Below are 144179 nucleotides of genomic sequence, written 5' to 3' on the forward strand. Positions count from 1 at the left end.
ATTTAAATTTTAAGTTGTGGGCCAGGAAATATTTAAAGAGATGTTAAGATTAAAAAAGATAAAGCTTTAGCTGTTAAAACATGTCAACATCACATGTAAATCTATACAAAGTAAATATGTTTAAATCACTCCAGTAATTTCTCAAGCAGCATTTTTCTTACTTTGCTGATCTGTAAATTTCTGTTCAAGGGGTGGGGGGGAATAGATCAGTATTCACCTTGCTCTCCCTGTCAGTACTGGGCCCAAGTCAGGGAAGCTAATGTTCCAACCAATGGACCAAATGCAGTGATCAGTCCTGGTCACTGTCACCTTAGGCACATTGTGCATACACTAAGTAGTAGCAGTTCTTGATGGAAATATTTTTTCATCAGTTTGTGGGTGTGGTGAATCAGTGTTTACAGACATTTACCAATAAGCATATCTTTCCAAGCCTACCATTATCACCTTCCATCTAGTATACTGGAATGTTAGCACTTTACAGCTACTTTACAGAAATGTATGATTACACCAGAGGCAAGAGAGTAGAAAATCTGTCAGATTTAAACTCTGAAAATCTGAGTTTAAATCGCTGCCTCTAGTTATCTAGAATTTCTCATGCTAAATGCATCTAGGATGAGAATATGAAATTCCTAAAATGAGAAATCACTCCCATCAAAAAGAAATGCAGGAAATGAAAGGCATAATCCATCTAAACTAGGTAGGGATATTCCAAATTCCCTCATTTGGTATAAAAGGAATATCAAAATGAGTGAAACCAGACTCACCTGTACCATGGTCATTTGAAGGGTAAACACCAACATTTATATCTGTGAAATACAATCATACAAGTAATACATTCATACTACAATATATTTTCAGATGGTACATGGCAGTCAGAATCAGATCCAGATAATTGTAACAACCCTACAGTAAAAATGATGTTCACTGTGGTAAAAATTGTATACCACTACTGTGATATATAGGGGAAGTGGGAGGGAAGCAGAGTTTTCCTGGCAGAGTCTAGGAATCTGTGGTGTTTTTAGGATCCACTTCTTTCTCACAGCAAGAAATTAGAAACAGGGCTGATAAGTTACAGGACTCATCCATATTTCAGTGAAGCTTTAAATTAAGTCAGCATCCATTCCTTGTTTCTGTCATGTTCTGCATAGATTCCTACATGCACTCAGGTGTTTTTGCATCCTAATAAATGCCAATCAATAAGTCATGTAAGTAAATTGGTTGTATAATTATGTAGGTTTGTGTGATGCAGTCAGTAGCATGTGATGTCACCTGATGATTATTACTCTCCTAACATTAAAGCCAATGGAGATCAAACATTTTCCACTGAAACTGGTTTTTGACATACAATTAGGTTTTTGATTAAATGAAAAATGTCTCTTCTCAGTAGATAATTTTGAGGTTCTGTCAAAAAAATTGAACAACCTCCAAATTCCCAGCCAAACAAAAAACAGATTAGGAATATTGCATTGTGCCTGTGGGGGTGGTTGTTTGGCTGCTTCATGCCGCCGTTCTCCTCTATGGCCTAGGTTCTCCAGTCAGATGACCTCTCTCACGATACTTCACAGACAGCAACTTCCATGATGTACTGCAAGTGATCAGTAAGAAGACAGAACATGGCACATCATGGAATTATAGTTCAGCCAGAGAGACCAGCCCATAGAGGAAAATGGAGTATGGAACCCCCAAACTACAACGCCCAGAATTTGGCAGCATTTCTGAAAGTTTTCAAATAAAATGTTTTGATTTTCTCACCAAAAGTTTGAAATTTTAAGCAGAAAAAACTCAATTCAAGAAACAGGGTTTACAACATGTTGAGTTCAGGGAATTTAGAGCTAGGGAAGGCTTCCAGCATCTTTGGCCCATCCCTAAGCATCACATGAGATATAAGGAATCTGGTGCACTGTGGATTGGCTTCATCCACTATATCTGATCACCTAGCTAGTTTGTTCTTTTGGTGCAGAAGTAGCAGGAGTTCCTAACCCATGTAGAGAATTCTTAGTAAAGAAGGTCTTCGAGGGATAGTCCAGAGGTACAGATGCAGGGAAGATAACAAGCACCCCATAAAAATAGATTGTTAGGGTTGTGGGATGGAGACAGTTCTATTTAAAGATGCATTTCTTGTGGCCTTTGGTGCTTTTAGGGTTAGTGAGCTGGTGCCACAGGCAGCAGGGAACAGGTCCAAGCATGCATTAGCAATAACTGATGTAAAGTTTACACAAAGAGCATTTTGTTTGCATTTGAGGTATTTGAAAACAAACAGGAAAAGCAGCTTTGGTGCTGCTAAAAGAACACTTGGATGACTATCATACAATCATAGATGATCAGGGTTGGAAGAGACCTCAGGAAGTCATCTAGTCCAACCCCCAGATGATTATCTGTGCCATATGAATGCAGTCAAAGCCTTTCTAGACATATGGAAAGATGAGCCTGGCCCACTATTTGTTCATAGGTATGACAACTACCTGACCAGATATCAGTTTGCTGCTGTAATGGAGAAGGTATTATTGGCCTTAGTTCTTTATCTTGGTACATTTTCCTTCAGTATTAGAACAGTGACATCCACAGCATCAGAGGATTCTGATTCCCAGAGAGTTCAGGCAATAGAATGCTAGAAACCAAACTGTTACAAGGCTTATGTTTGTCCCTATGGAAGTGTTGCTGGGGTCCTTTCTTTGTGATTGCAGGAGACATCCCGAACAAGCCTGACCCTCCGTAACGGCAACACTCTGTAGCGCATTGGGCCCACAGGAGGGTGGCCAGTTTAGCAAACTGATCACAGCTAAGCTCCAAGGCTGACATCTGCATTCATTAGTTCAGCAAGAGAGATGGGGGAAGGGGAAGCACACATGAGGGTGAGAGGATTCAGGAGTGAGTTGAATCCTTGGAGTAGACAGAGAGATAGGTTATATAGTGGGAGCTCTGTAATCCCACTTGGAACACACTTAAATGCCTGGTACATGAGAGGTGGGGAATGAGGACAGATAATACTGCAGAGAGGCATTAAATTAATAAAACTGCAGCCTGCCACTTAAATCCATCCTGGTGTCTCCATGTATTTGCATGTCCTAATCACTAACTTATGGTAAGCTTCCACACAACATGTCTTTTTATTCTAGCTGAGAAATTTCAGGTCTGGCCCCTCCTACTTAATAAAAATCTAACCTTTTTTTAAAGAGAAAAACTTGTAGTCAGAGATGTAACAGATATTCAGAGAAAGGGAAAGTGGGGGTATGTCCTGTGTCCCACCCAATAAACATTTATCACTATACAGAGGTCAAAGTTCATAAACCTTACTGAAGGAGACTGGTTGGGAGTTAATAGGGCTGAATGATCCTTTTTAAGAGAAGAGTATCTGGAATAAGGCACCTTTAGGACAGTTACTGGTTCAAAAGTAATCGGGGTGAAAAAGACATTCATCTGGAAAGTCTTACCAATAACGTGCCGGACAGGTATCCCTTTGCATTTTAAACATAGGGGACTAGCTTCTACAACAATCTATGATGGGGAGAAGGGGGAAGCCGAGTTATTATGCAGAAGCCCCTGTTCTTCTGAAATTTTATGACCATTCAACATTATTTTACTCCCACTGTCTTCAGCCTTTACTCAGCATCTCCCAGGGCTTTCTGAATCTTTGCCTAGAGATAGAGGTAGGACAGGATGTATTTAATTTTTTATGTAGGAAATAAACTAAACCTTTAATTAGAGCAGATTATCTAAAATTACTTATGCAGCTGAACTAGATTACATTTTAGTTTTATAAACTTGTGAACATAATGTTGAAGCAATTAAAAATTAAAAGGAGGCTAACATATATGCTGTAGGCTCATGAAAGTATAGAGGCCTCTCACATTGAAAACATCAGAACTGCGAATAATCCCTGCATGCCCATATCATTTAAAATATAGGCATGGCCAGGCCAAGCAAGGGGGAAAACAAATAGGCTAAATAGGCTGCAAGGGAGAGAAGACAACTCATCACATAGTTACACAAGATTGTCCAAAACCATAAAGGAGTTCTGAATAAAAGACTTTTGGGTTTATATGCTCTGGGATTTGTGTTCCATGTAATTTAAGTAGAACTCTTCTCACAGGAATTTCTCCAATGATGTGCGGGTCTAACTATGTTTCAATAGACTGGATCAAACAGAACTGTTATTCAAGGGTGGGCAAACTTTTTGGCTCGAGGGCCACATCTGGGTATGGAAATTGTATGGCGGGCCATGAGTGCTCATGAAATTGGGGGTTGAGGTGTGGGAGGGGGGTGAGGGCTCCAGCTAGGGGTACAGGAGGGTGTTCCAGGCTGGGACCAAGGGGTTTGGAGGACACGAGGGGGATCAGGGCTAGGGCATGGGAGGGCATCGGGGTGCAGGCTCCAGGTGGCACTTACATCCTATGCAGAGGCGCAGCCTGTCAGCTCTGCGTGCTGACCTGTCCACAGGTGCTGCCCCGTAGCTCCCACTGGCTGCAGTTCCCAGCTAATGGGAGCTGCGGGGGCAGTGCTTGGGGTGGGGTCAGTGTGCAGAGCCCCCTGGCTGCCCCATGCATAGGAGCTGGAGAGGGGACATACTGCTGCTTCCAAGAGCCACATGGAGCGGGTCAAGCCCCCCCGACCCTGCCTGGAGCGCCAGAGTGGGGCAAGCCCTGGACTCCGCTCCCAGGCTGGAGCTCGAGGGCCGGATTATAACATCTGGAGGGCTGGATGGGGGCCCTCACAGGCTGTAGGTTGCCCATCCCTGGTCTAATCTCAAATTCAGAAGCTTGATAGGCAGCTAACAAAAATGGCAGTTTGCATCTTAAAAAAAATGACAAGCTAGATAAGAAATGTATGTGTCGATTGGATGTCTGGCACTGGTTAGGTAAGTGGCAAGCTGCAAGTTCTGTTCTACTCAATTTTGTTCATTATATTGTTACTTCGGCTTCCCAACTCACTTCTACTTCAGATGGAAGTGTGTGTCCTGCCTGACAAGCAAACTGTGAGCTCTCTGTGACAGGGACTGTTCTATTAATTGTTTGTACAATGCTTATCGGGTTCCTAGTCACTAGCATAAATTCAAATAAATAGTGATTGGTGGTTTAAAAATACTCAAAACAGAAAAAAATATGGCTCCTCCAAAAAAGTAACCTAGATATTCTGAAGAATGAAAACAAAAAAATCTATTATGCTTCTAATTTCTCAGTTGGAAAAAGGAAATATTTAACTGGAAGCTGTGGAGGATATTCAACCATATTCAGAGTATTTCTGATGTCAGTCATCGGAGGATAAAGTGATTCTAGTGAGGTAATCCACGCAACGATTCTTGCCTCAAGAAAAATGTTATTCTGTTCTTATGTTTTCATCTCTGAAAATCTACAAACATTCCAAAAACAGGATAAGATTTGAAACTTTATCTAATACAAGTGTTGTCTCTTAAAATGAATCAACAACAGTATGAACACAGTGGGAACGATCTATTAATTTATTATTTTTAACAATGATTACTTTAACTATTCAAAAAAATAGATAAATAAAAAAAAGTCTTTACCAACTAACGACTACTGAAAAGCCAGACCTTTCCAGCCCATTTCATATTCTCTTTCAGCCATTTCAGAGCAGAATTATGTTCCAAACTGTACACCTGTTCCATATTAACATTCATTGTCATGTGCTTAAGAAAAAGCTTTGGATTAGATATACGAGCAGCGTGAATCAGTCTCTCAACTGCTGCTTGATAGTCATCTTTACTCCGCACTTTTTGTTCTTCAGATCTGCAAAAGAGTTTTCACAAGTACAAAAATCATGGAAAACAAACACTAAGATATATCATTCATTGATAGTTTTCATTTATTGGCATCAAGATTACTAAAACAGTAAAAAATAATCCTGATGTTCATATTTCCTAATGCAAATATTGTAAACTGCTAGATACTGACAGCTGATTATTCTGAAGTTTCTGAACTAAGTTATCACCTATCAGAAAAAGTAAAAAGTAACACGTTTAAAAATACTGATGCTTTCAGGCATTTCTCAGTGACAAATGAGTTTCAAGCTTCCACAACAGCACACTCCATCAGGAGTTACTGGACTCCGGAGTGGAAGAATTAGAAACAAGTGGTAGAGCATCTTAGGCACTGACCTGGCAAGAACTTGGGCATATCTTTGATTATATTCACAGTACATAAAGTTAAAGGATGCGCTTAAGACCTTTCAGAACAGGGTCCTTATTTATTATTATTTAAACCTACAAGAGGAGTTACAGTAGTACAGACTTGAATCTGGCTATCTAGTTTGGTTTGTAAAGTTTTACACCACCAACTATAGTTTTTTAAAAAACAATTTGGTATGTCCCATGTCAGTAGCAGATTTTGTTCTACTTCTCAATAAATGGAGTTTCTACTTAGGGGGCTTCAACAAGCTGGAAACTGGATTGCTCCTTTTCCTTCTGCCTCAGGTAGCACCACCTATGCACTGATAAAAGACTGCCACTTTTTTGTCCTCAGCTAACAACCTGACCTCACTAACCAAGGACTGATCAAGACTTCTATTATTTATCTAAGACAAACTGCAAAAATCAAACTACAAATACATATAAATAATGTAAGAATTTTAACAGAAAATCGTAGTTATAGAAAAGTGTTTAAGTCTTTAGCTCAAAGCCAGAGGCAATACATTTCTTAAAACATCCTCAGTGAAGGAGGATGAATCCTGGAAATAATCTGGTTGATATGGTTGGTGATCAATGGACAAAGATTGCCAGGGGAGGGCAAGAGGAAGAGCTCAGAAAAAAGTTATTCATTTTCTTGTAACAGGTGTTGTTCTTTGAGTGCTTGCTCATATCGATTCCAATTAGGTATGCGCGTGCCACATGCACGATCATTGGAGAATTTTTACCCTAGCAACACCGGGTGGGTCAGCTGTGGACCCCTCTGGAGTGGCACCTTAATGGAGCTGGATATATATACCCCTGCCGACCCAGCGCCCCCTCAGTTCCTTCTTACCACCCGTGACGGTCGTTGGAACTGTGGAGTGCGGCATAGATGTCCTCCACTCTCCCTAGCTTTTGCTTCCCAGTTTTAGATAGTAGTTCTAGTTGTTATAGTTATATAGTTAGCTAAGTGTTATAGTTATAAAATTAAGCTTGTAGTTAAGTTTAGAATGTTGGAAGGGGTCCTCCTCCTTGCCTGCTGCCCGGCCTCATGCCCGAGGGTCCAGGTTCTAAGCCGTGTTCAACCTGCTCAAAGCCTATGCCAAGAGAGACCCCCACGACTCTTGCCTGAAGTGTCTCGGGGAGTCTCACCAGGCCGAGAAGTGTAAGATCTGCAAGGCGTTCAGACCTCGACCCAAAAAGGAGCGGGACTTTAGGCTCAAACAGCTCCTTATGAAGGCGGCCCTTAGCCCGGAACCCCTATCAGCATGCCAAGGTCTGGCACCTGACGGCGGGCTTCAGGTACGGCAATGCGGGGAGACTCGGATAGAGGCCTGCGGCACCGGACCTCTCCAGCACCACATCCAGTGCAAGTGGCTCGGCGCCATTCCCTGTCTCCAGGACAGAAGAGACTGCGCAAGCTGGGGGTGACTGTCTTGCAGCAACAGGCACCCGCAGCTCCTTTGCGAACCTCGGAATTGCGCCCGGCACCAGAGCAACCAAGGGTACAAGTGCCAATATTGGCACCATTGACTTCGGCACCGAGGGAGGAGCCGTTGGGTCCAGTGCACACTGGCTCCCCGACCCAGACCGTGGTTGAGCACCGGCTTCTGTCGACGCTGGAGACATTCGTAACAGCGAGAGACCTCATTGCCCTCACAGAGTCGGCACCAGCGCAGACTTCGGCACCGCCTCCGACTTCTGTTATACAGTCTAGGGGCAAGCCTACCTTAATATGTCCACCATCTCCTAGCGTGGAGATGCGGCACTGCTCTCGATCCCGGCGCCATTCGCAGCCCCGACGCTGTTCCCTTTCACGGTGCCGGTCGTACTCGTGGCACCAGTCCACCTCTTGGCACGACTCCGGACCGCGGTACCGTTTGGACTCCCGACGTCACTCCCGGCCCCGATTGCAGCACCGATCGCCTTCCCGGAGTTGATCCCAGCACCGCTTCCGCAGACGTTCATCGTCGCGATCCAGGTCTGGATCCCAGTACCGGGTCAGTTATTGACATCAATCTTGATCCCGGTACCGCTCCCCAATGCCTCGCTCTCCAGCAAACTGGTATTGGTCCTCACCATGCCCCGGAGAGTCGACACAGACGCGTTACACATCGCCTTGGCCCTCGTGCTCCGCCTCATGGTCATCGCAGTCTGAGGGTGCCTCGCACTCGGCCTACCCAGCTTCAGGCCAGGGTGAGGGTAATGTGGGTCAGTGGTATGACGAAGGCCAAGATCTTAATCAGGATCCTACACAACAGTCTTTCTGGACACCGTGGGCGTACCACCAAGCCCAAGAGGGTCCGTCAGGGGCCTCCCACTCAGACCATTCAGAATCCTGGGTATCAGAAGCCACCATAAGTCGTCCCCCTCCGGGGGGTATGGAAGTGGCTGCACCTACCCCAACGCAGGCCCCAAGTCCCAGTGTAGCGGATCCTGGGCAACAGGACTTCCTGCTACACAATCTGCCAGAGGACCCCCTGGCCCTGTGGCATCTTCATGATCTTCTCCAGACAAGGCAGTGGCGGGGACAACAGCCTCAGGTCCTCCCTCAATAGACCTTTGCACCCACCAAGACCTTTTACGTAGGGTGGCACGTAATATGGACCTCCAAACAGGAGGAGGTAGTGGAGTTGGAGGACCCAATGGTGGACATTCTTTTGGCAGAGGCCCTATCCTGAGTAGCGCTGCCCATCATCCAGACCAATGCCAAGACAACATGACAGACCCCCGCCTCTGTCCCACCAATGGCCAGAGGAGTGGAGAGGAAATACTTTGTCCCCTCCAAGAAGCATGAGCACCTTTATACTCACCCTCAGCTGTGTTCACTAGTGGTGTCCTCAGTGAATGCAAGGGAACGGCATGGTCAACAGGCCCCAGCACCCAAATAAAAAGACGTCAGGTGCCTAGATCTGTTTGGGCGCAAAATTTAGTCAGTGGGAGGTCTTCAGCTCAGGGTCGCAAACCAACAAGCGTGCCTGAGCTGATATTGCTTTAACTCGTGGAACTCCATGGGAAAATTTGAGGAGTTAATTCTGCGGGAGTCCAGGGATGAATTTGGGGTCTTAGTGGAGGAGGGCAAAAAGGTGGCTAGGACCTCCTTACAGGCCTCCTTAGATGCAGCAGACTCTGCGGCTAGAACCCTAGCCTCAGGCATAGCCATGCGATGCATCTCCTGGTTGCAAGTATCTGGCCTGCCACCAGAGCTGCAACAGACCCTGCAGAACCTGCCATTTGATGGGCAGGGCCTGTTCTCAGATAACACGGACTCTAGATTACAGAGCCTGAAAGATTCCAGGGCTATCATGCGCTCCCTGGGTATCCACACCCCGGTGACCCAGCGCACGCCTGTTAAGCTGCAGCCTCGAAGGTTTTACCCTCCCACTCGTCTGAGGCAGGACTTCTACAGAAGACGCGGACGAGGTTGTACAAAGAAATCCACCGGACACCAACCTGGTCAGAACCAAGGCCCTCCCAAACCATTGGCGGGGCCTAAGCAAAACTTTTGAAGATGCGCCCGAGGATGGCGTATCAGTCATCACCCAGGATCCTTCCCTTCATTTCAAGATCGTCTCTCCCATTTCCACCGTGCGTGGTCCCATATAACTTCAGACCAGTGGGTTCTTTGCACGGTGGAAAAGGGATATTCTCTCCTGTTTTCCTTCTCCCCTCCCTTCCATCCTCCCTCCCCATCCCTCTTCAGGGACCCCTCTCACGAGCAACTCCTTATACAGGAGGTCCAAATGCTCCTGTCTATGGGAGCAATTGAGGAGATTCCAAGGGAGCTAAGGGGCAGGGGTTTTTACTCCCGCTGTTTCCCCAAGGCCAAGAGTGGGCTTCGACCCATCCTGGATCTGCATGGACTCAAATTCATGGTAAAGTTGAAGTCCTGCATGGTTTCACTGGGGACTATTATTCCTTCCCTGGATCCTGGAGACTGGTACGCCGCCCTCAACATGAAGGACATGTACTTTCACATAGTGATTTATCCGCTGCACAGGCGCTTCCTTCGCTTTGTGGTCAATCATGAACACTACCAATTCGCTGTCCTTCCCTTCGGCCTGCCCAAGGCTCCCAGGGTGTTCACCAAGAGTATGGTCGTTGTGGCAGTCTACCTTCGTTGTCAACAGATCCAGGTGTTTCCATATCTCGACAACTGGCTCATTAGAGGCCAAACCAGGGACCAAGTTCAATCCCATGTTTGATTCGCCCTAAGCACGTTCCGCCGGCTGGGTCTCCTGCTCAACAACAGAAAGTCGACGCTGAAACCAACTCAGAGAATAGAGTTTATCTGGGCAGTCCTGGACTCCAGATTCACCCGCTCTCTCCTGTTAGACACACACTTTCAGTCGATGGCGAGCCTCATCGGCAGCCTCCTAAACTTTCTGACTTCCATGGTAAAGCCATGCCTCAGCCTTCTAGGGCACATGGCTTCATGCACTTATGTAACCAGGCACGCAGATTTCGGCTTCGCACGCTTCAAGCTTGGTTATCAACAGTATATCGACCAGGTCGAGACATCCTGAGCATGGTGGTCACTGTCCCAGAATCGGTTTTGACTTCCCTCTGTTGGTGGCTGGACCCCACGTCGGTGTGCAACGAGGTATTATTTCACACCCCATAAGCCTCCTTGTACCTGGTCACAGACACATCATCTCTGGGATGGGGTGCCCACTTTGGGGAGCTCCAAACACAGGGCCTGTGGACCAATCTGACTCTGCATATCAATGTACGAGAACTGATGGCAGTATGCCTAGCGTGTCAAGCATTTCGTGAGCACCTACATGGCCATTGTGTGGCAGTTCTGACAGACAACACCATGGCCATGTTCTACATCAACAAGCAAGGGGGAGCCCAGTCGTCCCCCCATGCCAGGAGGCCATTCGCCTGTGGGAATTCTGCATAGTCCACTCAATACCTCTGATGGCACTGTTTTTCCCAGGGGTCCAGAACACGCTGGCAAACTGCCTCGGCAGGTCCTTCCAGCCTCACAAGCGGTCCATTCGTCCAGATATCATCCACTCCATCTTCCTGAGGTGGGGGTTTCCCAGGTCAACCTATTCGCCTCACGCATCAAACGGAAGTGCCAAGTGTTCTATTCTCTCCGGGGCGCTCTCAGGATTCCCCATCAGATGCTCTCCTACTTCCGTGGAAAGACCAGCTGTTCTACACTTTCCCTCCATTCCCACTGGTCCACAGGGTCCTACTCAAGCTGTGCAGGAACAAAGTACACATGATTCTGGTCACCCCAGCATGGCCCAGGCAGGACAGGTACATCACACTCCTGGAGTTGTTGGTAGAGCCTCTGATCACACTCCCACTGTGGCCGAACCTGATCTCGCAGGACCACGGACGACTGTCACCCCAACCTGCAATCGCTCCACCTTACAGAGTGGATGCTGCATGGCTAACTCTGTCGGACTTACTCTGCTCACAAATCAGTGCAGCAGGTTCTGTTAGCGAGCAGGAAACCCTCGACTCGAGCCATGTACCTGGCTAAATGGAGGCGTTTCTCCTGTTGGTGCGAGCAGCGTGACACGCCCCCATTGCAAGCGTCAATACCTCTCATCCTGGACTATCTCCTATCCCTAAAGCAGGAGGGCCTGGCGATATCATCTGTCAGGGTGCACCTGGCAGCCATCTCAGCTTTCCATCCAGGAGAATGTGCTTCCTCTGTCTTCTCCAACCCAATGGTCATTAGATTTCTGAAGGGTTTAGATCGCCTCCACACACAAGTGCAACGACTGGTTCCGGCGTGGGACCTAAACCTGGTCCTTTCCAGGCTCACAGAGCCCCTATTTGAGCCAATGGCCACCTGCTCACTCTTTTACCTATCTTGGAAGACAGCCTTCCCTGTAGCCATCACTTCAGTGAGACGAGTATCTGAAATCAGAACTCTCACGTCAGAGCTGCCGTATACAGTTTTCCGTAAAGACAAGGTGCAGCTTCGCCCCCACCCTGCCTTTCTCCTCAGCTTTCCATGTGAACCAGGACATTTTCCTCCTGGTCCTTCATCTGAAGCCACAAGCTATGCAGCAGGATCAACATATACACTCTCTGGATGTTCGTAGGACCCTCGCATTCTATATCGAGCATACGAAGCCGTTTAGGAAAATTACCCAGCTCTTCGTTGCAGTGGCTGACCGGATGAAAAGCCTACTGGCCTCCTCGCAACGCATCTTCTCTTGGATCAGGGCCTGTATCTGTGCTTGCTATGACTTGACTTGTCCTGACCTACACCTCACTGCCCACTCCACGAGGTCTCAAGCCTCATCGGTCACTTTCCTGGCCCAGGTTCCAAGTCACAAGATCTGTAGAGCTGCGGTTTGGTCATCAGTACATACCTTTGCCACTCACTACATGTTAATTCAGCAGTCTAGAGACGATGCCGCATTTGGTTCAGCGGTTCGGCACTCAGCAATGTCTCACTCCGACCCCACTGCCTAGGTAAGGCTTGGGAGTCACCTAACTGGAATCAATATGAGCAAGCACTCGAAGAAGAAAAAATGGTTACTCAGCTTTGCAACTGTTCTTTGAGATGTGTTGCTCATATCCATTACAAACCCGCTCTCCTTCCCCTCTGTCAGAGAAGCCAGCAAGAAGGAACTGAGGAGGCACTGGGTCGGCAGGAGTATATCTCCAGCGCCATTAAGGCACCACTCCAGGGGGCTCCAGCCAACCCACCGGGTGTTGCTAGGGTAAAAATTCTCTGACGATCATGCACGCACCTAACTGGAATGGATATGAGCAACACATCTTGAAGAACAACAGCTACAAAGGTGAGTAACCATTTTTTCTTCGAGACATGCTGCATATGTTCTTTGCATTAGGTGTGGACATGTCCCATGCACTGGTGCAAGAGAGTTTTCTCTAGCAATACCTGTAGGTGTAGCCATGGCTGCACCCTGATATTCCTAATACCCTGAGCCACGTTATAAAGGTCAGAGCCACCCTACCCACCCTTCAGTTCCTTCACATTGGACTTTTAGATGATAGACTCTGATACATTGGGGAAGGAAAATGAATCATGCAATGAACATGTGTAACATCTCAAAGACCAACAATTACTCAAGCACCGTCCAATAGAAGTGGCGCTAGGAGTCTTATGGGAAGAGAGATTGCAGAACTGCTTTCCCCACATTCACATCTTCCCTTGATGTGACAGTCTTTGCATAATATCGAGCAAAGGTGTAGACTGAAGACCATGTTTCTGTTCTGCACCTGTCCACATCAGACCTAAGCATGAAAACAGATGGAGCGTTTGATGGACACTTCTGTTTATGTGCTGATGAGAGTGACATTACCCCTTCCAGTCCAGGTATAGATATACTTGTACATCTCGATGGCAGAGATAGGCTGCTACTACCACCATGTATTTGGTGAAAACATTTAGTGTGGCTGACAGGCCAAGTGACAGAACTGCAGACCGGACGTGGTGTTCTTCTATGAGGTTAGAAATTTCCTGGTACCAGGGTGGATTGGCACATGGAAATTAGCATCCCTCAAAGATCTAGTGAAGGGATAATAGTTGTGAGGGAAACCATATGGAAGTAGCAGGAGTACTGAGTAGGCACTTCTTCTGTGGCTCTCAAAGAACGCAGAGTCTGCACTTCCTTGCTTTAGTAGACTCATGAGATGGATCCCTGAAGGGAGACAAGGAAGGTGTAAGAGACACAAGAACTGCAGAGCATATCCTGATTCCACCATGCTTAGAACCTACTTGTCTGAAGTGATGACTACCACGCATTTAGGAAATGTGACAAATGAGGGATGACAGAGTTTGGCATAAGGCTTTCATAGGCTACATAATTACCTCATTTATAGGGAGAGCAACCTTCCATGATGTAGTTGGGTGTAAAATGTCTGAGTTTGTGGGGATTTTCCTCTACAACCTTTATTTGTATCTCTAGAGATGTAGCCATCCTTTTTAGGAGCTCCTGGGAGGATTTAAAATAATCTGATACAGGAAAAGATTACTCCAGTTTTAGGGCCTCCAACAGTGAAATGGACAAGATGTTCAGAAGAGGCCTGTCTGAAGCAGGCAACAGGCAGTGCTGATCTTTGGTGCCTTGCAGAAGCTTGATACCAGCATCAAGCTGTCTATAGGTACCACATGCAGAAATGTTCTCCCCTGGGGACATATGTTTCCATAGTGTGGTGGTTGCCCAGCACTAACTTCGAATGGTCTTTTGATACCAGGTGAGGAGGCTTTTCTTCTTGGGAACCTAGTTCTGTAGTGCAGTGGAGAAAATGATCTAGATGCCAGAGGCACTCCTCACAGTACCCAGTAGGGACAATGATGGAGTTGGTATGGTACTGGACGCCAGTTGCATCTAGACCAAGCCCTCCATTCTCTCGATCTGTTCTGAACAGGATGACTCCTACATTGTTACTATGACAGGGCGATGTTCCCTGAAGGAAGCCTTGGATTCTCTGAAGTGGGAGATGTAGAAACCCACTTCAGACTCTGAGGAATCCTCCGAAGGCCAGGATGGAGCAGTGTTTTCATGGGAGATTGGGACAGTGCTCTATGAGAGATCTGCAGTACCAGAAGCAACAGGGGCTTCCTAGCTATCAGAACAAAGCAGTTACTGTTGGTCTCAGAGTTAGCATTGAGATTGCTTAAAGTGGTAGAGGACCTGAAGTCACTGATGCTGTAGCAGATCCCAATAATGTGGATTCCCACATGCAATAGGCTTGGCAAGGCACTGTCAGTCTGAATAATCAATGAGAGCAGTTCCAAGAGGCTCAGCAGATCCTTCCCAGCTGCCTATGTCTCTGTGGTGGTCACCACCAAAATAGGCTTTTGCTCAATTGTGAGCAAAAGCGATGGCTCCAGAGTCTTCAACAAGGAAGGAGCTGGCCTTGACGGTCCTAGAACAGCAAGCGGAATCAACAGCTCTGGTCTGGTTAAGCTGCTATTAGGATTCAGCTCTGGGAAGCAGTAGGCCAAAGGGTGCACTCCACCTTTGGTACCGAAGTGACTTGCCTCTACAGTTGAGAAGTCAAACACTGAGGACTAAGAGGATGTGCAAGTTGTCCGCTTCTTTGGCTTCAGAATCTGAGGGTGCTCTAAGTGCTTGTGCCCTTTAAGGACTGTCCCAGCAAAGGGGATCCCCCTTTGCCTCTATCCCCAGGTAAGACATGGGGAGCACTCCCGGATGGGGACGAACTCCCTCTAGTTGACTGAGATGGTATGGATGGCAGATGAAGAGCAGCCTCCATGAGAATGTACCAGAGGTGCTGTTCTCTCTGCTTCTTAGTTCTTGTCTTGAAGCCCCAGCAAACTGTACATCTGTCACTGATGTGACCCTCATCCAAGCACTTCAGGCAGTGAGAGTGAGTTGCTCATGGGCATCAGTTGTAACACCTGGAGCAGAGTTTGAAGCCAGGGTACCTTGGCATAGGTTCCCTTGGTACTGTGTGGAGCCTGGCATCCACGCGCCATGGCCAATCCAGAAAAGAAAAAAACAAAACAAAAAGAGATCCAAGGACCCCAAAATGAGATTCACTAACTATACGAGCTAACTAAAAATGGCGCGTTTGCTGAAGGAACAAACAGACAGCATGCTAGAACTGAAGGATGGGTGGGGGTGGCTTCGCACTTTATACCCTTAGCTTGGCGCATGAGTAACACCAGGATACAAAGCTGGCCACCTCTGTGGGTACAGTTAAGAGAAAAAAAGGGTTACTCATCTTTTTGTAACTGTTGTTCTTCGAGATGTGTTGTTAATATCCTTTCCAAGCAGGTGCGTGCGTGCCGCGTGCACGCCAGCTGGAAGATTTTCCCCTAGCAGCATCCGTAGGGTCGGCCTTGGCGTCCCCTGGAGTAGCGCCTCCATGGTGTTCTATATAGGGGCCCGCCAACCCTCCACCCCCTCAGTTCCCTCTTGCTGGCACTCTGACAGAGGGGCAGGAGGGGGGGTATTGGAATGGACATGAACACCTCATCTTGAAGAACAACAGTTATAAAAAAGGTGGGTAACCATTTTTTCTTCTTCGAGAGATTGTTCATGTCCATGCCAAGCAGGTAGCTTACAAGCCTGAACCTAGGCGGCGGGGTCAGAGTTCACTGCTGATTGAAGCACTGCTTGGCCGAAGGCTGCATTGTCTCTGGCCTGGTGCGTGATGGTATAGTGCGATGTATATGTGTGGGTTAAAGACCACGTGGCAGCTCTACATATTTCCCGTGTCGGGATCTGAGCCAGGAATGTCGCGGAGGAGGCCTGCGCCCTTGTGGAGTGGGCCGTGATTGGCGGGGCAGGGACCTTAGCCTGACAGTATCATTCTTGGATGCAGGTCGTGATCCATGAGGAGATCCGCTGTGACGAGACTGGGAGTCCCCTCATCCTATCAGCCACAGCAACAAAGAGCTGGGTTGATTTCCTGAATGGTTTGGTTTGTTCAATATAGAATGCTAGGGCCCTGCAGATGTCCAGGGAATGCAGTCTACACTCCATGCCGGAGAAGTGTGGCTTTGGATAGAAAACAGGGAGAAATATATCTTGACCCATGTGGAATTGGGAGACCACCTTAGGAAGGAACGCCGGATGTGGCCGGAGTTGGACCTTGTCTTTATGGAAGACAGTGTATGGAGGCTCAGATGTCAGTGCTCTGAGTTCCAAGACCCTCCTGGCCGAGGTGACAGCCACAAGGAATGCGACCTTGTATGAAAGATATAGCGGAGAGCACGAAGCCAGACGCTCAAAGGGGGGCCCTGTGAGGGCAGAAAGGACCAAATTGAGGTCCCAGGCCCGGGCTGGTTGTCGAATATGTGGAAACAGTCTGTCCATGCCCTTGAGGAAGCGATCAACCAGTGGGTTTGCGAAAACCGAAGCACCTTGCTCTCCTGGGTGGAATGCTGAGATGGCCATCAAGTGAACCCAAAGGGAAGAGAGGGAAAGTCCTAGCTGTCTCAAATGAAGCAAGTAGTCCAGGATAAGAGGGATTGGGGCCAGCAATGGAGCCTGTCCCTGCTGTTCGGCCCAGATAGAGAAGTGTTTCCACTTAGCCATGTAAGTGGCCCTGATAGAGGGTTTTCTGCTGCCAAGGAGGACTTGCCTGATCTGCTGAGAGCATTGCATCTCCACAGGGTTTAGCCACGGAGCATTCAGGCTGTGAAGTGGAGCGACTCCAGATTTGGGTGGCGGAGGTGGCCCTGATCCTGTGTGATCAAGTCTGGGAGCAGGGGCAGCATGAGGGGCACCCAAGTGGACATATGCAGGAGCGATGTGTACCAGTGTTGGCGCGGCCACACCGGCACTATTAGGATGACACGAGCGCGATCCCTGCGAATCTTGAGGAGTACCCTGTGAACCATGAGAATCAGAGGGAAAGTGTAAAGCAGGCCGACTTCCCAAGAAAGGAGGAAGGCATCCGTCAAGAGACCCTGGACTGCGGCCCACGAGGGAGCAGAAACGTTGACACTTCCTGTTTTCTCTTGAGGCAAACAGGTCTAATCTGGGGATAGCCCTCGAGATGGAAAATTGAGCGTACTACATCTGGGCGAAGGGACCACTTGTGACCATGGAATGAGTGGCTTAGGGCGTCCGCCAGGCCATTCTGCTCCCCCGGGAGATAGGATGCTGTCAGGTGAGTTGTGTTCTGTACGCAAAAGTCTCATAACGCGAGGCTTCCCGGCACAGGGGATAGGAGCGTGCACTCCCCCCGTTTGTTGATATAGAACATTGCTGATGTATTGCTGAAACACACCTGCATGCCAGGAGAGATTTGAAGGGTAGGCATGCCAGACGCACCGCTCGCAGCTCCCTGACGATGTGCAAAGATAAGTCTTCTGGTGACCACAAGCCTTGGGTCCTGAAGTTCCCCAGATGCGCTTCCCACCCCAGATCTGATGCATCTGTTACCAAGGAAAGGGAGGGCTGAGGGCTGGCGAAAGGTACTCCCGCACACACCTCCCGCGGGTCAAGTCAGTACTGGAGGAAATCGAGCACCATTCTGGGGAGCATCACCAGAGAGTGTAGGGCGTCCCTGGCCAGGTGTACACCATCGCCAACCAGGACTAGAGAGGACACAGCCTGAGCCTGGCGTGGCTCACCACATAGGTGCACGCCACCATGTGGCCCAGTAACTTGAGGCAGTTTCTTGCCATGGTGATCGGGACGCGTTGGAGACCGAGAATGATTCCAGACATGGACCAGAACCTGGACTCCGGTAGGTATGCCCTGGCGTGTGTCGAGTCCAGAACTGCCCCTATAAACTCTATCCTCTGAGTGGGAGACAGGGTGGACTTGGCCTCGTTCAGCAGGAGGCCGAGCTCGAGGAAGGTCCGTCTGATGAAGAGCACCTGAGCCTCCACCTGTGCCTTAGCATGGCCCTTGATGAGCCAATTGTCCAGGTAGGGGAACACCTGAATCCCCTGCTTGCGCAGGAAGGCTGCCATGACTGCCATGCACTGTGTGAAAACCCTCGAGGCTGCTGACAGGCCGAAAGGCAGCACTGTGAACTAAAGATGGGCGTTGCCCACGACGAATCTGAGGTAACGTTGGGGGATTATGGCAATATGAAAATATGCATCTTTCAAGTCGAGGGCGGCACACCAGTTCCCTGGATCCATGGAGGGAATGATAGAGGACAGGGAGACCATGCAGAACTTGAGCTTCTTCACAAACCTGTTCAGACGCAGCAAGTCCAGAATAGGTCTGAGGCCCCCTTTCACTTTCGGTATTAGGAAATAATGGGAGTAGAAACCTCTGCCCCTGAGTTCCTGAGGAACTTCCTCCACTGCCCCTGCTGCGAAGAGGGACTGCGCTTCCTGAGTTAGAAGTTGCTCGTGAGAGGAGTCCCTGAACAGGGACAGGGAGGGGGGAGAACTGGATAGAATATCCCCTCTCTATCGTGCAAAGCACCCAACTGTCCGATGTGATTTGGGACCAGGCATGATAGAAGGGGGACAGACATGACCCAAAGGTAGGGCTGGGAGGATCCAAGGTTCTGACCGGTAGGTTGTCCCTGACCGTACCATCAAACTGGGGGCCTAGGCCCTGATGGTGGTCTTGTCTGGCCGGAGGGCTGATGTTGGTGCCTCCTTCTGCCATTCCTGCCACACCTGCGCCCTGCGTCCGTGCGGTTCTGAGGCTGGTAAGGATGTGGGGTTGGTTGCTGTCTGAACTGCCTGCACTGTGTTATGGGGGTGTGCAAGCCCAGGGAGCGAAGGATAGCTCGAGTCCTTCAGGCTATGCAATCGCTTGTCCGTTTTTTCGGAGAAGAGCATGGTCTCCTCAAAGGGGAGTTCCTGGATGGTCTCTTGGGACCTCATTAGGAAGGCCTCAGACTGCAAGGCCGCCTCCATCAGGAGCGCTTTGAGTCTCTGCTCTCTGTCTTTAAGAGTCCTGAGATGGAAGCCCCTGCAGATACTGCACCGGTCTCTTTGGTGGCTCTCTCCGAGGCACCTTAAGCAGGAAGAGTGCGGGTCACTTTTTGGCATAAACTTCCGGCAGTCCCTGCAGAGTTTAAACCCTTGGGACCCGGGCATGCCCCAGTGGGGCGACGAATACGTTGGGGGAAGCCCCCACAACAACTATCAACTATGTACAACTAACTCTAATCTAAAACTAAACTATATAAACTGACAACGGGACACTGCTAAACTTGCTGTAAGAGCGAGAGAGATTCCAGCTAGCCGTCACCGGCGGTAAGAAGGAACTGAGGGGGTGGAGGGTTGACAGGCCCCCATATAGAGAGCCATGGAAGCGCTACTTCAGGGGGCGCCAAGGCCAACCCTACAGACGCTGCTAGAGGAAAATCTTCTGGCTGGCATGCACGCAGTGTGCACACACCTGCTTGAAATGGACATGAACAATCAGTCAAAGAACTCTCTGGCACCAGCACACAAAATGTACACATATCTAGTATAATTGACATACACAATTACTTGAAAAAGAAACAAAGATTACTTCAAGATTACTGGCCTTGGGAACAAAGTGAAGGTCTAAGTTAGCAAAAGTGGCAGCGAAGTCAGAGACAGAGGGGACAACTTTAGTTTTAACAGGAAGCAGAAGAATTGAGGAGAGGATATAATTTGTTTACCAGGGTTCTCCAAAGCTGTAACTAATGAAACATTCCACACAGAGAAGGCCAAGGACAGAGGGTTGGGATATTCCGTAATAGAACGGACAAGGTGTTTCTTTGAAGAGTGTTAGTATGTTTTCTGATTCAACCATGTCTTTCTATATGCTTAACTAGAGGACAATATTTTATACAATAACATACCGCGCAATCCTATTCTTTTTGATAATATGGTGCATTGTTACTATGTTGGACATGTTGAGGGATATCTGGTCTCCCTAAAAGCAGCAAAGAATCCTGTGGCACCTTATAGACTGACAGACGTTTTGGAGCATGAGCTTTCGTGGGTGAGTACCCACTTCGTCAGATGCATGTAGTGGAAATTTCCAGGGGCAGGTATATAGATGCAGGCAAGCTAGAGATAATGAGGTAGTTCAATCTGTTAGTCTATAAGGTGCCACATGATTCTTTGCTGCTTTTACAGATCGAGACTAACACGGCTACCCCTCTGATACTAGTCTCCCTACTTGAATCTGAAATAATTATTTTTGTTTTGTTTTTCTAAAGTTCTTGATGTACATATTTACTGCCCCCTGTAACCAGAATAAAAAAAGTGTTAATTTTTTTAAAAAAGGATTTTTTTTCCCAAAGCACAACAGTGAATTAAATGAATGAGCAAACTTTTTCTCTTCCAGATATTATACCATACACTGAGAAACAGACATAAGAAAAGTACTAAAAATAGACCAACTGACCTTTTCAGTACTACCTGAAGTGTCTGATTGGTGGCACACGGACTCTGAATATTACTAGCATTTGAAACTAGGAATATTTCAATGGCCAACAACATCTCAATCTCAGACATGTAAGAAGGAATCAGTAAAAGTTTGCGGTATAAATTTCCCTCTAGCGGTGGGTAGCAACCCATTGATAAAGCACCTGACATTGGAAGCATAAAAGCAAAAGTTAGGTTGTTAACACTGAACTACCACCTATTTTGAATGTGTGTGTGATCTATCCTCTGTTGCTCATTCCCAGCTTCTGGAAAACAGAGGCTAGGGACACCATCCCTGACCATCCTGGCTAATAGCCATTGATGGACCTATCCTCCAAGAGTTTATTTAGTTCTTTTTTGAACCCTGTTATGGTCTTGGCCTTCCCAACATCCTCTGGCAAAGAGTTCCACAGGTTAACTGTACGTTGTGAATAGATAGTAATGTGACAGCAGAGTGGAGTGGGCTGCCTGAGGGCATAATAAAAAAACCACATCTGCTAAACAATCTCTGTAGAAAATCAACCAATTTTACACCAATGAGTATTTTCAGCTGAGCCATAACTGTGCGTCAGAAGCTGGAAATGAAGGATATTTCACAAAGACATATAAATTAATAGTGCAGTGCTATTTTGGGGTTTGTTGCCAGTTGGAATTTGGTCCCATTGTGCCACAGAGTACAGGGGGCCCTTGTCCACAACATTTGCCAACTGATATTTAATTGTAATTTTAAAATAAAGGTGTATTATGTGTTGGAGCAGAAAATAAGAAAATGGGATGTTACAATCTCCTTGTAATATATTGTTTTTAGTGTCACATTTATGAAAATTGAAGGGGGTCAAACTTAAAGTTGGGTGCTGAGGCATAATTTTCATGGGTGATAGAAATGAAGAGGGAATATGAGGCAAAAATAAAATGGATGCATCCTATAAACGTTAATTTTCAGAGCTTTAAATTTGTGATATTTTGTATTGAAATAGAATTATTTTACGAACATATGTTAGGTAGATCTACTGATTCACATTTTCAATCTTAACTGTTTTCTATTGAAGTTTTTCTTCACAATAAAATAATGCTCAACAATGAAGCAGACAGCATTACTTTCTTCTCTCTATCAAAGATGAGGCTGATAGCTCCGTGATGTACTCTGCCAGACTGATGTCTTTCAACTCTGTATAGACTGAACTGTATAAGCTTCTGATTTTACATATGAACATTCTATACTAGGAAAAAATGTAAAAATCTTTACTCTATTTAATTTTCTGAAGTCTCAGAGTTAGCTCCTGGCTCCTGTTTTACACCACTCCAACTTTATGAAGTAGGCAGGAAGCTATTCTATCTAACTGGTTAGTAATTCCCCAGGTAAAGGGGAATTCTCAGCTGAATGTGTGCGCCACACCACATCCTCTGCCCTTGGCATAGGTTTGTGGCTGGAGTACTGCTGTGCTCTGGTGATCCCTGAGTGTCAGCATGGCCCCCTAGGGGCTGTTTGTAGCCTGTGCCACTTAGAACTGCCATGAGGCTACTTTATGTTTCTCTCTGTGACTGTCTTGTACCTCAGAGCCACATTTGGGGACCTATACCCAGCCCAACACCAGGCACAGAAAAGTTGTCTATGGGGTCTGGCCCTCAGTTTAGCGTGCTAAATGTCTAATATTACTTTTCTAACTGATTTACGACAAAAATGTATTTGATTTCCAGTCATATTCTTACCCATTACTTCCCAAAATATTAAGTTCTTAGGAGTATAGCTTATTCAAGGATGATAAGCAGTGAATATGATTTCAAGGGAAACTTACTTTTGTAATAGATCCTGGCTTTAAGCCACAAACAGCTCCTTCCCAATGCTGTAATTAATCCTCTAATTAAAGTAAAATCAATGGGGATGTTCTTTGACAGCATAAAGTCTGTTACACAAGAAGAAATACCAAGGCTCTTGCTCTCAATACAGGCATCTAGAAGTTTGTTAAAAAGAAGACTGTACTGGGAGACATCTAGAGTGTCTGAAATGAAAAGAATGTTAATTATTGAAATCAGTCAAAAGCAATCTTAATTGCTGAATCTTCCCAGTACTTCCTATAAAAAGAGCAAAAAGTTCAATCTCTTCAACCTTAAATCAGAGCAGTTGGTTTCAGCAAAAAAAGGGTGCAATTTAGAGTTAAATGCTTTATGATAATGATGCACTTTCCTCCCTGTTGGAAGGTCTCTTTGTGAAGATCCCAATAATACACAATTTACATTGGTTTAAAAAAGTGTTAATAGATCAAGTATAATTAGTTTCAGTTTAAAATAATTTAATGCTGAAAGCAAAAAATAAAATAAAAATAAAATAAAATAAAAAAGCCTTTAAGATGACACTGAATTCTGATGGTGTATTGAAAACTGATTCCTAAATACCTTGTTATGTTAACATGCATGGAAATAACATTTCCATGCTGAGCAATAATGCTATCATTCACAACACTAACTGTCTTTTCAGAGCTATAAAATAATATTAAGGTCTGTAGAAAGAGTATTTGAACCCTGTTAAGCAGTACAGGATCTCTAGATCAGTCTTATCCTTCAGAAGAGACTTGACGTACTGGGGGCCCTCCATGGAGTTCAAGAAAGGGAGAAGCAACTGGCAGAAGGCATTGCGCACCAGCAGTAATAGAGGAAGAACTCCCCACAACTACCTATGCCTTCCTGGTTTCAAATGAAGAAACCCTTGCTGTGCTTCTTGGACAGCATTAAGACCTGGTGGAAAGACTAGGGAAGGAATTATTCATCCAAAGTACTTTGCTCCTCATTTCAGCCCAATATGCCTTGTTGGGCTCTTCAGCCTCTCAACCAGGGTGGATAAAAATCAATGATTTACGAAAAAAAAAAAAAAAAAGGTTTTTTCCTTCAAAAAGCATTTTTATCAAAAAAAATCCAATCTAAAGATAGTTTTAATTAAGATAAGATATCTTTGAGCTATAATGTATCATGGAATAGTGACTACAAATTCTAATTCTATAGTATCAGACAATATATTCGTGCAATGTTTAAGAAAAGTTTTGTAAATGAGTTCCAACAGTTCATGGATTAGGGACTCAATCTTATGGGGGTCCAGGGGCTTCTGTATAGATCAGGGATAGGCAACCTATGGCACACGTGCCAAAGGCAGCATGCGAGCTGATTTTCAGTGGCACTCACACTGCCCAGGTCCTGGACACTGGTCCAGGGGCCTCTGCATTTTAATTTAATTTTAAATTAAGCTTCTTAAACATTTTAAAAACTTTATTTACTTTACATACAACAATAGTTTAGTTATATATTATAGACTTACAGAAAAAGACCTTCTAAAAACGTTAAAATGTATTACTGGAACGCAAAACCTTAAATTAGAAAGAATAAATGAAGACTCGACACATCACTTCTGAAAGGTTACCGACCCCTGGTAGAGATTATTTAGGTTAATCTTTCTATCTACCCAATGGGATTCAGTGCTCAGTCTAGAAGATACCATCAGAAATGATTAGTTTTGCAGTTCTCAAACTGTGGATTTGTATCTTCAGAGATAACATGCTTATTAACTGCAAAAATGTTTTTAATTAATTAAATAAATAAAATATAGAGGTGAGAAATAAGAGACCTCAACCCTATTGTCCCTCTGCAAATCTGTGTACCCAGAGTCACTCTCTTGCTTCTCTCTAAAAGTGCAAAGTTTCAGAAAGTTCAGTGAATAGCAGATTGTTGGGGGCGGAATAGATCTGGACAAGGAGAAGTCTGGAGAGAAACATGAGAAGGGAGGGACAGGCGGTAGAAACAAAAGTGAAACTGTTTGAGCAGCATATTCCAGAAGTCTTGAGGTCTTTCTGATTATAGCCTTCATTGATACACTCGAGGGTAGGGATAGGGTCCAGAGTGACCTAGACAAATTGGAAGATTGAGACAAAAGAAATCCGATGAGGTTCAACAAGGTCAAGTGCAGAGTCCTGCACTTAGGATGGAAGAATCCCAAGCACCGCTACAGGCTGGGGATCGATTGGTTAAGCAGCAGTTCTGCAGAAAAGGACATGGGGATTACAGTGGATGAGAAGCTGGATATGAGTCAGCAGTGTGCCCTTGTTGCCAAGAAAGCTAATGGCATTCTGGGCTGCATTAGTAGGAGCACTGCCAGCAAATTGAGGGATATGATGATCCCCCTCTATTCGGCACTGGTGAGGCCACATCTGGAGTACTGCATCCAGTTTTGGGCGCCCCACTACAGAAAGGATGTGGACACATTGGAGGAGAGTCCAGCAGAAGGCAACAAAAATGATCAGAGGGCTGGGGCACATGACTTAGAGGAGAGGCTGAGGGAACTGGGATTGTTTAGTCTGCAGAAGAGAAGAGTGAGGGTGGATTTGATAACAGTCCTCAACTACCTGAAAGGAAGTTCCAAAGAGGATGGAGCTCGGCTGTTCTCAGTCGTGGCAGATGACAGAACAGGGACCAATGGTCTCAAGATGCAGTGGGGGAGGTCTAGGTTGGATATTAGGAAACATTATTTCAATAGGAGGGTGGAGAAGCACTGGAATGGGTTACCTAGGGAGGTGGTGGAATCTCCATCCTCAGAGGTTTTCAAGGCCCAGCTTGACAAAGCCCTGGCTGGGATGATTTAGTTGGGGTTGGTCCTGCTTTGAGCAGGGGGTTGGACTAGATGACCTCCTGAGGTCTCTTCCAACCCTAATCTTCTATGATTCAGGAAATATATGTTTGCTGATGATGTTTTAAAGAAAGTTACACCAGTGAACTGATGGAAGTCATTTAAGCACTTGGATTCAGAGACTGTTGAAGTGATAATCTCACTTTTAACAACAATAGCTTCTTCTGCCGGTGTAGAAAGAGTATTTTCTTCCTTTGGAAGAATTCATTCCAAATTGAGAAAACGTTTCGTACCTGAAAAAGTAGGAAAGCTTGTTTTTTTTCTTTTCTTCCAGATTATAAACCAACAGAAAAATGAGGTGAACACGACTGAGTTAGCTGGCTGACATAGTCGATTTAATTTTTGTTGTTTTTTAAAAAATAATTCATGTAACTATTTTAGTTAAAAACAATTTAAACAAAAATAAACCTAATCTTAAAAAACTTGAATGTTGAACTAAATTCAAAAAATCATGCTTGTTTTGTTACAATATTGTATGTTTGCTATTGAAGAAAAAAATCCAGAATACATGACGTTGTTGTTTTAGTTAAATAAAACAATTTAAATATCTGTCTGGTGATGTTCTCCTCCTAATACAGCATGGCAAGAAAATCCTTTAAATATTAACGATTAACCTGTTGAATGGGAGATAGTTCACCTCCCAATGAGTTCGTAAATATCTGCTTCAATTACCTTTGGTAAATGAAATAACCAAACAAACATTCATTTTCTGATATAGCTGTAAAATTAATCTGAAAAGTTTTCAAAAATAAACCACTTAAAAATTTATAGTGTGTACCTTCTAAAAATGAAACCTACATCTATCTCTGAGTTGTGAATAATACGTATTAAGGTTATAACCACCAATAAGAATACACTTTTATGTAGAAATCCATGATTAAATCGAGTCTTCCTGACTAGTGATCTAAATCAAATCTACCCTGCTCCCAACAATCATAGTTAGAATGGTCAGCCTAGGTGGTGAGGGTGTTGAAAGATCAGGTAAAGGTAGGAGACGTCATTCCCCAGGTCACTGAATGGGGCTCAAAAAGCAGTAGGATAATTACAGGGAAGATGATGTAGGATTTCTTAATTCCTCTCTATCAGGGATAGAGAACAGGAGAAGACAGATAGGGGTGTAAGGAAGGGATTCTTCACTCCCTTCCTTACACCCCTTTACACTGTGTCCTACTGCTCCTCAGTACATGTGCGTGTGCTAAGAAATGAAGATTCCCTTCCTCACTCCCCTAACAATCACTAATAGGCTGTTCAGCTCCTTGGTGGACGCCATAGCAATTTGAGGCTTGCAAATCTAAACAGGCATGTCAGCTGAATAAGCTTTGATGTGATGAGGTGAAAGTGGGAGGGGGACTAGGAAACGAACACCTTTCCCTAGATGCTATTCAAGAAGTAGTCGAGCAGTAGATCTTCATCCTCTACTTTGGGATCAGCTGGGTACAGGAAGGCCAAGGGAGCAGGATGACAAGGGAAGTGGGGAAGTGAGCTTTCAGGATGCAGTGGGTCTGGGAAAGCTGTAGGTAGTGATGATAGGATGGTTACTAATGTGATATCTATCCATCTTAGAATGTCCCTATTCCACCCCACTTAATAGACTGCCTAAAATCCTTACGAGATATACAGGAATGGTGCTCCATTTTCATGGACCTCAGGGAACTGGGACTGGCTAAGAATATGGGGGAAGTGGAGGATGGATACGGTAACCCAACTTGCAGTTATTTTTGTTTAGATTATAGATTTAAGTATAGTTATCTATATTATTTTTTGAATTGTCATGTTTCCCCTGAAGAAATAAGAATTCCAAATCTGCACTGCTCTGCAACACATCTTAAAAAACTGAATCAGAAAATCAGATAAGATAGAAACCATGTTTAGTAGTACCAGATTCTCATCTTTTAATTTGTTGGCTCTTAACACTAACTTTTCTTACTTACCACAGCAATATTGGAAACCTGGTAGATTCTGCAAAATTTCAAATGCTTGTCTATATAGATTCTTGGTCAAGTATTCACATGCAATTGCACACAGCAGGTTGTGTCGATTGAGGACATCCATTTTATCACAGGGCCACAATGGTGTATTTATTATCCATTCTGACTCTGAAGTGAAGACAACAGAATTGTTTTGAACTAAAATTGGGAATAATAAATAATAGGCTATGAAACTCGTACTGAATACTGACATGGAAGAGGAGTTTCAAAACTTCACAAGAAAAATGCACAATTTAAATTACCAAGTTTTTGTTAAAAACAAATAGTTTCTCACAAAAGTTGATTCTTAGAAGCTTTATTCCTTTAATCTAGGGTAAAAACACATTAAATTTCATGTTAATGAAATTGGCTTTTTCAATAGCTTGCTTCTTTTAAAGAGTCATAACACTCTTCTATCAAGAATGATGTGAAATACCAAATTTTGGATCCCCACTTTCTCTCTCTATTGCCTCAGGCCCAGGCCAGTATGCATGCCAAAAGTGCAATGATTACAGATTGTTTTATGGTAAAGTGTGAAATAGAATACAATTTTCCAATTTTAGTTTCATTACACACAGTTAGCACTGTGCTTCTGGACCAGAACATGTCACTAATGTGGCTCTTGAAAACTTTTGGTGCTAAACGTCAGTTGGTGTCCACTGGGTTAAAGGAGACAGTCTAACAATCAAAGTACACCCCGGACAGACAGGTTATCTGTCTTTTTCCAATCCAATGGCATGGGTTTGGTTTTTTTAATTTAAAAAACCCATGTACGGTAGTTTTTAAGTGAGTTTAGTCTACTGTAAAAGATATTTCTGAAAATAATTCCCATTTTAATTAAGATTAAGCATAATATTTCTTATATTATCAAGAATAGTATTGGTATTTAAGGCAGGTTACATTTCCTTTTAGCGTTCTCAGTATATTTTCTATAATCTAACGTGTGGAACAGACTATAACCTTGAACTAAAATATTTCACAAAGGGAACAGTTTAAAAACGAGCAAGTTATGTTTTACCAGTATATTATATATGAGTTTAACTACAAAAAACTTGATTCTAATTAAAATAACATTACCTCTCAATACCCATGTTGCTCCATCCAGACTTCCACTTTTAAGGAAGATTTCTGCAGCAGCATTAACAATTTGGCATCTTGAGGCTAACCTTTCTGGACCAATAATTCCTTTCAAGCTTGTGAAATGAATCTGTAGTTCATGTAGTTTATCCAAAACCTTCCTTCCCTAAAGCAAGAGGGGAAAAAAAAAAAAAAAGAAGAGGTGCAAATGGATGTAGCAAATACATAATATTAAATAATTAAGCTAAGTGCAGCAATATCAGCCAACTGTTCAGACTCTAGGACTAGATTTATATTAAAAATAAAATCAATTTTAATATGTATTAAATACACCTCTACCCTGATATAACGTGGTCCTCGGGAGACAAAAAATCTCACCGTGTTATAGCTGAGACTGCGTTATATCAAACTTGCTGTGGCCCCTCTGTTCCTTGTTCCCTGACCATCCCCTCCAGAGACCCCTGTCCCTAATCACCCCCAGGACCCCAACCCCTACCCAACCCCCCTGCTCCCTGTCCCCTGACTGCTCTGACCCCTATCCACATCCACATCCCCCCCCCCCCCATAGGCACTTACCAGCAGTGGCAGGAAGCGGACCAATGTGGCCCCAACTCGATCCACTCCGCCACCTCCCAGCCGTGGTGCTCCGCTTCCTGCCACCGGTGAGTGCAAGGAGGTTGGGGAAATGCTGCCCCCCATACCCACTGGCGGCAGGAAGCGGAGCGCAGCAGCTGGGAGCTGCCAGAGTAGAGCAGGCTGGGGCTGGGCTGCTCTGCTTCCCGCTGCTGATGAGTGCGGGGAGGTTGGGGAAAGGATGCTCTCCACACTCACCCGCAGCGGGAAGTGGAGCGATGCAGCTCCACCCCGCTCCACTTTGCTTGCCCCAGCTCCAACCCCAGCTGTGCCGCCCGGGTGAGGGGTCAGGGAAAGGTCCCACACTCACCTGTGGCGGGAAGCGGAGCTCCATGGCTGGGAGCTGGCGGGGTGGAGATGGCTAGGGCCAGGCTGCTCCGCTTTCGCCACTGCCAGTGAGTGCGGGGGTGATCCCTTTCCCAAAGCCCTCTCCCCTGAGCGACACGGTTGGGGCCAGGGTGAGGGAAGCGGAGCGGGATGCTCCCAGCCCCCAGCTAATCCTCCAGGTCACTCTGGGACTGCGGGGCCCCCAACACTGCCCCCCCCCAGCTCCTGCCTCCTAGACCCTGGAGGAGCCCCTGACTGCCCCATAGACCCTCTGCCCCTTATCCAGCCCCTTGGCCCTGGCCCGGCCCCCTTAGCACGATGCCCAGAGCAGCGTGTCAGAGCTTTACCACGCTGCATGTGAACCCATGTTATATTGGGTCGCGTTATATCGGGTTAGAAGTGCATGTATGTTTTAGTAAGTTTATATGCAATACATATTAATTTAAAAACACAGAACTTTTCTCTTTTCAAATTGTTTAATTGATGATCTTAGAGATAGTATGAATTGTGATTCTACTCTGAAAAGAGACTATGCAAAAAACATACCTCTTCTTGACTGTATCTGTTACACTTTGTGTAATTCAGTCATATTTGCTTACTTGATCCAACTAAAATAAGTTTTTACTGCTTTTTACTAAAGGTAGCACTACAAACTGGATTTTGTTCCTTTCTGTAGATCAACAGAACTATTTACAAAGGTGTAGCAATTGCTTCTGTGCAAACCTGCTAAAGAGTTGAACTGCACAGTAGTCATTTCGGGCATAATTTGGCTTTCAGAATCTTTATTTATGGTGGTGATGTACAAAAAGATAACCCAGCTTGATTCTTGCATGCCTGCTGAATTTGCAGAGTTTGAAGTTAGGAAGAAACGTGTTTTCCTTTCTGCATATGTAATATGGGACACAGATGCAAGCAGTGCAGGACCCATACGACAATTGTAGAGTCACTTTTTGAAGACGAATGGCAACTAAGATCATCTTTCTGAAGGTGTATCTTTAAGTCAATTAAGTAGCATTGGCAACAAATATTTCTTTTTCAAATTAACCTTGTCAACTAGAGAAACCCTGGTGTCTAAAATTTAAACAGAATTGGCACAGTCTCCCCATCAAATTATTATAATCCAGTAAAATACCTTTGACCATTGCTGTACTGTGTGGTAAGAATACATTACACTGATCCCAAATCTTCCCAGGAAATCTCTGTCAGCTTCATTATGTTGTGGATTTTTGATAACTGGGAGGGGAAAAAAAAAAAAAAGATTGACGACTGCTATTTTCCAAATCCTGGCATAGGGCTTTTTTTTTTTAAATGTAAGCTAAGTCTAAAGAAAATATATGTTCTGAAAAAAACTATATCTCAAGTATAAGATACATTTTTTGAACACATGGCACTGGGCACAAGTATTTCTTGTTGTGTCTTAATACAAAAATTAAGGTAATTAATCCATTAACATTTTCATTCGAAGTACATTGTTTTATTCCTTCACCCATGACAATAAGATGCCTGAATAAGTGATGACAACACAGAACAAGTTTTTGTTTTTAAAATGAATTTTGTGACTCTAAAAGCTTACCGAAATGGCCTTACTGGGGAACGAAGTTCAGCCACAGAACTGGTATAGAATGGGTGTTAGTATGGCAAACTTCTACATACTATGCTACCAATCTGCCTCAATTTCATTATGGATATAAGACTGCAGGGCAGAAAAGGCAGTCCAGGCTCCAAGCATAACCAAGATTTGCTCTGTGCCAAAGCTCCCAACTGTAATAGTAATTTTGTGATATGAAACTGTGAATTTGGACTAAGACCACAATCACATAATTTGAGTCAAACAGCCACCAGATGGTAATTTTTGGTTAGTAACAGTCCAGGCTAGATTTGAACCAATAACCTAGAAAGACAAAAGGCTTGCTGCTATTTCACTGTCAACATCCTGAGCTATCCAGTTTTCCAGAATTAAAGTTCTGACAGGAACAGTGCTATGAACAGGTAAGAGAATAGGTGAAGAGGATTAAGATACTGAACCGGAAGATATTTTATAATAAGTAAACTCTTACGAAGACCGTTAGCCCTTAAAGGATTAAACAATTCTGGAAATTCAAATATGAAGTTAAACTAATTGCTATGTAATCTTGTTAAACAATTGTGTATACAGGAACAAAAAAATACATCTAGTAGAATTTTCAGTTTTAAAAAGGAAGGATTTTCTTCAAATAACCCAGAATATTTAAATTACCATTACTGAATCCCTTGCGGTCAGGAATCAAATTTTTGACTTAATTTAACATTCAAAAAGACAATATGAGAAACTGTTACCATGAAAAAATAATTTAGTTGAGTAAAAACATTTTTTCAGCTTAATGAATTTTGAGATAAACTAATTTTTTTTAAAAAATAAGACATATTTAAGTTTCCAAACCAATACAAGAATGTTTGTGTAAACAACTTACAAATAAATATTTTAAGGATTTTTGCAAGGTTTTTACCTGCAAAGATCTGAGGTCAGAAATGTGTGCTTTAACTTGCTGCTGTTGACGACAAGCAAAAACAAAGGTTACACACCTGTAAAAGGAGTTCTTCAAGATGGACTCTGCATCTTCATACTCCTGGGATACTTCAACCAGTGCAGCCTGAACAGTAAAGCTCTAGCTAGCAGTAGCTGTTCGATCATTCATGCACTTCCATTGCCTCCTCCCCTCAATGAATGAATTTTTCAGGGCAAATGTATAAAGGGGTGTGGCACTCCAGCCACCTCAGTTTCTTCCCCTATGACAGGACTCTGAGGTAGTGGAGAAAATCCCATGAGTGTGAATACGCAGAGACCATTTTGAAGAACCCTGGTTACAGGTAAGCAACTTTCATTTCTCCTTTGAATGTCCTTTGCATATTCCCACTTATGGGATAGATTAAAAAGCAGTACTCTGATTCAGGATAGTGGGACCACAGAATTCTACTTGAACAAGGACCGCAGAACTGCCTTGTCAAATTTTACATCAGATCTAGGTTCCAAATCTAACAAGTGGTGTTTAGTAAAAATGTGTACTGAACTCCATATTGCTGCTCTACATATCTCTATTAGAGGAATGTCTCCAGAAAAAGCCACAGAAGCTGCCTTCAATCTAGTACAATGTGTTTTAATTCCCCGTGGAAAAGACAAACCCATCAATCTGTAAGCTTCATAAATATATAATTAACCATCTTGAGAGAGTTTCTTTTTCAAACAACTTTACCCTTTTTTATTGCTTATGATAAAAGGAATTTTAGAGATTGTCTAAATTGTTTATTTCTGTCTAAATAAAAGGCTGAAATCCTTTTAATATCTAGTATATCTAATTTAGCTTCCCCATCCTGAGCATGAGGCTTGGGAAAGAATACTGGTAAAATTATCGACTGATTTATAGGAAAATCCAAAACTATCTTTAGTAAAAACCTTGGGTGTGTATGTAAAATTATCTTTATGAAAAACAATAAATGGTGGATTAGCCAGTAAGGCATTTAATTCATTTATATGTTCTGCTGAAGTGATAGCTATAAAAAAAACCCACTATCTTAACAGACAGGTGGAACAATGTACAGCTTTCCCAGTGGTTCAAAGGGAGGTTTTATCAGCTGTGAAAGCTCTGTGTTCAAATCCCAAGCTGGCATAGGGTGTCTTATTGAAGGATATATATTAGTAAGACCTACCAAGACTTTTATAGCTTTTTCATGAGTAAAAACCGATTTATTTTCCATAGTTATATGGTATGTTGATATGGCTGAAAGGTCAATCTTCATGGAAGATAGTGAGAAATCCACTCTATAATACATATTCTAATATATAATTAATGGGTGCTGTATATAGCTCTATATCATACATGGAAATCCACAGTAAAAACCTTTTCCATTTATGAATATAAAATATTTTCATGTGGACTCTTTTCTTGAATTTATCAATACATTTTAACCTTTAACGAATAAGACTTTTCTATCAATCCCAGAGTTTTATCTCCCAGGCCGTTAGATAGAGATACTGAAGATCTAGGAGATAACACAACAAGAAGGGATGGTCTAACAAAACTGGTACAGTGGCAGAAGTTCAATTAACCCTCTGGACAGGCAAATTAAGTCCAGGTATCACAGTTGTCTGGCCCATGCTGATGCTATTACAATTACTCTAGCTTTGTCTTATTTTGTTTATTACTCTTTAAAAGAAGAAAAATGGGGAAACACATAACTTAACCCTTGACCCCAATTTATTAGGAATGCATCCAACAGTGAGTCCCTGCTCTCAAACAAAATCCGATGCAAAAAAATCTATTATAGGATTCCCCCACAACCTGAAAAGCTATATTACCACTTTGTCCTTCCAAAGACCATTCTTGTATTTGAGCAGTCAATCTACTTAGATGACCTGTAAGGATATTTTGTTCCCCAGATACATGAATTGCTATTGGGTGAATGTCTTGTTATATATTGTAGGGAATGAGCCCTGCTTTGTTTGTTTAGATAATATAATGCTAGTTTGTTTAGATAATATAATGCTAGTCATACTTTGTCACCACCCACACTCCCCTGGTTTTTGACTTAAAGCAGAAATGACTTTAGAGCCACCATGATTGCTCTCAATTCTAAAATACTGACATGTTGATTCCTTTCCTTTAGTGACCAGTGAGCTCTGACTAATAAATTGTTGTTTAAATGGGCCTGCCATCCCAGAGTAGATGCACTGGAAGTAGGGGCAAGTCAAGGTAAGGCAGCTTATGTCGTCCTAACTATGTAAGCCTACATATTACGGTGTTCCTCCTGCTGCTGTAAATTGCCCACTCCACCAACCTAGTAAATCCACGTCGACGAGAGGCATAAGGCTTAGGACTACATAGTTTGAGTGATGCAATGACTGTACAGACATTGTGTTGCTTGCATTGCCTGTTGGCTGGAGCCGTGGAATTGACTTCTTGACAAGAATGCCAATTTCACTACTGGTAGGATCCCTGTTTTGAAATTGGGGGCAGGGGGGAGAGAGGGTGTTCCAGCTGTGAGCTCCAGCAGAGCCGATAGCTGGAGCCTCGCTGCCTGGCACCAAGGGGGCTTCTCACAGAGCTCCCAGCTGACGCCAGGTCTCTGAGCTCCCTGCCTCACATGGAGCTCTCAGCCCCACCCATTAGCTATCAAGTTGGTGCAAATGTTTCTGGTGAGGACGTGCACCACAGACAGAAGGAGGGTAGTGGGGACATGAAAAATCACAGTAATTACTGCGGTGGCTGTAAGTCAACCTAACATAGGTCAACTGAATTGTGTAGTGTAGACATGGCCTAAGTACCACTGATGGCAGAAAGAGAGAGAAAGACTGAAAGGTATACCCTCCATTACATTTAGTGCACACGTCCACAACATCAGTGTTGTCAATACCTGCTATGGAATCACTAATTTGCGATGCTTGTTGTCTAAGCCTGGTTTGTAATTTCTCACTAGCCAGTGTTGCAGGTCAGTCATCCAAAGTATGGTATCACTGAGGTGGCTGATGCTAAGAGACCCAGTGAACCAAGAAAAAAAAGGAGTATTGACTGTTATGGAGACTTCGGAAGGAGATGTATAAACTATTTTATTTTCATAAAGCTTTCTTCTGGGAGAAAGATTTTTGCTGAAGTTGAGTCTAATAAGGCCCTATAAAAAGGAGCCTTTTAGGATTTAGGAATGATTTTTCCCAATTTATGCATAATCCCAGGTTTGCAAAAAGTAAATATATTTGTTCCACACATAAGACTTCTTACTTAAACAATGCTTTGATTAAGCGGTCATCTAAGTAAGGATAGACAAACTCCATTGCTTTAGATATGCTGCCACTACAGAAATATATTTCGTAAACATCCTCGGAGCTATGGATAAACCAAAGGAAAGAACCCTGTACTGAAAATGGTCCTCTCCTACCATAAAACATAGGTATTTTCAATTACATGGTTTTATTAAAATATAGGAATATGCATGTTTTAATCCAGAGCTGCAAATCAATCCTGAAGAGAAAGATAAGGGATTCTAGAAATTAGAGGACATGCAGACACAAAACTTTGCATACAGCCATTTAATTTTCTGAGATCCAAAATGGGATGAAGGTGCCCATCTTTTTTTGGAATTAGAAAATAGCTTAAATAAAAACTCTGCCCTTTGCGTTCAGAAGGCATGGTTTCTATCGCATCCAGCTGTAATAGAGACCGAATCTCTTTTCTGAGCAAACTGAGTTGAACCTGATCCCCAATCAAGGAGGGAAGTGTTAGTTTGTTGGGAAGGAGAGTTACAAATTGTGTTGAATTCCCATTTGCAACAATTTCCAGAATCCAGCTGTCTGATGTTATTAATTTCCACTGAGGGTGAAAACAGGACAAATATTCCCCAAAGAGGTAAATGTGTCTAACAGGACTGACTTGTAGCTGGGTCCCTTGCCAAATGTGAAACCTTGAAGGAATTGCAGAAGATGAAGTCAAAAAATTCCTTTTACTATTACAAGGTTTAAACTCTCTCTTCTTCAATTGCTGATATTGACAAGAATAATATTGAGGGCTGGTAGTAATAATTCCTTCTTTGATAGGGGTAAGGAATTGATGAAGAATATAATGGGTATTGCCTTTGGTATCTGAATCGTGGAACCAAAGATGATCTTTATGCTATATTAAAGAAATCTAAAGATTTACCTGACCTCACATTCTTTATTTTCTCTAGCACCTTGTCTGTCTGCATGCTAAACAGACTCTACTCTCCCATAAAAGGAAGATCCTTGATTCTCATCTTAATCTCTGGAGAAAGACCCACTGATCGCAGCCATGCATGCATTCTGAATACAATAACCAAAACTATTACCCTAGCTGACGCAACCAAAGAATCAAATGCAGCCCTTTAACTGATGTTTACCAACATTCTGCCCCGCCATCAAAAGGGCATTTGCTAACCTTCTACATTCTTCCAGTGGAGAGCTGAGGAATAACAACTTTCCCCCACAGATGATGCTGGTAACCAGCATGAGAGATCTTCATAATTTTAAATATGCATGCCTAACATAGCTGAAGGAAACATTTTCTTCATAAATATATCAAGTCTTTCCCCTTCTTTATCAGGAGTACAGTGAACTTAGGTAACTTTCCATCTATGTAGCACAGCCTCCATCATTAACAAAATAGGAGATGGCAGAGCATAAAAGTATAAACATAGCTAGACCTTCCTGAGGGAATTGGTATAATTTGGCAGTCTTTTTTGACACAGGCAGCTGAGGGAGCATTCCAGCTTGTTTTTGATGGTTGAAGCCATCATTCTAATAAGGGGAATGTTACCTTCAAAATATCAAAAAACAGGTGAGAATTCCTTGATACCGAGGGAATCTAATGTCTTTGTGATGCAATCCATAATTCATGAAATGACACTACATCCTCTGATGGTGGTGCTACTGAAGTGTTGCCCACATTTTTCCCTAGAGAAGGCAACCCCTCCAGAGTCTGGATCTGACTCTTGTATCACTACTAATTCCTCCTCTTCTAATAATAACTCTCTTAACATTGTAGACTTATCAGAACTTAGTTGCATTGGTGGATATGTATCCTTCAGATCTGACAATATCCTCTCAGTACCAAACTGGCAAATGTCTATTGTCATATACAGAAACATGCTGATAAGGTGCAGGAGACAGCCAATGATACCTGAAAGGGGTACCTGCCAGTCAGGCCAAAACTCCATACTCAGATCAACTGGACATTTCTTTGTCCATATGGATCTAGAACACACAAATGAGGTTGCTGATAATACTTTTTCTCCAGATCAGATCGCTGAGCTATATTTCTTCTCCAATCCAAGCCCATTCTTAGTTCAGATGGAACCAGAGACAGCAATCTCCTTGGCTGAATGAAGGAGAATAGAGAAAAAAAATCTTTTCTGGAGACCCTTAAGGGGTCTTAAATGGCAGAAGCAGAAGATATCCTGAGTTCTTCAACTCTTCCTCTCTGCCTTGGGGGAGCATCTAATTGAATCGGTTGCAGCAAAATGTCCAATTCTTGCTCAGTTGAAATACATGGGTTAACTACCAATAGAACTGGCGCCAGATCCAGATCCAGTTGATGAAATTGTGTCATAACTACTATTTGTTGCAGTGCTGTGTCAATACTGTCTACTACTTCCATATATTTTTTCCTATCTCATGCTTTTGGAACTGGCTCATCTAGATTAGATGAAGAACATCTGACTCTACCACAAGAATGTGTATACTGCATACGTTCCTTGAAGACCCTCTGGTCAGATGTCTCTCTCTTGCATGGACTGGCTCTTCAAAAGAGGCTGACTCCAATGAGGACTGAGCGCTCGTGCTCTCCATAATAGCTATGTACTTTTGCAGTGGACTGGCTCTGGAAACAAGGTGAAGGATTTGTCCCAAGGTGGAGGATTTGTCCTCCTTCCTTACAGACTTGCTCGGCGCTGATACTGGTCTCTGAAACTTGTTTGAAGCTTGCTTGGTTCCATACAGTTTTGCTGACAGTGCTTCTTGTAATAAAGTCACCTGAAATCTGTTGTGTTTCCACTTTTGTTGCTTGTGTTATGAAAATAAAGCAAATCAAGCATTTTTAAAAGTGAGTGTCCTTCACCCAAAAGCCAGGCATGTGGCATGTGTGTCAGATGCCAGAAACAGAACCAGACATAATACACCTTTTTAAGATGGGACTTCTTATTCTTCAGTTTCATCATTTCAAAATCAAAATATTTACAACCAAGTTAAAATTAATTGTCTGTTAGTGTTGATTAACTAATATAAATTATTAACTAGCTGACAAGATACGGATCCAGAAGCAGTCCAGAGCATTTCCTGATTTGTTCAGCTGTTTTCAGTTTGAAGAACCTGAGGCAGTCGAAGCACCATACCCTGGAACAATCGACGTTCACAGAGGGGAGAGGGCAAGGGACATGTGAGCTGCTATTGATAGCTTGAGTTCTACCATTCGGACTGCACAGGTTGGAGCATCTCATGAGTGCTAACATGCAGAGGATATTCGAAGAAGTTTCTGCATTTCTTACTATAAGCGTACTTAATGTCACTAAGGACTTGTTTACACTTACAACGCTGCAATGCTATAGCACTTCACTGAACTTCTCCCATCGGAGCTGGTACTCCAAATCCCCAAGAGGCAGTTGTTACATCAATGAGAGAAGCCCTCCCATTGACAAGTGCTGTCTATACAAGAAGTTTGGTTGATTTAACTGCATTTTCCACACCCTGAGTGATGTAGTTATAACAAAATAAGTTTGTAGTGTAGACCAGGGCTAAGTACAGAAGAGAAAACAAACTTCTCAGCCAGTGAGCAAAATGAACCAATATTCAAGAATTGTTTCAAATGTATTTGCAATATGTATGTTGTTAAAAATTTGGGATCTCATAACTTTTGAACTTTTTTAAAAAAAATTTAGGTTCACCTTCAAGATTAATGTATGCAATACATACATTTTCAATAGATATCACATGTTGTCCTAATAATAAGTTGACGGTTATTTTTATGAAGGTTCTCACTGAACTGAGAAGATTTTTTCCCTTCGTTAAACATTAACATTACTGAACCTCTGAGCATGCCTGTGCTGCAGACTGCAAATGAACTTTTAACAGCCAGTCATCTAAATAAGTGCATATAGAAGTCTCTTGTAAGCTGTCATTTCACCTGAGTACCTGATAATTCTTGGAATTAGAAACACCCAAAAGGAGGATTTTGTACTGATGATGATTCTCACTTATGCAAAAATCACAGTTACTTCTCTGTGTTGGTCTGACAGATATAAAGCATGCATCACGACAAGAACTCCAAACCAAACGCATATACTTAATAAGAGAATGGTCATGGGAATAGAAAATACTGGGAACAGACTCCCCATTCTCCCAATACTACTTTAGAAACTTAGAATGCCCCGAATGGAACGGAAAACTTCATCTCAACATTCCAGGGAAAAAAAGTTGGGGGCAGCATGAAGTAGAAATAGAGTAACCTCTGAATAATTTCCAGCCTTTTTGTTTTGAACTCCCAGAAACACCTTCAAGTCTGATGTTTGAAAGATGAAGTAACAAAAGATGTGCAAGGAGCACAGTGCCTGGCTCTCTGCCTCCACACAAACATTTTTCTTTTGGAAGAATCTGTGAGGACAATCCAATGGCTACTCATATTAGCTTTCTTACTTTTGGATCAAAAGAGGGAATTTTTTTTTTAAATAAAAATAATGATTCAATCCCAATAAAGTGTAGATCTAAAGTATTATAGTTTCTGAAGAATGTAATTTCCTTTCAAGCCTAAAAGCTCTAGTCTCTTAAATCAAATATTTTACACCTTACTCGGAATATTTTAGATCTAAAGGCAAGAGCACCAAATACTAAAGTAACTACTCTTTTTCCATGGCATTGCCCTCTAAACATCCTATAGCAGATTTAGCAAGTAATGACAATGCTCAGGAAGAAGGCAGAGTACTAATAAGTAAATGAGACAAGCATTTATCCTTTGAATTGCACATACCTGGACTCAGTGTCCAGAGAATAATGCTTAATTAAAAGTCTAAGTTAAACTCCAAGAAGCAGCTTTACAAATGTCAACAGGCACAAAACAAATAGATGCAGAGGAGGCTACTTCTCTTTAGAAGAATGGACTTTTCAGTTTCAGTGAGGTCACACAGTATCTGATTACAAAACCTGAATATTTTGCTTGTGGAAAGATACATTTGCTTTCAGTATTTTCACCAAAAAGGTACAAAACAACTTAGTGAACTTCCTGAAGGGTTTATTAAGATTGTAGATAATAGCCCTTTTAAATATCCAAGCTTTACCAGAAAAATTTGAGGCTTTGGAAAATATACTGGTAATGAAAGTGTTCAAATGAAAACCAGAGACCACCTAGTCAAAAATATTGGAGGAGGGTGCAAAACTATTTTATCCTTATAAAACCTTTGTAACACATCAAAGCCAAACAATAACTCCCCCTTGCCCTCATCGAGTTCAAAATATCCAAAGAAGGGAGAAACTTGCCTGGAGATAAAACCTTTCAAGGGGTCTTCTGGCAGAGGAAGAAAGGGAAAGAGACCATTCTGGGAAAGCTAAAAAAAGCTAAAATTGTCAAATCCATAGTCCAGGTGGAGACTCAGAGACCCAAGGGGATGACAGCCCTAAAGAGAACTGCACCATTATGGAACGTGCTAACCTAATAAGGAAATGATATAGGCTGGAAACTGAAAAAAAGCCAAAAAGACAACTTCTCTTGCAAAGCCTAGATAGTGCCTAACAACATCCCTGAAGGAGAAGCCAGAAGCTCCCTCTAGGGCAGACAAGAGATCTGAATGCCTGATATCTGAGAAAGCCCTCTCAGCTTCTGACCTTTAAGACCTGGGGAGGCTGAATATTGCATCTCATGATCAGAACCAATCAACAGCACTGACTCCGTAATAAATCCCTAAATAAATTTTGTTTGCTCTTATGTTGTTCCTTTCTTCTCTTCTTAGGAAGCAGCAGGCAGCACTTCCAAAGAGTCCCATTCTATTAAACATTTCAGCCCATAAATTCAAAGATTCTGGGTCCAAAGACTTTGAAATTCTTGAACCTAAACCACTTAACTCCTTCCCCAAACAGATGTTAGGCTTAAACTCAAAAGATTCTTTCAACTCTGAGTAATATGGACAAGGTGTACAGCCTACAGAAAAACTACTTCTCAGGTCTTGACACAGATTCATAGACTCTAGGACTGGAAGGGACCTCGAGAGGTCATCGAGTCCAGTCCCTTGCCCTCATGGCAGGACCAAATACTGTCTAGACCATCCTGGATAGACATTTATCTAACCTACTCTTAAATATCTCCAGAGATGGAGATTCCACAACTTCCCTAGGCAATTTATTCCAGTGCTTAACCACCTTGAGAGAGTTAGGAAGTTTTTCCTAAATGTCCAATCTAAACCACCCTTGCTGCAATTTAAGCCCATTGCTTCTTGTCCTATCCTCAGAGGTTAAGAACAACAATTTTTCTCCGTCCTCCTTGTAACAACGTTTTATGTACTTGAAAACTGTTATGTCTCCTCTCAGTCTTCTCTTCTCCAGACTAAACAAACCCAATTTTTTCAATCTTCCCTCACAGATCATGTTTTCTAGACCTTTAATCATTTTTGTTGCTCTTCTCTGGACTTTCTCTAATCTGTCCATACCTTTCCTAAAATGTGGCGCCCAGAACTGGACACAATACTCCAGTTGAGGCCTAATCAGTGCAGAGTAGAGCGGAAGAATTACTACTCGTGTCTTGCTTACAATACTCCTGTTAATGCATCCCAGAATGATGTTTTCTTTTTTTGCAACAGTTACACTGTTGATTCATATTTAGCTTGTGATCCACTATGATCCCCAGATCCCTTTCCGCAGTACTCCTTCCTAGGCAGTCATTTCCCATTTTGTATGTGTGCAACGGATAGTTCCTTCCTAAGTGGAGTACTTTGCATTTGCCCTTATTGAATTTCATCCTATTTACTTCAGACCATTTCTCCAGTTTGTCCAGATCATTTTGAATTTTAATCCTATCCTCCAAAGCACTTGCAACCGCTCCCAGCTTGGTATTGTCCACAAACTCTATAAGTGTACTCTCTATGCCATTATCTAAATCACTGATGAAGATATTGAACAGAACCGGATCCAGAACTGACCCCTGCAGTTCTCCACCTTCTGAAATAAAAAATTGCCTCCAGTACATTCCAAGAACTTGCTGGATAATCTGCGCTCTGCCATATTATTTTCCCAACAGATGTCTGGGTAGTTAAAGTCCCCCATCACCATTAAGTCCTGTGCTTTGGATGATTTTGTTAGTTGTTTAAAAAAAGCCTCATCCATCTCTTCTTCCTGGTTTCATGGTCTGTAGACCCCCTACCATGACATCACCATCATCATGATATAATGTTGCACAATGGCATAGACCTAACAGTATAAAACTCAATTTTAGTACAATTTAACCTAAAAAAAATTAAGAACTATATATAAATAATTTAAAGAGTAAGGACAGTTGAGATGAAAGGAGACAGACCTCGCTCTGTCAGCTTGAACAAATGAGGAGTCTCACTCAGGGGCTGCATCTCTTTAAACCTCCTCACACTGCATGCTAGCACAAAATGTGTTTTCCTCCTTTATTAATAGTGTTTATACATACAGCATATTACATCTCTGCTTCAGAAACACTAATTGTTTCTATTTGTTTGTGGGTTCAATTCAAGGTGTTTGCTTTGCCCACTGAAGTCCTTAATGGTTTGGTCATGTCATGTGCACTTAAGAGCCTATGTCTGCCTCTCCTTGTGCCATTACCCAACCTGAAGGCAAGCTGTTGGTTCTTACATTTGTCTGTCTGGAGCAGGTCATTCTCAGTATAGGGCCCTCAACTCTGGAACATGCTTTTCTTCCTGGCCTGACAAGCAAAGTTTGCATCTTTTAGGGCACACTGAAAGGCCAATAGATTTACTCTGATTATTTTTTTTGGAGGGGTAGTTGAGTATGATGGGGTTTACTTTTTCTTTCTGATCAGGGGGTTCAGGGAGTTTAGCTGCTATTTAACATGTTTACTTAATGTTAATTTTACATGAAGAAACAGGAATTTTGATTAGTGCACAATATACATTTAAATAAATAAGGTCAAGAGAATGGTAGCTTTATAATTCATCACATAATTTCAGTTTTCTTCTTACACCTGTTCAGTGTAGAGAGTGAATGCTAAAATGTCAAATGCAACATATACATCATCATCTTAGTTTTACCTGCTTCAGCAAATTCACAAAAAGGAACTCCTGGTCTCTCTTCCTTGGAGTCTCTTGTTAGTATGTCAGCAATATATAAAGTCAATTTCTGAAGGTCACCAAAATTTTCACATCCTATTCTCATATTAACATACAAAGTTCCCAATTTGGCCCAGTCACTTTTTTCTTTACAGTGCTGTTAAAAGTCAAATAATAAATGTAAATAAGTTTGCTACAAAACATGATACAGCTATTAGTTATTACAACTCAGACGGTTCAGCTGGCAGGAACTATTAGGTGCTCAAAATACACCTTGTACAAATTCTCCTTTTTATATTCTCAAAAATGTTATCTAGCCTTCTGAACATTTCCCTTAATGATGTCTAAAACAGCCTACTATAAGAGCTGGTTGATTGTTCTTATTTTGTCTAGATCAGATAAGAAAGCTAGTTTTTCCTAATTTCAATTTAAAAACAGTAATTCTTGTAATACATCTGACTAGCCACGAGTAGGTCATCCCCCTTTCTAGTATTTCCTTTCAAATGTTCATATTGTTTTAACTCCATTTCTTTATGATTCTATTCATGTATCATGTCTTCCAACCCTGTTTTCTTTGTTGCTATTCTTCATGCTGTTTTTTTTTCCAGCCTTTTTTCAGTGAAAAACCCCTAATTGAACTAAAATGGAGGTCTTTGTCACTATTGGCAAAGGAACATTAATGGTATTATATGCAATACTTCAGTATGCACATTCCAGGTATTTTGTTATAGCCTCACATTGCAAGTTTCTATAAACTGCTTTCCATGTCTGTTATGCATGTTCAACTGAGTTAAATGTTTTTCTGCAATGTTTTTATCACATTCTCCCATTTTTTATTTTTATTTAATATTGACCCTTTCCAAACGTATACTATTAGAGCCCTTCAAAATGTATGTCTTTATTTTTCTTGCATCATATACTGTGTTTGCTATATATGGAGTTTCTATATCTGAAAATTTGATCAAACTGATAGCCTCACAAACCAGATACATTTATAAACATATTTAATATCTTTTTCCAAAACATACACTCTTAAAGTTCTGTTCTACTCTGAAAAGTGACTTTAAAAGTGTCATTGTGTGGTTTCATTTTTAGTGTCTCTGCATTTTCATACTGAATTTACTCAGTTTACAAGTAAAGAGTTACTAGAAGTAACATTTTCTCTTGAAAATTGAGCAAATGTCATTTGGAAATAATTGATATAAAACAAACCTCTTAATGTATATTTGTTTAAATAGACACTCTTTTCAGAGAACGATCACACATATATATCAGTTCTGGTGTATTTACTGCCCTCTAGGCAGACTAGGGCCTGGTCTACACTAGGAAATTAGGTCAGTATAAACTATGTCACTCAGGGGTGTGAAAAATCCACATGCCGACCGATGCAGTTAAACTGACCTAATATCTGGTGTAGACAATACTAGGGCAATGGGAGAATTCTCCCATCAACCTAGCTACCACATCTTGGGGAAGTGGAGTACCTGCGCAGATGGAAGAAGCCCTCCCATCAGCACAGCTAGTGTCTTCACCGAAGTGCTCCAGCAGCGCAGCTGTACTGGTGCAGCTGTCTCATTGTAATGGTTTATGTGCAGACAAGCCCTAGGGGTAGAGTTGAGGTGCAAAACCAGCCAATAACTACACAAGCTGGAACTCATCTGCCCTTTCAAAACAGTTAGTTATACAATTTCCTATTTGAAATACAAGAATAAAGAGAATGGTGTTTGTTCCCAGAAAAAATGGTTACATACCTTTCGTAACTGTTTTTCTTTGAGATGTGTTGCTCATGCTCATTCCAAGTAGGTGTCTGCGCACAACGTGCACAGTCATTGGAAGGTTTTCCCCTAGTGGTACCCGTTGGGTCAGCTGTAGAGCTGCCTGGAGTGGTGCCTTTATGGCAGTGTATACAGGTCCCTGCCAAGCAGCTGCCTCTTCAAGTTCCTTCTTGCCAGATACTCTGAGAGAGGGGAGGCAGAGGGGTCTTGGAAAGGACATGAGCAACACATCTCAAAGAACAACAGTTATGAAAGCTAGGTGACTTTTTTTTTCCCTTCGAGGAACTGACATGAGCAATCACAAGTAGGTGACTCCCAAGCAGTCCCCCAGAGAGGTCGGAGTTCACCGAGTTGCAGACTGAAGCACTGCTCTACCAAATGCAGCATCGTCTCTAGCCTGTTGGGTGATGGTATAGTGCAACATAAAGGTGTGAATCGACGACCACATCACCGCCCTGCAGATGTCCTGAATGGGGACCTGAGCCAGGAACACTGCAGAGGAAGCTTCCACTCTTATAGAATGCACTGTGAATGGTGGAGACAGAATCTTTGCCAAGACATAGTACGTCCTGATACAGGCTGTGGTCCAAGAGGAGATTCCTTGGGATGAGACGTCCTCTCGGCAATAGCCACGAAGAGCTGCGTTGATCTTCTAACCGTCTTTGTCTGCTCAATATGAAAAACTAGCGTGCATCTAACATCCAGGGAATGGAGCAAGCGTTCCCTATCGTTAGCATGTGGCTTGAGGCAGAACACTGGCAGAAAGATGTCCTGATTCACGTGAAATTGCAAGACTGCCTTTTGGAGGAAAGCCGTGTGTGACTGTAACTGCATCTGGTCCTTATAAAGCATGGAATAAAGGGGCTTGGACATCAGAGACTTGAGCTCAGACACTTTTCTGGCCAATGTTATAGCCACTAGGAACGCTACTTTCCACGAAAGGTAAAGGAGAGAACAAGTTGCCAGGGGTTCGACGGGAGGGCCCATCAGCCTAGAGAACATCCAACTGAGAACCTGGGGGGGGATCAGTTGCTGTACTTTAGGGTACAGTCTGTGTACACCCTTGAGAAAAGGGCTGATGATAGGGTTGGCGAACACCAAGTGGCCCACTGCACCAGGGTGGGAAGCTGAAATCTTTATTGATGATACTGCCAACCTCTGCTGCTTTTAACTGGAGTAAATAGTCCAGGATGAAAGGAACTGAGGTCTGCAATGGAGTAATGTCCTTCTGAAGTGACCAAATTGAAAACCTCTTCCACTTAGCCAGATAAGTGGCACAAGTGGAAGGCTTTCTGCTGCCAAGGAGAAAGGACAGTTACCTGTTCTGTAACTGGCGTTCTTCGAGATTTGTTGCTCATATCTATTACACAGTAGGTGTGCGTGCTCGCCATGTGCACCGGTGCCGCAAGGTTCTCCCTCAGCAGTGCTCGTAAGGGGAGCGCTGCTGCGACCCCAGGAGTGGCGCCGCTACAGTGCGCTATAAGGGGAGCCGCATGCTCCCCCCACCCTCAGTTCCTTCTTAACGGACCAACTCCAATGGTGGGGAAGGAGGGTGGGATGTGGAATAGACATGAGCAACACATCTTGAAGAACATCAGTTACGGAAGAGGTAACTGTCCTTTCTTCTTCGAGTGCTTGCTCATGTATGTTCCACAGTAGGTGATTACAAGCTGTGTCTGATGGAGGTGGGCAGGAGTTCACAGATTCCCTGGCTGGAGCACAGCCCTAACAAAAAAAACCATCATCCTTCGTGTGGGAGATGATCACATAGTGCGACGTGAACGTGTGTACTGAGGACCAGGTAGAGGGCCAACAGATGTCCTGGATAGGGACATGGGCCAGAAAGGCAGCTGATGAGGCCTGAGCCCTTGTTGAGTGAGCCCTTATAATAGGTGGTGCTAGGCTGCAGCATGTGTGGATGCACGATGTAATCCACTGGGAAAGCCTCTGGGTGGAGATTGGCTGGCCCCTCATGCGCTCAGTGGAAGCAACGAAGAGTTGCGAAGATCTGTGGAACAGCTTAGTCCGATCCAGATAAAAGGCCAGAGCCCTGAGCATGTCAAGCATATGGAGGTGGCGTGCCTCGTTAGATGTATGCGGCTTAGGGCAGAGGGCAGGTAAGATGCTGTCCTGGCTCACATGAAAGACGGACACACTTTGCGGGAGGAATGCAGGGTGTGAGCGGAGCTGAACCATGTCCTTGTGAAAGACAGTGTACAGAGGGTCGTAGGTCAGGGCCCTGAGCTCTGACATCTGCCGGGCTGACGTGATGGACACGAGGAAGCTACCTTCCAGTGCCACAGGATCCACCCCTTGATTGGACTCCTCGTGTGGCGCCGAGGAGCCGTGACCTGCCAATCTATCCCTTGGAGGTCTGGACAGCGCAACTGACAGAGCCTCCGATGCTCCTGCTATCGACCGAGGGCCTTGCTAAGCATTCACGGGGGGCCATGGGGTCCACTGGCATCACTGGCTCTGCCATGGGGGTCCCTGCCATTGGCTCGGGTGCGGCATCAGCTGGTCAGGTTGGCCCGGCTGGAGCATAGGACGCTGTGTGTGGGTCGAGGTCTGGGTTACCAACGACCTGTCGGTGCAGTGCGAGCAGTACACGTGGTACCAAGCATGGCGTCTGCCACAGGACCGGGACTCTGAAGTCGAGGCACGGTACTGCCTCAAGCTGCTACTCCTTGAGACGCTTCGATGCCTGGATCCGTGACGAAGCAGAGCTGGCGATCTCTGCCAGAAGTGGTGGGTGCAGTGCCTAGACGCATGAGAGCTGGAGCATGACTGGCGACGGCATCCGTGCTGGGAGCGGCTCTGGTAGCTGTGCCAAGAGTGGGAGCGTCTACGGCATCGGTGCCTGTCCCGGCGAAAATCTATACTCGATATGAAGTCATGTCTAGAACTGCGCTCCGACGGCACCCTGCCACACAACCTGGAGGGCGATGGGAGTGGAGGCTGGGGGCTGTGTCCCTACAGGACACTGGGCGATGAATGGTCTCAAGAGCGGTCTCCTGACCAGGATCTGCGTCAGGTCATCGTCGGCTGACGAGACCCCAGCAGCGGCTTGCCTCTAGAGCAGGGTCCAGGTGCCGGCGGTGCCCTGGGCGCCTACAGGGTCATATCATCTTTGGACGCCTGCAGGGCCTCCGGTGTCAAAGGCATGCGGATTTCAGTCGGAGAGGTCTGAGTCGATGCAACCAGGCTGCTCCGCTTGACCTGAGTTGGAGCTCTAGAGCCCGGAGGGGACTGGGGCTGCCCAACGTGGGTCTAGCCTCCCCCCGTGCCTTCTCCTTATGCTTCTGAGATGACAAAGCCTTCTTCTGCTTTTTCAAAGGAGAGCGGTGCCGGGCACCAGAAGGTGCCAGGGGATCACCATGCACGGAAGACACAGTACCCAGTGTCAACTCCATAAGGAGAAGTTGAAGTCTGAAATACCCCTCCTTTTTTGTTCTTGGGTGGAAGCTCCTGCAGATCCTACACTTATCAGTCTGATGGACTTCCCCCAAAAGAACTTTAAGCAGAAGTCGTGAGGATCTCCCCTGGGCACAGGCTTCTGATAAGACCACCAGGGTTTGAAGGCTTGAGACTGAGGCATGCCCTCTCCCCAACAAAGACTTAACTACTAACTAACTACACTAAAAACTAACAATATTATGATAATAAAACTATTGTGATACAGAAGGGCCATGGAGCAGTGGGAGAGTGGTAGAGGGGAAATATGTAAGCCCTAGGCTAATTAAGGTGCAGTTCCCTATAGACTAGACAGGGTGGCTACAGGTTAATTGGAGCACCTACAGTCAATTAAGGCCCTGTCAAGAACCTAATAAAACCCCCTGTTTCAGGCAGTCAGGGAGGAGGAAGGAGAGAGGACTGGAGCTTGGAGGTGTGTTGTGAGATTTGAAAGACTAGAGAACCGAAGTAAGAACTTTGAGAGAACAGCCCTGCAGGAGGCCTGGCCCCAGTGGTTGGGCATCCTCACCCCATTTTTGTGCGGGGAGGCCCAGAAGGCCTACTAACATATGACCGCAGAGGAGGTGGCAGATTACCTCCGACTGAAGGCGGAGATCTAGGCCAAGGCAGGGGTAACGACAGCCTTGTGAGCCCTGCAATTCTATGAATGGCAGTACTGCAAAGACAAGACACCATGATCACAACTATTTGACCTTGTCATAAACAGATATTTAAGGGTTAACGTCTCTTTTACCTGTAAAGGGTTAAGAAGCTCAGTAAACCTGGCTGACACCTAACCAGAGGACTAATAGGGGGACAAGATACTTTCAAATCTTGGTGGAGGGAAGTCTTTGTTTGTGCTCTTTGTTTTGGGGGTTGTTCACTCTTGGGACTAAGAGGGACCAGACGTCAATCCAGGCTCTCCAAATCTTTCTAAACCACTTTCTCATGTTTCAAAACTGTAAGTAACAGCCAGGCAAGGCGGATTAGTTTTATTTTTGTTTTCTCAACTTGTAAATGTCCTTTTTTGCTGAGAGGATTTTACCTCTGTTTGCTGTAACTTTGAACCTAAGGCTAGAGGGGGGTTCCTCTGGGCTATATGAATTTGATTACCCTGTAAAGTATTTTCCATCCTAATTTTACAGAGATAATTTTTATCTTTCTTCTTTAATTAAAAGCTTTCTTTTTAAGAACCTGATTGATTTTTCCTTGTTTTAAGATCCAAGGGGATTGGATCTGGACTCACCAGGGACTGGTGGGGGAAAGGAGGGGGGATGGTTAATTTCTCCTTGTTTTAAGATCCAAGGGGATTGGATCTGGACTCACCAGGGACTGGTGGGGGCAAGGAGGGGAGATGGTTAATTTCTCCTTGTTTTAAGATCCAAAGGGATTGGATCTGGACTCACCAGGGATTGGTGGGGGAAAAGGAGGGGGGATGGTTAATTTCTCCTTGTTTTAAGATCCAAGGGGTTTGGATCTGTGTTCACCAGGGAATTGGTGAAGTCCCTCAAGGCCACCCAGGGAGGAGAGAGTTTTGGGGGGACAGGAAGTGCTCCAGACACTAACTTCTGGATGGTGGCAGTGTACCAGATCTAAGCTAGTAATTAAGCTTAGAAGTGTCCATGCAGGTCCCCACATTTGTACCCTAAAGTTCAAAGTGGGGAAGGAACCTTGACATGGTGTCAGCAGTGGGATTTTTTAGGAACCAAAAGCCAGTAAGATTTTTTTTCCTCCTTTCTAGCTGCTTGGAAAGCAGCCTGAAGGCAGAGGTGTTAAGTTTTTTAAAAGGGTCTTTGTTAAGAGGAGGCTTCAAGCTGTGTGCAAACAGCCAGCAAAAGGAATTTACAAGCTGAATTGTTTTTTCTTTCTTTCTACCTCTCGGGTATAGCTAGTTAGAAAGTCTCTGTTAACCAAGCAGCCCTGAGGTGAGTGTGGCCAGCACAAGAAAGCAGGAAAATGAGTACCAGTGGAGCAACTAACAAACTAGAGCTGGCTAGGCTAGAAGCAACAGAGAAAGACAACGAACATAAGAGACAAATGGAACTAAAACAATTAGAAATAGCCAGAGAAGAGGCTGCCCACAAAAGAGCTATGGAGATGAAAGAAAAAAAAGATGAAGATTAAAAAAAAAAAAAGAGATGGAGATGAAACAAAAAGAAATGAAGATAAAAGAAAACAAAATGGAAATGAAAGGAAAAAAAAAGAAAGCCAAAAGAGGCTGAACACCCGAGGGCTATGGAAATCCAGAGGGAGGCCCACCAGCAGGCCCTGGAATTAGCAAGGGCTAAGCCGGATGTACCAGCCAACCCTAACAACCCTTCTCCAGGTACTGTTTCCCATCCCAGAAATTCCTCACCTACAAAGGCAGGTGATGATACTGAAGCCTTCTTAGAAAATTTCGAAAGGGCCTGCCATGGGTACAGCATCCCTACTGACCAGTACATGAAAGAGCTGAGGCCACAGCTCAGTGGACCCTTAGCAGAGGTGGCCGCTGAAATGCCTAAGAAACACATGAACGACTATAATCTTTTTCAAACCAAGGCCAGAATCAGATTGGGGCTAACACCTGAGCGTGCCTGTCAGCAGTTCAGAGCCCTAAGGTGGAAACCAGATGTGTCATTTACCCAACACGCCTACCATATTGGAAAGAATTGGGAGGCCTAGATATCAGGAGCAAGTGCTAACTCTCTGGAAGAGCTGGCCTTCCTAATGAAAATGGAGCAGTTCTTAGAGGGTGTTTCTGAGGAAATCGAAAGATACATCCTAGATGGGAAGCCCAAAACTGTAACCGAGGTGGGGGAGATTTCTGCCACTTCCACCCATCTGGCCAAAGAAAAAAGCTACTAGCAAGGGGAGCGAATATCAGAGGGGGCAGACCAAAAATAAACCCTATCACCGGGAGCAACCCAAGACCCCACCTACAACCCAAGGAAAGCCCCAGACACCCTATTGTCCCACCTCACCAGTCTCCAGCAACCCACCTCGACCCAGTGACCAGTCAGCTGGGCAATGTTTTAAATGTAATGAACTGGGACATATAAAGGCCCACTGCCCCAAGAACCCCAACCGATTACAGTTCATTATACCACAATCACACTAAAGATTCCCAGGCCCAGATGCCTCTCAAATATCCTCGGAGCGAAGGGAAAACTTGAAAGTGGGAGGAAAGAAGGTTATAGCGTGGAGAGACACGAGGGCACAAGTGTCAGTTATCCACCAATTCTTGGTGGACCCCAAATTCATCAACCCAGAGGCCCAAGTGACAATTCACCCATTCATGTCAAAATCTGTAAACTTGCCTACAACTGAGTTACCTGTCCAGTACAAGGGCTGGTCAGGAATGTGGACTTTTGCAGTCTATGACAATTATCCCATCCCCATGCTACTGGCGGAAGACTTGGCCAACCATGTGAAACTGGTCAAGAGCGTGGGAATGGTCACACGCAGCCAGGCCAAGAAAGCTTCCACATCCATCCCTGTTCCTGAGCTGTCCACCAGAGCCCCGTCTGTGTTACCAGAGACCCAGACAGAGGTGGTGGAACCGGATCCCCTGCCAACGACTGCAACAGCCATAGTGCATCCAGTCCCAGAACGAGAACTGGAAAAGCAACCAGCACCAAAACCGTTGCCAGCACTGACTCCAGCGCTTGCAAACCCATCTACAACTCCAGCACCAGAGGGCACCAGCGGGCCTGAACAGGCAGAAGCAGCAGACAACCCTACCCAAGAGGCTCAGCCAGAGCCTGAAATATCACATAGTGCACCAGCGGAGAGCAGTTCACAATCAATGAAAATAACCTCATCACCTACATCACTTCCATAGGGACCAAGCCCAAAGTCCACAGTCTAAGGAGGAACTGATGTCTCCAGCCTCAAGGGAACAGTTCCAGTCTGAGCAGGAAGCTGATGACAGCCTTCAGAAAGCTTGGGTGGCGGCACGGAGCACCCCACCACCTCTCAGCTCTTCTAACCGATCCCGGTTTGTTGTAGAACAAGGACTTTTATACAAGGAGACTCTTTCTGGTGGACACCAGGAAGACTGGAGTCCTCAAAGACAGTTGGTAGTTCCAACTAAGTACCGGGGAAAGCTCTTGAGTTTAGCTCATGATCATCCCAGTGGCCATTCTGGGGTGAATAGAAACAAAGACCGATTGGGGAAGTCCTTCCACTGGGAGGGAATGGGCAAGGACGTTGCTAATTATGTCTGGTCTTGTGAGGTGTGCCAACGAGTGGGAAAGCCCCAAGATCAGATCAAAGTCCCACTCCAGCCACTCCCCATAATTGAGGTCCCCTTTCAGCGAGTAGCTATGGATATTCTGGGTCCTTTCCCAAAAAATACCCCCATATGAAAGCAGTACATACTGACTTTCATGGACTTTGCTACCCGATGGCCGGAAGCAGTAGCTCTAAGCAACACCAGGGCTAAAACTGTGTGCCAGGCCTTAGCAGACATTTTTGCCAGGGTAGGTTGGCCCTTCGACATCCTTACAGATTTGGGAACTAATTTCCTGGTAGGGACCATGAAAAATCTGTGGGAACCTCATGGAGTGGATCACTTGGTTGCCACCCCTTACCACCAAACCAATGGCCTGGTGGAGAGGTTTAATGGAACTTTGGGGGCCACGATACGTAAATTCGTAAATGAACACTCCAATGATTGGAACCTAGTGTTGCAGCAGTTGCTTTTTGCCTACAGGGCTGTTACACATCCCAGTTTAGGGTTTTCACCATTCAGACTTGTGTATGGCCAGCATGTTAAAGGGCCATTACAGCTGGTGAAGCAGCAATGGGAGGGGTTTACGCCTTCTCCAGGAACTAACATTCTAAACTTTATATGCAACCTACAAAGCACCCTCCAACACTCTTTAGCCCTTGCTAAAGAAAACCTAAAGGATGCTCAGGAAGAGCAAAAGGCCTGGAATGATAAATATACCAAAGAGCGTTCCTTCAAAGTAGGGGACCAGATTATGGTCTTGAAAGCGCAACAGGCCCATAAGATGGAAGCATCATGGGAAGGGCCCTTCACGGTCCAAGAGTGCCTAGGAGCTGTTAACTATCTCATAGCATTCCCCACCTCAATCCTAAAGCCTAAAAAGTGTTCCATGTTAATTCTCTAAAGCTCTTTTATTCCAGAGACTTAAAGGTTTGTCAGTTTACAGCCCACGGAGGAGATGACACTGAGTGGCCTGAAGGTGTCTACTACAGAGGAAAAAATGACAGTGGCGTGGAAGAGGTGAACCTCTCCACAACCCTGGAACGTCTGTAGCGGCAACAGATCAAGGAGCTGTGCACTAGCTTCGTCCCAATGTTCTCAGCCACCCCAGGACGACTGAACGGGTATACCACTCCATTGACGCAGGTAATGCTCACCCAATTAGAACCCCACCCTACTGGGTGTCTCCTCATGCTCAAGCTGCTATAGAATGAAAGATCCAAAGCATGCTACAGATGGGTATAATCCGCCCCTCTAACAGTGCATGGGCATCTCCAGTGGTTCTAGTTCCCAAACCAGATGGGGAAATACGCTTTTGTGTGAACTACCGTAAGCTAAATGCTGTAACTTGTCCCGACAACTATCCAATGCCACACACTGATGAGCTATTGGAGAAATTGGAATGTGCTCAGTTCATCTCTACATTAGACTTAACCAAGAGGTACTGGCAAGTACAGCTAGATAAACCCGCCAGAAAAAGGTGAGCCTTCATCACCCATGCAGGGGTGTATGAATTTAATGTGCTTCCTTTCGGGCTGCAAAATGCACCCGTCACCTTCCAAAGACTTGTAGATGGTCTCCTAGCAGGACTGGGAAAATCTGCAGCTGCCTACCTCGATAATGTGGCCATTTTTTCTGATTCATGGGCAGAACACCTGGAAAAAGTCTTTGAGCGCATCAGGCAGGCAGGACTAACTGTTAAGGCTAAAAAGTGTCAAACAGGCCAAAACAGAGTGACTTATCTTGGACACCAGGTGGGTCAAGGAACGATAACTCCCCTACTGGCCAAGGTGGATGCTATCCAAAAGTGGCCTGTCCCAAAGTAAAAAAAACAGGTCCAATCCTTCTTAGGCTTGGCCGGATATTACTGGCAATTTGTACCACACTACAGCCAAATCGCTGCCCCACTAACAGACCTGACCAGAAAAACATAGCCAAATGCAGTTAAGTGGACTGATGAGTGCCAGAAGGCCTTTAACCAGCTTAAGGCAACACTCATATCTGACCCTGTGCTAAGGGCCCCAGACTTTGACAAACCATTCCTAGTAACCACAGATGCGTCTAAGCGTGGTGTAGGAGCAGTTTTAATGCAGGAAGAACCGGATCAAGAATTTCATCCTGTTGTGTTTCTCAGCAAGAAACTGTCTGAGAGGGAAAGCCACTGGTCAATCAGTGAAAAAGAATGTGTATGCCCTGGAAAAGCTACGCCCATACGTTTGGGGACGGCGTTTCCAGCTACAAACCGACCACGCTGCGCTAAAGTGGCTTCATACTGCCAAGGGAAACAACAAAATACTGCTTCGATGAAGTTTAGCTCTCCGAGATTTTAATTTCGAAATTCAACACATTTCAGGAGCTTCTAACAAAGCAGCTAATGCAGTCTCACGTGAAAGTTTCCAAAATCAACTGGCTAAAAATTGTCCTTAAAATGTCAAAAAATCTTGTAGTTTTACATAATTAGTAGTATATGTAAAGGTGCATGTGTTTTATTAATCTGTTTATTCTAAAGTTCTAGGAAGAAATCACCGCCAGTGTGGTTCCACGCTGTCTAAGATTTGGAGGGCATGTCAAACAGATAGTTAAGGGTTAATGTCTCTTTTACCTGTAAAGGGTTAAGAAGCTCAGTAAACCTGGCTGACACCGAACCAGAGGACTAATAGGGGGACAAGATACTTTCAAATCTTGGTGGAGGGAAGTCTTTGTTTGTGCTCTTTGTTTTGGGAGTTGTTCGCTCTTGGGACTAAGAGGGACCAGACGTCAATCCAGGCTCTCCAAATCTTTCTAAACCACTTTCTCATGTTTCAAAATTGTAAGTAACAGCCAGGCAAGGCGGATTAGTTTTATTTTTGTTTTCTCAACTTGTAAATGTCCTTTTTTGCTGAGAGAATTTTACCTCTGTTTGCTGTAACTTTGAACCTAAGGCTAGAGGGGGTTCCTCTGGGCTATATGAATTTGATTACCCTGTAAAGTATTTTCCATCCTAATTTTACAGAGATAATTTTTACCTTTCTTTAATTAAAAGCTTTCTTTTCAAGAACCTGATTGATTTTTCCTTGTTTTAAGATCCAAGGGGATTGGATCTGGACTCACCAGGGATTGGTGGGGGAAAGGAGGCGGGGATGGTTAATTTCTCCTTGTTTTAAGATCCAAGGAGTTTGGATCTGTGTTCACCAGGGAATTGGTGAAGTCCCTCAAGGCCACCCAGGGAGGGGAGAGTTTTGGGGGGGACAGGAAGTGCTCCAGACACTAACTTCTAGATGGTGGCAGTGTACCAGATCTAAGCTAGTAATTAAGCTTAGAAGTGTCCATGCAGGTCCCCACATTTGTACCCTAAAGTTCAAAGTGGGGAAGGAACCTTGACAGACCTAATCCACCTAGCCCGGAAGCTCTCAGCTCAGAGAAAATGATGGAGCTCCTTGGGCCTCCGAGCCTGGGTAGGCCAGAATGACCCCTCCACCAATGACAAACTGGTCACCCTTGTAGAGAGACAACTGGCAGCATGTGAACTGTTCGAAACCCCAGGAGGTGAAACTTGGCATTTCAGGAAACCAGTCCGGACCCCGAGCCTCGGATCATCGAGAACTCCAGGAAAGCCATAGCTGGAAGAACAGGCCCCAAGGAGCAGCCTGAGGCCCCAAATGGACCTGGAGGTTCAGGGGGAGAGAGTTAGGGGAGTGGATCAGAGGGCCCAAGACAGAGGGAAACCTCCAGGATGAGATATTAGTGTTATGAGTGTGGGGAGTTGGGGCATATAGGAGCCCAGTGCCCCAACAGGGAGGAGCCACATGAGTATACTAAGACAGTAAAGATGAACAACATCCAGAGTATAACTTTGGTGGACTCTGGGAGAGCTATCACTTTGGTCTCAGGTAAGTTAGTGGGGCAAGATCAAGTGAGCCAGGCCAACACCACCGGAGTGATGTGTGTTCATGGCACAGTAAATTTCTACCCCACAATTCCAATATGGATTGAGATCCAGGGAAACACTACAAAGATGACTGCAGGAGTGGGTCCCAAGCTTCCCTACCTGGTCTTAATTGGCAGGGATTTTCCTAGGTTCTAGAGCCTACTCCCCCCCATCGAGTTAGGGGCAGGAAGTAAACCCCAAGCAGAGCTTCAGGCGCCCATGGATGGCCCTACCACAATTTTTGCTGTGTTTTCCCAGAGTTATTTTCACTCCCTGGGAAGTCCCGGAAATCTAGACAGGAAAGGAGGGCAGATAAAAGACTGGGAACTAAGATTCTGGCACTAAACCAGAGCTGCCCTGGTTGGGAGGAAGCCTCATCAGGGAAACCACAAGGTAGTACAGACCAGTGGAGACCCAGAGACGGCCCCCAGCACAAGTGGAAGCACCCCAAGAGAAGGAGGGGAGCCCAGTCCAATAGAATCAGGCCAGATCAGTCCCGCACACGAGTGTTTTGGGCAGGACCAAGCCGATGACCCTCTTTATGCAAAAGTGAGGGAGGAGGTAGTAGAGCTAAATGGCATGCCAGTAGAAGAGTAAACCAAAGGTCCAGGGTCATACTATATAATCAAACAGGATCTGTCGTACCAGGTAGTGCCAATATGGGGGTGGGGGAAGTAGAACAGCTCTTGGTGCCAAGGAAGCACATGAGGGCTGTATTAGAGTTAGCTCACAGTCATCTGTTTGGGGGACATTTAAGAGCAGATGAGACCTTGGATAGAATCCTAAGGAAGTTCTACTGGCCAGGGTTTCGAGCAGAAGTCCAGTGCTATTGCACTTCCTGCCCAGAGTGCCAGCTGCATAGCCCTCGACCTCAGTTAAGGGCCTCGTTGGTACCCTTGCCTATAATTGAAGTCCCTTTTGAAAGGACAGCAATGGATCTAGTGGGCCCACTAGAAAAAATGGCCCAGGGCTACCAAAGCATACTCGTCATCCTGGACTATGCTACATGGTATCCCGAAGCCATTCCTTTAAGAAACCCCAAGTCCAAAGCAATTGCAAAAGAACTGGTGCAGGTTTTTGCTATGGTAGGCATCCCTAAGGAGATCTGACAGATTAAGGGACTCCCTTCATGCTGAAAGTAATGAAAGACTTATGTACCCTGCTTTGCATCCAAGTCTTGCGGACCTCGGTCTATCATCCTCAAACAGATGGTCTGGTCGAACGATTTAACCGCACTCTCAAGAGATCTGAAAAGGTGGTGGCCCAAGATGGAAAAGACTGGGATAACTTCTTACCATACCTGATATCTGCAATACGAGAAGTTTCCCAAGCATCTACTGGATTCTTCCCCTTCAAGCTACTGTACAGACACCACCCACGTAGCATATTAGACATCATGAAGGAGGAATGGGAGGAACAACCCAAACCAACCCCAGACGTGGCCCAGATGAGAGAACGAATAGCCCAAGTGACCCCCATAGTATGAGAGCATTTGGAGAAAGCACAAGAGGCCCAACGAACCTACTACAACTGTCGGGGAAAAACACGGAAATTTCAAGCAGGAGAAAGGATGCTGGTACCAACAACAGAAAACAAGCACCTGGCCAGTTGGCATGGACCCTATGAGATTGTGGAAGCCATTGGGGAGGTGAATAATAAGGTGGAGCAGCCAGACTGCTGAATGCCAGAGCTGATCTATCACGTCAACTTACTGAAACCCTGGCTCAGTTGGGAGACGTGCCTGGCCATCCTGCCAGCTTCACCCTAGGCAGAGGGCCCAAAAGGGCAGGTAAAGATATCCCCTGAATTAGCCCCAGAACAACAAACAGAGGTCATCAAAATGATCCAGTGGAACCAAGACGTGTTCTTCACACAACCAGGCCGTATGGTGCTGATCCAACACCACACTGTCATCTGTCCCAGAGCAAGGGTGACGATAAAACTATCGCATATCAGAGGCAAAAAGAGAAGAAATTGGGGCAGAAGTAAGGAAGATGCTGGAACCTGTGGTGATTGAGGAATCCCACAGCCAGTGGTCCAGCCCTATTGTCTTGGCCCCCAAGCCTGATGGCACCCTAAGGTTTTGTAATGACTTCTGGAAGTTAAACGAGATATTCCAATTTGATGCCTACCCGATACCAGGTATTGATGAGCTGGTGGATCAGTTAGGCAAGGCCCGATACCTGACCAGCTTGGACTTGACAAAAGGCTACTGGCAGATGCCCCTGGCTGAGGATGCCAAGGAAAAAAATGCTCTCTACACACCCAACAGCCTCTTCCAATATATTGTCCTCCCTTTGGGGTCCATGGGGCCCCCGCAACTTTCCAATGATTGATGGACAGATTACTTCGAGCTCATACCAAGTATGCTGCCGCCTATTTAGATGATGTGATAATCCATAGCCCTGACTGGGAGACGCACCTGGGGAAAGTGGAAGCAGTACTAGATGCTCTTAGACAGGCTGGCCTCACCGCTAACCCGTCCAAATGTGCAATAGGGTTAGCCAAGGCCAGACATCTCAGGTATGTAGTCGGAATAGGCCTGGCGAAGCCTCAGTGGAACAAAGTGGAGGCAATACAGGAATGGCCCCACCTGATCCGCAAGAAACAACTCAGAGCATTCTTAGGAATAGTGGGGTACTATTGCCAGTTCATCCCTCACTTCACTACAAGGGCAGTGCCTCTGACGGACCTGATAAGAGCTCAGGGCCCAGAAATCATTAAGTGGACTGGGGTGGCAGAAGAAGCTTTCACAGACCTACGGACAGCCCTTTGCAGCCATCCAGTGCTATAGCCCCTGATTTCAAAAAGGAATTCATCCTACAAACAGACGTCTCGGAGGTAGGACTTGGGGCCGTCCTTTCACAGATGGTGGGGGATGAGGAGCACCCAATCCTTTACCTCAGCTGAAACCTCCTGCCCAGGGAGCAATAGTACTCTTTAGCAAAAAAGGAATGCCCAGCGGTTAAATGGGCCATTGAGATTCTACAGTACTACCTACTTGGGTGGCGGTTCACCCTTGTGATGGACCACTCCAATGGATGCAAACAAACAAGGAGAGGAATGCACAAGTGACTAGATGGTTCCTATCCCTACAACCTTTTGACTTCCGGTATAGTATAGAGTATAGAGCTGGAAACCAACACAGCAACGCAGACAGCCTGTCACAACAACACTGTTTCTCGTCCCCAGTAGCCCAACCCCATGATGTTGAGCGGCCGGAGGGGTGAGGGCAGAATATGTGATACAGGAGGGCAAGGGAGCAGTGGGAGAGTGGTAGAAGGGAAATATATAAGCCCTAGGCTAATTAAGGTGTGGTTCCCTGTAGACTACGGAGGGTGGCTACAGGTTAATTGGAGCACCTGCAGTCAATTAAGGCCCTGTCAGGAACCTAATAAACTCCCGTTTCAGGCAGTCAGGGAGAAGGAGGAGGAGGGAGAGAGGACTGGAGCTTGGAGGTGTGTTGTGATATCTGAAAGACTAGAGAACCCTAAGTAAGGGAGACCCTGCCCCAGGAGGGGAGGGAGATTCCCTCTCCCAGCGTCTAAGGGCCGACGGTACCCCACTCAAAGGAGGAAGAGGGTAAGAACCTGCAGGGTTGAGAGGGGCTGGGGCTCAGAGTGAGATGTAAACCCAGGCTTCTCCCCCACTTCCCTCCTCTACCACCTTCCCAGGACACTAGTGCCCCAAGAGCAGGGGCCAGGGATGGCATCTTAGCCTCCCCCGCCAAGAAAAGCGCAGGACCCAAAATAATATCGGCTACCTTGCCACACTATTTACAAAACAAAAAAAAGGAATGCTAGGGAATCACTTGCCCAAGGCAGGAGAGTAAAAGAAGCTCCAACGACCGTCACTGGCAGTAAGAAGGAACTGAAAAGGCAGTGGGTTAGCAGGGCCCTATATATACAGCCATAAAGGCACCACTCCAGGGGGCTCCACAGCTGACTTAACAGGTACCGCTAGGGGAAAAACCTTCTGACTGTGCACGTGGCGCACGCACACCTACTCGGAATTGACATGAGCAATCATTTGAAGAACTACTAATTGGAACCAATATGCAAAATCAACGCTCCTACCAGTCTTAACATCAAATTGTTATTCTTACCCTTTTAATATAACCAAAATAATACATTGTGGGGATAAATTAATGCCTGACATTTGACACTTCAAATTACCATGAATACTGATTTGTTGTTATGTCCAATAGCAATTACATTACCATCGTCCATTCCTAATACAAACCAAATGCATATATTGCACTCATATGTTGCATAACCCATGAGAATTATAGAAACCTGGTTTCCTACTAGAGAAGTGTACCATACTGTGTACCACACAGTGCTCTTATCTTGTGATTTGTCTATTACAGCACTTCAGCTAATCTAGGTGGGGCCTTTTTTATCATTTTTTTAATTACAAAAGATTCAAGAAGGCTAATGTAATGATTACCATTCATAATAGACAAAGAAAGGAAGTTTGATGGAAAACAAATCAAAATACACCACAAATTTTGTTAACTGGAAAAGTTTTTAACCCTTGTTCATGGCTAAATGACTAGTATAAAAGGTGCCAGTCAGTCACTGTAGTATGTATGGATTTGTAGCATTTCTAAGGTGCTTAACTCTGATGTTCGAGCATTGCATAGTTCTGGATGTAGGTAGGTGCCAGATAAATATTTAAAAATTATGAAGGAATTTTCAGTTAAGAGCTCTGCTCTCTGCTGCATGGATCAGGTGATCTTCATAGATGTTTTGCATCCTCATCTTTTCCTCCCACTTAATTTTTCTTTTCATGAGGAGTGCAAGATTATGATGTCATTGACTTCTGAAGAGGTGCATCTCACATCATCATTTAAACATGGTAAGAGACTCTAGGATTCATCTTGATGTCTGATAGCACGTAGTTTTATAGTTTAGGGCCTTCTATTCTGGATGCCCTGCCTTCTGTTAGATGGGTCTTCTACCCTGGTCACACACAGATTCCTTACTTCCAATGAATTTAGTGTCTTGGTGGGTCACAACAGAGAAACTGTCTGCAAGAAAACAAGCTGGAGTATGGCAAAGGGTCTTAAATGTTCGGACCACAATCTTGAATGAGACCTGAAGTTAAATGGGGAGCAAATGGGACACTGACATTTGGTGTTGCTGGTCTTTCCTTCATAGGAGGCAGGCAGCTGTATGTTGCATGAGTCAAAACTTGTAAGTGGTCATCATCTTCAGTTCTAGGTGAAACAAGTCACAGTACTCAAATTGGGAGATGAAAGAGTGGAGCACAACTGTCTGGTCCTCATCTGAGAGGAATGGGCACAATCTCCTTCCCAGCAGAAGGGGGAAGGAAATCTTTCTTTACTGTTGCTGTGTGTGTCTAGGAGCACTGGTAAACCCAACATGAGCCCACCACAGTGCACTATTTTGATAACTGGTGTACAAAAACTCTCAACAGCGGATGAGGACAGAGGTCTCAGATATAGAAACACACTGAAAAAGAGGAGACAGATTGAGCTTGGAGAGAACTCTTGGAAATGTAAAGCAGTTACCACTCATAATTCTCTCAGATATATCAGACAGAAATGAATCAAGCCAGCTTGGTGCTTCATCATCTATTCCAGCTGTATCATATGTGAGGCCATTTAAAACAATGTTGTAAAATCAGCACCTGCTGTGTGCCCTATCTCACCAGAGGTTGGTTGAAATCCTTGTGTAGTACTCTCACGCTCCTGTTCAGTATGAAGCTGCTTCATGCTGATTAAGTGCTATGGAGTGTCAGTAACTTGAGCCCCTCAAAATAGAAGAGATTTTGATTCTTCACCATGACATTAATTGGGATGCATTAAAGGTTCTCCCCTCCTATTTAACAAGAAACCTATATCCACTATTTCCTTAAATTCTTGCTCAAATGTACACCAGCTTTGGGGATAGTTCTTTAAAAACCACAGTATTACTGTTAGTGAAAATAACAAATACTACAAAATAAAATGCATATTAATAAGAAAAATAATCACATTGCTGCTCTTATTTATAATTTGTTAACCATTATCACTCCAAATAGGCCCCCTTTGGAATTGTTTTTTTCATAAGACAGGAATCCTATTAATTGTAAGTGAATATAAAATGTATATTCTTGTTAAGGAATGATACACCATAACAAATCAAAAGCACCACAAATTCCAAAGGTGAGTCATACAATTGTTTCATACAAAAACAACAAAATTTATTAGGCTCCTTAGGAGGCACTATTTCAATTAAACTAATTATCTTCCTGGTAGCACCATAATCCTAGCTCTCAGCACTAAGTAATGTAGCTCCTGTAGAGCTTTAGGTATTTGTTATGTTACCTCTTATTCTAGGAAGTGCTTGAATCTGAATCCTGGTATTTTCAGGTAAAAAGTTCTCAGTTTACATTAACATCTTAAAAAGGTAAACTGAACCACTTGCTATTAAAGAAAAAGTTTGAAATCCTAAGTCATTTAAGACATATAGACAATCTACAAACTTCCACAACTTTAAAGCCACATTGACACATCACTTTATAACTAAGATAGTCTTCTTACTGGATGCTAGCCATCCTTGTCTACAATTTTGGTTTGACTAAAGGAACACATTTTCATGTTTTTAATAGTCTTCAAAATAAAAGTAATTAACATTCCTTTATGACTGACAAAACATTGCTGCGCTCTATGGCTTTAAAGAACTACACTAAAAAACAAAAATAAAAACTGATTAAGTACTATATATTTTGTATTGTTAGTTCTGAAATTTGTTTCCAAAAACTAAATGCTCATACTCTACCTGAATTTCAGCTATTGCCAAATTTAGGTCACGAAGCCAGTTCTTTTTAAATTGTTTTGCCTGAAATCTTTAACAAGAGAAAATTGTTAATTATAGTTACCTGTTCGAGAGTATAGTACTTTGTATTATCACTTAAAAAAAAAAAGAAAAAAAGCACCGCTTTCAGTCCTAGATCATTATCTTTCTAACCCCCAGCACCTCGGCTTACACACATCACTCAAGAGGGAAAAGGCAAATATATTTAATCATATTAAGAATGTTATTTGTGCTTCAACAGTGTACTATTATAATGAATACTGCATAAATCATTTTCAAATATTTTACCAGACTACTTATCATATTTCTCAAATATTATTCTAGTGAGAAAACTATTTCCACAGAAAAAGGCACTAACTTGCAATAGAAAAGATTTATCTCAATGTAACTATAAATGAAAAGGCAGTGATAAGACAAAATGTAAACTGAGTTTCATATATCCCACTAAGTTCTACAACAGTCTCAAATTATGTTAAATTACATGAGGAAGTGTGATCTAGCAAACAGAGCAAGAGCATGGTTGTAAGGTGTCTTTTTCTGGCTCTGCAACTGACATTATGTAACACCTTGCACAGCATACTTAATTGTGCATCAGCTTCCTTATCTGTAAAAATGATACAACCTACCTCACACAGGTTTGTAAACAATTTAAAACACTGAGTTCATTAGATGATTTTCCCAAGGTCACACTATAATTTGTGCATGTTACTCTCAGCTGTGCTAGTCAGATTTAATAATCATAAATGCTGTGGAAAATCTAATAAACAAACAAAAATCCTGGTCTTCTGATTCCCATTACTTGGTGTTAGCATTCTCCATTAAACTGGCAGCCCTTTTAAATATCATCAGTATGTACTTACTGAATAATTAAACTTCTCATTTTTGTACAAAGTATATAAATTTGCACCTTTTTACCATGCTTTCTAATTAGTAACAATCCAAAAACTGGAATATACTTTAAGTCTGTTCTTTACATAATTTTGTATTAAATGAAAACCAGAAGAAACCATTAAATATATTTTACACATTAACTGGAAAATAACTCCCTAAACTAAATACGCACCTTGATTTCATGTTCAAAATAACATTAATTTCTTGACTGGAAACTTGCAGTTGGTGAAGGAACTTAATAATACAGTTAAAATGTTCAAGCTCAAAAATCATTCCAGCATCAAAAAGCTGCAGCATCAAAAGAAAAAATACAGGTTACATACAAATTAGCATCTCTGAAATATTTCCAGAACCAAGTAGCAAGCACAATAGAGGCTATAACATAATAGCGAAAGAGAAGATTTTTAAAAAGTAAGGGATAAAGAAGAACCTGTGCAAAGAGCCTAGCTACATTAGAACAAAGATGCTTGTTTTAATTCAACCTTTAAAATTTCATTGTCCAGGTTTTAAAAGTAGGCAAGACGTTTTTGTGACACTGCTACACAGGAGGAGATAATGGAAAAAGTCATACCTTACAAAAGATATCTATTAATGAAGGCACAGCATCTCTTATATTCATGGAAGCCACATGCTCAAACACCTTCAGGAATACATCAATAGCTGGCTAAATAAAAAAATAGTATTTAAAAAAAATCCTAAGTTTAATCATATGTCTCCTGTTAAGATTTTAGAGTTCTCATTATAGTAGTTTATGAGTTGCCTTATGCAGAGTTTTGTCTTTCAGAACTGAGTCCATGTAAACAAAACAGAAAACTTATTACAGTTAACTTCATGAGTTTTAGGAAAATTATGATCCCATGAATCCAATAGACTTTCAAAATATTTCCTGGTCACTTACCAGCATTTTAATCATTACAGCAACATTTAACAACTGAAATACTTCTTTCAACAAACAACACTTGATCAAAGAAATGAGAAGATCATTCAGCACTTGTGAATCAAAATGCACACCAGGAGTAACTTCTCTGTAGTAATTCATAAATATCTGGACTGAAAAAAAAACAACCAACAAATGAAAGTCAATCCTATTTGCAGGTATCTGACATTCTTAAGTATTTAAACAACTTATTTCCTGAAACAGAAGTTATTTCTTAATACAGGCACTATATTAAAATATAAAAGTGAAAACAAAATATTTTGCGATAAATTCTGTGAGTTTAGTTGTGATAATGGGAGCCAGACTGACTCAGATTCCTGAATTATCCATAAAACGGATACTGTAAAAGGATCAGCAGTGCCATACTGTATTGCCACACAAATGAGCCTCCACCATGCACGGGAGAACACTTAAGAGAAGGTAGAGTTCAACCTTCATATCCATTTAGCAACTGGCAACTCTGCTGAGATGGACGAGAAAGATACAATGCAAACTGAGATGGTGTTTGTTATGTCAACACTTGTCCACTAACTGGACCTATTTCACACAGGCCACACAAGTGTCAGACAGCAATCACTTTTTGTCACTCCCAAGATCAGCTATTAATCAGAGAGAATACTAGATATTAAAAGATCCATATTCCATTATCAGTCCTCAGAGCCACTCAGCTTTCCTCAGCATATTTTCATTGAATCACTGAAACTAGCAATTAAAAAGATATTACTAGAAGATCTATTACTATTCTACAGTAAATTTAGTCCAGCCTCACTGGAAATACAGGGAATCTGACTAGAGCACTTGTTCCAACCTGATTTAAAATGCCCCAAACAATATAGCTTTCACCATTTTGGGAAGACAATTTAGCAACACCTCCCACTGTCAGCAAGCATTCCACCTGACACTGAGTTTGTTTCCTCTCAAAGAAACACTGTCAACTTAAACTCCGACTTCCATCTGAATACTTTTCATCTACTATTGTAACTAAGATTATCAGTTTCATTTTTAGCCATTTTTCTCTATGCACTTTGTGCCTCAGACAACATTTGGCATATAGTTAATTTTGCTGTTTCCCAGCATAGCCAATCTCCTCGTTTGTGTGAGCCTTCCAAACAGAAATAGGAACGAGAAAAACATTTTCACACACAAGACAATGATTTATTTGACCCAAACTGCAAGGGACTTAGAAGTATTATATTCCCTGAATCTGCTACTTTTTTAAAACTAACTAGATTTCAAGTTCAATTTGATCCCATTACTCCCAGTTATAATTCTCCTGTTCCTTGGGTACCAAACTGTGGCCGTAAGCCTGCAACTGAATAATGCGAACAGAGAATTCCACTTCCACGGAGCTCTGTATGTATACATAGGTATGTCTATACGGATCTGATTCCAGGAGCAGGGCCTAAAATTGCTGTCCATCGTTGGCATTTGCACCCTTCAAATACCTATGCAGTGTTACATTCTTCACACTATCTCAGAAGCCACACTATGCACATTTAGCTTTTTTAGTTTTCATCAGAAATCCATTCCTCCAACCATTCTTATCCCTATTCTTTAAACTCCCTGTAGTGATGTCATGAGATGGAAACATTTATAAATGAATATAAATATAAAAACCTGAATGTATCTGTAATTAAATACTAAAATGCTGTAATCATAATTGTATGGTGGCTGCTTGGTTTCACTAGAGGGCAGAGTTAAAGTTGTTTGGGTGCTTTAACTGCATTTTTTTTTTACCTTAACATGTTTGAATTTCTTTTAAATGTAACCTTAACTCAGAATTTCCTAGGTCTGTAATGCTTGGTTTTGGAATAATTACATCCTGGTAATATTTTTTGTCTTTAAGTGTTGATATGCACTCTCAACCTAACTTTATCTTAGCATAGTTTGTTTAGAAATAGGACCATGTATAGCCATCAAATCTACAGCAAAAACACTCAACGTCAATGGGAGGGTTGCACAAAAAAAGGACCAATCATGATTCTCTTGCATTAACTAACTTGTAGTTATTACTCATTGTGACTTCACACAACTAGTCTGTCTCTCTGCTCATGGATCCTGTCCTGGACTTCCTTTATACATCACTATATTACATACTCACTTTCTGTTATATCATACCTGAACGTTGTAGCAAACTTGATTCATTGATATTTATATACGTCTTAAGTATTGCCATGCAAATCTAGAAAAACATAAGCAGAATCCATTACAACAGTGTAAGCTGTATTCCAACATATGAGTAGACTGAATGTCAATTTTATATTGCAAGTAAGCATAGGTTGCTTCTGGTTGATTAAATTACATCTGACGACAGTGAATGAATGATAAACTAGTTGGCCCTATAGTCAAAGCAGTGCTGAAGCAGGACAGATACTCTCAACTTAAAAAGATTTTGGATGGCTGCTTTGGGACCTTTCTGAAGGAATTGTTGGGAATAACTGCAAGTGTGTATAAAAAGACCTATATCAGAATTTCCCTCACAGACATTTGCATCAAGCAGGAGAAAAGATTGGAAATAAAAAAGGCTACCACAGTATTACCAGAGTTCACTAAAAGGTGAAAATAGGCATTCAGGAAAGGGAACAGATAAGGGTAGAAAACACAAGTGTGGAAGAAAAAATGTACAGAGGATGTCCAGAAGTCAAAAGGATGTCCAGAAATAAAATTGAGAGGAAAGCACATATTACTTTGTTTTCCCATAAAGCAATATAAAGCAAGGCATGTAAGGGAGCTCAGAAAATTGACTTGAAATTATTTCACTACAGACCAATGCCAGTGATAAGGAGACTTAAAATAAATTTCGTAAGATTAAAATGAGGTATTAAAATATTTTGTCAAGAATTTCATTTGAAGGATCTTAAAATGCTTTAAAAAATTGATGAATTTAGCTTTGCAATATAAAAGTATTCTCCTGTAATTTTACAGATGAAGAAACCAAGGCACAGTCAGATTACAAGGACACTGTCAACTTGAAATCTTGTATGCAGTGTTGTTGTAGCCGTGAGACAAGAAGGGGGGTGAGGTAATATGTTATATCAGACAATCTTCCATTGATGAAGGAGACAAGCTTTCAAGCTCTGTGTGAACTTGAAAGCTTGTCTCTTTCACCAACAGAAGTTGGTCCAGTACGAGATATTACCTCACCTGCCTTCTCTCTAACTTGAAATCTTGTCAGTTAAATAAAAAAAAGTTTCAAGTACAATTGCCTTTCCAATTTTTGTGGATTTACAACATATTCCCCAGCATATTTAAATGTCTTTTGTTCCCCTATTGTTCTGTGAAAGACCCAAAAAAGGGAACTGATTGACTATTCTAGTAAATAGTGATAGCATTCTATCAAGTATGCTATCAAATATACAAACTGAATTTTTTTTGCTGCATCCTTCATTTATAGTCTTGTGTGTCACTTGTAGCAACTATAAGTAATAAAAAATAGTTTAATTTTGAAGTGGACGTGTCCCTTCCAGTAGCTTGTCTAAGGTGACACAGTGAGTTAATGTCAGAACCAGAGCTATGACTTAACCATAAGTCAATCTTTTTTCCCTAAAAAAAATTAACATCTGCAGATCAGCAAGGCTGATAGTCAAAGAACTAGACAATCTTAACACTTTAGAATCTCAGTACTTCAATTTATTATAAATAAAACACATGCAAAACACCAAAAATAAGAGTTTGTATTAAATTTTGTTAGTAGCTTTTTGTTAAAGTGTAAAAAGGTCTCTTTTGGAAAAAAAATCACATGGGATCTTTTACTGTTAAAAAAATGCAACGTCACTTGGTAGTGGATGAGCTAATTTAACCCCATCTAAAACCCCAGGTGGCTGAGGGCATTTAAAACAAATTTTAGCACAGGCCAAAAGTATGTAAAGTATGCTTTCTTTTGGAATCTATTTTCCTCCTATTTTGGACTGATGCCCAAAAATACCAAGACTGCATCTGGAGCAATCATTGTTCCAAATATTAGTGAAATTGCTTGGAAAATCCAGTTGCAGAAAGGTTTAATCATGGGACAAGTCCACATTACATGCATAAACGAGCCTAATTGTGAGCCTCATTTCCAGCTTGTATGAGACTTTCCTTGATTTAATTGTCTCAGTTTACAAGGGGTATAACTGAATCTATGGACCATGTAAAAATGGGAAAGTCTACATTTAGAGTTAATTGTAATAAATTTAGATGGGAGAGGATATATACACTTAAATTTCTATGAAGAATTTGGTCCAAGCCTGCCTCTATAATATAGTCTTATTGAATGATGGACAGGAACAGTAGCTTTTGGCATCTGAAAATGCAATGGATTTTCAAGTCCTTGATTCCTGTAAGAAACTGTTTCAATTGAAAAAACAATGAGGAGTCCTTGTGACACCTTAGAGACTAATAAATTTATTTTGGCATAAGCTTTCATGGGCTAGAACCCACTTCACTGGATGCAAGAAGTGAAAAATACAGGAGCAGGTATAAATACACGAAAGGATGGGGGTTGCTTTACCAAGTGTGTGGTCAGTCTAACAAGATAAATCAATTAACAGCAGGACACCAAGGGAGGAAAAATAACTTTTGAAGTGGTAAGAGAGTGGTCCATTACAGACAGTTGACAAGAAGGTATGATTAACAGTAGGGAGAAATTAGCATTGGGGAAATGTATTTTTCCCTTTATGCATCTGATGAAGTGGGTTCTAGCCCACAAAAGCTTATGCCCAAATAAAATTGTTAGTCTCTAAGGTGACACAAGGACTCCTCGTTGTTTTTGTGGATACAGATTAACACAGCTACCACTCTGAAACTTGTTACCCTGTTTCAACTGAGTCATTACTTTGTAGAAAACAGTTAAGTTTCAGAAAAAGCCACATCGACTTTAATTTAAAAAAGCTGACAACATATACTTTTCCATGCATGAGTAATTTCGAGATCAATATGCAGGAGTCCAGAAGAATTTTAATGACAACACTGGATTCTAGACTAGGAGTTGACGTATCCATCAGCAAAATAGGTCAATTGAAGCCTAGAAGTTAGTAACATTTAAAAATCAGAGTGTTCCAATTTGAAGTGGGATTGGAAATCATGCTGTTTATTAAAGGCTCCTGTTGATTCCACATATTGTTTCCCTTACACAGGGCATAATTTTATGAAAAAGCAGCCAACATGATTGTGATTCATATGTGAACGACTGATTAGCATGGAAGATCTCTAAGGCGCATCACACATACAATGAGCCACTTTACTCACTCATAATATAAAAACAAGAGTCATTCAATGAAAGAATTTCTAAAAAATAAAACGGTTAATTCACCTGCGGAACTCATTGCTTCATCACGGCCAAGAGCATACTAGATTCAAAAGAGGATTACACATTTGTGTAGACCATGAGATAATCCAGTTTTATTAAACAGCATAAAACGCAAAACGTATAAAGGACATAAACCTCTGAGTTTCAGGCAATAAAGCATAATAGAAGTTAGGAAGAAACTTTCCTTATAAATTCCCCCCTCCACCGCACTTCTCTTTGAAGCTTTTGATACTGGTCATTGTCAGGAACAGAATAACCGAATAATTGAACCAGTGACCAAAGTTGTATGACAATTCCTAAAAGATTTATTTTCCTTGTTTTTGGACTCAATCACTTCTTTTGCACTGATTCACTAGTTTTCCCATCAGTATACTCTGATGCAACCATGAAATGCTTGGCCTGGTTATCAGCCTTCAACAAATATCTCCACAAATACTTCCCTGGCTACCATATGGGATGTGTGCAAAACTGTAAGTCTGATGCAATGTTGCTGCTAAGGAGATCATATAGAGAATAGATTTTAAATATTTTGGGTTTTTTTAGGACATCTTGAAATACAGAATCACTAAAAGTCATGATGCTTCATGCAAAATAGGTGGAAGCTCCTGATACTTGTGAACAACAATGCCAACAATGCTTCATAGTTGGGACACAAGGCCTGTTCTACTCCGTCTGTCAGTTCTTCAAGGAGGACTATATCATCTTTACAGAGAGATACCATTGCTACCTATCTTTTGGAGGATGACATAATGTAGATGGCTTTGGTGCCTTAGGGGCATATACAATTTCTGCTTATTTGGTCTTCTGGGTTTACTGAGGCATTCCTATTAATACAGCATTACATTCTACAGAGAGTAGGTTAATACATATAATTTTTTATGATTTTGCTGTTGTCTACTCTCTTGAAAATCTGCCGACTCAAGTTCTACAGGCTCTATAAATAAATATCTTTTAAAAGAACTGTTAAAAGCACCTGGAAGGAAGTGTTCTCCTGGGTTCCCACTTCGGATTTCACAGCTTCAAAGGTAACTCACACTAAACTCAATTGAATACAAAACATTTTATACAAAATAGAAAAAGCGTTAAAATTGTGGATTTCCTCCCCTCAATTAAACCTCTTTACCTTTTCATCTCCTTGTTCAGGAACATGCCAAAACCAACATTCCACTCTTTCACAGCCACGCAATGTACTGAAATAAAATCTGCAATATTTACGGGGCAACTCAATCATCCCAAGGTTCTGCTGGATCAGATGGGAAACCTAAACATCAGATAAATGGAGGGTTACTTGCCTATAACTGGAGGTTCTTCGAGATATATGGGGTCCCTGTCTGCACCATGCACCTGAGTCCAGATATTTTTTATAAGCACTGTCTGTTGGTCAGCACATTTTCAGTTGTTCGCCTCATGCTCTGACCTGAGGTACAAGGGCAGTGCAGACCTGCACCGCTCCAGTTCCTTCTCCTGCCACAAATCTAACTATGATCTGCAGCAGAAGGGACAAAGGACGGGTAGTAGAATACAGATAAGAACCACACAACTTAAAGAGCCAACTGTTACAGATAAGTAACCTCCATTTCTTCTTCAAGTGCTGGTTTCAATCTGTATTCCACATGTGGGAGATTAGCAAGTAGTAGTCAAACAGGAGTTAGGTGCAAGAATGCAGAAGTGATGGCTGTCTAATATTGCTGTCTCTATAGCTGTGTCTGTAGCAGAAGACTGGAACGAAGTGTGATGTTCTGTGATGGTAAGGACCTCCAGGAAGCTGCCCTACATATCTCTAGTAGAGGTACGTCTTGCAGAGATGCAGCAATGGTTGCTTGGGCTCTGGTGGAATGGACCCTCATCCTCTCCACGGGAGGGATGAGAGCCACTTGGTAACACAGAGCAATGAGATCCATTTAGAAAATCTCTGCACAGATATAGCTAGACCTCTTGATCTCTCTGCTATGATAACAAAAAGTCTAGGTGTCTAATTGCTTTTGTTGCTTATAGATAAAAGACCAGTGCTCTTGGGATGTCTAGAGAATGAATCATTCTTTCCTCATCAGAGGCATGCAGTTTCACAAAAAATATCAATAAGTGGATGGTATGACTCACGATACTCTGAAATTACTTTAGAGATGAATTTAGAGAGTAACCTCTTTCTGTATTATAGGGTGGAGGCTCTTTTGAAATCTCCGACTCATTGGATGAAAAAGCTGGATCCCAAACTTCTGCTGGAACCAACAGTACCAATGATTGAGTACTCAGGCTCACGGGTGGAAGAGGACAGTGGCTCTGTGTCTCCAGGATAGCTTCTTCCTCTGATATAACTGTCTATGAATAAAGACAGACCTGAAAGGAGGGAGGAGTGAGAACAGAGGAGAACAAAAATGTACTCTGGGAAGATGAAGGTCTCAAGAGTGTTCTGGGGTGCAGGATGAGTCAGTTAGTGGAGCCATCAGATCTGGTGCTTCCCTAGTCACAGCAAAAGTCAGATTCCTCCATGGCTGTTATGATATTGGCACAGAATCTGATCTGGATGTCAAAAGGGAGTAGTGGTGGATGTTTGTCTTTCAATTTGCATGTTGAAACTGGTATAGAAACCAATGAATCTATGCTCCTTTGCATCACTTTCCCCTTTGAAGAGGTTTACTCAGGCTTCAATCTTTAGGACCCGTGCACGAGGACACGCCCAACTTTGAAGGAATGAGGGAGGAATCTCTTTTCTCTGGGGCAGATTTGAAAGAAGGCAGATTGTCTCTTCTTAATATCATGAGAAGCCTTCTGCTTATGCTTGGAAGTTTTAACCTCAAGTCCTGAGCTTGCGCTCAAAGGGGCACTGCCTGTTGATTGAGGTTGCTATACAGGGACAGAGGTATGTTTCCATCAAATGCTTTTTTAAGTCTTAGCTCTTGACCATCACAAGTTCTGGGAGGGAAGGAATGGCAAATGCTGCATTTATGTGAGGCTCGCATTTCAGCTATGCACTAAGGGCAATGTTCATCACTACCGAAAAGGAAACAATTCTTGAACCCTAGTTATAATCCTAGCCTCCCAGGAAGAATTTCCCCAGGATGGGGAAAAAAGAACTACACACTAGTACTAAAAACCAAAGAGTAAATGAACAAAATAATGGAACTATTTACTGTACATTTATAGACTGAAGCAGTCAAAGGAAGCTGTGGACAGAAGCAGATTCTGATTCAGGCCACATGGTGGTACAAAGGAAATGGAGAGATGCTGGTCCGCACTGCCCCTTATATTCTCAGTTCAGAGTACAAGGAGAACTGCGCATACGTGAACCAATGGACCCTGCTTACTAAAAATTTCCTGACTCAGGTGCATGGCACACATGGGTACCCACATGTGTAAAACACAGAGGGACCATCATTCATAGTAGTATAGTAATTTCTCCTTTCCATCTTTCATTAGAAAAGTGTATTTACATTTTAGAAGTTAGATACTAACTTTATTTTAAAGTGTAATAGACAAACTGATGAAAACATAAAAAAAAAACCCTAACACTGTGTTAGGCACTGTACACACACTCACCGTAAGAGTCGCCATCCCAAAAAGCTTATAATCTAAATAAGTAAAAAGGATTACGAGTGTGAGAAGTTATGGGCCAAGAGAGCTGAAACTATTTGTCCAAGGTCACACAGCAGGCTAGTGACTGAGCTGCGATGATATCCCAGGTCCCCTTATTCTCAGTCCAGTGACCAATCTAACAAAACATTGCAGCTTCTGCTACACCTTACAAAATATAAGCTACTATCCCTCCCAACTGGCAAAAAACATTGTGTTTCTAGTGCAGCAGCAGCAGCCAACACAGCTGCATTTTGAACATCTGTTTGTTCATCACTGATTATGCTCTTTATTCACTAAATTTATTCACTATTTATTCACTAAATTATACCATTTTTAAGGCGGCTGAAGTTTTGGCTGATAGCTAAGTATTTTTATGAAGAACTGTCTAAATATTCATAATGAACAAAATTAACCCAATATTACAAGTTTGTTAAGCATTTAGCAACTTACCACCACATTTTTGTCCATTTTCCATGGTTCATAACAGTCAGAATTTGGCAACGGCAAAAGAGAGCTTTTTCCTGAGTATCTGAAATCTAAGATTCAGGACAAAAATATTTAATGGATTGTGTAATAAAATGGGTCATATACTAGTCATGAACATTAGTTTTGTTTAAATTTATCAAATCTTTATAACAGCTCATTACTATTTTCCTTTAATGACACTTCAAGTTATTTCCTACATACGTAAGACAGGCCTACTTTCTGCACTGTAACAGGAAAACTGATCAGAGATACTATAAATATTTTCACCATGAAAACATGAAATTTTAGAATGACTTGAATAAAATCATTTATCTATACACACATCAGGTACCCACCACCCACCATATGAGACATAAGATTTTTTCCTTTGAATAATAGTTAATACAAGTGTTGGTTATATATCTGAAAAAAGTAAACTAAGATTTTCAAACAACAAATAGTGCTTTTGAGTGCCTCAACTTTTGAGCGCTCAGCTTGACACCTTGAAAGAACTTGATTTTCAAAGGGTGAGTGCTCAGAACGTTCTGAAAATCAGACCCATTTATGGGGTCTCAAGTTGTGCACCCAAGAACTGAGGCACCCAAAACTCACTAGTCACTTTTAAAAATATTTATATTTCTTATTCCAAATAACTAACTGGGAATATAATGAGCAAAATAATCTTATTGCTCTAGTCACAAATTTCCCCCCTTCCCAGCCTCTCCCTGGGTTTCTCCAGTTATTTCAGAAAGTATCATTTAGAGCTTTTTAGATTTACTATTTTTAATTGTTTCAACCCTAAGTATGGGCATTCATTCAAGAGCAAATGTTTTGTGAGGAGGGAGTTCTGTTCACCCACATTAAATCCAACATATCTGATAACTATCTGACTCAAATCAGAAATGACAGCAAATTCATATTAACAGTTTGAAAAACCTGATTTTAAAATAAAAAAGAAAATAAAAAAACCTTAGACCACACAATATACAAAAATCATGCTAAGAGGCTGAAATGGAGCGCCCTAACAAACTGTCTTATCTGGACAAATCAAAATATGCAGGTATTACGGAAGAATTCTCTCTAAATACTATCTAAGGGGACAATACAATCAAGTTTCTGAAGAAGCATGAGCCCTAACAGCGGACGTTAAAGTGCTCTAATTAAAATGCAGATTAAACAGAGTATGAAGCTAAAGCACAAGTTACTGAATTACAGACTAAAATACCATTGATCCAGGGTTTCAGTACTGTGTCTTCCTGGAAGGCATTTATTTGGAGGGATGGCAGTTGCAATCCTAACTGAAGTTCACTGCTCACAAATTCTATATATTTAGAATCATTGCTAAATAGTAAAAGAAAAACACGTTTAACAAAATAATACAAATGCTTCTCTAACTCTTCACGTCATGTATTAACTATAAAACATTAGATAATTTCTTCAACAATTAAAGCAAAACTTAAATATTCACTGTAAATTTAAGTAGCTGAAGAGCAATCCCCCCCAATATTGCTTTAGTGAAAGGTGATCTCAACTTGTCCATATTTATATTAAAGCAGGGAGAAGGCGATAGCAACTATGTAACCAAGAGTCAAATGCAGTAACTTGGTGGAGAGAGCACCTGTGACCCACTGGTTTAAAATTCTGCCATTAAACTAAAAAGAAGGTTGGGATGATTGTGCTGTATGCTTGAGTTAACCTCTTTTCTATGTACTGCTAAATCTTCCCTGCCAGAGATGAAATCCATCAGGCTTATAAAGTTGCTTCTGAAGAGCAAATATTATTATTAACTAATGGACCAATTACACTAAAAGGAAGAATTTTTTAAATAATATTTCAAAGGAAAAATACTCCTGGGCCCCGATTAAGTGTTCTACCTCGCAACTGATTTCAAATATATATGCGCAACACTGTTAAACAGTATATTTTTTAGAAACATGAATATTTGCAGCAAGTGCAGCAAAATATGTTTACTGTTTCCTTCCTTGGTTATAGTTAAAGGAATAAGAAAATGTATCCCTACTCACCTGAAAGTTTCCTTTCTTTGAGTAATAAGGCACGCAGATCCATCACAATAGGTACGTCAGCCTATTTGCAGTTTGGGGGCAGAACCAACCCTGTCAGTATGGGAATGCTCTATCCCCACAAAGTTCCAGCCAGTTGAGATAACATCCACAGCCAAGATAATTTAAACAGATTGTGTTTAATATACTTTGAGGAAGAAACACGATTTCTCCTACTAAAGAGCATGGCAAATTACACCTAACAATGACAAATCCAAATTTTTGGATGTCAATTTCCAACTCTATTCTGGGTAATCCACTGGTCTCCCATGTGGTCCGCATCTCTAATTATTACTTACCTTATTACTCTAAGAAGGGAAATCTTCAGGTAAGTACGGATAAATTTTCCTCTTCTTCGTGCTAAATGGTATTTTCATAATAGTGTACCTCTAGGGTGGGAAGCAGGATCATCTTTTAAATCCGGACATCCACAAACAAGGTAGATTATACATAAATATAAACTACATCTTCCATAAGGCACCAAAGCATGCAGACTTCTTCCAAAAGAGAGGAAATGGCAATGGCTAGGATTGGATGACAAATATGAAGAACTTGGTGAACTTATGAATTGATGGCTATATGGCTGTAGCGAGGAGGCATAACCTCCCTCAGAGGTTGACAGGGAGGGACCAAAAAACATCCCCTTAGTGGGTAGAACCAGGAAAATCACGCCCAGCCCATCAGAAGTTATGAGGTGGGGCAGGAAGTGGAAGTACAAAAGACAGGCCCTGCAGCTCAGTTGGGCTGCAGCTACTGTGCTGAGGATTGGCCAGATCTCCCCAGGTTGCCAGCCTACAGAGACCCTAAGGAGCTGCTGGGGCTGCCGCCTGAGAATTGATCAGAGTTCCCCAAGGAGACAGAGGACCCCCACGTTAGAGGTACTACACATGACTATTCTACTCTGACACTCCCCCTAAGAACTTGACTTTGATGCTTAAATTAAGGAAGACTTGAATTTAGGGAATGAATGTTATGACGGTAGTAAGAACTATCCATCTGAATTCAAAGTACAATACTAGTTCTCATTAGAGAAAGCACCCAAATTCATATTAAAACAGCTCTCATCTGATTGTGCTTGCCCATACTTGCAATCTCATTCTAACAGATAGGAAGTATAAGAAAGCTTACTGTAGAGGTTCAATCCGGGTAATGCTGAAGGTACAGAATGAGGTTCTTGGGTCATGCTGTAAAGCCTTGTGGTGATTGGAATAAGGCTGATGCCTTAAAGAAGCATTTAAAGCTGGAATTTGTACAAAACTTCCTTTTCTTTAAAATGCTGAGAACATTACACTACAGAGACTTGATATTTTTGGTAGGATGCTCAGACACCCAGAATAAAACCCTTCTGGAGGAATTCTGGGCTATGTACATTGGTTAACATGGTATCCAAACTATGACCTTTGCACTAGCCAGTAGAATAAGTTGCATTTGTTGTCTTCTCTTTTGAGATCCATGAGAGAAATAAGTACTTTATCCAAGTATTCATTTCAAGCCTGTCAAGTCCCAGATGGAAGATCTGTTATTGAAAAAACAACTTCCTCTGCAAAAAAGAGCCATCTGAAGACGCAATGCTATCAGGCCACTGAGCCATAGCCCCTACAACAAGAAAGGCATAAAAAGTATCACTGCTGCTATCCAGTTCCTAGACTTTGTACTGTCCTGAGGGGCGGTGGAAAAACTGGGAAGACAAAGCAGGGTCCTTCCACAGCTTTAAGAGGTCATTCATCCCCTCATCCTGGGTCCCAACAGAGGCTCCCAAGAACACTATTTTTTCCAGCTGTAGTAGGCTGGTGATCTATATCTTTACATTGGCCTATGATGAGAGAGAATACTTATGGACTCAGGTTCTACTCTGCTATTCAGGTTTCTGCCATGTAAGTCTTGGTGTTCCTCTCTCCCTTGGTGAGCAGTGCACATAGGAGATAAGAAATTTTGTTTCACCCAGAACAGGAGAATTTCTTTCTGGAGTAAGGTTGTTAGGGTTGTTACAACTGAGAAAAATACAATCAGACATACTGAGTATCGTGACAAGAACAGGTCTGTTATCCATGGAAGGAGCAGGTCTCTGAGATCTCAATGAATCATTAAATGCCAGCTACTGGATGTGGTGTTCTCTTTCTGGTACCAAATCCCCTGAACTGAACTGGGTAGGTCCCTTAAAAAAATCTGACTCTCAGCATTCATCAGTTGGGGGAACAGAGAATATACAATCAGAGCTATATCTCTGCCAGTGGATAATATAGGCAGATACACAGAGGGATACCTGGAATGAATGGGTAGGTATATGAACTCAGGGTCACTGAAGCATACTTGTTTATGAAATCAGAATTCCAATAGGTTCTAATAAGAATTGGATTTGTTTCTGTAGCCCACTTGTTTTCTATTACAGCCATCTTCATCTTCTGAAAGGAGACCATATACTGGATAGTATTCATCCTCAGCCTAGATCTATGACTGACTTCCCTGGCACCACATGTGAATGTTTGTTCTAAATCCAAAATGCTCCAGAAATTGTATCACTGTGTTTGCTCCAGCTTTCTCTATACAGAACGCTGATCAGAAAAACTCTCCCAGAAGATGTAACAGAACTTCCTTCTTCCCTAAAGCCAGTATTATTGCTACCATGATCCCAAAGAGAGACCCAGAGAGATACAGGTAAGATCAAATGGTCAAATGATCAAAACTGGGAAAGCAAAAAGGCAGCAATCTACCTGCAAAACATAATTATCTGGGGATAGTAAAATGGAAATACTTTGAAAACAAGCCTGCTTTAGGAACTTATTTATGTATCTCAGACAGGGCCCTGCTCTGCCTGCCCTTCATTCTCTGAGGCTAGAAACATGATGGGGAGCAGGTTATAATTATCCAATCTGAAGCAGATGAGGTTAATTTCATTCATGTTATCGCCTCTCTGTGGATTTCTGAAACAGGGAATGGAACAAAGCTGTTCTTGAAATTCTTGCACAGCTCCAAAAGTTCCATCCTTTGGACAATGCCCAGTGACCTTACTGATCAAAGTTACAGCCAGCCCTTTGCTCCCAACAAGGAAGAACCTCACGCAAATCGGGAGTCTGGATGGAAGAGATGTAGATAGTTCTGAGGCAGTTACTGGCTCTGCACTTGTTCTAACTACCTTATGCGAAAAGGTATTTTTTCCTGTTGTACTTCCTGGACGGCTTCAACCCATCACATGACCTGTATTCCTCCATGCAGTACCTGGCAGAATTCTAAATTAACTTGTCTGATGACTCTGAATAGCCTCAGCTACAAGTTTCCACTGTATTAGTAAGATAGATGGGAACTGATTTGTTTGATCATCTGACCTCAAGGATCAAAGCTACACAAACTGCATGAAACAGATGTGAATTAATACCCTGTATCCCCAACCAGGGAGTAGCCAGCATTAGGCCATGCGATTTTATCTTTTATGTTGAGAAGGGCTGTACTTGCAATATTGTCAACCCATGTTAGCACTGCTTGTGAAAGCATGCAGGGGCACATTGTATGTCAGATGATAGCCCATGTTTGCCTATTTTTGTTGTTCTGATGCCCCTGAGAATTTGCATACCTGAAGGGGTTGTAAAGGGTCAGTACAGTGTGATCATTCTTTCCAGTGAAATTCTTCCCCATTAGAAATGAGACCCTGATCACTAGGAAAAATGGTCACATTTATCTTTGGTAGTGGTACCATGCTGCCTTTTGATTGGTGCATACAGAAAAACCTTCTGGTCTCACAAAATGGAGGCTCAGAGGAGGATGAGGTAAAAAGAATGGAAAATTTCTTACCAATAATTTCCTTTCTGTTAGTAACATCTCCCACAACTCTTGACATCTGGGCTACTCTCCTCTCTTCAGCTCATGAAGGCAGATCAGCGTTTTGGAGCTGCATGGTCTGTCCATGCCCCCATAGCTCCTGCTTGCTTCCAAACAGGGATCTTATAATTGGAGGTGGAGGGGTGGGCAGGGGAGCTATTGCCTCCCCACCCACACTATTAAAAGTAGGAGGGCCATGCCTGTCCACTTTTTAACATGGGCATAGTACCCTCAGGCAGGCATGAGAGGGGAACTAATAGGGTGATCTGCTCCCTCACTGCAAAGTGCAGCCCCTGCTAGCCTCACCAGCCTCTTCCCAGATGGGGGGCAAAGGTGGGCCTTAGTATCACTTCACCATGGGGCCCCTGCTCCTCCTCTTCCCCCCGAAGCCCCGCCCCTATCCAGAACAGAAGCCAGAGCCAGGCAGTAGTAAGAGCCATCCAGGGAGTCCAGGCCGCTATGGGGAGTCCCAGATCCTCCACCTCCCTGGGAGGCATGCCCCAGGGGTTGGGGATATGGGCTGGGCACTGCTCTCGGGCACTCCAGCCCCCATAACCAGGGCAGGTAGAGGGTGTGAGGCTCCCCACAGCGAGCCAGGCTCCCTGGGTAGCTCTTACCACTACCTGGCTCTGGCTTCCGCCTGGCTGAGGGATCAGGGGATCACAGTTCTGGCGCCAGTGCCCCCCCCCCCACCATTTCTACACAGGTTCCAGTGCTCCTGCTTCCAGATGTGTTATTCACAAACTGTAAAACTTGCATAACATCGTTATTCATATTTCAGAGATAACAAAATAACTATGTATATTAGACCAAGGAAGATGGCCATATGGTTATGATTCCACTTAATATCTGGCCCTTGACTCATGGGCCCTTGACTCATGAGCCCTCATGGGTGGGTAGAATCACTGAAGATGCTGCTAACAGAAATGAATTGCGTGTAAGAAATTTTCCGTTCTGCAGCCCAGTGTTTCCCAAGTCCTTGATGTCTGAGAAATAGCAAGCAGTAAACAAATTTAGAAAGGACTACAGGAAAGGTCAGAAAAAGGAAAAATTGTGTCCCCTCCCGATCTATATTTGTTCACAGGGCAAAATCATTTCTAGGTCACCGCCTGCCGCACCTTCCTGCTAAAGGATGACTCTGCAGAGGACAGGAAGTCTACCTTGTATCGCTTGATAAAGATGGTAGCATTTGACCAGGTTGTGGGTGCACTGGCTCTTTCCATATGTCTAAGGTAAACTTTCAGAGCCCTTCTAACATGTAAGGTGTGCCACCTTTCCTCAGTAGGATGTTGTGGCCTTGGGCAGAATGAAGGTTCCTTGGGAAACATGTTAAAAAAAATGTTCACCTTTGGAATAAACAATTCCCAAGTCCCGGGCACCATGTTGGGTTACTAGGATGATCCGAGGAATGGAAAACCTGTCATATGAAAGGAGACTCAAAGAGCTTGCCTTGTTTAGTCTAACCAAAAGAAGGCTGAGGGGAGATATGATTGCTCCCTATAAATACATCAGAGGAATAAATACCAGGGAGGGAGAAGAATTATTTAAGCTCAGTGCCAATGTGGACACAAGAACAAATGGATATAAACTGGCTATCAGGAAGCTTAGACTTGATTAGATGAAGGTTTCTAACTATCAGAGGAGTGAAGTTCTGGAATAGCCTGCCAAGGGGAGTAGTGGGGGCAAAAGACATATCTGGCTTCAAGACTAAGCTTGGTAAGTGTATGGAGGGGAAGGTATAATGGGATAGCCTAATTTTGGCAATTAATTCACCTTTGACTACTAGCGGTAAATATGCCCAATGGCTTGTGATGGGATGTTAGATGGGGTGGGATCTGAGTTACTACAGAGAATTCTTTCCTGGGTGTCTGGCTGGTGAGTCTTGCCCACATGCTCAGGGTTTAGCTGACTGCCATATTTGGGGTTGGGAAGGAATTTTCCTCCAGGGGAGATAGGCGAAAACCCCCCAGGGCTTCTACCATCCTCTGCAGCATGGGGCACAGGTCACTTGCTGGAAGATTCTCTGCACCTTGAAGTATTTAAACCATGATTTGAGTACTTCAATGGCTCAGACACAGGTTCGATACAGGAGTAGGTGCGTGAGATTCTGTGGCCTGCATTGTGCAGAAGATCAGAATAGATTATCATAATGGTCCCTTCTGACCTTAAGTCTATGATTTAAAGTCTATGAAACACACAGTAAAGTTCCTGAATAAAGAGTGCTGCCAGCTCTGACACTTGCTTGGCTGATAGGATGGTTATCAGAAAGTAAATTTTGATGTACAAATAAAATGCTCACACTGACATCAGTGGTTCAAAGGGATAGTTTCTCTGTACTCTCATTACAACTTGAGGGGGGGAAGGAAAAGTCTAATTGCTGGCTTGGCTAACCAGACTACACTAGGGAATTTGTGTACCTGGGGATTCTCTCCCAGAGAACCCACTGATCCTGCAAACATGGTGCTACTAAGGACAGACACCTGATGCACAATGATGCTGGATTAGAGACCTTTGTCAAACTCTTCTTTAAGGAAGTCCAAGTAAGCCATAATTCCTGGATTTCTAGGATTTATTTCATATTCCTGGCACCAGTCACAAAATCTAGTCCAAAAATATACTCTTCTAGAAGACAACACAATGACACAATCCCTTCCCTTTCAACAGCCATGCTGTTAGATGTGGCCAGTCTGGATTTGGATGAAGCAGAGGCACCTTGTGAGGATGTCCTGTCTCTTTGTCACCACCTCTACAGCTCCCAATTTCAGCTCTATCAGCTCCAAAGACCCTGGTCTCCTTGGCCAATGTAGAGTTACCAATATTACTGTTGCCTGTTCTAGTTTTATTTTCTGGACCATGTTCCCAAACAATGGAAAGGACGGAAATGCACAGAGGAGCCTGTGACCATTTATGGGATAGAGCATCTATCCGCATGGATCTGGGGTGTTCTTCCCTGGTGAAATACTTTGGTCTTTTTGCATTAATGTGGTTCGTGAATTAGTCAGTTGCGGGCAGGCTGAATGACGTGATGATTAACTCAAAAGACTTCCTGATTCAGGTACCACTTGGGGTTGTTCACCTTGCTCCTGTTGAACCAGTCTGCCTTCTGGTTCAGGACTCCCTTTTGTGAGCTGCCCTGAGGGAGAGGAGAGAATGCTCTCCTCACTCCATGAGTTCCATTGCTTCTGTATGTAGCACTGGGCTTCTTGTCCCCCTTTGTTGGTCATGCTATCTGACAATCAGACTGTTCCTCTTTCGGCTGGCCTGGAACCTTCATAGTGGTAGCTTGACTACTCTTAGTTTATGAGGTTTATACTGTAAGGTCCTTTCCTCCAGTTTCCAGATGTCTTGAACTGTTTGGGACCCCAGGTGTGCTCTCTAGCCCCCCAGGAAGGCCTCGGTTGTGACTATCAGGGGTTCTGGAAGTCACATGGGCATGCCCTTGTGGACATCACCCTGGGTTGATCACCATTGAAAGAGCTGAGCACCTGCATCGGAACTCTCACTTGATATTTTGTGTGTTCCAAGGAGTAGTCCCATACCTTTAAAATGAAGCCTTAAAGGTGCCTGATGTGCGATTGTACCCATGGAGTGATCCCTATGCACAATGCCAGGAGAACTAGCAATTGAAGGCTCAGTTCAATAGTTGTCCTCTTGCAGTGCCAAAACAATGCAAGGATGTCTTGAATCTTCTAGAACATCTCTAGAGATGGATATATCCTATCAAGATGCTTATATCCACTCCCAAGGGTGCTATTTGAGTGGATGGAATGAATGAGCTTTTCCTGATTTTGATAAAGCCATGCAGCTTCAGAAAATTCAAGGCCAGGTATGTAGTTCTGCGTGTCGTTGCTGGGGATGGAGCTCTGATTAAGATGTCAAGGAAGATGTTTAGGTGGATCCCTGTGACCGGAGGTCTGGCTAGGATTATCACTAAAATCTTTATAAAGACTTGTGGGGGAGGGATGGCAAGGACAAGCCAAAGGGAGCATCCAATAAATTATATTGCTTCCTGCTATCGGCAAACCTTAAGAACTTGATGTTGGGGCTGACTGCAAGTTACCTTGGCCTGTTTTTACAGAATGGTTCCGGGGGTGGGGGGGAGCTAGTAGTGAACTGGCTTTGACTGATCGGGTTGGCTTGCAGCCACTTGAATGGATAAACAAGAAAGAGAGATAAGGAGGGCCTGAGAGGGTTAAGTGTGGGAACAGAACACAGTAGTGTTTCCTTCCAGAGCCTGCTTGTGGATGTACATGCCCAGCCCACCCCTAGAAAGAGATGATGGTAAAAAACAGCTATGTGAACGTTTTAGATGAACAATCTCACTTGCGGACTGTGGCCTTGTGGGTGCCCAGGAATTCCTCTCGCTGGAGCAGTGCCTGCTACAAGCCCTCAAGGAAAAGACTGGAGAGTCCAGGACTGTCCATAGGAGAAGGGGCGTAAGCATTGATTCTTGCTTGCCTGGCTGCTGGAAAGCACATATTTAGTAATGCTGGGAAGCTTATTATTCTTTGGCAATAAAATCAGTTGTACTTATGTACCTGGTGTGGCTTCATTGAGTGTACCCGAGCTCCCCTCCCCCACTCTCTGTGGCTCGACACTTCTGATGGCACACTGATTGGGATATGGAGGTATGCATCCACCAGATCCACGGAAGTCAGAAAATCCTACTGGGACAGGGATGACAGTGTAGAGGTTAGAGTCTCCAACAAGAACTTCATTTTTCTCATCAACTTCTTGAGCCTTTTGAGATCTAGAATGCTTCTGATTCCCCCTGTATACTTCTGAACAATTAAGAAGATGGAGTAGAACCCTGAGAGTCTTTCCTCTGAGGGAACTCTCTCTTACTTTTATATCCAGGAGATAAAAAAATCGCATTCTGGATTAGACCATGCTTCACGGGGTCATTAGAGAAGGGAGACTGGATGAAAAATAGATGGGGAGCCTGTAACTTGAGGGAGTATCCCTGATTCACTAGCTCTGTGGTCCATGGTCAAAGCAACACATTCCTCCAGGAAATGGGAAATCCTGCCCCCAAGCTTCAGCTCTAGGCAGAGATGTATGCATTTCTTGTCATAAAGAGGTTTTGAGAGCAGCAGGATTCCCTTGGGGCTTTCCTCTGAAGAACCTGCTGTTTCTTCACTGGTATTTCTGCAAGGATGATGGCCAAAAGGAATGCCCTTGTCAGAAGGCTGGTCTCTAGTCTCTCTTAGTGGCATCGTGTGGGTTTGGAAGGGACCATTTAGTTGTGGAATTGTCCGCTACTACCTTGTCTTTGAAAAGCAGGGCTCTAGTGAATGTAGCAAAGCACAGCACCTGCACTGTCACTGAGCTGGAGGACAGGGCTTTGGCTGAGAATCTCATTGCATCAGCAACAATAGTGTTGCCAGCGAAAGTTTATTTAAAACAGAGCCAAAGTCTCTATGCTTGAAGGCTATGACATCTTCCAGCCAGGAGAGGGATGGCTTTGCAATTAGCTGTTAGGGACCCCTGAGGAAGCCTCAAAAATCTTGAGTGGCCTCCATTTTTTTCCTTCTGTGAGGTCCTTAGGATAGAACTCCCTTCTGAGGGGATAACCATAACTTTAGCCAGGGACACTGTCAATCTTTGGCATCTCAGTAATTGACACTTATGGTTCCTGGATCCTATAGAACCTAAGATCACTTTTGTTAATGTGCTTGCCCTCCTCTGGCTTATCCCATTCATTCCTGATTACTTCCTCAGAAGAGGAATGTAGGGGAATCCTGGCCCCAGGGGACGATTTCAGGCGAAGAAATTTGCTCAGAGGCTTACTCCTGATATTTTGTTCAGGTTGAATCTGAACAGTGGATACAACCTTGTTGCACATAGCCTCCAATTTTCCAGAGGGGAAAAACCTTTGCTAAGTCTTCCTCTGGTCCTGATTGGAATTAGAGCCCATCCTCCAGACAATTCACCATCTTGTTATGGAGTGGGAGGAGAAAGAGGAGTCCGGACTCATTCCTCCTACATCTTTTATGTTTTCCTTTCCATTTTTTGCTATCTTTGATTTTTAGCTTGCTTAGAGCGTACAAGCTGTTGCGGTTTTGGTGATGTCTTTTGCAGGTAGCCTTGCTGAGGGTCCAAAGTCCTCTCATGAACTCTCTTCCTGAGTTCTTGCTGGTTGGATCCCATTCCCCCAGGAGGTGTGTGTGTATGAGGAACTCTTCTAGAACCTTCCTAGCCAAACTGCAAAGGGGGCTGTGTGCTTATGAGTCCTGCTTTTTTCCCCCCAAGGTGCTCAAAACCCATTTTAGGACTTTTTTGGGGGGGAAGGGGGAGAGATTTTTGACTCCACAATTCTACCCTCTGTTCTCCAGGGGACACTTGAGAATTATCCAAGTTGGTTGACTGGGGACCTTCTTGTCCTTGGAGCCTCTTCCTGCTCCACCCATGGACTCCTGGTCCATTTTTCCCACATCAGAGCTGCGGCAGAGAATCCCACATGCCTGTCCAACTCCTTACCCTGAGACCTAACAGAGTTAGATACGAAAGGCTGGGTGCAGGTTAGGCATAAATTGTTGTCTGCCATGCCTGTGAGGGGAGTCACATAGATGAAGCACTGTCTGGACTTCAGTGCCTTTTAGGCCACTCTGCCATACCTGGAAGGTGCAAAGGAGCCAGTAGGGAGGCACTACAGCTGAGGCTCTGGGGGGTTTCAACACCCCGCTCAAAAACTAGCCCAGGAGGGAGAAGGGGATGGGAGGGAGATCACTATTCACCACTGCCCCGCATTTTGACAAAAAAAGTCCTCCTTAGACAAATGTGAAAGTGGGAGTTGTAAAAGCCATCATCTCTACACTAGCAGCAAAGGATCCTGTGGCACCTTATAGACTAACAGACGTTTTGGAGCATGAGCTTTCGTGGGTGAATACCCACTTCCTCAGATGCATGTCTACACTGCCACAAAGGCAGAGAAACTGGAAGCAAGCAGGAGTTGAGGGGTCATGGCCAAACCATTTGGCTCGAAAACTCTGATCCTCCTCCATATGGAGGTGGGAGTAAGCAGCCCAGATGTCAAGAAATGTGGGAGACACTGGCATGCAAAAACAGTGGGCAAGAGACCCCCTACTACTTGCTGGTTGTTCCGCATCTGAGCCGCTGTCCCTCATACTCCACAGCCATCTGCTGGATGGAGGTGGTTGAGGTAAGATATGGCAACCTGTTACAGAAGCTGGGAACAATAACCTGGACATTAGGGTATAATGACCCACAACAGCTGGGAACGACAGCCCAACAGTTATGGCATCATGACCCACACTAGCAGTTCAGGATGACAACCTGATACCTTCTCAGTGTTTTAGACATGGCAGAAATTCCTATCCCACTGCTACAACTTCCCAGGGTGCATAAGGATGGATATATAACTATAGTTTCTCTAAGGCAGCTGCCAAGCTCCTATGCATAGTTTTACAATACCCAGTAACACTTATCTGAAAGAGTCTATCCTTTGGTTTTTGTTTTGGGTTTTTTTTGGTGGGGAGCAGGTGATTGTTTCAAATATATTTTACGATCCGATTCTCTAACTCAGATTTGGAATGCTGGGCCTTCCTCCCTTAAGGAGAAAGAATTCCTTTTATGGGGTTGTGTGTACCTCTGCCTAAAGGAATCAGCACATATTTATGTCCAGGTCTTTTCTGCACTGATCTGCCATGCTAAACTCTTTGAGGGTGAGCAGTTAAATTAGGAGCTAAGGATTATTTGTCCTACTGCATGCTGTGAAGATGAAAAACTCCTTCTGGGAGTCTGTCCATATAATAGTGCTTCAGAGGGAGGAGTGAAATTGAGCTATTACTCTGAAAATATTACACATGGTTAGTGATTTCCCAGTCCTCAAAAAGCTGGGTTTATTTGCCCCCTGCGTTTACATTAAGTGTGAGCTCAACTATGAAAATTCTATAAACTGTCACAATAACCTAGAACAATGTGTGTTGATGGGAAAAGGTGCAAAAGGGCCAAAAGACTAAATTAGTCCAAACAAAGAGACCTACTGATATAATTCCAGGACTGGATTAAGATGAAGCCTGGTAAATAAGAGAAGTATGGGAAATCCATGAACCAAACTTGGTTTATCAGAAATTGGGCCTAATTAGTGGACAAAATAATCAGAAGATGGGCTATTCTGCCCACATTCCTTTTGGGGACCCTCAAAGAGACTTTGAGGGAACAGATGTGAACACTGGTTGACTAAAAACAAGCAAGAAGGGGAAGGAGCAAGTTTCACCATCATGGCTGCTATTCCAACCAGATCCTTGGACCTTGGGATTCAATAGAATGTCACTGTGCCTTTTTCATCCTAATCCTGAAATGTCCTATTCAGACCGGCCGGGACCCAGATGACACCACCTCCTCCACCAGATCCAGCTAACTCTTGCACACCATCTGGAGACTTTGCATCACCTCCCCCAGTTCCCAATGTGTCCTCTTCCTTCCTCACCTTATTTCTTCTCTTTTCCTACTCCTCTTTTTTTCCTTCTGTCCAATAAGAGTCTCTTAGCCAGCCATGATTGCATACTTTGCTACACCGCTGTAAGCCTGTGAACAGAGAGGCAACTAAAAGCAATACTCTAAATAGACTGATCCTGGTACAAGTGTGCCAGCTCTCAGAGTGGCTGATAAGACAGTGGGATGTGTCAGTGTTTCTCCAGCAGTAAGGTTGCAAGTGAGTCAATACCAGAGACACAAGCTGCATTTTCTATCTTTGCTGTTCTTTTCTTTCCCCTTTTGTGTGTGTCTTGTTTTGTCTAGGAAACAGGACCAGATTTCAACAATAGCTCCAGCCCATCTCAACAAACTTCTTCTCTCTCTTTTCCAAAAAGGACAGTTATTATTATCTAAGAGACTGTTGAAATAAATGGATTTTCCCTCTAAAATCTTCTTTACATTACAAGAAAAGGGAATAGAGGATGTTGTTAAAATGAAAAAATTTTTTACATTTCAAGTTTGTTTTAACTGTTTTCCTTTGTTTTTTTGGTATCTTTAATAAAAGATTAAAAAGATTTTTTAATTACACATTTGCCATAGTACTAAGTTGGCCGAGGTCGGTTGACTAAACCCCAAACCTTGTTTAAAACAATTTAGCGTCGGGCAGTAACAGGTCACGTCAGCACCTTTTACTCTTTGGCCCATTTATTTCATCTGAATTAACACAACATGTGCCCCTTATGGGTCTGTCAAGGAAGACACTGGTCTGAAGGTCAAGTATGGGCTTCCTAGAAGCAATGCCCCTCTATGTTGCATGGGATCTACACGGTTCAGCAGGTCTGATTTGCCTGGTGTTCTCGGCCTGGGATACGAGTCGGGATTCTCTTGGGTGGGGGGGAAGATGCACCTGTTATAGAAATGGCAGTAGAGGGAGACAGATAGGCCCCCTTACTACATTCTCCAGTGGCGGTAGGGAAGTGGGGGAGAACCTGTAGGGAAGTAGAGGGAGAGTTTGGAGCAGGAGGTGGCTGAACTCCACAGTCAGAGGTGTGGTGGCTGGTATGGACTATAAGGACTTCAAGGCCATTCTTTCACTTGTCGTGTTGCCCTCCTGAATCCAGTCCCTTTGTGAAGATGGAGTGAGTGGGGGCTACTTGTCTCAGAGCCAGTTCTTATCCAATTTTGCCTGTCTCCTTTCCTGCTGGGGGGCAGGGAACCAAAACAACTCTGCCCAGGCTGGGCTGCTTCTGCTCAGAAGAGCCAGCTTCTCTGACCCTGACAGGCAGTTCCCTCCTTGCCCAGGGAAGGGGAGATGAAGTCATGCCACCCAGAGTGGGTTGTAAAGGAAACTACCTCTGCCCACAGAGCCAGACAATCTCCCCAGTGAAGAACACAGAGACTTTTTTTGGCCTAGCTCTGACCCTGAAGCTTGCAGAGACACCAACTACCACAAATGCCTCAAAGGGGAAGTGGAACAATCACCCCAAAAATCAAGCACAACCCTCAGACATAGCTGGACATAGAGGAGTTACTGAAACAAACCATTAGTCTAAAAATTTGAAATGAAGCTTGGAATTTTCTTCAGAAAATGTCTACAGCAGGGGGGTATGGCTGAGCTGCTAGCTGCTGTGGTGGCAGGTAAAACTAGAAGGAACTTCAGGAGAAGGAGCATTCCTATGCTGCTAGTGACTGACAGGTCTGATTCTGTCCCCAAGCTGTAAAGACGCAGAAGTACACATTATAACAGATCTGTGAACCTTAGCACAGAGAAAGTGTATTAGTTAAATGGTTACAAAAAAAGAAAAAGAAAAGAAAATTTATTCCCCAGACCCTATTCCAGTTTGCAAACAGATGCACTGCTGGTATATTGGATTTTTGTGCATGCCCTTGCTAAGAGAGGTACATTATTATTTTAGTTCATTCTTGCTGAAAAAGTTTGTTTTTCTTAATTATTTCTGTCCATGAGCCAACCTTTTCCAGGATATCACTCTTCTAAACTTGTTCACAATTTTTGATTTGTCAAGATGGTAAATTAAATTGGTTCACAGTCAACCTTTTTTGCTCTGATGCTATAAGTAGACTGTCATTAAATCAAATTTCTTTCAGTTCAGCTGTGTAAAGTAATTTAGCTGACTACCCTACAAGCTGAATTTTAAGATTCTGCTTGTTCTCTACTCCGCAAAATGTGCATTTCAAGTAAAGGAGTACATCTTTATTTCAATGCTATATCAGGAAAAACATGCTAAAGCAATGGGATTTTATTACTTGCAGTATTTTATAAATAGAATAAAAATCAGATGCAAATACATTTGTGCCCAGTGTAGTCTACCTACCTGTGTAGAGGTGACAACTATAAAGACCTAAGTGCCAGTGTCAACAGTGCTATGTCAATGGGAGAGCTTCTCCTCCTGAAATAGCTACCACAGCTCACAGGAGCTAGAGTAATTAAGTCGAGGGGAGAGCTATTTCCCGTTGGCTTAGAGTGTCTGCAGTGCAGATGCAATGCTCTAAACTCTGTAGTGTAGCTATAGCCTGTCTCTCTCTCTTTCCCACTTTCCAAAGCCTCCTGGTTGCTGAGTGAGTGACTCAAACTTCAGTTACCCTGTTTCTGAATGCTGCAGTTTCCTGGATGCTGCACTGAATACATGTGTTTCTCAAAAGATTTCCCCCACTCTCAGCTTTTGAGTCAAACCAGGTTCACAAAGCACACCAAGCACATGCTTAAGTTCCAGTGATTTCAACTGGACATACTTGAATTTAAGTATGTTCTTAAGTGTCTTGCTATCTCAGGGACACAGCACGTAGTTTCTGCAGCCTGACTCTGCTACAGATCAAAAAATTCCCATGCTAGAACAGACAGATATCGATCCAATTATTTGACTGCTGCACAGTTCTAAACAGCAGCAGTGAACATTTACACTCTATTTTCACTCTGTGACAGCTTAGAAAATCTTCGAGCAGCAGCAGCAGACAAACTTAGGCTGACTATGAACTGGCAGATATACTTCATGGTTTAACCCTGGGTTCACATTTGCAAGATTACTTTCACAATCAAACTTAATTAAGCTTAAGAGCTAAAAGCTTAATTAAAAAAAAACGAAAGCTTAGTTTCTGCAGAAATTGATGACATTAACCTGGAAAAGTTTCCTGCTGGTCAAATATAAGTGGATTTTGTAAGTATTGACAATAAATTTTGTCACAGCCTGAGGAACTGTTTTCAATGGAAATAAATATTTGTAGTGTGACAGGCATACAATTTACCTGAACACTAGGATTAGGAAACAAAATTATTTCTACTGTTGAAAATACTGAGTGAAACTAATAAGAATACCATCTCTGTCACTCCCGATATCTATATTATAAATACTAGAGAGCCAATGTCCAGTACTGCTAGAACTGGTGACACTACAGAATGAAAGACTCGTATCTGTATTCTTGCAACGCTCACACTAGCCACAGTTACCAACTGACTATGATCTTTCATAGTTATGAGAATTACAGCAATTTAAGCATTTTGCCTGTTTTTGGAAGAACTAGGCTACAATTTGATTTGGAAAAAAAAAAAGTCTCCTCCCTCTTCAGTTTGAAAATTTCTTAATTTTTCCATTTAGATTTCCCCTCCATTTCCAATCTTTTATTATGAAGTTTCTAGATACAAAATGTCTTGCCGTTCCAAACAAGCTATTATATAAATCAACATAATAATAGATGTAAAAATGTGTTTTACATAGAGTTGCTAGAATTTTGCATTGCCATATTCTAGTAAAAAACTAGCCAATATATGAACTTGAGCAGTTTTAGACAAAATCTTATCATAGCCAATTTTTTCCTGGATTATTTTAATTTTGTCAAATTATTAGTTCTACAAGACAGCAAATCCAAACAGAGTCAATACGACTACTTTATAGTTTACCACCTCAAGACTGATCATCTATACTGGAATACATTTTCAACTACATTCATTCTGAGATGCTTGAATAGATAAGACAGAGATACATCAGACAAAAATTAACTGCAGACAATCAAAATTCCGTACACTTATACCAGGATATAACAGTAACTACATTACACCTCTGATACTTCTGGCTCTGTAAACATATGTCAGTTTAATTTTCTACATAAACAGTGATGATATAAAGTGAAAAAAAGAGTAAATAAAATCAGACTGATGGGATTTGGTAAAAAACGTTGCTTTTCACTTTATCATTAGCATACATTACTGAAGAAGAAATAGCATACCTTACTCAAAGGTATGTCACCACACGTACCTTTTTTCAGCTTCATGAATATTTACTTTTTCTTCTTTTATAGCGGCCAACTTGCCTGAAAAGCTGTACTGTGAAATGATTATAGTTTAAATAAATGTAAATTCAGATAACTCTATCCTGTATATCAAACAATCTTTCATAATTGTGCCCAGCGTAAGAACATAATAACGGTCATACTGGGTCAGACCAAAGGTACATCTAGCACAGTATTCTGTCTTCCAACAGTGGCCAATGTCAGGTGCCACAGAGGGAATGAACAAAACAGGTAATCATCAAGTGATCCATTCTGTCGCCCATTCCCAGTTTCTGGCAAACAAGAGGCTAGGGAAACCATCCCTGCCCATCCTGCCTAATAGCTACTGATGGCCCCATTCTCCATGAACTCATAGGCGCCGACTCCGTGGTGCTCCGTGGGGCTGGGAAAAATTAATGGGTGCTTTGCACCTACTGGCAGCCAAGCTTCCCTCATCGCCCACCTCACCTCCTCCTCTTCCCCTCAATGTGCTGCGTCCCCGCTCCTCCGCTTACCTCCCAGAGCTTCCTGCCCAGCCACTGCCAAACAGCTGTCTGGCAGCGTTAGCACACTTGGAGGGGGGGGAAAGCAGGGACGCGGCACGCTCAAATGGAGGAGGCGGGGAAAAGGTGGGGCCGGGGCAGGGATTTGGGGAAGGAGTTGGAATAAGGGTGGGAAGAGGCGAGGTCTCGTGGAAGGGGTGGAGTGTGGGTGGAGCTGGGAGCAGAGGGAGGGGTCGAGCACCCACGGGAAAGAGGGGAAGTTGGCATCTATGCATGAACTTATCTAGTTCTTTTTTGTACATATAATATTTTACAAAACACAAAGTTTCTGCATATCATTTCCACTTTAATGGGGGCTCAAATGTGAGCAGTTATCTTTTACTATACAAAATCTAAGGCAGATCACAGCAGCTACTGTTATCTAAAGAGAAACAAATTTACATTCATCTGATTTTTTCTTAAGCTAATACTGCTACACGTAAGATTATTATAAATGAAAGATTAGAGGAAAAACACCCGTTTCAGATTGTCCATAGTCTGTTTCATGTTTTTTCCCATATAGTTAGTTTCATCTGAGGTTTGTTGGATTTTTCACACAACCACAGGAAAGAGAAGAAACAGGAAAATGTTGCTGAAAACACAAAAATTGGCAAGGGAACTCCAAACAAATATTCTTCACTCAACCCTCTCCTTCAAACACAAATGACTGATTTTCCATCCTTACTGGGGAACAACTGGAGGTTATGATGTGTTATATCATGGTTGTTCAAGTAGCAAAGTTTATACCTTGTGGTGAGGAGTAGAGGGTATATACCAGCGGTTGCCAAACTTACTGAGTCTCTGAGCTGCGTATGACAATCTTCATTAGTTCAAGAGCCACGGTGCACCAGCTGGGACTCGGGGCTTCAACCCCACTCCTGCTGAAGACCTGAGCCCCAGCAGGCATGCCCCGCGGGGCTGTAGCCGAGATTCCTCTCCCCACTAGGCAGAAGCCCCTACCCCACCACCCTGCTGCAAGGCAGAGGTCCCATGCTCCCAACTCAGGTAGGTGGAGAATGGCAATGTAATTGTAAAAGAGCCACATGCTGCTCCTGAGCCACAGTCTGGCCACCCCTGGTATATATTGCTGTCCTGGGACACTACAGGAAGACAAGACAAGACACGAAACCAGGAATGTGGCTTAACTAGACTGCGACTTTATTAAGTAACACATATAGGAGCTATCTTGGAATTACTCATATAGTACAGGTCATCCTTCCTTCTTCTGTAATCCATACCTTGCAGTGGAGTACTATTATCACTTCTCTCACCCTGTTAACCTGGTCCCAGACTGCTGCAGGGGCTCCATCATCCTCCCTCATATGAGGGTTAAATGTGTGGTGAAGAGAGGGTTTGTCTACCCACTGCCTCTGACATTAGGAGCCCTGATCCCATTCCCTGTTTTCTTTAGGAGATGGAGTCACAATTTAAGGTCAAAGGGGACCATCAGATCATTTAGTCTGACCTCCTCTGTATCACAGGCCATCAGTACCAAACTGCACCCACACACTAAAGCAAATTTGCTATCAATTCCAGTTTAACAGGGAACCAGACCCCCTGTTGATCACTACCAGAGCTGAGCACCTGCCAAGATGCAACAGAATTAATTTTACAACTTAACCTACCCTGGGCTGCTTAGAGGAAGGTGAGAAAATCCGCAGCAGCAGCACCCTGGCCAATCTGGCAGTGAAGAGAAATTCATTCCCAATCTCAAAAAGATAATTAGCATGAGGCCACAGGATCCAAAAAACCCAGTCCTACTCTAATTTCAAGAGATGAAAAGAAGAATTTTTCTTCCTTGTGTAGAATGGTCCCTTTAGGCAGGGGTAAGGGCTTATAAATGCTCCTTTTAAGTTCTAGGGAGCCAATCATCTTATATGGCATCCCTTCTGTCACAACCAATCAGCCACAGAGCCTCTCTCTTCCCCTTCTTAAGTCCAGCAGAAGAGGGGTATGGGGCAATTCTTAAAAGGTCCAATGCTTTTTCTTTCCCCTGCAGGCCCAAAGCAGCTGCAAAGTGGAGACAATCTGATGCCATAACTTCATTTCCTTGCTTTTCTTGCTTTTTGTTAGGTATGTTATATACAGACCAGTCTTAATGGACATATAATGCAGTGTTTGTGCATATTTTTATTAGAATAACCTGATTTATATTATTGGTAAGACATGAGTAATGTTACCATAATGAATATGGTAATATCTTATTCAAGTTAAAATTTTAAATTGAAGTGTCAGTAACAAATCAGAAAAATAGTTGTAGACCTGGTCTACAGAACATATTAAAGTAATCAATAAAACCCTCTTTAGAAAAGCAACTATACCCTTTACTACATAAAATTAAAATGTAAATGACTATGAAATGCCATTAGTAATTAGGATTTTCTATGTGGACTACTGTCATTCCTGCCTAATTAGTTTGTGACATAATGCAATGTATTTTCTTTAGTACCTTCTCATCCATATGAGAATCCTTTAAGAGTTCATCTGATTCAACCAGCTGCCCATCCTCGAAAGACTCCTCAATTACACCTCCCAAAGGACAGCTTCCACTTGAGGAATCATGTTTTTGAATCTTATTAGCTGAAAAGGTGGAACATATTACTGCAAAGTCTTCCATACTAAGCTGTTATAGCAATGAAACTTAAGAACTCATATTGCTTCCTAAATGTAAAATTTGTATAAAATTATTTCAATATGAAAGCTTAAAGTGTATCTTCAAAGTAAATATTACAGAAATAGAGAATCAAGAAGGGATATACTATTGATCTGACAAATTTTCTAGTTTTAGAAAATAATTAAGGTATGGGTTTTGCTACTGAATACCTTCATATCTGTTCTCCCTAACTACACATTTTAAAAATTTCCATTCTTACCCATCAGCAGTGCATCATATGAATCTGTGATAGATTTCAATGTTCCAGATTCCTGAATGGGACTCTCTCTGTTTTAAACAAAAAGTACATTTCAAATCTCTAGTAAAGAGGCAGACTAATCTAACCTAACTACAGAAAATCAAAGCTTTCCAGTCCAACAATGAATGCTTTCAGCTATGGACAGAACATATTTACAGCATAACAGTCCCACTATGAGTTGGTTTTTCTACACTCACATATTGCTTTCTTTGAATATCCCCCCGTCTAAACACATTCACAATTGTTTTAGTATTATTCTACGTACAGTAGTAATATTTACATTATTAAAAAGTTCTTCAATTTTGGCTTTTCTCCTCAATACACCTTTGCCTAAAATATTGTTGGGGGAATCTTTCACATCAAAGGTCAGACAAATCCAGCAGTTACAAGAAATTAAGGAAGATTTGTAAATACTGTGTTAGTTAACCAGTTCACCAATTTCAAAATATTTATAACACTTTTCCTGCAAGATGAATCCCAAAAGGTATTTATTGAAAATGTTACTAATTTACGTAGACTTCATCCACTTCTGGAGTGAAACACAGTACGGCAATACTACATAATTTAAGCTAGGAAAAGAAGAATACTGCATTCAACAAATATTGTGGCTTAAATATTGGTACAGTCTGAAAATTTCCTATTTGCCCAAAACCACAAACAAGTAAAAGTGTTATCTGAAAAGTGCAAACAGAATTACCCAGGCAAGAAACTGCATAAGGCAACAGGGGAGACCTGGGGGCATACTGAGCAACAGCATGGCACAGCAGTAATGAGCTGCCAGTCTTAGCAAGGTGATCAGAGAGGGAAGGTAGGAATGGAAACATTCTACCTTGGGGAAATTTAGCGAACAGAGTACAAGGTTGAGTACTTATGCGCAAGTCAATGTATATAGACATTTGGCTTAAATACAAATATCTCAGAGGACTGACAAAACTCATTGCAAGTTAATCATCAATGAGTTTCACGTCAGACAAAATGTTTACTTTGCAGAAACTATACAGAGCTTTCTGATAAAAGGCAGTTTTTTTTAATAAGTTTCTCCCCACAAAATGTGACACCTGTGTTAGTCATATGAAATGCAAAGGGTCAGACAATGTGTTATTTTGTTCACAATTATTAACTGCTCTTTAAAATCAATGTCAGGAGATCTGCTTACCTGCCATACATTATTTTATTTTTAGAGATTTGAAATAGCCCTAAATCTTGGCTCAAAGTATCTTAAAATAAGCATGAAAGACTTCATAGAAACAACTGAGGTTACCTCAGAAATTTAGATTACAGTACTTTCTGATGACCCATTCACAGGCCTACATCTGAGTAACAAGCCTATGTACATCACATTCATGCAGGACTGGAAAATATACCGTCGTTGTTGGTGTAGCACATTGAAATATAGAACAGCTGATGGTATCCCATAGAAATAGTATTAGGAGGTCTAGGAATTGGAATAGCTCCAGTTAAACATGCTTTGCTTGAATTTAGATAGTATAGTGAACGTGGGCTTTTCAAATGGCATGCTGCGGGCCAAGTTTAGACAAGAAACTCTTCACATTATTGTGTACTGAATCAATCACAACTGAGAGCTTTCTATTCTAGATAGCAAAAATGAGATTTCCCTATCATAAAGGCTGAATTTAGAAAGATTTTCACACTTTACTGTTTAAGTACAGGAGCTCCTGTTGATGCCCTAGAGGCAAATGAGCTAGTCTACATGGTGAAGATCACTCCAGAATGCTTTGCTAGTCAGGTCTGAACACTGGAAACAATTATCAAAAAGAGATTGTTTTGCTTGTCATCCACACACAAGAAGCAGACTCAGGGTCATTCTTAAAGAGACCAAAACAGGCAAGACACAGAGCATATTGTATTGTATCAACTTAAGTAATCACCATGACTGAAGCTAGAAAATGCTATGCTAGAACTCATAGCAGTGGAAACAATTCTACTTTACATCCAAAAACTTATCAGAGATGAAAAATGTGAAAGGGTAAACCTTTAAAGTTGCTATTGCACATAGAGAACATTCATCAGGAGAAAGCAACTACCATTCACATGGTTTCAATGCTCTGACTCCTTGAAGAAGCCTAGAGACAAGAAAGAACTGGCCCATTATAGCAACTAACAGTCTATTAGCTCCTCGATTTTGAATTAGGAGGAAAAAGCTAGTTATAGAGCATAAATTATAAAACGTATGATGCTAGAATATGGCAAGCTGATATAACTAACTCTCCATGGCAAACCAAGGGAAGGTTCTGACAAGCTACAGAATCCTTTTTTTTCATTTTTAGAGACAAGCTGGGTGAAGTATCATCTTTTTCTGGACCAACCAGACTGCCAAACCCAGCCATCAGTTGAGCAGGCCTGAATTAGAGTGGATAATCTTGTTCTTAATTTATGAGTCTCAATTTCAGCATTTATACAATGGGAGTTATATTTACCTACTGTATAGAGATGCTGTGAAACCTAAGAAAATTTTACTGAAGTATTATATAAGAGCAAATATTACACAACAACTAACAGGGAAAAGAGCTCAGAAGTTTTAGGCTCGCAGCCCTGAGTATTTTACTTTAGGCCTCATGGCCTGAGAGGTGGAACAACCTCCTCTAGCTTTTAAGCACTTGTATGTTTTGACCAGACCTGCTATGTAAATCACTATACAATTAGCTAGCTTTGTATCATATTAACATTTAAGGCCACCTTTTAAAAAGTATTTTCAGCTATATATGCATTACGATATGGTGTATTTAAAAATTAAATAGTTCTCAAATGTTTTTTCAAGCTTTCCCTGAAGAATGTTTAGGGCTTTTTGTTTTTTGTTTTTTGGTTTTTTTTGTTTGGTTTTTGTTGTTTAACAATGAGGAAAAATTATTTAACTGACTTTTTTCTCTTTCAAAACACCAAAAAGTCATATTCAGGTACAGACCAAGAACAGAACGTTTCAGCCCAAAGGTGAGTATTTTGGAATGAGCCAGGGCTCAGGTTGGGGGGAGCGGTACCAATTAACTGTACCAGCACTTCTCTGAAGCTACTATTTTGTTCTTCAGAATCACAGCTTCTTTTTAAAAAACAAATTTTCTAAGTTGTTATAGTTGTGAAGACAACATCAAAAATGTGAACCAAACATAACCAAGGCAGAAAAATCTGGTCTCTAGAGACTGAGAACAATAGGTCTGATATTTGTTCTTCCATTAAGGTATTAACTCATATCCCAGTGATAGTTAATAATGTTGACATTTAAATTATTTCATTTCTCATGTATGTAAGGAGAGGGAGAATGACAGATCTATACAATGTACTATGAGTCAAGTCTCATCTTGATGCCAAAAGAAGGTGGCACTGGGGAGATACCACCAATTATTTTTTCTCAAATCAAAGAGCCAGAAAAGCCCAGGGCATACTGAAACCCCAACAAGGGGGAGCCAAGTTCAAAGACCTCAATGGAGAGCATGCAAAAACAAATATATTCTGAACATCTGCAAAATGCATGGTGGGCAGTGTCTCATTTTGGTGCCTTACCAGGGAAGATCTTGGAAGAGCACTTCCCACCTTTTCCCTTCTCAGTCTGACCCCTGGTTATGAGCATATGATAACTGGGATCTCAAACTACAGCAGTCACCACAAGCTTTCACCCTTGGTTATGAGCACATGAAAAACCATGAATAAATGGGTATGGGAACTGATCCTTAGACATATTTCCCCTAGCTCATGCTTAAGGATCAGTAGTAAGGCAACATGTGAGAAATACTGTTGCAACACCAACAATATGATCTATCATTTCATCTGGGAACAGAAAACTTCATATTCTATTAATAATAAAGTCACCTTCTTGGAGCACTAAACTGTCAAACCCTGAGACCAACATTTATCTGCATGAGTTAAGAAACTGTCCTAAAGGTCTTTGGATTTGTTTTTGTTGGTCTTTTTTTTTTTTTTTTTGGGGGGGGGGGGCTGCTGCTGCTACTTTACTTTGTCAAAAGTTAGATTCTAAGATACACGGTTAAAATTAAACTTAAAAATGGATATTTAAATCACACACTTCAGCACTACTCTAAGCAAAATTCCTACTTTCCTCCTTTGTACACCATAGTTTCAGGAAACAGAGAGGGAGATAACTGTCAAGGAGGATTTCAAGGTAAGAAATTGACAATATTTTAAAAAAAATAGTTTAAAATGTTAGTTGTAGTATTAACCTAAAAAAGATAAAGATGACAGGGAGCAAAGAGCATGAACAGAGGAAGCAAATAAAAATTGAATGGGAAGGCATTTGTCTTCACGTCTTTGGAGAAAATCCTGTACTCTAAACCTCTATGCAAGTTTTATACTTTTCTCATAAGATTACCAATGTTGTACAACAGCTCATATAACAAGCAGCAATAAAAAGATTTTGAGTCTCTCTAAACACACACGGTGAACTGCCATCTATAGAAGGTTGCTAGTACACGTAATTCTGCTCTCCCTCCTTTACTGTACCTTACTCTGATCTCAATGTGTAAATCAAACACCACAATGCAAGACTGGTAAAAATATTGACTAGAACCTAGTAGACAAATTATAGTTTTAAAAATCATTCAGCATGTGAGAAAAACGTATTGTTACTATCCGGATAACCAAAATCACTTACTCATGGGAATGCAGAAACAGCAGAAGGTATAGCAATAGAAAAAGTTACACATATTTTAAAATGCCATACTACAACATAAAGCGATCATTAAGGGGACACTAATGAGATAATTCACATATACAACATTTCAGCATTACCAGTATTACTCCCACATCTTACTTAAAAAGAACTTTAAATAATTAATTTCCTTTTCAGCATTTTTTTTCCGTTTCACTCAGCCGGACCAATTCAGTTACTTTGGTTTATAATCAGTTTTACTTTCTGGTTCTCACGCAGTAACCATACGCTGTGTTTGGATTCAGAATTTGCCAAAAAATGTTTAAATTCCCAAAGTCCATTTTTGCTGATTTTTTTTTTTTTTTTAGTTTCAGGAAACTGTTTCTGTTCATACTGAATGCATAACTGTGCTGCCCACTCTACTAAACATACACATATACAGTATTTTTGGGGAAACCTGAATACTTGGACTAAACTAAATTGATGTTTCAATGTACTCAGTATTACACAAATATTTTTATGAAGGTAAAGCAATGATATGCATACCTAAAGTAATCCCTTGAATCCTTAGTTTCTGGAAGGACAAGGCATTTTGGCTTGACATCCTGTTTTTCCTCCGAGGTAGTACTGATATTAAAGTGCTTTTCAGTCACATGGTTCATTGTCAATGCAAGCTCCCCTTCATCAGTGGTTCCAAAAAGGTCAGGGTCATCCTGAATTACATCAATCACAAGAATATCATCTTCATAAGCCTTAAGAACATCTGGAAAGTTTTTAATCTTACTCTGTGCAAGATCCATTTTTGATTTCTTTTTATCATCATCATGCATTTCTAATGAAACAGAACAGTCAACCGTTTTACTGGAATAATCTAGTGTGCGACTTGGCTCTATAGATGCAGTAACAGAAGAGTCAATAACATCTGCTCTTGAGGATGACTCCAATTCTCCCTCAAGAGTAGCACATTGATATGTAGAAACACGTTCAGAAAGTATATTTATTTCATTTGAAAGATTTTCAGAACCACCACTGCCAAAGTCCTTACTGATCATTTGGTCAGCATTTTCCTTTAAGGGGATTACAGAGATATCTGCCTCTTCAGAGATAGGTTGCTGCTCAGAGACTACCACAGAGGAATTCTCCTTGGCTCTGTTCTGCCTTGCTGAAGTAGCAGCAGATCTGTGAAGGCATTCCAGTGGACTGTACGTTTCTTTATCTAATGATCTAATATAGTCCACGTTCCTGGATTCAGTTTTATTTTTGCGTAAAGGAATTTTGAAATTTGATAGATTTCCCGGGTTTAACATTTTCATTAAGTTTGGAATTGTAACTGTTTTTTTCATCATTGATGTCTTATGATTAACAATCATTTTACTTGTATTGTCATCTTCAGATATACCATCCTGGAGAGCCATCATCCGATTTTTCTTTGTTAAAGCTCCTTTGTTTTTATCATCTTGTTTTTGTTTTACTGCCAAATTTAAGATCACCTGAGCTTCATGGACAGCTTCAGACTTAGAAGCTATGGGACTACTATCCACTGACGACTCTAGATTTTCATTACAGGTGACTCTCAAAGTCCCACAAATATCCAATAATGATGACTCTGGTGTTCTAACAGAAGTCAGACATTCAATGTTAGAATCCATTGTTATTTTACACACAGATTCTTTGACACTTTCTGCCTCTAACATACTTAGATCTAATTGCCTGGAGTTATCAGTTAAAACCATATCTCTTACAGCTTCGGTATTGTTTTCATATGAGCATTCCTGAGAACCAGAGGTTGAAGTTTTTCCTTCCAGGACAGACACGTGATTTTTATGAAACCATTCAGAAGTTCTAGCACATGATTCACGAGGCCAAACATTTTTACCAGACATTGGTACTATTCTTTGACAGCTATATAGCTGTAATTTCTCAACATTACTTTTAAATTTTTCATTTGACACTATCCTCTCTTTCTTTTGGCAACTGGCATCATTGTAGTAATCAGAAATTATGTCACTGACCAAAGTGACCACTTCTGGACTATTTAAGGTATTTGAGCGGTCTTGTTGTTCTATACTTTCTGAATCAAAACCACTCTTGTCTCCTTTTGCAATTTCAGATAACTCAAGTCTCTTCTCAAAACTACCTTCCGTTGCACAGGGTTTCAAGTGCATTTTTCTATTAACTGAGGCAGTACAACCATTTTGTGCTTCTTGAATATTTGGTTCTAGATGGGGATCTGATTTTTGATCAAATGAAGATGAGGAAGTAGTGTCATTGCTATTTAACTCTAAAACTGCTAAAGAGTCTGTTGTGGCAGTTTTATCTTCCGTATGTAACTCATATTCACAGTATTTGTTGTCCATAACTGGGAGAACATTCTGGACTGATGATTTTTCAAAAAGTTTCATCCTTTTCCTGGGCTTTCTATCAATATTCCACTTTCTTTCCCTCAAGCACTTACTGTTTTCATTTTGACAATTTTTTCTATTTTGGCATATTCCTTCTTTGTCAAATGGTATACTTTTCTGTGTGGACATCTGCATTACATTAAGCTTGCTATTCATCTCACTCTGTCCCATAACACTGTCAGGACAAGAAGTCTCTCTCTTACCCTGTGCTACATGCAAGAATCCACCACCAATTTTGTAACTGCAGTTGGTTGCATCAACTGAAGACTTTACAAATGTATTAAGGTAACGACAGTCATATAATTTTACAACTGGATTCCTTTCTACTGTGGATGGCAAGTTATTATGATAATTCGGGATTTCTCTGCATTTTTCATCCTTAGACTTTACCAATCTGCTCTTTGTCACTTTATTTTCTGTTACTTTTACATCCAAATTCTGTAAACATCTGATCTTGGCGATTCTATTTCTTCTCCTGTTACCCTGTACTGCAAATCCCCTTTTTAAACCCGGACATACTGGTGCCTTGCTCTGAGTTCCATCTGACTTAGCTTCCTGGAGAGATTCAGAGTAAGCTACTAGTGGTTTCTTTATGTTATAATCTTTTGATATATTTAGATCAGTCTCTAGCTGCTTTCCATCCTGTGCATCTGAGTCTTCCTTAACTTCTATTATTTTTTTCTTTGCTGATTTAAAAAAAAAAAAAAGGATCGCAGTCAGTCTTACACATTAACACAAGTGCTTTAAGAAAAAAATGAACTATTGCCTTTTTAGAAAAAAATACTACAAACATGGTTCTTCAAGACTATTTATCTACCAAATAAAAACTATAGAGGTGAAATGTAGTTGTGCTACATTCTAACATATTTACATACAGAAAATAACTAGCCTATTAACTGGCTTAAAATATCTGTTACATAAAGTCTTTACAGAATGCTAGGCTGTTATAAGAAAAAAAATTGAAAGACCTTCAAATATATCCCAACTAGCAAATCAGACTAAAGTATTTTTGCAAGAAAATGCTAGATACTATTCCCACTTTTAAATTTTAGGTAAAGCCTTTTGTTCACATATTATGTGTTGAAATAAATATATTCATAAATTACGTGTTCAAGATCATCTGAGCAAAAAAAAAAAAAAACAGCCTGTTTAAAAATTTAATTCAAGAAGAACCAGAAAGACAAATTCTTTATTATACTAAGCAAATTACTATTCTTTTAATATGAAGTATTCATTATATCTAAAAATTGTATTTGTGAACACTTCATTGCAAATCAGAAAAAATATGGGTAAAACTCTGTGAGAAAGTTAGTAATACTTCACATAATCATTAAACTAAGGCAATAGCTTTCAACCTGTGGCGGGGGGGGGGGGGGGGAGAAGGACCACATACTACACCTTTACCACGATATAAGGCGACTCAATATAACAGGAATTCGGATATAACACGGTAAAGCAGCGCTCCGGCAGATCAAAGCAAGTTCAATATAACACAGTAAGATTTTTTGGCTCCTGAGGACAGCGTTATATCAGGGTAGAGGTGCATGTCTACAATTTCCGAAGTGGTTCACACCTCCATTCTAAATTTTTTAAGGGTCCGCAAATGAAAAAAGGTTGAAAACCACTAAACTAAGGTGCTTGTTTAATAAGATCTCAAAATTTTTAAAACAGATCATAATTTCAGTATTTAAGTTTTTCCTATTGCAATAAATCATGCCTATCTGAAAAAGGGCTCAAATACATAATACTATTTTCAACAATACAGAAAAAAGTTCGTATTTCCATCAAGAAATTAGAGACAACAATACTCCTAATTCCCAACCCGCATATTTATAAAACCTTACTAAGCTTTCTGATCTTTAATTTTAGTTCAGCTGAACCCACAGCCTTTTCCTTTCCATCTTTCTGTCTCTCACCATTGTCCTCTACTCTACTAATGAACATACCATCAGTGGGTGTAGAACCCACTTCTTGCCCTATAACCTGTTGCTGCTCCATCTTCCCTCGTCTGCTCCTTCGAGTATTTCCAGCAGTAGAAGCCCTGCCTGGCCTCCAGCGCTGGGCTTCATAATCCTTCCCACATATCAGCCTTGACTGAGAAGGAGCCTGGGTCACCATCTTCACCCTTTCATCTGCTGAGGCCCTGCTCCTCTTCCTGTGTTCTGAGCTTCCTGCTCCCTCCAAGTAAGTCCTACCCTTTTCCCCACAGGTCCCTGCTTCCTTCTGGGATCCTTGTAGCCATAGTTCCACAGAAGAGCTCCTGCCTCTCCTTCCAGGGCTACATGCTCCCTTATGGAGGCCTAGACTGTGTGGCTGCAGTACCACCATGGAATGCCTGCCCCTTATCCTTGAGCTATCTGTACTCTCCTGAAGACCTGAGTTCTGGAGATGTGATTCCTCAGCGGTGCATGAGTGCTTACCCCTCCTCTTCCCCAGGCTTCCCACTTCCTCCTGGGTGCCTGAGTTTTGTAATTGCAAGGAACGCCTGAACCGCTTTCCTGGGATTACTGGTTCTTCTCGGAGGCTTAGTCTCTGCGGCTGCGGCACTGCCAATGAGCGTCTGCCCCTCTTCCCTGGGCTCTTTAGTTTTACTTCCGCCAAAGATTGCCCACCCTTTTTTCCCAGACTCCTTTTTTTATCTATAGACTCTGACATCCTGACCTCTGTTAAAAAACATCTGTCCCTCTTCCCTGGGCTCTCTACTTTCTCCTGGGGTCCCAGGACAGATAAGGGGTGCCTGCCTCTCTTCCCCAGGATTCCTGCTTTTACCCAAGACTCTGTCCCTGCCATCAAACATCTGACCCTTTTCACTGGGCTCCCTTCTCCTTCCTTGGGCCTCAGCACTCTTGGTTCTGAAAATGAGCACTGGCTCCCTTTTCCCTGTCTCCTCACTTCCTCCTGAAGTCCCAGTTCTACCAAGGTGCATTGGCTCCTCTCACTCAGGCTCACTGCTTCCTTCTCAGAGTCTGGGATTTGCACGTCCAGTGCCATCAGGCTCCCTGCATCCTTCCCAGGCTCCAGCGCTACTGGTTCTGACAAGGTGCATCTGTCACTCCCCTCTGGGCTCACCAGTTCTTCCTGGGTGTATGGAATTTGTAGCTTCAATTCTATTAAGGAATGTCTGCTCTTTTTCCCTGGGCTTCCTAAACCCTCTTGGGGCCCCAACAGCTCCAATTTTGCTGAGGAGCTACTTCTTAGTTTTCCCTCAATCCCTGTTGCCAATTTCTCTTCCAACCTAGTTCCAGGGGAAAACTGCTGCAAGCCTTGTCCTCTCTTTCTACAGATAGCCTTTTCCCAACACCTCCCTACTGGCACCATCACCTTCTCCCAGACTTCAGTTGCAGCATGGTCTGAAACCTGTAAAGCTGCTTCTCTTCTGCCTCCAGCAGCAGCAGCAATGCCTCTTCCTCTGCAGCCTCGTCCCCCTTCCTTTCTTTTACCTACAAGCCTCGTATTAGTCCCATGTTGCTCCTCCACAGATGCTATTGCTGGGAGTGTGAACTGCTCACACGGGACATTGGAGAACAGGATAGGTGATGAAGAGCAGGATAAGGAATGCACTGCTTTACTCTTTGCCTCCTGCTGAGGGTTCCCCTTGGCCACAGATAAGTCCTCAGAGTGGGCTCCCATCTCTGCAGCCACAGGTTGTGGGCAGGGCCCCATCGCAGCAGTCAGTGCCTCCCTGTTTAGTTGCACCTTCCGAGATCTTAGCTGTGGCATCCTGCAGGGAGAAAAAGGGCCCCTAGGTTCTGCAAAAAAACTGCCTTTAGCCACGGCAGAAACCAGTCCCCCAGCTATACCACAAACCAAGCTGGCCAGCCTCAGTATTTGGGGAGAAAGCAGGACTGACAGTGAGGAAACTCGAGGACAACCTGAGTTGCCTCCTAAACACAGCTCCCAGTGCGCAGGGGCCAGGAGAGCTCACACGTGAGCGGTGGTGCCCCTAGCAGAGCAGCAGGACTCTGACAGAAAGCTACACCTGCCTGGAGAGGAAGTGGGTGGGGACCTGCCCCAGCCGCCTGCTATTCGTGGCCGGGGGTTGTTCGGAGTCTCTTGCCGACCCAGAGGAAAGATTTCACGGGCTCCACCCCGCCCCGAGGGCTCTGAACTCCGAGCCCTCCACAAACTAACGATCTGTGAGCTCAAACACAGATCCCTGGGCAGCACCGCTGCCTGCAACCCCTCACAGTCCGCACCTAAGCCGGCCGGCAGCCGCTCCAGCTCTCACACCCACCTATCTGCTCACCCTGCCCCGCGGCTTCCGGCCGTTGCCCCCCAGCACCCTCCCCCCCACCCCGATTCACTCAACCGGCGCCTTTGCCAAGACTAGGCCCCGCCGCGCTCTCCCCTCACGCGCTCGCCCAGAAGCAGCCAGGGCGGCGCGCGGACCCCTACGCAGGGTCACACGGCAGGGAAGCTGCGCAGGCGCAGGGCGGAGGCCGAGCTGTGAAAAAGGCGCCTAATCACTGCCCGCCACAGTGTTTGTCGAGCTTCTCCAGGCACCAGTTCTGAGCGGCGCTCCAGCACCTAGCGAGGCTGCTGTTCCCCGTCTCACTGTCGCTAGCTTGAGCTCAGTTCAGCCGCCCCGGCTCCTGACCACTCCCACGCTCATTTGAGGGGGAGATTGGTCCCTGCTTTGTCCACGCTAGAGCGGGGTAAATCGAGTAAACGGGTGGCAAAAATGCAGCCACTACTCCCTATGTAGCGTGCATGGCGTAGTCAGTATTAAGAAGCAAGGCCTCGCAGGAGAGAAAAAGGAATCTCTAGTCCCTTTGCAAGGAAGATGTGGAGGCTATAGACCTACTCAGGCGCACGGAAAGAAGGCAGGGCCCTCCACTGTCTAAAATAGGAACTGACTAGTTAGGATCTCAACCTCTCCCCTTCCTCACCAGTAGGCTTTGGGTGTGTCAGGTCACAAGTTAGTTACCCTTTGTGGAGGAGTCTTTCCCCTTCTTTTTGTTTCTTTAAAGCAAGACATTTGAATACAAAATCACCACAAATAGCACATTATCAGTACTAAATAAGGTCTGGAAAGTTTACTTTAAAACGAACACGCATTAGATTATAGGCTAGGAATGGAACCTGACAACCTATTAAGTGTAACGTAGTTTAATCTAACACTAGTCGAGGATTGGTAGTTGCTTAAGTTATCTTGCCGAGTTCACACACCTGCAGTAAACCCCAAATGCTTATTTTAAAAATCAGTTTGCAGTGTACTCAAATATGAATTTGAAGAATATTAGGTATTCATTTCAAAATGAGTAAAAAGCACTTAGTCTGCATTTCTCTTTTTGTCCACAATGAACCAGATTCAATGGGAGCATCAATGGAGTTTGGCTCATTATCCATTTCTATTTTTAATAAGGTTAGAATTCCAAAGAGATTACATGTATTTATTAGTAAATACTGCAATGGTGGAAAGTTGTTAAGCTTGCAAGAGAGATAGCCAAAGACAAAGCTTCAGTTTCAAATTTAGTGATAGTTCATTTGTTAGACACAAAATTCAGGAAGTAAGAGTATTCTGTGTTAGAATTATGCAAACATTCTAAAAATCCATATGTGTACAGAATAATACACTGTATAAATGAATTGTTCTAAAGGAGTTTTACATTACCAACACAGGCTATCAAAATTAAAATAGTAATATTTAATAATTTTTAACTAAAAATAGTAGCAGTGGCACTAACATTGTACATACCTTAACAAAAATGTGTTCAACTCAATATTCCAACACTATTTTTAGATGCTTTTTGAAAGAGAAGACACCTGATTAAAATCCAGTGTACCTTGAGTTGTTGCCTGATAGCATTCACATTTCAGGAATGCTAGACTGGGACCTGTGAATATTAAATAAACATTTTTGTTTTAATATATTCTAAACAATAGGGCTAATGAGGCAAACTAGGAGTTAGAGTACAGACTAGGAGTGAATATATTTAGATACTAGTCCAACAGACTGGCTCATTATGAGATCTTAGGCAAATCAATTTCACAAATGCCTCTATGTCTCCATCTGTAAAATGGAGATAATGTATCATTAATTGAAACGAGGCAGAGAAAATGTAATAAGGTTTTGCAACATAAGCCATCTGTGAATGAAGAAGACACTGTAGGCTGGGAAGCAAACAGTATGCGGTCTTCTATTGCTTATGATCTTTTTTTAAGCTGAGTGCCTATGTGTGTTAAAGATACAAGCTGCAGAAAAGGACAGTGGGCAGACAATTAAAGCTAATCAAGGCAGGGAGTACAGATAACCAAGGTTTTATCTGAAGTTCCAGGTCCTCAGAACCAAAAAAATATCCAATAAGGGGGGTTTAGTTGTACAGCATTCAGCAATAGCAGCATTCTTCAAACCCGGTATTTGTAAAAAATTGTAATGTCTGACCTATTTGGAGAGGACATTTCAACCTTCCCCAACTTAGATGTGTAACACAGGCTTTTAAGGTGCATAATAAAGATCAAGAAAGGGAGAGACACAACAGAAAGGAATAGAGGAGGAACTATGAAATGATGTCATAGTAATTATTGATTTGTAGCTTCAGCTTCAGTATTTTGATGTCAGTTATGAACAGTAATGAAAAGTGGGATCAGCCAGGTTTCTGTGAAATTGATGTAAATGCGCACTTTAAAGAATTCTTTCAAAATGAGGAACAATTAAGAAGTGTAAGCACTGACTTGAGTCATGCTGCTTGAAAATCTCTTTTAGAAGGATCATAAGGGAAGGCAGACCTCCAGAAAGGACACTTGTCAGCAGCTGTGGATTGTCTTGCAAAACCAGGTGGTGCTCCATTCAAAGAATTTTCTGAAAAAAGTTGGCATGGAACAGGCTCATCCAAGTTCCTCAATTTGACTGTGCTTTAGAATTATTGAAAGAAGAGTCAAGGCTTTAAAGAGACACTGTGAGATTAAAAATATTTTAATAAAATCTAATTTCTTTACCTCTATTATTAAAACCTTATGTTATTAAAATGGAAACAATTTTATAATCTAACTCAGTTTTCACAGTTAGCACTGTTCACTCTTTTCATGTCATTCAGCTCAGATAAAGACAATAAAATAAACTAGTTATTTTCACTTTCATGTATAGTCAATTTCACTTTTTGGTTCCCATGCATTAGCTAGCACACTTCAACAACATATGGATTGCCAACACTACAGAGGAATGTGTCTACATTTTTAAAAAATGCTGTTTTAATTGGAATTTAAAAGAATATGTAAATATTTGTTTTTGCTAGCTTTTGTGAAAACTCATTTCTCAAAGTACTTACATTTTAGGCTTAAATCAACTTTATAGGATCTCCTTAATTTCTTTATTGTACTTTAGAATATAAAAAGAAAGCAGGACCCAATCCTTCTACAATTAATGCAAAATAAAATATGAAAAATGTAGCACACAGTGGGACATTGTAGTCCTTCCCCTCTAAACGCTGAAAACTCAGTAAGTTAAGGTTGTTTCCTGCCTTGATTATCCAGTACCCCTTTTTCCAGCCTTCTTGCTCTTATTGGTATCTCTCTTTCCTCAGGGTAATCAAAATGCTGCCACTGAGATCATTTTCCTTTCCTGCCACTCTGACAGTGTTTCCTCAGATCTCTCTAATAGTGTGATTCCACTCTTCTGCAAAAATTTCAAGTTTCCAGCCCACCTGTAATGCACTCCATAAATCCACCCCAGCATGATCTCTGCTCTCATTTACACCTCTTCCTCCTCTCTGCTTTGTCCATGCTTCTGTCCTGATGATTATTTTTGTCTCTTACCCACTCTCAACTTCATACCTCTTTTCATGTGGCATTATATGCTTAATTCTGTCTCTTTCTCGGTATACCCCAATCTTTTCTCCTTAAAAAAACAAACCTGTAGGGGCCACAACACAGTTTGTATTCATTCTATATTGTATGTCATCAGCTTAGTAAATCAGGGTAGAGATTTTGTTACTAGTGTGGCACAGTTCACATTCTGTGCAGCACGGTGTATTTTTACGATGCCATATTAATTATGATATGATTTAAATACTACTTAAAAATCAAAGGAGATCATGGTGAGAGCGCTGTGTCAAAAGTAGCTCTGTCAGACTCCTGTTTGACCTAGACAGACCAAAATTCCAACTAATACGTTTTCAGATTTGTATTGTGTCCAACAAATATCAAGAGCTAACATTTGGCATTTCACTGAATGCTAGAAGAATCAGAAAGACTGGTAATTTTAATGTAAGAGAGTTTATTCTACCCTGATGCTGCTACTCTTGGTCAGAGCAATAACAAATTGAATTTTAATAATGATCTATATATTATAAAAGGGATTATTACATTATTTCAGGGTTAGAAGTAAGTAACTAGTTTGTAATACTTTATTACACAATCATCACTGATGAAGTTTGCAGGTGACACAAAAATTGGGGAAGTGTTAAAAAATGAAGAGGACAGATCACTGATACAGGGCAATCTGGCTTACTTGGTAAACAGGGTGCAAGCAAACAAGATTCATTTTAATACAATAAATGTAAATGTGTACATCTAGAAAAAAATGTAGGCTATATTCTGAGAAGCAGTGATTCTGAAAAGATTTAGGGGTTGTGAACATGAGCTGCTAGTGAAATGCTGGGGCCAAAAGGACTAATGTGAACTTTGGGTGCATAAACTGGGGAATCTTGAGTGGCAGTAAAGGTTATTTTACCTCTGTGTTTGACACTGGTATGACTGCTGCTGGAATATTGTGACCCGTTCTGGAGTCAACAATTCAAGAAGGATGTTGATAGATTGGAGAAGGTTCATAGAAGAACCATGAGAATGATTAAAAGATTAGAAAGTGTGCCTGATAGTGATAGACTCAAGGTAATCCATCTGTTTACTTATCAAACAGTGTGGTGACTTGATCATAGTTTGTAAGTATCTACATCGGGAACAAATATTTGATAAATGGTATCTTCGGCCTAACAGAGAAAGGTATAACACAATCCAAGGCCTGGAAGTTGAAGCTAGACAAATTCAGACTGGAAATAAGGCATAAATTTTTAACAGTGAGGTTAATAGAACAATATACCAAGGGTTGAGGTAGATTCTCCATTACCGGCATTTTTAAAATCCAGATTGGATGTTTTTTCTAAAAGATCTGCTCTTGGCATTATTTTGGGGAAATTCTATGACCTGTGTTATACAGGGGGTCAAACTAGATGATCACAGTGGTCCCTTCTGGTCTTGGAATCTATGAACCTATGAATTTATGTATCATGTGGCTGCAGACCTTGCAACAAAAAAATATTTTGGCACCTTCAGTGAAGTAATACTTGCCCTTCCCTGTACTCAGTGTGGCTCCTTCTCTACAGCAGCAGCAGAAGATGCCCACGATTATCTGGGATCCCAGCACTTCTTTGGATCAGTGTTCTGGAGGCTCCCTTGTGGCTCCCTCTTTGATATTACACACCTTTGCTCTTGGGCCACTGAAGCTTTGTAGGATTCCTTACATTTCAGATCCTGATAGGTCCTCCATGAGCACAATAGCTTGACCTCTCAGAGGGCTTAGAAACCATTGCAGCATCCCCGTTGGCCCAGCAGAGAGAGGGGATCCCCCTCTTCAGATACAGAAGTTCCCTGCTCCCTCCTTTGTTGTCTGGTTAAGATTTATTTTGCTTAGCTAGGCACAGTGGTCCTCAGCCTCAGTTTTTTCTCAAGCCCACTTGAGTCCCAGTTCATCCAATGAAGCATCAACTGTCCTATCCCAACAGCCATGGAACTGTGGGCTCCAGCATTCCATCTGGCCATCGTAAAATGGGGATTTAATTCCCCTATTAAAATGTCTTCTGCTCTTTCTACTAATTTGACTCCAGAAAGAAATTACACAACAGATAAGCAAATTAGCAGAGTTTTGTAGTAGGGACTTAATTTAAAATCCAGTGAAGTCAAAGGGCAAGGATTTTTGGGTGCTAATAAATAAGAGTGGTTCTTTTAAGGTAAGAGAGTAATATATATGAACCTCTCAAACAGATGGATCCAAAAATGGGTACTGAAAATTTCAGAAACATAGGAAGCATTCAGGAGATTGTAATCAGAAATTATGTAGTCCAGTGTTTCTCAGCAACCTGTGCCTGTCCCTGAGATTTCCCTGACACAGTTTAGGAAGGCAGCAAGCCAGGCCCTGGTATCAAAAAGGCTGAAAAACACTGATTATAGACTATAGGAGGAAGTCTGAATTACTGAAGACTAAATTGCTTCTTGTGCAAACTGTGAACCCCATTTCTCACAAAGAAAAGAGTTCCAAGAAGGTTGTCTAACAATAGAAAATTATTATAGTTATAGATGGTCTCAGTTTACCTAAGAGCAGCTGAACCAGACATCTTTAGTATATAGTTTTATTAAATACAAATCAAATGAAAAACAAAGACACTTGCAAATAGATGAACAAGCCTAATGCCATTCCATAGTTTACAAGGACCAATCTGGTGTTATACAAGAAAAGAATAGCCAATAATATTATAGAGAACTTGACATTAGTGGACTCTTGCTAATTCACACTAACAATTGGATTGGAAATTACTAGATTTTATAATTGAGCAAGTAAGCAAACAAATAGTAAAAAAAAGCAACTGTTTGATTAAAAAACAGTTTGATTTTGTTTACTAACATAATATGAAGTATTACAAACAGATAAATAAGTTTAGAGCGGCTATGTGATGAAGTAGGTACACTATGGGGATAGAAGCCAGGAACTTCTGAGTTCTAATCATGACTCTTCTACTGACTTGGCATGTGACCTGAGTAAGTCTCATGAATTCTTTTGTTTCAGTTTCCTCATCTTGAAAGTGGGGTTTATATTGTCTTACCACACAAGGATACTGTGAGGATTAAACAGATCAAGTTTATAGAGTCTTTTGAAAATGTAAATGTGAATGATTAAATGTTCCACAGGATAGTTTGTAAAAGCACTGGATCTGTTTAATGAGAGACTTCATTTCAGCACTTTTGTTTTAAATTCTTGCTGAGAAGTGGAGAGAGTGTGCTACTTTTTTGTGTGTGAGAGAAAATTACATGTATCCTAAATAGCAAAATCTAGCAAAGCTCAACAATAATACTTAGAAAATATTGGCTGTACTATTCTAGTTGTAGATATGGCCAAGTCTTTCACTAGCATTAATTGAAATTTCTTACATAAAGTATTACAGATTTGGTTTTTGCTTCTAAAATTATATTATAAAATAAAATTAAAAAATAGATACCCATTATGTATATAAATCTGAAGGTAGCACATAATGTAAATGATACATCATCAATGCTGCCTTTCCTTTAGAATTGAAGCAAAGTAGGGAAGCCTTCTAACCTGTCTCTTGTTTGTTCCCACAGCAGAGACACTGAAAATAACAGTAAGGAGTGACCAATGTCAGAAAGTACAAAATTAGTTTTCGCTGGTTGTCTATTTCGTTGTCATTCATTCTTGGTGGTAAGCATTCTGACACAATATAAATGTCAGGTTAAAAGTGTCAGTCAAAAACTGAAGGATTGTAAGTCAGTCTAAAAGAAAACCCCTCCTGTATACTTCACTTCTGATAAAATGGATCCATAAATGCCTAAATTACATAGGGACATATAGCATACACACACCTCAGGTCATTAGCTAAAAATAATCTATATGTTATATATACCATCAAGCAAAATATTCTAAAAATCAGTAAAATGAGTTTTATAACAATGACCCCAATCTCAAAGAGTAGAGACTTACAAAAAAGTCTGTAGAGATTTTATCTAGAGAAAGTAAAGGAGAAAACCTAAGATTTATTTCCAGAAGTAAAAAGATAATGCTGTTGACCAATCAGGAAAAAAAATGTTTGTTAGCATTATTGAGATACATTGAGGAGTATCTAAGAGTAGATAGAGGGGAGAAAGAGATATCTGGAAAAATGACTATTAGTGTAAGAACAGCAGCCCTATGCAGGCTAGTCGGCCACTTACGCAAGCCCCATAGAATGCCTAGTTCTTTTCTATTCAATACAGGTTTTTATACCATGTTCATCACCACAGTATCTGAATACTTTCTAGTAGTGCATTAATCAAAATGCTTAACATCTATCATGTTTTTGTTCTCTCATCCTCCCACCAGGAGGAGAAATGCATGCAGTTAATGTCACTCAAGTTACTAGTGTGGAATGTCACTCAAGTTACTAGTGTGGTCAAGTTACTAGTAATGTCACTCAAGATACTAGTGTGGAAAAAGCGTAATACTTACAGGTCTGCACGTCCAACAGTGATTAATTTTATTAACCTCCCAAAATTTATTGTGAAACTCAATATAGTCTCATCTGGCAAACATGAGAGAGATATCCTGTATTAATAACAGCTATGTAAATGAGCAGCTAAAATCTTTCAAATAGTTCTGGGTCCATGTTTTATAAGACATTGCTGGTGTACACACATGCGACATCACAAGTTGTCTTCTTTTTCACCCAGGGAACAAAAGAGAATTAACTTTAAAATGAATTGTCTTATAAGGCAATGTGGGGGAAAAACCCTTCCCTTGGACTTCTTCCTTTTGCATTACTTATATCTTTGCTCTAGGTTAAGGGATACATTTGTCAATTCTAGCAATCCTTGGGAGAAGGACTTTGGCTGTGCTATAATAATTGGGATTCAGCTCTGCAGCCTGTATATAACCTCTTAGTTTGTTTTAATGAGCCAGATTAATCCCTACTGTAACATCAGTGAAGCCAAATAGGAAATAATTTAAACCCAATAAGTCTAAAAATGCATCATTCTATAATTCATCTGATTTATTATTTACTGTGTTTGAGACATAAGTTTTGCAAAGACCTAGCACCCAAGCAAAGTAAATATAGACATGTTTTTTTCATACCAAGAAAAAGATTATTTTTGGGATATGCTCTCTGTTCCCTAGGGTCTGAGTGTGTACAACCACCTTAAAAACTGTTGACAGGGGATTGAGACTGCCTAGGAATTAATTCTGACAGGTCCTCATCACGCAGTCACAATCTTTTCTGAAATCTCATCCAATATTTTAAAGGTAAGCAATGATACTGGATTCAAAATTATCTGGCATACCATTCTTTGCTATATAGGTTTGAGGATATTCTTCAATACTCCTCTTATCAATTTTTATCAATTTGATGATCTAGGTATATAAGTTATTAGGGTAGAATTTACTAGCACAAATCTTTGTGGAAAGTGAATGTCAAAACAAACTTCAGTATTCATACCAGAGATGCTTGTGTTTTCTCATGCAATTGGGGAAGAGAAACAATACCATGTGATCTATCTGATCAATCACAACTAAGCAACACAGCTCAAATTCAGAATATTTGCAATCAGTCCATATAGCAACAAATTTCAAAAATCTGTTACTAGAATATATCTGAATAATAGATACAGTATATTGAAGGAACCGGATACCTGCTTATAGATGTTTTGCAAGCAGAGAGAGGATCAATTTGTCAAATACATTGTTTGCTGTGAAATTGTCACTTTGCTCTAGTTTCAAGCAAGCAGAATACTTTATTTATTCTAGGATGGGGCTTTTCCCATCTAAAGAAAGAAAGAAAAATGATATTATAGAAAATCCTGTGCCAAGACAAAAGGATTTACTGAAAAAATCAGATAATTACTCCAAACCCAAGATCTGAGAGAGCAATAACTCAGCTATTTTTATATATATTCTGTAGATCAGGGGTAGGCAACCATGGCATGCGTGCCAAAGGTGGCACACAAACTGATTTTCAGTGGCGCTCACACTGGGGGCCTGGCCACCGGTCCGGGGGACTCTGCATTTTAATTTAATTTTAAATGAAGTTTCTTAAACATTTTAAAAACCTTATTTGCTTTACATACAACAGTAGTTTAGTTATATATTATAGACTTATGGAAAGAGACCTTCTAAAAACATTAAAATTTATTACTGGCACGTGTCATAAACAGATAGCTAAGGGTTAATGTCTCTTTCACCTGAAGCACCTGACCAGAGGACCAATCAGGAAACCGAATTTTTTCAACTTTGGGTGGAGGGAATTTTGTGTCTGAGGTCTTTGTCTGTCTGCCTGCTTTCTCTGAGCTTTGGAGAAGTAGTTTCTGCTTTCTAATCTTCTGTTTCCAAGTTGTAAGGACAAAGAGATCAAATAGTAAGTTATATGATTTCTTTTCTTTGGTATTTACATGTCTGTAGTGGCTGGAGTGCTTTGATTTGTATTCTTTTTGAATAAGGCTGTTTATTCAATATTCTTTTAAGCAATTGACCCTGTATGTGTCACCTTAATACAGAGAGACCATTTGTATGTATTTTTTCTTTCTTTTTAAGACCTGTTGAAGTTTTCTTTTCTGGGAAACTTCAGGGAAATTGAGTCTGTACTCACCAGGGAATTGGTGGGAGGAAGAAGTCAGAGGGAGATCTGTGTGTATGTTAGATTTACTAGTCTGATTTTGCATTCCCTCTGGGTGAAGAGGAAAGTGCTTTTGTTTCCAGGATTGGAATTACACAGGGTGGGCTCCCTCTGTTTAGATTCACAGAGCTTGTGTCTGTGTATCTCTCCAGGAGCACCTGGAGGGGGGAAGGGAAAAGATTTATTTCCCTTTGTTGTGAGACTCAAGGGTTTGGGTCTTGGGGTCCCCAGGGAAGGGTTTCGGGGGGACCAGAGTGCCCCAAAACACTCTAATTTTTTGGGTGGTGGCAGCAAGTACCAACTCCAAGCTGGTAACTAAGCTTGGAGGTTTTCATGCTAACCCCCATATTTTGGACGCTAAGGTCCAAATCTGGGACTAAGTTATGACATGGTGTGCAGTGGTGGGATAGAATCCAGAAGCCAGTAGGAATATTATATTTTTCTTTTCTCTGCTAGGGACTTTTTAGCAGAGAGGGTTTGGTTTTCAAAGAAACCAGAGAGAATTTTTTTTTCTGCTCTCTCTGGCAGTTTGTGGCTTGCATATTAAGCAAGAAGCCATTAAGGAGCTGTTACAGGTCTTTTGTCATGCAATAGCACTCCCATTAGGAGGCAAATATCAGCACTATATACATGCAAATAAAGTGGTTTTTCTAGTTTACGCTAGAGGAAGAAAAGGAAATAAGCACTGTTGCTAGGCAGACTTCAGGAGGCAACAGAGAACCTGCAGTTCTGAAGATAAACACCGGAGGGCACCCCAACACAAGAAAACAGAAACCATGTCTACCAAGACAAAAATGGAGGCCAAAGAACAAATCAAAGAAGCTGAACACAGGCGACAACTGGAAAAAAGACAAAAAGAGGTGGAGCTGAAAGAAAAGGAAGAAAGCATCAAACTGGCAGCCTACCAAAGACAACAGGCAGCCAAAGAGGCAGCACACAAAAAAAAACTAGAAGAAGAAGTGGCCCACAGAAGGAAACAAGAAGAAGAAGAGGCGGCCCACCGCCGAGAAATGGAAAAACAACAAAAAGAAAATGAAGAAAAGGCAAAACAGAGAAAACATGAATTGGACTTAGCGCAAGCTGGGCTGCATGTGCCAGCCAATCCTAACAACCCTTCGCCAATTATGGTTCCACACCACAGAAAATTTCCCACCTACAAGGCAGGTGACGACACCGAGGCCTTCTTGGAAAATTTTGAAAGAGCCTGTCTTGGGTACAGCATCCCTGAAGACCAGTACATGGTAGAATTGAGGCCACAGCTCAGTGGACCTCTAGCAGAGGTGGTAGCTGAAATGCCTAAAGAGAACATGAACGACTATAAACTTTTTCAAACCAAGGCCAGATACAGAATGGGGATAACCCCGGATCATGCCTGTCGGCGTTTCAGAACCCAAAAGTGGAAACCAGATGTGTCATTTCCCAAACACGCCTACTACGTTGGGAAAAATTATGAGGCCTGGATATCAGGACACAATGTTAAAACCTTGGAAGAACTGCACCTCCTCATACAAATGGAGCAGTTCTTGGATGGTGTTCCTGAGGACATAACACGGTACATACAAGATGGAAAACCCAAAAATCTCGCTGAGGCGGGGGAGATTGGAGCCAGATGGATGGAAGTGGCAGAAAGCAAGAAAGCTACTGTCAAGGGGAACGATTACCCCAGGGGGCACACCGACCATAAACCCTACAACCGAGGACAGCCAAAGACCCCACTTACAACCCAAGTAAAGCCACAGACACCCTACTCTTCCACCTCACCAGTCTCCAGTAACTCACCTCGGCCCAGTGACCCATCAGATGGAAGATGCTTTAAGTGTAATGAACTGGGACATATCAAGGCCAACTGTCCAAAGAACACCATGCGAGTGCAATTCATTACACCACCATCACACCCAAGATCCCCAGGCCCGGATGCCTCTCAAATACCCTTGGAGCGAAGGGAAAATTTGAGAGTGGGCAGAAAGAAGGTTACTGCATGGAGAGACACGGGGGCACAAGTGTCAGCTATCCACCAATCCTTCGTTGACCCCAAATTCATCAACCCAAAGGCCAAAGTTACAATTTACCCCTTCATGTCACAAGCTGTAGACTTGCCTACAGCTCAACTGCCTGTCCAGTACAAAGGCTGGTCAGGAATGTGGACTTTTGCAGTCTATGACAATTATCCTATCCCCATGCTACTGGGAGAAGACTTGGCCAACCAGGTGAAGCGGGCCAAGCGAGTGGGAATGGTTACACGTAGCCAAACCAGGCAAGCTTCCAGACCCATTCCTGTTCCTGAACTGTCCACAGACGCCCCGTCTGGGTTACCAGAGACCCAGACAGAGGTAGTGGACCCGGATTCCATGCCAACCACTGAAACAGCCACAACACCTCCAGTCCCAGGCCCGGAACTGGAACAGCAACCAGCACCAGCAAGTGCAACCACATCTTCAAACTCAAAGCCAGAGGGCACCAGCGAGCCAAAACTGGCAGAAGCAACAGACAGCCATACCCAAAAGGCTCAGCCGGAGCCTGAAATAACCTCAGGTGCACCAGCGGAGAGCGGTTCACCAGCAACGGAAACAACCCCATCACCTACATTGCTTCCAGAGGGACCAAGCCCAAGTCCACAGTCTGAGGAAGAACTGGTGACCCCAGCCTCAAGGGAACAGTTCCAGACTGAGCAGGAAGCAGATGACAGCCTTCAGAAAGCTTGGGTGGCGGCACGGAGCACCCCACCGCCTCTCAGCTCTTCTAATCGATCCCGGTTTATTATAGACCAAGGACTTTTATACAAGGAAATTCTTTCTGGTGGACACCGGGAAGAATGGCAGCCGCAAAAACAGTTGGTGGTTCCAACTAAGTACCGGGGGAAGCTTTTAAGCTTAGCCCATGATCATCCCAGTGGCCATGCTGGGGTGAACAGAACCAAGGACCAGTTGGGGAAGTCCTTCCACTGGGAGGGGATGGGCAAGAACGTTGCCAAGTATGTTCGGTCTTGTGAGGTATGCCAAAGAGTGGGAAAGCCTCAAGACCAGATCAAGGCCCCTCTCCAGCCACTCCCCATAATTGAGGTCCCATTTCAGCGAGTAGCTGTGGATATTCTGGGTCCTTTCCCAAAAAAAACACCCAGAGGAAAGCAGTACGTACTGACTTTAGTGGACTTTGCTACCCGATGGCCGGAAGCAGTAGCTCTAGGCAACACCAGGGCTAACACTGTGTGCCTGGCCCTAACAGACATCTTTGCCAGGGTAGGTTGGCCCTCCGACATCCTTACAGATTTAGGGTCTAATTTCCTGGCAGGGACCATGGAAAAACTGTGGGAAACTCATGGGGTGAATCACTTGGTTGCCACCCCGTACCACCATCAAACCAATGGCCTGGTGGAAAGGTTCAATGGAACTTTGGGGGCCATGATACGAAAATTCATCAACGAATTCTCCAATAATTGAGACCTAGTGTTGCAGCAGTTGCTGTTTGCCTACAGGGCTGTACCACATCCCAGTTTAGGGTTTTCACCGTTTGAACTTGTGTATGGTCACGAGGTTAAGGGACCATTACAGTTGGTGAAGCAGCAATGGGAGGGGTTTACGCCTTCTCCAGAAACTAACATTCTGGACTTTGTAAGCAACCTACAAAGCACCCTCCGACACTCTTTAGCCCTTGCTAGAGAGAATCTAAAGGATGCTCAGGAAGAGCAAAAGGCCTGGTATGACAGACATGCCAGAGAACGTTCCTTCAAGGTAGGAGACCACGTTATGGTCTTGAAGGCGCAACAGGCCCATAAGATGGAAGCATCATGGGAAGGGCCATTCACGGTCCAGAAGCGCCTGGGAACTGTGAACTACCTCATAGCATTTCCCAATTCCTCACTAAAACCTAGAGTTTACCATGTTAATTCTCTCAAGCCATTCTATTCCAGAGACTTACAGGTTTGTCAGTTTACAGTCCAGGGAGATGATACTGAGTGGCCTGACGGTGTCTACTACGACGGGAAAAAAGACGGTGGCGTGGAAGAGGTGAACCTCTCAACCACCCTGGAACGTCTGCAGCGGCGACAAATCAAGGAGCTGTGCACTAGCTTCGCCCCATTGTTCTCAGCCACCCCAGGACGGACTGAACGGGCATACCACTCCATTGACACAGGTAATGCTCACCCAATCAGAACCCCACCCTACCGGGTGTCTCCTCATGCCCATGCTGCTATAGAACGGGAGATCCAGAACATGCTACAGATGGGTATAATCCGCTCATCTACCAGTGCATGGGCATCTCCAGTGGTTCTGGTACCCAAACCAGATGGGAAAATACGCTTTTGCGTGGACTACCGTAAGCTAAATGCGGTAACTCGTCCAAACAACTATCCAATGCCATGCACCGATGAGCTATTGAAGAAGTTGGGACGTGCCCAGTTCAGCTCTACAATAGACTTAACCAAGGGGTACTGGCAAGTACTGCTAGATGAACCTGCCAAGAAGAGGTCAGCATTCGTCACCCATGCGGGGGTGTATAAATTCAATGTCCTTCCTTTCGGCCTTCAAAATGCACCCGCCACCTTCCAAAGGCTGGTAAATGGTCTACTAGCTGGACTGAAAGAATTTGAAGTTGCCTACCTCAATAATGTGGCCATTTTTTCAGACTCCTGGCCCAAACACCTACTACACCTGAAAAAGGTCTTTGAGCGCATCAGGCAGGCCGAACTAACTGTTAAGGCCAAAAAGTGTCAAATAGGCCAAAACAAAGTGACTTAGCTGGGGCACCAGGTGGGTCGAGGAACCATAAACCCCCTACAGGCCAAGGTGGATGCTATCCAAAAGTGGCCTGTCCCAAGGTCAAAGAAACAGGTCCAATCCTTCTTAGGCTTGGCCGGATACGACAGGCGATTTGTACCACACTACAGCCAAATCGCTGCCCCACTGACCGACCTGACCAAAAAGACCCAGCCAAATGCAGTTAAGTGGACTGATGAGTGTCAAGAGGCCTTTACCCAACTTAAGGCAACGCTCATGTCTGACCCTGTGCTCAGGGCCCCGGACTTTGACAAGCCATTCCTAGTAACCACGGATGCATGTGAGCGTGGTATAGGAGCAGTGCTCATGCAGGAAGCAACAGATCACAACTTCCATCCTGTCGTGTTTCTCAGCAAGAAACTGTCTAAGAGGGAAAATCACTGGTCAGTCAGTGAAAAGGAATGCTATGCCATTGTGTACGCCCTGAAAAAGCTACGCCCATATGTTTGGGAACGGCGGTTCCAACTACAAACTGACCATGCTGCACTAAAGTGGCTTCATACTGCCAAGGGAAACAACAAGAAACTCCTTCGTTGAAGTTTAGCTCTCCAAGATTTTGATTTTAAAATTCAACACATCACAGGAGCTTCTAACAAAGTTGCTGATGCACTCTCCCGTGAAAGTTTCCCAAAATTCAGTAGTTAAAAAGTGTTCTTAAAATGTAAAAGTCTGTTAGTTATATACTTAGTAGTATATGTAAAGGTGCATGGGTTGTAGTAATCTGTTTATTTTCAAGTTCTAGAAGGAAATCGCCGCCAGTGAGCTTCCCCACTGTCTGCAATTTGGGGGGCGTGTCATAAACAGATAGCTAAGGGTTAATGTCTCTTTCACCTGAAGCACCTGACCAGAGGACCAATCAGGAAACCGAATTTTTTCAACTTTGGGTGGAGGGAATTTTGTGTCTGAGGTCTTTGTCTGTCTGCCTGCTTTCTCTGAGCTTTGGAGAAGTAGTTTCTGCTTTCTAATCTTCTGTTTCCAAGTTGTAAGGACAAAGAGATCAAATAGTAAGTTATATGATTTCTTTTCTTTGGTATTTACATGTCTATAGTGGCTGGAGTGCTTTGATTTGTATTCTTTTTGAATAAGGCTGTTTATTCAATATTCTTTTAAGCAATTGACCCTGTATGTGTCACCTTAATACAGAGAGACCATTTGTATGTATTTTTTCTTTCTTTTTCATATAAAGCTTTCTTTTTAAGACCTCTTGAAGTTTTCTTTTCTGGGAAACTTCAGGGAAATTGAGTCTGTACTCACCAGGGAATTGGTGGGAGGAAGAAGTCAGAGGGAGATCTGTGTGTGTGTTAGATTTACTAGTCTGATTTTGCATTCCCTCTGGGTGAAGAGGAAAGTGCTTTTGTTTCCAGGATTGGAATTACACAGGGTGGGCTCCCTCTGTTTAGATTCACAGAGCTTGTGTCTGTGTATCTCTCCAGGAGCACCTGGAGGGGGGAAGGGAAAAAATTTATTTCCCTTTGTTGTGAGACTCAAGGGTTTGGGTCTTGGGGTCCCCAGGGAAGGGTTTCGGGGGGACCAGAGTGCCCCAAAACACTCTAATTTTTTGGGTGGTGGCAGCAAGTACCAACTCCAAGCTGGTAACTAAGCTTGGAGGTTTTCATGCTAACCCCCATATTTTGGACGCTAAGGTCCAAATCTGGGACTAAGTTATGACAGCACGCGAAACCTTAAATTAGAGTGAATAAATGAAGACTCGGCACACCACTTCTGAAAGGTTGCTGACCCCTGCTGTAGATCATATCATTGCTCAAAGGGAGAAGAAGCTTAAAAGTACTTTTACCTTTTATATTTACCTTTTATATTTTTTCTTGATTTTACAGAACAAAGACAAATATAACCAAAATAAAGATGACAGATGAAGAAATACAATTATCAAGAAAATAAAGATGAGTAAGGGAATTATCCATTGTTTGTTAAATCAATCACTAATTATTTGTCCTCTGTTGTTTTCATATTGACTTTACTAGGTCCTTTTAAATGGCTGTTTTTAGCCCTACACTTTGGACCTGTATTACAGCCTTATCACACAAGTTTTCCCACTTCCATTTTCTTTTGATCACTACTTCATGTTAATGGTTTGTTTTTATAATATAATCAACACTATTTTATTAACCAGTGCCATTTCTAAGAAAAAAAATAGTCCTCTCTATCTAGGAAGCACAAAAGCTGGTGGTTTATGTATTGTGGATTCACCTGAGGGAAAGACATTCCTGAGCTCATCCACAAGACCTTATACCCTCTTTAAATCCAAGTCCCTCCTGAAGGACCCGCTTCTGTCATGATGCCTATTTAAAACTGACACTGTCACACACTTGTTGAATAACTTAGATACAATTTCCTACTTATATATTTACTAGCCCAACTGTATATTTGTTGTTTCATTTTATTCCAACAGATACTTGTTTACTTGTCTATCTTGAGACTGTGAACTTCTTGAGGAAGGGATTGTGTCTTTATTTGGAAAGCAACTAGCACACTATTGGCACTATAATAATTATATACAGACAGTGCAGCACCTGGTGATATGCATACAACCAATATGGCATTAGGAGCAGAGGCATGTCAGAAGACACACGCAGGGTGCTACGTTGGGCAGGAATGTTACACTAAAATCTTGGCACTTCACATCATGGAAGAATTTAGTCTGAGGGCAAATTGGTCGACTCCCCAGTCAGCCATTAGGATAGCTGTATGTTTTGACCCATATGTTGTTGCCACTTTCTCTTTTTTGGCCCTTTATAATGGATTCAAAAGGTCTATGTTTCACTAGTTTAGCAGAGAAATGAAGGTGGGGGAGGACAGCTGGTGCATTTCATAATGTACCTTATGGAGTCTTTTGGCAAGTCTTATTATTCCTAATTTATCACTGAATTGGACCAATATGAAAATTAGGGTGAGATGTGTTTTTTAAATTAAAAAGTCAATAAAATGGAGAGAGGGAATAGAGATGCAAAGAACTGTGGCAAGAAAAGGAATATTTATAAACAACAGTAAAGAATAAAATTACAGAAAGAAGATTATAAGAAAGCAAACAAAGGAATTGAACGAGGGCACGTACAGTTGGGAGAAATGAAAGATAGGAAGGACTGTTTGAGGTAGTACCATTTAATGTGAGAACATAGGGATGAAGAAAGAGGGTAAATGTGAATACTGAGGCAAAGCAAAAGAGGAGACATTTTTCATAGTTTGGATTGATTGAAGTGGCATTGATGGATAGTGACATACCCTCCTCAGTACTGCACATAAGATAAAGTAAACACATATGAACATGGAATGATGTCCCTACCCAGTCACAAACTATAGGAGTCCTCATTTAAAACCAGTGTTGAAAGTTAGTAACATCCCTCCTTGGATAATTGGCTGCTTAAGTGAGATTTTCTGTACCACATTTATCCTCTTTTTAATGCCATACATTTATGTCCACTTAATGTCAGTGCAGTTGCCTGGGTGTGTCATGCCCAAGAATCAGGAAAGCTTACCCGCTAGGTCTTTCTTTTTGATGAGCCAGCCATGAACCCTAAAACATTACGTAGCTTGCATTGATGTGTGAATCTGGGATATGTGCTTGCAATTACTGAAGACTCCTGAAATGAGTTTGGTACAGGTCACAGCCACTGACATGTGAAGTGACTGCTACTAACCATATTTACTTCATTCAGTGAGCAAATATTATTTAATGTTAGTTTTAAGGAAAAAAGGAAGTTTCACAGTTGGTAACATATAGCACTAACACCTCTGCTTATCTTACTGTTAGAGCAACAACCACTGCACTGAATAGCTGACTGACTGAAGCATCAGGCTGTCCTCCCCACCCAAATACAGTTCACAATCAGTTAAAAACTTCAAAGTTATTTCTACTCCCTTATCCATTTAACATATTATTTTCTTTTTGTTAGCAAATACAGTATAGTCTGTGGAAAGAATACACATATAAATTGGTATTATTAGCCAATTGCAAATTGATGAGTGGTGTGTGAGACGGAATCAGGATATTGGCCAACTTTTATACTTAAGTTTACTTGGTATGAAAACTAATTATACCTTCCTGAAAAAAATTGGGAAATGGCCTTCACAGAAAACAGGTAGACACTATGGGCTTGTCTCTCACTTTAGTAAGCGTCTGATCCAATACCCACTGAAGTTAACAAGAGTCCTGCCATTGGCTTCAGTGGGTGATTGGAACAGGGCATAAATCCTTTGGCTAAGAACTTCAGCTTACATATCTTCATGTTTTTAGTAGCTGAGTGGCACGGACTGGTGGTACATCAGCCACTGGAATCTGTGACAAGCCTGGCTCCTTCAAAATTCGTTGGCTCTTTGCAAGGACTTTCTACTATCTGGTAGGTGTTTGGGGTAGGTTCCTTTTTTTTTTTAGACGTCTGTTCAGTCAGATGAATGTTTCTCTAGTCAAAAAGTACATTGCTTAGTATGGCAGTCATTCAGGCTCCATATTGTATAAAATGTAAGATTGTCCAAGTAGTCTGCCTGTCTGTAATTTGATTGGTAGGACTGATCATGCAAGCAATTAAGACCTTTCATTACTGCAGTCAGTGTCCCAACAATCAACAACTCCATCCAGTTCTATGTAATCTGATTACAGAAAGCCATCTTAATTGTCAGGAATAGATGTATAGCATACTAGTGAGTTAGTAATGTATATCTCTGTTGAAGAAGGAGGGGTTTACTAGAGTCCCCTTCAGCTTTCCAGCACCCTGGGCAATCCCTTTAGACTATAATAAAGGAAAAATCCCTTACCAATATACACAGCAGCCACAAAGGCCTGCAAAAAGTCCCAGCTCAGTTGTAGGTTTTTCTGCACATTTTTGCACAAACTATGATTTATATTGGTAGAATTCTGGGCTAAATGATTATATTTACAGATATTCTGGATCCAGTGTCTATAGGGTGACCAGATGTCCTGATTTTATAGGGACAGTCCTGATTTTTGGATCTTTTTTTTATATAGGTTCCTATTACCCCCCACCCCCGATTTTTCACATTTGCTGTCTGGTCACCCTAGAAGTCTATTCAGACTACAGCTTCATTGCTTATTTAGTATATTTCTTACATTAGAGATAAAATCTGAATGTCTTGCAAAATCTGAGAATGAATGGACACAGTATGATGCTTGGGTGGGTGTCTGGAATAGATGCTAGTGTGATACAGAGGTCTAAACAATCACAGCGAGTGAGGCCCCACATGGATTGATTCTTGGCCCTATGCTATTCAATATTTTTATCAATGACTTGGAAGAAAACATAAAATCATCACTGATAACATTTGCAGATGACAAAAGGATTGCGGGAATGGTAAATAATGAAGAAGACAGGTCACTGATACAGAGTGATCTAGGATTGCTTGGTAAACTGGGTGTGAGCAAACAATATACGATTTAATATGGCCAAATGTAAATGTATACATCTAGTAACAAAGAATGTAGGCCATACTTATAGGATGGTGTACCCTATCCTGGGAAGAGGTGACTTTGAAAAAGGTTTGGGGATGATGATGGATAATCAGCTGGACGTGAGTTCCTAGTGTAATTCTGTAGCCAAAAGGGCTAATGTCATCTTGGATGCATAAACAGGAAAATCTTGAGTAGGAGTAAAGAGGTTATTTTACCTCTGTATTTGGGAAACTGCTGGTGGAATACTATGTCCTGTTCTGGTGTCCACAATCCAAGAAGGATGTGGATAAAGTGGAGAAGGTTCAGAGAAGAGCCATGAGAGCTAATGGGAAGGGGGTAGGTTTAGAAGATAAAATTAAAAAAAGAACAAGTTAAAAATCACTTAGAAAAGTTAGATGCCTGCAAGTCACCAGGGCCTGATGAAATGCATCCCAGAATACTCAAGGAGCAAATAGAAGAGGTATCTGAGCCTCTAGCTATTATCTTTGGAAAATCATGGAAGATAGGAGAGATTCCAGAAGACTGGAAAAGGGCAAATATAGTGTCCATCTATAAAAAGGGAAATAAAAACAACGCAGGAAACTACAGACCAGTTAGTTTAACTTCTGTGCCAGAAAAAATAATGGAGCAAGTAATTAAGGAAAACATCTGCAAACACTTGGAAGGTGGTAAGGTGATAGGGAATAGCCAACATGGATTTGCAAAGAACAAATCATGTCAAACAAATCTGATAGCTTTCTTTGATAGGATAATGAGTCTTGTGGATAAGGGAGAAGCAGTGGATATGGTATACCTAGACTTTAGCAAGGCATTTGATACGGTCTCATGATATTTTTATCAATAAACTAGGCAAATACAACTTAGATGGGGCTACTATAAGGTGGGTGTATAACTGGCTGGATAACCATACTCAGAGAGTAGTTATTAATGGTTCCCCAATCCTGCTGGAAAGGTATAACAAGTGGGGTTCCGCAGGGGTCTGTTTTGGGACTGGCTCTGTTCAATATCTTCATCAACGACTTAGATATTGGCATAGAAAGTACTCTTATTAAGTTTGCAGATGATACCAAACTGGGAGGGATTGCAACTGCTTTGGGACATAGAGTCATAATTCAAAATGATCTGGACAAATTGGAGAAATGGTCTGAGGTAAACAGGATGAAGTTTAACAAAGATGTATGCAAAGTGCTCCACTTAGGAAGGAACAATCAGTTTCACAAATACAAAATGGGAAGAGACTGTCTAGGAAGGACTACTGCAGAAAGGGATCTAGAGGTTATAGTGGACCATAAGCTAAATATGACTCAACAGTGTGATGCTGTTGCAAATAAAGCAAACATGATTCTGGGATGGATTTAACAGGTGTGTTGTGAGCAAGACATGAGAAGTCATTCTTCCGCTCTACTCTGTGCTGGTTAGGCCTCAGCTGGAGTATTGTGTCCAGTTCTGGGCACCACATTTCAAGAAAGATGTGGAGAAATTGGAGAGGGTCCAGAGGAAGAGCAACAAGAATGATTAAAGGTCTTGATAACATGACCTATGAAGGAAGGCTGAATGAATTGGGTTTGTTTAGTTTGGAAAAGAGAAGACTGAGAGGGGATGTGATAGCAGTTTTCAGGTATCTAAAAGGGTGTCATAAGGAGGAGGGAGAAAACTTGTTCACCTTAATCTCTAAGGATAGAACAAGAAGCAATGGGCTTAAACTGCAGCAATGGAGGTTTAGATTGGACATTAGGAAAAAGTTCCTAACTGTCAGGGTGGTTAAACACTGGAATAAATTGCCTAGGGATGTTGTGGAATCTCCATCTCTGGAGATATTTAAGAGTAGGTTAGATAAATGTCTATCAGGGATGGTCTAGACAGTATTTGGTCCTGCCATGAGGGCATGGGGACTGGACTTGATGACCTCTCGAGTTACCTTCCAGTCCTAGAATCTATGAATCTATGATTAAAGGATTAGAAAACGTGCTGTATAGTGATAGACTCAAGGAATTCAATCTGTTTATCTTAACAAAGAGAAGGTTAAGGGGTGACTTGATTATAGTCTGCAAGTACGTACATGGGATACTGTGTAATGCTAGGTTAAAGTTATTGCTGTGTCACCTTTGTATGTCAAAGGAATAATGTGGCTTATTTCCATCATGGCTATTGTGATTTTAATCCCTTGAATAGTGATCAGACTAGTGAGTAAATAGCTGTGGACATAACTTGTTATTTGGAGAGCTTTTGCCTGTGAGAAGCCCTGTGGTGTGAGAGTGTGCTTCCTGCATGTTTAACAGCAGATTCTCGCAGCAGAAACTCATGGTTGTTACTGAGGAGAGAAGGGTTTAGAGATGGGCCTGCCCTCTCTTCCCTGAATAGCTTTACCCACTCAAGTGGTGTTGCTGTCATTTAAATTGTTTCGTATCTGTCCATATCTGGTCCATTTGCTGTTAAGGTTTAGTATTAGCTGAAGGTAAGTATTGCTCTGTAGAGGAAATTGAATTAACAGGTTGAATAAAGCTGCTGCTGAGCATAGTTGTGGACACTCACAGTGATGGGGTGATTAAGATTTGTGCAGCTTGTAGTGTCCTCCCAGATAGGCTGCCTTTTTTCTAAATGCTTTTCCATTATTTTTCCACATCTCTCATTTCAGCTGTAATTCCTGGTCCATTCCAGACAAAAAGGCTGTCAATCTCATAGAAATAGTTGCATTTGCTTCAAAATCTGGAGAAGTTTTTTACTAACCAACAAATATCCATAGTGTAAACTCCACTGGGTGCCTGTGAGATTCAAGGTCTAACATGAAGCAATATATTTTAACAGAAAACTTCTTATGAATGCTTCTTTGCAGCAGTATAATTACACTGGACATGTAATGGTAAATTATTGTAAACTACAAAAAGTGTAGAATCGGTCCTGAAATTTAATTTCAGAAATAAACTACATTTACAATTTTAATTGACAGCAGCACCCAGTGCTGCTGTAATAAAAGTCACATATTAATATCTGGTAGAGGTAAGCATGCCCTTCACAGCGCTCTGGATGTGGCTGGAGGTATCTCTTATCCAAGGAGTGCTCAACCTTTTTCTTTCTGAGCCCCCTGACTCCCACATGTTGTAAAAAGTCCTCAGCCCACCAGTACCACAACTATTTTTCTTCATATAAAAGCCAGGGCCGGCATTAGGAGGTAGCAAGCAGGACAATTGCCAGAGGCCCCGCACCACAGGGGCCCCACAAAGCTAAATTGCCCAGGCTTCAGCTTCAGCCCTGGGTGGCAGGTTCAGGGCCCCGGGCTTCCACCCAGCACTATGAGGCTTCAGCTTTCTGCCCTGGGCCCCAAAGAGTCTAATACTGACCCTGCTTGTTGGACCCTGTTAACCTGAGACAGATTAAACTAAAATTGCTTGTCAGAAATGGGCTATCTGCAAGTTTTACCCTCCCATCTGCATCTATTCAACGATGTTTAACAATGAATGAAAACTTAGGCAGGAGGAAGGTGCGAATAAGATAACAATTATTGCAGCAACAGATGATACAATAAGGCCAAGTAAACAACAATGAGTAATGGCTTGGTTGTTAATGGACATTATGTGGATATGAAACCCAGAGCCCCAAAACTCTTATTACATTTACTAGGGAAACTGAAGAGACAAGTAAGAGTAATTACAGTACCATCTCTTGTAGACGCAGGAGAGATGCTGATGAGGATGGGGAGCAGGAAGACAGAGTCGGGAACAGGAACACAGGATACACAGATGAATACTCAGGCAAGTAAGTGGCCTTCCTTCTTCCTAGATCTTCTTTCTTCTATTCTTGAACATGACATCTTGCATCTGGTATGCAGATTGTTCCCTATATAATGTTAAGACAGGTGCGTGCAGTGAGCCCTTACAGGGAGCTGGATGGATTCCGAGAGTTCACCCAAATCCTGGTCTGCTCTGGGGTTAATAGCAGCAGACTGTGTGTGTGAGAGACTGACTGTCATGGCTGCTACTCTGAAATCTGAAAGTAATTTCTGCTGACTCATTCTGACAGGTGGATCTTGTTATTTCCAACCATATACCATAAGAGGGATTAGAGTGTTCTCTTTGAGGCAGAGAGAAGTAGGGTTTGGGACAGAGGAAATTCAGTGTGAGAAACCCTAGGAACAGTGAAGATAAGATTAGGGAGAAAATTTGTGCTGAGGTTTGTTTATTAACAACGACCCTCCATTGAGGATAGCTGACCACCAACTCCATTTCATTTAGGCCGGGGACTCTTAGCTCAAGGTCCCAAGCTGAACTCAGTTGCTATGATGGTACAGGTAGCTTGTCAGAGAGCCAGGACCCAAGGACTATATATAGCAAAGTCTTGAATTCCACCTGTTAGCAACAGGAAGACAGTATAGCTAGCAAAGAAGTGGGGTAACAACTTGTCTGTCACTAACACTGCCAACCTAGTGGGCAGATCAGGCTACAGTAGCTGAACTGTCTGAGTGATTTTTGGTGTAACTCCAAGTAGAGTGCATTGTGGTATTCCATTGTGAAGGTCAAAAGACATGGATTACTCAAGGACTGGATCTGAAAGAAACAATCAGAAATGTTCAGCTAGTTGAAAATGGGAAATCCAGAAGAAGTCAGGGATCCAAAAGCTTCTGTGGAGTGTGAACAACTTGAACTAAAGGAGAGAACAAATTGCCTCAAAAATGGGGATCCATTCCTGCTGTACCTTGAAGACCTTTCCACACCCCACTAACATTGCTTCCCATTTTAAAATGTAAGCTTTACATTGTTTCCTATTTTCCAAGTGATTAAGCATCAGTCAGCTGGCTAGTATTCATATCACAGTCTCATCTAGACCCTGACAAATGATTATTCCATTCAGAGATGATGAAAATCAGTCACAGAGCTGTGTGACATCCACATGCCAATGACATAGTCCATATGACCTTCTATATACACCTCTACCTCGGTATAATGCTGTCCTTGGGAGCCAAAAAATCTTACCGCGTTATAGGTGAAACCGTGTTATATTGAACCTTGCTTTGATCCACTGGAGTGCGCAGCCCTGCCCCCTCGAGCACTGCTTTATGGCATTATTTCCAAATTTGTGTTATATCGGGTGGTGTTATATCGAGGTAACGGTGTATGTTGAAAAGGAGATGAAACAGAAGAAAACATTGTGGTACTACCCATGAGAAACTCCTCAGGAGAATGTATGTGGGTGATAACCCAAACCAACTCTGGGATTTCTCAAACAGGAAAGAATGGAATCATTCAAGAGTGATTTCCCACTAGGGTTCACAAATGCATCAGTAAAACCTCATGATCAAAAGCATTACCAAGTTTCCTATCACACAGCTTCAGTGGTAAACTGAATCACAATACCATAATCTCACCATATTCTGTTGTTTGCTAAATTCCAGGCATATCATTGCTGTCCATCTGTATATCTTTCTTATAAGGGCATTGCCCATAGCTCCTAATCGCACCACTTAAACTTTTCCTGTCTCCTGTCAATCTTCTGGTTTCAGAACTTTGTTTTTCACTGCATGATATAACAGACCAACTGACCCAATTCCATGGAAATGGAGCCAAAGACAAGTTCTGCATCAACAAGAATACACATGGCCACATATTAGTAATTGTTTTTGTATCACCTTCCCTGGCTATAGCTATAATAAAAATAAAAAGTAGTAATAAGTCTAGAACACTCTCCTTTGTAATTAAAGTTACATCCAAATTTTATTTTGCACGTATTCCAGACACCATCCAACACATATTTATGTATTTTATATTTAGAGCAGTGAATTTCACATTAAGTTTTTGATCTTACAAAGGCCTGAGTAATATACATCTGCTCCCATATGCTCAACAATCGGAGAAAAGTCATAGATGGTCTCAATCAATTGTATCGCTCTGGAATACTGGAGTATTCATGATGCCCACAAAACACTGCCAAGGTGATCATGGTTAAACAGATGCTGAACAGAGACTACTGACTTTGATGCAAAACATGTTTGTTTTATAGTTATTGTTTCCGCCCCTTCTCCTGATTCTTCTGTTTCATCTGCATGTTACATTTTGGTCTAAAATAAACTGTGATCTTCCTGGCATAGTCGCTATCTTCTTATTACTTGTTTGTTCAGCACCTAGTGCGACAGAGCCGTAGTCCTGAGCGGAGCCTCTAGGTTCTACCATGATATAAATAATAATTATTTATAATAATGACTTATGCTGGATATTTCCCAATAACACATTTTGTTCAGTATAATTATAGATTTAAAAATACAGTACAGTATGTTCCAAAACTTTGTAGGAAAAATTTCTTAAAGAAGTAGGATGATAATTTAACACAGCTATTGCCTGGTTTGAAAAGTCAGGATAGTGTGTTCATTATTTATTTTTGTTGCAGCCCATCAGCCTCCCTGTAGTCCTGCTTCCTGACAATCTCATCCTCTTCCTGCCAAGCTGTGGTCTTTTTAGGGTTTAGGGCTCAGTGCAAAACGTTTCAAGAAGAGGGGGAATAAAGAAGATTTATTGTAATTGATATGTTGGCTGTGTTGAGTTAATTTGTTCTTGTTTTAATTTTTCTTTAAGGCTGCTTGATGTATTATGCTGTTATAAGACTAAATGCCAAGGCACCTAGAGCTCCTGTGTAGGTGTCTTAATCTAAAGAAATAAATAATAAACTGATCCTGTTTAAACATCACCGTGGTGTCTCAGTATAACCTGTATGTGCACACTCTTTCCTGGAGTCATGGTGCAATGGAGATGTATGCAACTGCCCCCAAGAGTTCTGAACAGAGGATGTGAGATAAGTAGACACTAGTGTCATAACCTTAGTCCCAGATTTGGACCTTAGCGTCCAAAATATGGAGGTTAGCATGAAAACCTCCAAGCTTAGTTACCAGCTTGGACCTGGTACTTGCTGCCACCACCCAAAAAATTAGAGTGTTTTGGGGCACTCTGGTCCCCCTGAAAAACCTTCCCTGGGGACTCCAAGACCCAAATCCCTTGAGTCTCACAACCAAGGGAAATAATCCTTTTTCCCTTCCCCCCTCCAGGTGCTCCTGGAGAGATACACAGACACAAGCTCTGTGAATCCAAACAGAGTGACTCCCCCTCTCCGTTCCCAGTCCTGGAAACCAAAAGCACTTTCCTATTCCCCCAGAGGGAATGCAAAATCAGGCTAGCAAATCCAACACACAGATCTCCCCGATTTCTTCCTCCCACCAATTCCCTGGTGAGTACAGACTCAATTTCCCTGAAATTTCCCAGTAAAGAAAACTTCAACAGGTCTTAAAAGAAAGCTTTATATAAAAAAGAAAGGAAAAATACATACAAATGGTCTCTCTGTATTAAGGTGATAAAATACAGGGTCGATTGCTTAAAAGAATATTGAATAAACAGCCTTATTCAAAAAGAATACAAATCAAAGCACTCCAGCACTTATATTCATGCAAATACCAAAGAAAAGAAACCATATAACTTACTATCTGATCTCTTTGTCCTTACACTTAGAAACAGAAGACTAGAAAGTAGAAACTACTTCTCCAAAGCTCAGAGAAAGCAGGCAGACAGAAAGCAAAGACTCAGACACAAACTTCCCTCCACCCAGAGTTGAAAAAATCCGGTTTCCTGATTGGTCCTCTGGTCAGGTGCTTCAGGTGAAAGAGACATTAACCCTTAGCTATCTGTTTATGACAACTAGTTATGATGTTCTGTGTCTATGAATCCAGGCCTGGGCATCCCCAGACAGCTGCTGCATCTTGGCCTCCACACAATGTCTGTTGAAAGCTGGTGGGCTGAGAAGCTAGTAGAACTATAGCATCAGCCAAGGCATCACCTCCAGGACCCTTGATTGGAGGAGTGCCCGGCTCCACTGATTGATCTAATCACACTATTTAAGTCAGAAGGCGTAACAGGAAGTTTGTCTGAGCAACAAGGTGATTTCCTGTTGTGGCTGCATTGGACCCTGCTTGTGCTTGCATCCAATCCTTTTCCTGATTCCTCTTTTGCTCCTGGCGCTTGCCTCCTGCCTCACTCCTGCCTTTGCTCTTGTTCCCACCATGCTCCTGCTCCATGCTTGATCCTTGCCTCTTTTCCAGTTCCTACCTTTTCACCTCCAATCATCAATTAGCAGTCCTGGCTCTGACCCTGACCTCCAACTGCTGACCCTGACTCTGGCTTGACCATTGGCTCGGGCATAAGGTGTATCCCAGTACCCTTAAAGCTTTCCCCTGTAGTGTCCAACCTCTATATCCACTGAACACTCACAGAAGTACCAGGTCTGCTGTTCCCTACCTCTTGCTACCACACCCCTCATCCACCCCTACCTTGCATTGGGACTGGTTTCAGACCAAGGAGACTTAATACAGGTTAAAAAAGAGAAAATTCTTCCCTGGAGCTGTGTGATCATATAAAGATTGATGCATACATGTAGCATCTAAAAGAAGTAATGTACACGGTAACATTATTTACTGGAATGCACATGCTATAATTTTTTTACCCTGTCTCGCCTGCCCACACCCCAACCCACTTGTTTGTCTCATCTCCATGTTAGGCCTTATCTTTTAGATTATAAGATCTTTGTGGCAGGGACTCTCATTATATATATATAATATGTACGGTGCTTAGCACAATGGGGCCTAACCTGATTGAGGCTATGAGGTGCTGCTGCTATATAAACGTTAACTAATATTAATAATGTTTCCCAGTATTTTTGGAGGGGCAGCTGATTCAAGAGTTTTGTAATATATAATCTTTAAATATTGCTAATGGATTAAGCACGTCCCAAAATATTTGGAATGCCTGTAGATTTGTCTTTTAAATTCTTCAATAAAGTATAAATATCACAACTAACAGTCGCCAGCTGGATACAGATGGCACAGTGTTAATTATAATGATCTTCCCCACAGTTAATTTTTCATTAGTAAAAATAGACTAAGAAAAGAAATTAAGTAGAAATGTTACATGTATTGTTCAAAACAATCTTGTTCTTTGTAATATTAAAATGTATATTTTGCAAATGAAATTACATATTTTAATAAGGTGGAAACTACTGTCTACTGAGTTATGGTGCCAGACTTTGACACTTAGATATTTATGGAGATTTGAAAGCTATATTTTTCCTGCTGTTATATAAAAATTCTATAACTATAATTAATTATAGGGACTGTTCTACAGCCTCATAATCTATTTTAGAAGATAAATAGATTATGGATAGTAGGTTAGATTTTCTCACATCTAAATGTTTGCTCTAGTTGAAAATGCCAAGGGAAAAAAATGACACAATGGCTTTCAGAGAACTTCTAACTTGTAGGCAAGTAATGGTAAGAATTAATTCTACAGTAGGAATAATTTTGTATACAGTACTTACTTAATTAAGGGTAGTGCAAAATAATTGAAAACAGCTTTCTATATATCCATTTTATACATATTGATCACTGTGACTTCTATTAAAAAGAAACAAACTGTGTTTCCAAACTGTAGTATCAAACTGTTATGGCAGTATGGCAAAAAATAGACATAGGTTCCAAATAATAGATATGAGTGTGACAGGTTCCCCGCACACACACTTCGGGGTGCCACGTGATGTACTTGGGGTCCCACTGAGCCTGCCCATTCCACCAGCCTGGCTCCCTCACCCTGTTCTGCTGAGCCAGGCATTCAAGCCTCCTCCAGCACACACACACATAGGCAGGTACACACCCAGCTGCAGAAAGACACAGACACTGAGATCAGCTCTGTGTGGGAAGACTCAGCTTGAGGATTCACAGCACTCAGCTGCACACCCCCTCTGGAGTGTAAACCCAAAATTGTGTTGTCTTGTGCCACACAGAAAACTGTATAGCGTAAGCTCACGAAATTTGCTCCCTCCCTCAATATGGAGGAAGATATGCACAGCCTCCCCCTCTCCCTCCCCCACTCCCATTATGAATTGCACAAACTGGGTTTATAGAAAACAAAACCAAGTTTATTAACTACAAAGAATAGATTTTCAATTATTATAAGGAATAGCAAACAGATCAAGTTAGATCACCGAGCAAATAAAGCAAACATACAAACTAAGCTTAATATACTTAAAGAAACTGGCTACAAGTAGTAATGGCCCATCCAGGCTGATTGCCTACTATCTGGTGAGCGGCTCTCAGGTGCAAACACTTTAGTAACTGATACATAGTCAATATTTCTAACTTCGGTTACAGAAATGATACATACATACAAAGAGGATAATCACATTCAATAAATCATAACCGTTCCAATGATATTTCACATGACCTATCTTGCATAAAACTAGCTTAGTAATGCCATATTCATATCATAATATCTCTATGAAGAATATGGGGCGTAATGTCACAATGGGACTACTCCTTTGAAGGATCTGGGCCCCAGTATTTGTAATAAAATATGTTTCAGAAGAAATATGGAATCAGAAGAAATTTCTCAACAAGAAGTTGAAACCACTGCTCACAATTTCAAATTATATTTTATTTTAAATTTGAAACGTGTCATGCCATTAAATAAACCTTTGAAATTCTGATGAAGTAAATTGTGCCCAATTAAATCTGATGATCTGCTGTGGGATACCAGTCCGTTCAAAAGAATATCCTAATATTTCAGTGGCATGTGCTTTTGTTATAGATAGTATGCACAATACATCTGGACATTTTGAGAGTCATTGATCACAGCAAAGGACATGCGGCCTCGGACAGGTCCCACAAAATCCATATGTATGCACCAGCATGGTAAGTATGGTCACCTTCAAGAATGGTTTGGTGCTTTGTTTGTGCCTGATGGCAGATCTTACATCTTTTAGTTGATTTTTCAATTTGGCTATTGGTGTTTGTCCACCAGACAAAACATCTGTGACAATTTGGGAATTTGCCTGTACAATTTATGAATTGTGTGAACTCTATGAATCTTTATCAATCAACTAATTCCATTTTGAAGTGCAACCTTTTGCCTTTTCTATTGTTGGTTTACCTCCATGTTGGGCTGAAATTCCAGAGGCTGGAGGGAAAAGAATAATAAAAGAGAGTTGTTGACTTAAAATGCTTGACCACTGAAATGTAATTGCTCCAGACAATAGACAGCTTCCAACCTGGATGACTGGTTTAGTCTGTGAGGGGTCACCTTGGCAACAAAGTCACCTGGCAAGGGTTTGTGCTCATCTGGGGAAGCTGGCAAGAGGGTCACCGGATGAGGAAATTAGTGGAAGGTTATAAAGAGGGAGGAGCTCATCTTCCTTGGGGGGTCATTAGCCATTTGGTCTCCAGCTCAAGCTTAGAGGAGAGAGAACCAATCTAGCATGTAGGAGCCTGTCTGCTTTCCTGAGCCCAGATGCTCTCCCAAGGGCAAAGGAAGCAAGCTGTCTGAGGGGCAGAAGGCTCCATGATCCAGCCCAGAAGCCATGCACTGGAACAGAAGGACTCTGGTCTGGATAACCTAAGGGACTCTGACCTCAGTCCAGAGAATGCACTGGATTGGTGAGGACACTGAGGCAGAGAAATGGGTGTAGAGGGTATTGATTTGTATGATCTGTACTCTCTTGTGCTTTCTAGGATGAAATAAAAAAACAAATGTGCTAGACTTGTGTAAAAAGGTCTCTCCCATGTGTTGAATGCTGTACAAGTATTGTGTATCTCCTGAGAGAGTTACACTTTAAACCAGAAGCCTCACGCCTTTGGGGTGGAGTTTTGGGAGAAGTTGCATTTAAGTACGGGGGTGGATGAGTTATGGTCACCACTGCAGTCAGGGCAAATCAGCTGGACAATAGGTTGCAGTTAGACACGGGGTATCTGCTCGAGTGTGCCTAGGGATCCCAAGGTTTACTTCTGGGGGAATTCTGCACCAAAAAAATAAAAATTCTGCACACATTTTAAAATTCTGCATATTTTATTTGTCAAAATAACACAATATAATCATGCTGGTTTCAATTGTTTTGCTTATTTATGTAAACTACAACACAATGGATGGAGAATGGGAGTGGGAAATCCCCAAACCCCCTCTGTCTAATAGTAAGATAGCTAGTATTGACTCTTGTAGTTATTAGTCAACAAATACATGCAGCCATATGCTCAGTGTTACATCATAGGCAACTGAAAAGCAAGTGAGGGCTGGGGCCTCAAACTCGCAATTTATATTGGCTACTGACCATCTCTAGAAAGGTCAATAGCAAACAGTTCACGGAGCACATTTTGATAGGAATTATTTTCAATCCATAAATTTAGACCCGTTCTAATCTCTAAAGCACCATAAGCATTTATAAGACCATACCGTCCTTTACAATAAGATTCCTTTATACCACTCTGGCAATGTAAAGGATCTTTAAAATTTGTACACCTGCTTTATGCTCCTGGGGGAATTCACTAAGAACAACGGGAACAATTTACTAATCAGGCAGGTTGCTACATTCTGCTCCCGAGGAGACAGAGCCTGCCCCACACTGACCTCCTCAGAAACACCCCAAAGCCCTGCACCTCCACACTGAATGTGCTGCATTAGTGAGTGAGAGGAACAGAGTGTCTCTCTCTCACTTGCACAACTGCCCAGTCCCACTCCCTGATGGTGATTTATGTCTCTACTGGCTGCTCCAAGAGCCCAGACTGACCTGCCTGCACTGCCAGGGAGGGGCACATGACTTCTGATGGGGAAACAGAGAAATCTATGGGTGCCGTGAATTCTGCGCATGCACAGTGACACACAATTCCCCCAGGAGTAAAGATTGGGATAGTGGTTGCACTCTGTTTAGACTCCAGAAGCTTAAAACACTTGAGTATTCAGAGACTCAGAGGCTTGGATTCTCCTCTGAGCAAGGGGATGCTTGACTAGGTCTTCAACAGCTTCTTGCCAAAGCTTTTATTTTAAACCCCCAATGGTCTAAATGCAAGTCTTCCAGCACTACTCGTGTGGCTTCTGTCATAAACAGATAGCTAAGGGTTAATGTCTCTTTCACCTGAAGCACCTGACCAGAGGACCAATCAGGAAACCGGATTTTTTCAACTTTGGGTGGAGGGAATTGTGTGTCTGAGTCTTTGTTTTCTGCCTGCCTGCTTTCTCTGAGCTTTGGAGAAATAGTTTCTACCTTCTAGTCTTCTGTTTCTAAGTGTAAGGACAAAGAGATCAGATAGTAAGTTCTATGGTTTCTTTTCTTTGGTATTTGCATGAATATAAGTGCTGGAGTGCTTTGATTTGTATTCTTTTGGAATAAGGCTGTTTATTCAATATTCTTTTAAGCAATTGACCCTGTGTTGTATCATCTTAATACAGAGAGAACATTTGTACTTATTTTTCTTTCTTTTTATATAAAGCTTTCTTTTAAGACCTGTTGGAGTTTTTCTTTACTTCAGGGAAATTGAGTCTGTACTCACCAGGGAATTGGTGGGAGGAAGGAATCGGGGAGATCTGTGTGTTGGATTGCTAGCCTGATTTTTGCATTCCCTCTGGGGGAATAGGAAAGTACTTTTTGTTTCCAGGATTGGGAACAGAGAGGGAGATTCACTCTGTTTGGGTTCACAGAGCTTGTGTCTGTGTATCTCTCCAGGAGCACCTGGAGGGGGGAAGGGAAAAAGGATTATTTCCCTTTGTTGTGAGACTCAAGGGATTTGGGTCTTGGGGTCCCCAGGGAAGGTTTTTCAGAGGGACCAGAGTGCCCCAAAACACTCTAAATTTTTGGGTGGTGGCAGCAGGTACCAGGTCCAAGCTGGTAACTAAGCTTGGAGGTTTTCATGCTAACCCCCATATTTTGGACGCTAAGGTCCAAATCTGGGACTAAGGTTATAACATGAGTGGCAGCTGGTGGGAGATAGACAGAATCCAGAAGCCAGTAGAAATATTATATTTTTCTTTTCTCTGCTAAGGGCTTTTTAGCAGAGAGAAACAGTTGGTTTTAAAAGGGAACCAGAGAGAATTTTTTTTTCTGCTCTCTCTCGCAGTTTGTGGCTTGCATGTTAAGGGTCTTTTGTCATGCAATAGCCCTCCCATTAGGAGGCAAGTACCAGCACTTATAGGCATGCAAATAAAGTGGTTTTTCTGGTTTCCCTTCATTGAACATTAGCTAGAGAGAGAAAAGGAAAATTAGCTAAAGGCACTGTTGCTAGGCAGACTTCAGGAGGCAACAGAGAACCTGCAGTTCAGAAGATAAACACCGGAGGGCACCCCAACACAAGAAAACAGGAACCATGACTTCTAAGGCAAAAATTGACGCCGAAGAACAAATCAAAGAAGCTGAACACAGGCGACAACTGGAAATAAAACAAAAAGAGATGGAGATGAAAGAAAGAGAAGAACAGATCAAAGAGGCAGCCTACCAAAGAGAACAGGCAGCCTACCAAAGAGAACAGGCAGCCAAAGAGGCAGCCAAGGAGGCAGCACACAAAAGAAAACTAGAAGAAGAAGAGGTGGCCTACCGAAGGAAACAAGCAGAAGAAGAGTTGGCCCACCGCCGAGAAATGGAAAAGCAACAAAAAGAAATGGAAGAGAAGGAAAAACAGAGGAAACATGAACTGGAGTTGGCAAAAGCTGGGCTGCATGTGCCAGCCAACCCTAACAACCCGGCGCCAAATATTGCTCCACAGCACAGGAAATTTCCCACCTACAAGGCAGGTGATGACACCGAGGCCTTCTTGGAAAATTTTGAAAGAGCCTGTCTTGGGTACAGCATTCCCGAAGACCAGTACATGGTAGAATTGAGGTCACAGCTCAGTGGACCTTTAGCAGAGGTGGCAGCTGAAATGCCTAAGCACCAAATGAATGACTATAAACTTTTTCTAACCAAGGCCAGATACAGGATGGGGATAACCCCAGATCATGCCCGTCGGCGCTTCAGAACCCAAAAGTGGAAACCCGAGGTGTCATTTCCCAAACACGCCTACTACATTGCAAAAAACTATGAGGCCTGGATAACAGGAAACAACATTCAAACCTTGGAAGAACTAAACCTCCTCATACAAATGGAACAGTTCTTGGATGGTGTTCCTGAAGACATCACACGGTACATACAAGATGGAAATCCCAAAGATATCGCTGAGGCGGGGGAGATTGGAGCCAAATGGATGGAACTGGCAGAAAGCAAGAAAGCTACTGTCAAGGGGAACGATTACCCCAGGGGGCACACAGACCATAAACCCTACAACCGAGGACAGCCAAAGACCCCACATACCACCCAAGTAAAGCCACAGATACCCTACCCTTCAACCTCACCAGTCTCCAGTAACTCACCTCGGCCCAGTGACCCATCAGATGGAAGATGCTTTAAGTGTAATGAACTGGGACATATCAAGGCCAAGTGTCCCAAGAACACCATGCGAGTGCAATTCATTACACCACCATCACACCAAAGATCCCCAGGCCCGGATGCCTCTCAAATACCCTTGGAGCGAAGGGAAAATTTGAGAGTGGGCGGAAAGAAGGTTACTGCGTGGAGAGACACGGGGGCACAAGTGTCAGCTATCCACCAATCCTTCGTTGACCCCAAATTCATCAACCCAAAGGCCAAAGTGACAATTTACCCCTTCATGTCACAAGCTGTAGACTTGCCTACAGCTCAACTGCCTGTCCAGTACAAAGGCTGCTCAGGAATGTGGACTTTTGCAGTCTATGACAATTATCCTATCCCCATGCTACTGGGGGAAGACTTGGCCAACCAGGTGAGGCGGGCCAAGAGAGTGGGAATGGTTACACGTAGCCAAACCAGGCAAGCTTCCAGACCCATTCCTGTTCCTGAGCCGTCCACAGAGGTCCCGTCTGTGTTACCAGAGACCCAGACAGAGGTAGTGGACCCGGATTCCATGCCTACCACTGAAACAGCCACAGCATCTCCAGTCCCAGGCCCGGAACTGGAACAACAACCAGCACCAGCAAGTGCAACTACATCTTCAAACTCAACGC

The 144179-nt window shown here is 42.3% G+C and overlaps 1 protein-coding gene across 1 annotated transcript; it reads right to left on the minus strand.

The window, feature by feature from the left end:
• Window positions 1-5513: 5513 nt before the first annotated feature.
• TOPAZ1 (testis and ovary specific TOPAZ 1) lies at window positions 5514-107454 on the minus strand. Its single transcript, XM_050938292.1, has 20 exons — window positions 106180-107454; window positions 101904-104445; window positions 96701-96768; window positions 96277-96407; window positions 93273-93340; window positions 75918-76033; window positions 74678-74763; window positions 71778-71915; window positions 67486-67549; window positions 65329-65480; window positions 65002-65094; window positions 64603-64718; window positions 63504-63570; window positions 43350-43524; window positions 30730-30830; window positions 28638-28803; window positions 27525-27689; window positions 22721-22924; window positions 20905-21088; window positions 5514-5744 (listed from the first exon to the last, which is right to left on the minus strand). Exons 1-20 carry the CDS (start codon window positions 107420-107422, stop codon window positions 5525-5527), a joined length of 6099 nt encoding a protein of 2032 aa, XP_050794249.1. The 5' UTR covers window positions 107423-107454; the 3' UTR covers window positions 5514-5524.
• Between the last annotated feature and the right edge of the window lie 36725 nt (window positions 107455-144179).

Source organism: Gopherus flavomarginatus, chromosome 2 (genome assembly GCF_025201925.1).
Source record: "Gopherus flavomarginatus isolate rGopFla2 chromosome 2, rGopFla2.mat.asm, whole genome shotgun sequence".
NCBI classification, from domain to species: domain Eukaryota; kingdom Metazoa; phylum Chordata; order Testudines; family Testudinidae; genus Gopherus; species Gopherus flavomarginatus.

What these genes read in the sequence shown, in the direction of transcription:
- TOPAZ1 (XM_050938292.1), bottom strand. Translation starts at nt 107,422, where the DNA reads ATGGGGCCCTGCCCACAACCTGTGGCTGCAGAGATGGGAGCCCACTCT. An exon ending in CTGTAATGATTAAAATGCTG is followed by an intron (nt 65,095 to 65,328) that starts GTAAGTGACCAG and finishes TTTTTTATTTAG; the next exon opens with CCAGCTATTGATGTATTCCT. An exon ending in TGGCAATAGCTGAAATTCAG is followed by an intron (nt 43,525 to 63,503) that starts GTAGAGTATGAG and finishes GACTTTTAACAG; the next exon opens with CACTGTAAAGAAAAAAGTGA.